The sequence below is a fragment of the Silurus aristotelis genome, assembly GCF_946808225.1.
Source record: "Silurus aristotelis genome assembly, chromosome: 8".
Lineage (NCBI taxonomy): Eukaryota > Metazoa > Chordata > Actinopteri > Siluriformes > Siluridae > Silurus > Silurus aristotelis.
Genome location: NC_139581.1, coordinates 24,514,059 through 24,638,035, shown reverse-complemented (window position 1 = coordinate 24,638,035; position 123,977 = coordinate 24,514,059). Strand labels below are relative to the sequence as shown.

Genomic DNA, 123,977 nt, shown 5'->3' with positions numbered 1-123,977 from the left:
TGTAACAAAAAATACATAAAAAAAGAACAATCATAATCTGAGCAGGTTGTTAACATGAATGGTGGGGTGTGTGTTTGCATGTGGGGTGTAGATGAAGCAGGAGGTGTGCACCACCCACAGAACACAACACATCAGTAGAGTTTCACAAAAGGGTTTCCATTAATAGAGTGAGATGTGCTGTTCACTAAAATTGCCCTAGTTGTGCATGTGTGTGTGTGTGTGTGTGTGTGTGTGTGTGTGTGTGTGTGTGTGTGTGTGTGTGTGTGTGTGTGACTGCACGATGGTCTGCAAAAGATGGCAGTCTCTTCCTGCCCAGGATGAAGGGGTTACTAAAGATAAACAGGAGTGTTAAATAAGTGGCATGCAGGCCATGTTCATTAAAACAGGAGTGTCTTGCATTCCAAGAATTACTTCCAAATTGCTTTTCAGCATTGTTTTCATTCAGTAATCATTAGCACTTTAGTCACTATGGTTTAAATTACTATTATTTTTGCAAATATATACATACTGTATTAGGGATGGTAAGAAATCAAATCTAATGATGTAATGCATCGATTTTAAAAAAGCGTGTTTTGTATAAAAGTTGCCATTTGTATAAGGATGCATTATTTATAACACATTTTCATCAGTAAAAAAAAAAAAATTCATTTATATATAATTATTAGTATTTAATAATTCGTAAACATTGTTTTAGATTAATTTTTCCTCGCGACACTGTTCTACATGCAGCACCACTGCTGCCACGTGAATATGACGTATCACAACACTACGGAGCCGAAGCGTGTCCTGAGTGTCACATAAAATATAGATTAACATGGCAGAGGTAGAGCTGCATCTTTTTGCATCTTTTTTTGCACTACAAAGGCCTGTTTGTGAAAGGGCTATGTGTTCAAAGTCAGAAGGTACTTAAGTAAAGTTATGATTTGCTGTCTGTCTGAAACAAAGAATTAAAAGGAAACTATCATATGCATATGCATGTATCACTGCATTATATTGCATTGCATTGGTAGCTGCTGTACCATATTGTTGACTATACAAATCGCATCATCCTCAGTTTTTGAGATGCACCTTTGAGATGCATATATATATATATATATATATATATATATATATACAGTATATTCTTATGGAGCAGGACATGGATAGATAGTCTTCCTCCTCTTCCTCTAGTCCTGCTCCATAAGAAAATATCTTTTGATTAAATGATTTCATTGTTATGAAAATTGTGAAACATTGTTCATTGTTGATCAAATCCTGCAGTTGCTCCTTTCTACCTGCCTCATTAGACCACCTGCAATTCAGATACAGTGCATCTGGAGGCAAAGCAAAACTATGTGAGAATGTTGTAATTTGACTACAGTTCAGCATTCAAGAACATAATTCCAATCTCATCACAAATCTAAAGTACCAAGAACATGGCTCCTAACAGGTAGGTAGGCCATAAGTTGAATAGGGGTTCTCCAGATCCTCCTCTTTCAGCCTCAGCACAGGTGCTCTCCAGGACTGCGTTTAGCCCTTATTTAACTCTTTGTTTACACATGACTGTGTAGTGAAGCACAACTCAAATATTAAAGTTCAATTTGCCAGTGTGTCCAACATTATAAGCCTTATCTCAGATGTTGATAAAACTGGTTACAAAGAGGAGGTCAGAGAACAACCTTTCCTTGAACATAATTAAAATAAAGAGGATAATTGAGACTGCAGGAAGAGACAAGTTGATGGAATGTGTTGGCAGCTTTAAATTCAACCATAAGACAGCAGCTTGAACTCAACTATAAAGGAGCCTTAGTATCTGTGGAGCAGCATGGGAATAGTTTGCTTTCTACCTGGAAGGTCACATGGAGGGGGTTCACATCTGCCCCACACAGACTCTACACTGGTGTCCCACAAGGCTCATGCTTGGTCCCCTCCTTTTCTCTCTATACCAACTCTCTTGGTGAATCATATCCTCACATGGGTTTTCATACCACTGCTATTCTGATGCAACTCACCTTCTCCTTCCCTCCTTCAGATACCACAGCTTTTGCTCGGATCTCGGCATGCCTGGGGGACATATTTTTATGGATGAGTGCTCATCAACTAAAACTCAACCCCAGCAAAACCGAACTGCTGGTCTTCCTAGGTGATTCATCTCCAGGTCAGGATCTCAGAATAACTCTTTGTAACTTTCTGCTCGTCCCTTCAGCCACTGCGCACAACCTCGGGGTAACTATGGACAATTACTTGTCCTTCTGCTCACATGTTGTTAAAGTTACTCGTTCTTGTCGGTTCCTTCTCTACCACATAGATAGATAGATAGATAGATAGATAGATAGATAGATAGATAGATAGATAGATAGATAGATAGATAGATAGATAGATAGATAGATAGATAGATAGATAGATAGATAGATAGATAGATAGATAGATAGATAGATAGATAGATAGATAGATAGATAGATAGATAGATAGATAGATAGAACTTTATTGTCATTGCATTGTACAGGTATACAGCAACGAAATGCAGTTTGGCATCTACCAGAAGTGCAAAAATGTAGCAGTCGTGCAAATAGTGCAGATAAATATGTAGTATATTTACAGCATGTATGTAAGCATATGTACAGTGAATAAATATAAAGGCTATAGCAGTGCAGAGATGTGTGGACATCATTAAGAAGTACAGATAAATGGTTCTAAGGCTGTGACATTGAAGAAGAAATGTGCAGAAGTGGAAGGTTATAAGATTATGGCATTTAAGAAATGTGCAAGCTGAATAAACGAGTCTACTATATATAAATATATATACACATTATATACACATTATATACCCATATATACATTATTGTGAAATGTTGGGCAGAATGTACAGTAAGGATATAAAGATACATATAGATAAAAATAGTGCAGATGTAATGAGGAGTAAAAAAGATATACTATGTAATATGTACATGTATAGTACAGAGGTTATATACAGTGGGGTTTTTTTTTTTTTTTTTTGTGATCTAGCGGTGTAGTGTAGAGTTCAGTAGTGTGATAGTGGATTGAAAAAAGCTGTCCCTGAACCTGCTGGTTCTGGTGCGTATGTTTCTTTATCTCCTTCTTGATGGAAGGAGGTTAAACAGTTTATGACTGGGATGTGAAGAGTCCTTGATGATGTCCAGTTTCTCACAAACTTTTATTGTTGTACTAGTGAGAGCAATCTGAGTGGCTGCATCACAGGCCGGTATGGCAACTGTTCCGCACAAAACCGCAGGGACCTACAAAGAGCAGTGAGAATAGCTGAGCTCATCATTGGTGGGAAACTTCCCTTCTCTACAGGACATTTATCTGAAACTGTGCCCAAAGGAGAGCCAAAAAGATCATCAAGGACAGCGCTCACCTAGGACGCTCTTTGAACTGCTTCCATCTGCCAGGTAGTACCGGATCATCTCAAATTAATATCAATGGTAATTATAATTCAAACTTTATAGAAATTGAGTTAAATTACAGTGTTATGTTTAGCCAATGTGGATAAATAAGGATGCTTTTCTGACAATGATGAATTGTAATGAATGGCCATTCGATGCCACCCAAATGAGGATGGGAGTTTTTTCCCTGCCACAGTCACTGGTTTGCTCATTGGGAATAGACTTATACATTCTTTTAATAGAGTTTTATCTGTGTTAAGCTGCTCATGGTTCATTGTTAAAAGAGCTATATAAATAAAAATGAATTTGAATGAATTTGCATATTTCATGATACCAAGTGGATAATCTTTAGGCCTCACTAATAAATTATATATCTATCACTGATTTATTAGTATTAGTAGTGAATTGTGTGTGTGTGTGTGTGTGTGTGTGTGTGTGTGTGTGTGTGTGTGTGTGTGTGTGTGTGTGTGTGTGTGTGTGTGTGTGCTTGCTACAATATTGATAGTGGCTAATTACACGAACTGAATAAATGATCCTGAAAATAAATAATTCATACATTACTCTCGGTCCACAAAGAGAGAGTCTTTCCTTCTTGTTCCTTTCTCTCTCTGTGTCTGTATCTCTGTACCGATCTTAATATCCTGCGTTTTCTTTCTCTTCTACACCATCTTTTCTGAAATCAGGTTAAAGTTCATCACCTTTCTCATCATCTGACAAGTCTTAATCCTTCTGAACTACATTAAAAAAGACTCTTTCCTGCATTATTACATGGTGTCATTAAATTTAAATGGTCATGGTGTCCACTGTAATTTCAGAGGTAAATCTAGAGGTAAAAACATAATGTTCTTGTTTGCATAAAATGTGTTCCTTTTTATTCTTTTTATGCCGGCCATTTTGGACGCAGTAAAACAAATTGTTCTTAGGATCTCAGCCTATAACATGACGTAGCACCAGAAATCCCAGGATGGCCTCTGTACAGAACAACAGAAATTAATAGAGCAGATCAGAAAAGTCAAAGGACCTGCATAGAAACAAAATGTCCACTACAGAGAGCATGAGTCAATAGGCAGGGTCTCAGATGAGAAACAATCCAATATGTTTTACAATAGAGTTCATTGAATAATACAGCTATGCAGTGACCTTTAGTTAAGTTAAGCTCCATCAAGCTCCACCTATAATGAGAGACATGAAGCAGGTCATTATTTACCGAAGATTTTTCCAAATGCCCCCCCCCCCCCCCCTTCTTTTTCTTTTTTCACATGATGGGCAAAATGAAAGGTCACCAAAGGCCAACTTTGACCCATAGGCCCTAGAGTGAGCATCTCTGATATTAACACAAACCGCATTAGAAAGAGCACAAAGCTTTTATATTGTGTTGATGTACCACTTGCATATTTCGCAATACCTGAACATTTTGTTACGACTTTTTTTTTTTACTCGTCTGAACCCATATATGCGTGGAAGGTTTTTTTTTTTCTGCAGTTGCAGCAGGCTCATGCTTGCAGCTGGAGGCAGCACACTACAAGCAAAAACTCCTGCTGCCTCCGACCTGCTGCCTTTATTTTAATTACAGTTTAACAAACCTGACCTTTACAAGCACGGCACAGTGCCAACTAGATCAAACTTACTTGGGTAAGTAAGTATTGTAAAAGAAAAATGTATTATAAAAGTAGTAAATAAATTAAAAAAAAAAAAAAGGTAACAAAAACCATTTGTGATCCAGCCTTTCCGATTAAAATTTTTTTTAAGAGATTAAAAAATATATATTTTCACTTGTATCATTTATTGAAATAAAACGAATATATAATGCAGATTCACATGTACAATATTGGGAAATGATCATATGTGATTCCACATACACAGTGTTTAATACATTTTCTTTTGTTGATTATTATTTTTTTATTTCAAATTCATAAAAACATCCCACATTACATTGTCATGTCTTGAATAACGATGTATCAGTACTTGGTGATCAGTGTTAAGTAATCAGTACTTTGTGATCAATATTCAGTACTGAAAGATCACTAGTAAGTAATCAGTAGTGAGTAAGCATTATAAAGTAATCAGTACTAAATAATAATTAGTAAGTAATCAGTACTGAATGATCATTAGTAAGTAATCAGTATTGAATAATCATTAGTAAGTAATCAGTACTAAATGATCATTAGTAAGTAATCGGTGCTGAATAATCATTAGTAAGTAATCAGTACTGAATGATCATCAGTAAGTAGTCAGTATTAAATGATCATTAGTAAGAAGTCGGTACTGAATGATCATTAGTAAGAAGCCGGTATTGAAAGATCATTAGTAAGTAGTCAGTACTGAATGATCATCAGTAAGTAGTCAGTACTGAATGATCATTAGTAAGAAGCCAGTATTGAAAGATCATTAGTAAGTAGTCAGTACTGAATGATCATTAGTAAGAAGCCAGTATTGAAAGATCATTAGTAAGTAGTCAGTACTGAATGATCATCAGTAAGTAGTCAGTATTAAATGATCATCAGTAAGAAGCCAGTATTGAAAGATCATTAGTAAGTAGCCAGTACTGAAAGATCATCAGTAAGTAGTCAGTACTGAATGATCATCAGTAAGTAGTCGGTACTGAATGATCATTAGTAAGTATCCGGTACTGAATGATCATTAGTAAGTATCCGGTACTGAATGATTAGTAAGTTTTCAGTACTGAATGATCATTAGTAAGTAATCAGTGCTGAATGATCATCAGTAAGTAGTCGGTATTAAATGATCATTAGTAAGTAGTCGGTACTGAATGATCATTAGTAAGTAGTCGGTATTTAAGGATCATCAATAAGTAGTTGGTACTGAATGAGCATTAGTAAGTATCCAGTACTGAATAATCATTAGTAAGTAGTCGGTATTGAATGATCATCAGTAAGTAGTCGGTACTGAATGTTCATTAGTAAGTATCCAGTACCGAATGATCATTAGTAAGTAATCAGTGCTGAATGATCATCAGTAAGTAGTCGGTACTGAATGATTATTAGTAAGTAATCAGTGTTGAATGATCATCAGTAAGTAGTCGGTACTGAATGATTATTAGTAAGTAATCAGTGTTGAATGATCATCAGTAAGTAGTCGGTACTGAATGATTATTAGTAAGCAGTCAGTACTGAATGATCATTAGTAAGTAATCGGTGCTGAATGATCATCAGTAAGTAGTCGGTACTGAATGATTATTAGTAAGTAGTCAATACTGAATGATCATTAGTAAGTCATCATCAATACAAAGTTATCATTAGTCGGTATTCAGTAGTGTCTGGATCAGGAGTAAGCAATCAATAGTTTGTTATCATTAGTGAGTAATCAGTGATGAGTGGTCAGTAGTAAATAATCAGTAGTCATGGGGCTGCAGGAGCCGGTGATCACATGCTGTCAGCACAAGATCTCGCGATCTATTACGTCATAGCGGTATCCTGGCGTGAGCGCCTGATCTCGCGAGACCTTCTGTTACATACCGAGAACGCCACATTACAGTGTAGGACGGAGAGAAGGAAGATGGCGGCGCAGGAGACCGAAGCGGCACAGCAGTCCACCGTAAGCAACGGCGAGGTAAGAGCGGCAGAAATAACACTCATAGATACAAAACGCCTGTATACACGTTACAGATCGGGCTGGTCGTTTGACACGTTGCTGATTTCAAGACAATCGAAGCCGGTCAAATTGAACGATTCACCGTGCGCTTAGTAGCGTTGCATCAATCCACCTGTATTCCGAAAAGAAAGTCCCGCCTCCTGTGAGCGGATTGGTCAGGATCTTCGCTGTGTGTGTGACTCGATTGTCTCTTAGCTGACGTTCGGAAGCGGTCAGCCTATCAAAGTAGATGAGTCAGAGAAACTGACCAATCCGTGATTAGAAGGCGAGATTTGCAGAATGCCGGTAGTAAAAAATATATTGAAATTGTTGCTAAACCGGCCTATAGGTTGATTATCGTTTAACTCACATGGATTGTATTGACACGACTCGGGATGTATTTTTTTTAATAATGTCCTCTCCCGTATCTGAGGCGCTGGATTAGATTAGATTAATGATCTGTCATGCAGTCAGGAAGATGGTTTGTAGCCGACCTGCCAGTGTGAGCACGACGTGTTCAATCAGCAGGTTTTTCTTCACTGCTTTGTCCGATTGGCATGGTGGCTCCTTATCATTATAAACCTGCAGCTAGTTTCCAGGCCCATCTTATTACCACTAGTTATATACTTCTATAAGAGCAGCCAGTGTGGCTGTGAGGCATCTTCTCCCTCACTGAGATCTAAACACCATGATGAGTTGACTTTCAGTTTTACACTCTGTAATAATCTTTTACCACGTATGACCCTGTGGACTCTTAAAGCATCAGGTTTAATCCTCAATTGGTTATATGGTCATATTTACACTTCCCACATTACCCAAATGCCCCAGATATTCTGCTTTCCCCCTCAAGGTTCTAGGTTCCATCCCTGAACCAGGAACAAACTCTCTCAATATGATCTTCCTCCACGTCAGTCCGAGGTAGTCCTCTGTACTACGAGTCTCCTCCGATTTTACAGCTTGACGTCATTTAACAAAGCAGTGCTTCGTACCCCTTTCTTTTATCGCGGATACAAAAATTAGATTTGCTTCTCGATCACAATCCGAACATATCCTCTAGTGACGTCCGTATCGCCACCTAGAACACTGAAGAGGATCAGTTTGTGAATAGCTTGGATTTTGTCAAGGTCATAGACTGCGTTGCGTTCCGGGACTTTGACATTTGCTGTCTTCACAATTTGTCCACTTTCCATTTATTTCCATTTATGGCATTTGGCAGACACCCGGTTATACAGAGCGACTTGCAATGATCTCATTCATACACCTGAGCTGAGAAGCTTGGAATCTCAGCAGCTCAGTTGTGCTGATATTTAAACTCTCAAACCTCTAAAGTCCAACCCTCTAACCTCTGAACCTGCTTGGAAAATGGTGAGTGGGGAAACAAGCTTTTGGTTTGTTTTTCTGAGGTAACAGTAAAACCGGACAGTTTGAGATCACAGACATTTACATTGTACCTCATTTGGTTGACGCTTTTGTCCAAAGCGACTTTAAACTGAGACGGGATACAAATGAGCCGGTGAGGGTGAATGCTTTGTTTTGGTAAGTGCTCATTTGTAAGTTCTTGACGTATGGTGTAGACCGGGGGGGGAGGGGCATGGACTCAAAACTGAGTTCTTTTTGCTTTGTCAGCGCATAAGTAGCCTACTGATGCTGTTCTACTACAATGCTCTCTAGTTTACTGATCGTAGTATCAGGGGTTCAATCCTCACCACTGCCAAGCTGTCTTTGTTGGGCCCTTGAGCAAGGCCCTTAGCTGTCTATGTTTCAGGGGTACTGTTTCATTGATGACTGTGCACTCTGACTCCAGGTTCCTCTTAAGCTAGAATATGTGAAGAAAGAATTCTTTAGAATGTTAGTCTGCTACACTGACTCAGGACTACAGTTTGTATTTGATCACCATCACTGCACACCTCAACATCATTTGTCTGTAATAAATGGACATTCGGTGCAACCCAGATGAGGATGGGTTCCCTCTTGAGTCTGGATCCTCTCAAGGTTTCTTCCTTATGCCATCAGAGGGAGTTTTTCTTTGCCACAGTCGCCACCGGCTCACTCATCAGGGACAAACTTATACTTATAAAGAACATCTTATTCATTCTTTATTTGTGGCAGCTTGGTAGTTCAAGGATTTAAACTTATGGCATTCAGAAGTCCAACATCTTAGTCACTGAGGTACCACTTCACAGTATTAGATTGTGGAGTACCGTGTCTCTATGAATCCCAAATTCACAGTGTGAGTAGCCATGTTAATGGGATGTCGCTCATTCAACATGAAAAGAACTACTTTTTTCCCAACGTTGAAATTTTGAAATTTTGGTTGGTTCCTACTTAATTGTCAGCTTTAAATGGGAGTGGAAGCTCGGGGGATCAAGCCCCTGGTATCGCCAAGTTGACACTATTGGGCCCTTGAGCAAGGCCCTTAACCCTCTGTGCTCCAGGGGTGCTGTATCATGGCTGACCCCAGCTTTTTTCAGAATTTCACTGTGCTGTAATGTACATGTCACAAATAAAGGCTATTCTTCTCTTCTATTCTAAATGACAAGTTTTACCTTCTCCCAAAAGGCACCATCAGTCAAGGGTCCTTCAGTGCCAGTTTGGTGATGTTGGGATTTTAACTTCCAACCAAGGAAGTCCTACCACTAATGTTTCTTTATCCTTAACAGTAACTATGCCAGTAATTGTCTTAATCCCCCCTGTTACCTCAGAATCGCAGGCAAACACAGACGTCTGGGAATAACGGAAATATCACACATACCCAACACATATAGTAATAGTTTCAGTATAAGTCTATCAAATGTATTTTAACGCTAAATTAAACTACGTTAAAAATACGATAAATGATGACCTGATAAATCTTTGACTGTGACTCCAGTGTTTTAACCTTCACATTAGGACTGCAAGCAAAAACATAGTGTTCCTCTGCTCTGCTTAGAGGCGAATGAATAATCATTCTGTTACAGCAACCAAAACCCATTTACATTACAGGCATCATTCTGGATTTCAATCATATAGACATGTTGCCTCATCAGTACGTTTTAAGGCACATTAGCTCAAATAGAAACAGAAATGCCTCCTTTTTATTCTCGCTTTGTCTCTGGTCTCGTTATTTTTGTTTCTTCTATCATTACACTAGAACATGACGCGTCCTTGCGCTTTTAATCAGTCCCGCTTTAAAATAGATATCAGATTTCGAGCTAGTTGGAAACATCATTACACGAGTGCAGCAGAAACGGTGCCACAACAAAGTACCCACGATTAACGCAGGTATAGAACTCGACGTGCTCTTGCGTTTAGATGACGCATGGATCGTTTAAAAAAAAAAAAAAAAAAAAAAAAAAAAAAAAAAAAGGCGGACGTTATTTGACGTTACATAATTCGGATTATTTGCAGCTCCAGCTCCCACACTGTGATGCAGATCTTAGATATGAAACACTCTTACCCTCGTTGTTTGGGCCACCCGGGGTAATGATTAAGCATTGTGGTTTATTTTTCAGCTCGCTGCAGTCATGCGGGCACGAGGCCCAAAGCAACTCGTGTTTAATCATTTACACTCTGATTCACTTCCTTCTTTTTATTTTACACACTGGTGCGGAGGGTGTAATATACAGAAAGTCACTACTGAAGTTATACAGTTGCTGGAATTGTACGCTGCCTTTTTGCTTCTGTAAGTCTCATCAATGTGCCGCTTGCATCACCGTTTTTTTTTTTTTTTTTTTTTTTTTTTTTTTTAAATGAGCATTAATAAATGTTTTTAGGTTTGAACTAGGACCTTTAAGCATCGAATGAAAACTCCAAAGGTGAAAGTATTGCATGGCAGTACATTGTTGGGTATTGTGAAATCAGCCTTGCATTATTTTAAACTTTGACAAACTTTTTTTTTTTTTTTTTTTTTTTCCCCCCCAATCATTGGCTCAAGTTCCCAAAACCCCTTGCAGATGATCTCATCTGCAGCAGCCGAGGTTGGTGAGGGTGTCGCAGCACACAATAAAGCGTTTATTGTTTTTGTCAGAGGCTCCATTTACATATTGTGCCTTTCGGAGCTATCCGCATTGTCTGCACAGTGCATCATGTAGTGCTAATCTGGCAAATCCAAGATTTGTTAATATTGTGTGGGCTTTAGATAGAGATTGCTGAACTGGATTATAGACTACATGGAGAAAAGTTTGTGGACACCTGACTAAAAGATTGTGATTTTCGAACATCACTTTCCACATTGAGCACCATTTTTCCTTTTTTAATGACCTTCACTCTTCTGGGAAGATGTTCCACTAGATTTTAGCTTGTAGTTGTGGACATTTGTGCTCATTCAGCCACAAGTATGTTAGTTGAGACCGGTTCTGATGTAGGTGAGGTGTGGAGGCCTGGGGTGCAGTCAGTGTTCCAATTCATGCCAAAGATATTCATTAAGGAGCCAGAGGTAGCAGAGCTGAAGATGTTAAGGTTTTCGTTGGGAGTGACGAGGATGGAAAGGATTAGTAATGAGTTTATTAGAGGAAGTGAGATGGTTAAGAGGAGAGATGGAGAGGTAAAGATCAGGTGAATTTGGACGTTGTTCCAGATGATGGCAATTGAATAAAGGCGTTCACCTGTGAAAAGTTTGGAAACACCTAGTCCTTTCTGGTTTTTGAGAGACGCATACATGTTCCTTGTGTTTATATGCAACAGATTTTAACTTTGACCAAACAAATATATAAATGTACCTCCACCTCCATGTTTGACTGTGGGCGTGAGGCAGTCTGCTAACATCTTCTCTCTGTTCTCCCTCTTACATAAAATCTTCTGTCGGAGCCAAAAATGTCAAATTTGGACTCCTCCTGTCTAGAAACCTTTTTTTGGCATTTGCTGTTCGATTATTGTTTGTCATCTAAACAAAGGAAGCATGCATGTGTCACCAAACCCATAAGACTGGGTGTTTTCTGAATTTTTGACCGGCTCTCTACACTGTATTCATCCGCTTTATAATACAGAGCATGACACAATGGAATAATTTCGATGGTGAGTGGTAATTAATGAACTGGCATTTTGTGTTTCTGTGTAGGTAAGCAGTAATGGCGCGGCTGCTTCTGGCCAGGTTGCACAGACGGGTGCGAATGCGCAGGACCCACAGCAACAGCAGCAGCAGCAGCCTAACGCCTGGCAAGTCATTAAGGGTGTCCTTTTCAGGTGAGTTCAATCGCTAGACAGCTGGATTCTACCAAATGTAAAGCGACCTTCTTTTTAGCAAATTGGACTTCTAATAATTCATTTCAAAAGCGCATGAGCATTTGCGACGGCGAAGGGGAAAAACTCCCTGAGGAGGAAACCTTGAGAGGAACCAGACTCGAAAGAAAACCTCATTTGGGTGCTACCGAATGTCCATTCATTGCAGTCCCATTGTTGAGGTGTGCAGTAATAGGTGCATAAATCCTGAACTATTTATACAACCTGTGGTCCTGAGCCATTGTAATAGACTATTGATATGAATTACAGTCCAAAACAATCGTCAAAATTCTTGAGATTCTCATCGGCTTCATAGATCTTTAGGCTGTAGGTGTGGAACCATCACCAGCTAAGGACTCGATCCAGAGGTAGGACATCGGGATGAACCAGGCAGATCCGCTACAGTCTGTGCAGTGTAACAGTGTTCGGTTATATCACCACCACTTCTGGTTAAGTAATCATAGCCCTTAGCCATAAGCCTTCATTTTACTTTGAAAATAGAGTTCTTTCTGCAGGCTTCCATCCCCCCCTGCTCTCGTCTCGGCGAGACGGGAGGACACTCCGAAAATGAGTGCTGTAATTCATAACAGTTAATTATAGCAGTGCTTGTAATAGTGGACTGCTCTGAGGATTCTTGTTATGCGTCGTCGGCGTAATTTTCGACTTATTGCAACCTTCAGTCTCAAGACCTACTTGAGCATGATCAAAAGGAACAGATTCACATACCTTGAAAATATTATGGTGCTGCAGAATAAAAAGAAAACGAAAAGGTTTTCCAAAGTTTGGGATCATTTCAAACTTTAGTGTTGCTCTTTAATAAAAGTACATTTTATCCAATAACTCAATTAATTGATGGAATAATTATTAGAATACTCCATTCCTAAAATAATCAAAAGCAGCCCTAATCCAAAGTGTCAATATTGTGTGAGAGCACCACTGTTATCCAGCACTGCTTTAATCCTCCTGGGTATGGAATTCACCAGAGCTGCACAGGTTGTTGCTGGGATCCTCTTCCACTCCTCCATAATGACATCACGGAGCTGCCGGATGTTAGATACATGGTGCTTCTCCACCATCTCCTTGAGGATGCCCCTAATCCTTAAATGCCCAAATCCTATATGAGGTGCTCAAGAGGGATCAGGTCTAAAGACATACTTGGCCACTCCATCATTTTCACCTTCAGCTTCCTCAACAAGGCAGCTGTCATCTTGGTGGTGTGTTTGGGGTTGTTGGAAAACTGCCGTTTGGCCCAGTATCTGAAGGGAGGGCCTTGTGTTCTGCTTCAGAATGTCACGGTACATGTTGGAATCCATGTTTCCCTCAATAAACTGTAGCTCCCCAGTACCAGCAGCACTGATGCAGCCCCAGACCATGATGCTACCACCACCATGCTGGTATGTAGGCAAGACACAATTTTCTTGCTGCTCCTCATCAGGGCGTCTCCACACACCGCATCTGAGCAAACAAGTTGATCTTAGTCTCATCAGACCACAGGACATGGTTCCACTAATTCATGATCTTGTATTGGTTATCTTCAGCAAACTGTTTGTGTGCTTTCTTGTGATCCAGCTTCAAAAGAGGCTTCCTTTTAAAATGACGGCCATGCAAACCGACTTGTTGCAGTGTGTGTTGTATGGTCTGAGCCCTGGTAAACAGACCTTCCCCTTCTGCAACCTCTAAAGCAATGCTGCAGCACTCATGCGTCTGTTTTTTGAAGCAGCTTCTGCACCTGATGCACAGCACGAGGACGCAACATCTTTGATGAACCCTTGCGAGGTCCGTTCTGAGTAAAACACGTCTTTGAAAACCTATGTAGGACCTGGTCACTGTACTGTCACTCAGTTTCAGGGTGTTACTGATCTTCTTATAGCCTGGGCATCTTTGTGTAGAGCAACAATTCTAATTTTTAAATCCTCGGAAAGTCTTTGCCATGTTGAAGATCCAGTGGCCAGTGTGAGAGAATTCCAAACTCAAAAGCACCAAATTCGAACTGCTCTAATACAAGATACACAAATTAGTATGGTCTGGTCAAGCAGACAAAAACATAATAAATAGGACATGTGGCTTTGCATGGTTACACGACATACAGCTGTCACCACGTAGGGTGTACTCACTTTGGTTGCCAGCTATTTTGACATTAATGGCTGCACATTGACTAAAATATATCCAAGTTTCATTTCTTCCAAGTTTCCATGCCCATTGAGAAGATACTAAAATCTTCTCACCTTTGTGCAGCAGTGGTGCTGAGAGAACACGCCCGAGAAACGGTTTAATGAGAAGAAATCAATCTACATATAAATTATTGGTCACTTTTGAAATAAAAGTATAACCTACTAATAATTTTTTACCGGTGCAAAAAGTGTTCCAAACGATGCATCGCGATACAAATGGCAACTTTTATCGTTCCGTCCATAGTATGTTTTATAGAAGTTGAAGACTTTTTATAGTCTGTTCATCGATAGAAACAATTCAGCCGTATGCACCATTATGTAATGTTTAATTTTGAATGGGTTTTTTTCCCCCCTTTTGTGCTCCTTCAGCTTTCATTTTCAATGTGTATGTCATATATTTTAGGATTTGGAATCGGTTCCTCAGCATTGTTTTTAGCCCGTATATAATATTATGCTTCAAACATTTACACGCAAGATTGTATTTATTTCACCTTGTGCACTGCTGTGATCTTTTTTCAGGATCTTCATTATATGGGCCATTAGCAGCTGGTTTCGCAGAGGACCATCGACCCCTGACCCCAGCACCCCAGCAGGTGCTCCCCGGGTGCCCAGCCGCAACCTCTTCCCAAAGGACACCCTTATGGTACTGTGCTTTTATAACTTATATAATTGATGTTGGATGAATAGAAATGCAAACGTCTGTACAGGATGGCACTTTGCCTCAGCTGCTGTTGTTTTTTCCATGCAGGCTTGATTACTGTGTTTTATTTGTTATAACACATGGACATGTTTTATGATGACACACATAACACCAGATGTTCTCTTCCATTTCCTAGGATCTTTATGTGTATATATCTGAAAACGAGACATTTTCAGAATTCAACAGCTCAGAAGCACAGTTTTGGTTCCAGCAGGATCTGATTTACGGAGACTGGTCCACAGGAGAAGCCGGGGACGGCTGTTATGAGCATTACCTGGAACTGGACACACCTGAGGTAAAGTTTTAAGCAGAAAGGGCTGTTTTGTGTGTATAGATTATTTCTAATATTAATCTTACACATGGTAACAAACAATACATGTCTCAGAAAAGGGATTTAAGAAGAAAAACATTTTTTTTTTCTTCTTCTTCTCCTTCTTCTTCTCCTGACCATGTCTGTGTAAAGTATAAACATGCCCTGAGTGCTGATTATGTTTAACAATTGTTAATGAACATCCTCTTTTATACTCCTGAGCTGAATCTCACGTTTCAACCACCACTATATGTGGGTAGAGCAGGGAGTGGGTTTTTAAACGAAATACCGACTTCACGTCATGTGATGCTTTTTAAAAAAAAAAATATAATTTACCTCACCTCAGCGCTGTTGGAATTTCTATTATATATTTTATTATATTTTCATATATAGTTTATATTATTGCACTCATCCCACTATGTTATCGTTTTTTTATGGTTAACGTTCTCTTCAAATTGTAAAAGTCAGGTCTCTGACCGAAAGAGGTATAGATGAAGGAACTGAGGTTTATAGCGTTTCTAACGTAAGGGAAGGTGTAGCTTGGACGTTCTGCAACATTAAATATAACTGTGAACGACAAACATGTATTGCGCAACTATTTGATTAATAAAAATCAAATGTGTGCATTGGTGGAATTGTTGCAAGTTTAAACTTGGCTATTATTAAAAATGAAACCGATTTGGTGCTTTAAGAGGAGCGCGGCTTTAAGTGGTACATGGCCTCGTTAATTATTTTTCTTATAGCAGCATCACCCAAATGTTTCCTTTTTATCATAGTATCTGGCCTGCCTATAAACCTATTAACTAATTATCACTAGCTTAAATGGTCACTTAAAGCAGTATTAATGTGCATGGATAATTTAGAGCATGACCGGTGCGGATGCCAATATTGAGTTTTCTCACACAGAGTGTGCAGCAGAACGGCTCGTTATACATCCACGTGTACTTGACCAAGAGCGGCTTCCATCCAGATCCGAAACGCAAAGGCCAGTATCGCAGGCTGGCCACTGTCCATGCTTCACGAAGTGAGTAAGCTCAGCTAAACCAATGTCTACATTCAGTTCTTAAGTTTAGGTAATAACTGCTTGTTCCTTTTTTACCTCCAAACCAGTGTTAAACAAGTTCAAGCGTCGGAAGTTTCTGAAGACGAAAAACCTGCTGACAGGAGAGACAGAAGCTGATCCTGAGATGATTAAGGTCAGTGTGATAATGGACATCTTGGCTAAAAACTGCATGAGTAATTGAATGCAAAATAGTTGGCTCATTGCAACAGTTACTTTACGCCACTTAGTCCTGATGATGAAAGAATATGAATATAAAAAGTGTGTGTGTGTATGTATGTATAGCGGGCAGAAAGTCATGGTCCAGTAGAAATCATATCTCACTGGCATCCAAACATAACTATCAACATGGTGGACGATCACACAGCGTGGGTGAAAGGCTCGGTGCCCCCGCCCCTCGATCAGCGTAAGTGCCCTCATCCTCAGCAGGCTGTATATCTGCGCTAAGCCGACTTCCAACATATTCATTGCCCTCTCTCTATCTCTCTCTCAGATGTAAAATTTGATGCAGTGAGTGGTGACTATTACCCCATCGTTTACTTTAACGATTACTGGAACCTGCAGAAAGACTACTACCCCATAAACGAGACTCTAAAGAAGCTGCCCCTGCGTCTTACTTACTGCCCGCTCTCTCTGTGGCGCTGGCAGCTGTATGCGGCTCAGAACGCCCGCTCGCCGTGGAACTTCCTGAGCGACGACACGTACGAGCAATCCGACGAGGACCAGGACTCTGTTAAGGTCTGATTTCCATCCACAATCCTGTTCGCAATGCCTGGATGATGAAGAAAGTATTGTAATCTAAATTTTGCTCAATAGGTGGCACTGCTGGAGACCAATCCCTACCTACTGGGGCTGACCATCGTCGTCTCGATCGTGCACAGCATCTTTGAGTTCTTGGCATTTAAGAATGGTAAATTTTATGTTTCGATTTCCATACTGTATCCAAATTTACGCAATAGTAATAGACTGGGATCAGTCAGAACACCTTCAGTGTTTTATTAACATTTTAATCCCCATTTACATGTATTAGAATTTATTTTTAGGTGTTACACTTCTATAGATTAGAGGCTCGTGTTGGGATATGAACGAGCAGATAGGGCTGCAGAAAAACCAATAAACTAGAGACACGCACAGGACGGATTTTGTAGTCCCTCTGCCGCAAATACGTTATTTTCTCTCGCTCCCACCCGCAGGTAAAATGTACTGTATGAATAATCTTATTTTCACTTTCTTTCCTTTTGAATATGATTTTTTTTTTAAATAAATAAACGAAAAATAAACGTTTCGTTTTGTGTAAATGATGAACACGGACATGAACAAGGAACTTTTCAGAACAAAGAACATCAACTTAAACGATATGAAAATCGTGCGCGTGCGCACACACACACACACACACACACACACACACACACGAGTATTTTACTGCCCGCACCCACATTCACCCATCAAATCTTGTCCCGTAAGTACAGGTCTCTACCTCAGACCTCGAACTTGCAGTCAATCTTAATATATTAAACAAGTGACAAGAAGACTGACACATTATGCAAAGAAGTTCTCTAAAATTCACCCCTTAAAACTCCAGCACATGTTTAATCTCTTTTAAAGCAAGACAGAGGCCTTTTAAGACTCATTTCTGCTTAAAGGCGCAATCCTACGTGTTTCACAAAACCCTGCTTTCTATAAAAACATTTTAATGAACAGTCCTGCTTTTAATGTATATAGACAACAGTTATGGAGTAAACTCATTAAAGGACTTTATTAAGTTTAACAAGATATTACCAGGAGAAATTTTATAGATCATATGTCAACGTAAAATGATCTGATATAACCTCGAATGCGATTTACTTTCTTCTGTTTGATTTTAATGTGTTTGTTTTCTTATCATTTTAAACCTGCACCTTTTTGTTTGTTTGGTGACCCCTGGTGTAGAGTTTAGGACCGCATGCTGTTCCACTGAAATACTTAAGAAATAAGAGCTGTGAAGTGTCCTACTGTAATTGTTCAGAATTTTGTAGAACTGAATTCTCGAAATGTCTAATTTAAATCAAAAGAAATAAAAGATCACATGTACTTGAGTATTTAGGCACTTTACTCAGTACCTCTTAAGATCAGTCAGGTTGGATGGGGACCATAGGTGGACAGCCATTTTCAGGTCTTCAAGTCCTAAATTTCTTTATTTATAGTAGCAAAAGATTGTAGTAAGTTCTTGCAGAAAGCTTTATACTTTATACTGTTAATCTGTGACTTATGTTTGGACCCTGTTATTCTTCCCTTTTTTTCATTGTTATAGATATCCAGTTCTGGAACAGTCGTCAGTCTTTGGAGGGGCTGTCTGTGCGCTCGATCATTTTTGGCGTCTTCCAGTCCCTGGTGGTGCTCCTCTACATCCTGGACAACGAGACTAACTTTGTTGTGCAGGTCAGCGTCTTCATCGGGCTGCTCATCGATTTCTGGAAGATCACCAAAGTCATGGATGTCAGGGTGAGCAGCAACAGCCTCTTTATTTATTTATTTTTATTATTATATAGTTAGATAAAAACTGTTTCAAGTCTAATCCTCTTTCTGGCCTTTTCAGTTGGACAGAGAGAACAAGATTGCAGGAGTACTTCCACGATTGGTATTCAAAGACAAGTCCACATATGTTGAATCTTCAACTAAAATCTATGATGATGTAAGTGTGCGTTCCAGACGAGCCATTTGGCATGATTAAAAAAAAAAAATTTATAGGTTTTTTTTTTCTACCAATAATTGAAATTTTCTTTTTGATCTAGATGGCTTTTAAGTACCTGTCCTGGCTCCTGTACCCGCTCTTCGGGTGCTATGCTATTTACAGCTTAATCTATGTAGAGCACAAAGGCTGGTACTCGTGGGTGCTCAGCATGCTCTATGGATTCTTGTTAACATTCGGTGAGTGCAGCTTGACACACGGCATCATTCTGTATACCGATCCCTGCACAAATAGTGTTCTCATGTTCAAGACAGATAAGAAATACAGTGTATTCCATTTGGAGCTTCAGGTCTGACTGACAAATGCTTTAAAAGGTACTGTAAAATGGGCTAAACTATATGATATGGACAAACATTTGAAAAATAAAACTCATATATATATATATATATATATATACACGTGTGTGTGTGAGAGAGAAGAATGTTAACAGGTCAGTGTGTGTGAAGAATGTTAACAGGTCATTAGGCCATTAGTGGGTCTTTGTGCATTCTATTTCAGTTTTCTTTCTTGCACTACCACCCCCCCGCCCCGCCACCCATTCAGTTTCCCTTTCCCTTCTCATTTTCAAAAACCAAAAACCACTTCCTTTTCACGATCCAATGCAAATTACCTTGTACACCTTACTACAAGACAGCAAACAAACCAGAGCAGAACACAAGTAAATGTTTTTACTCATGTTAGATTAAAATACAACCTATAACAAATACAGTTTCAAATTGGCGTTTAATTCAAAACAAATGTCCTGGACTAGACACAGGCTTTAGCTTTGTTCATTCATTCCCATTTCTTCCTTAATTATGTTGTTGCCTTTATATTTCCTGGTATTCTGCTCAGCTCATGGTTTTTTACAGTTAAACTAACAGTAGCAGTGTTTTGACTGTACACATGAGCATGTTTTTGGTCTGTAATATGTGCTTATACACACACAAATACACACGATTGTAAATCAAGAAGCTTTGCTACTATTTTTGGGTAAAGCAGTTTTATGGGTGTTTTATTACCACCTTTTGAGTGACTCACATTATGCTAAAAAAAAAAAAATGAGGTCTCCAATCTATAGAGTATTTGCATGAATAGGGGCACTGGCAGGGACCCTGGCCCACTACACGTTGACACACTGATGACTCGATTGTGATGACACGACTATGTGCACACGTTGTGTAACTTAATTTAACTTCGTTAGCTGACACATGCTTCTGTCATGAATTGTAGGACAATCAAGCAGGATAAGAGTGTTTAGTGCCTATAAGCAATTGTAAGTTTGTCCCTAATGAGCAAGCTAATGGTGACTGTGGTAAGGAAAAACTCCCTGAGATGGCATGAGGTTGAGACCTGGAGAGGAACCGGACTCCAAAAGGGAACTCGTCCTCATCTGGGTGACCAAATGTCCATTTATTACAGTTCCATCATTGTTGAGGTGTGCAGTGATCTCAAATCACTCAAATGCAAAGCTGTTTATGTAACCTGTGATCCTGAGCCAGTGTAGTAGACTGTTTATATTAATTACAGTCCAAATCCATCCTCAAAGTTCTTGTTCCTCACTAACTTCAAAGATCTAGAGAGCAGATTGAGACGCATTCCTCGTTCAGCTGAACATGGTTATACCAGACATCTCCTGGCTAAGTTAGAAATGCACGTGATTTAACATTTTACATGCTTTACATCACAAATAGATTGAGGTGATCTATTGTACCAGGTTCTCATGGTTCTTTCTTTCCAAACAAAACTCATTTTATTTCTTTTTTCCTAATGCAGGTTTCATCACAATGACGCCGCAGCTCTTCATCAACTACAAGATGAAGTCCGTAGCACATCTTCCATGGAGGATGCTCACGTATAAGGCACTAAACACCTTCATAGATGACCTGTTTGCCTTCGTGATCAAAATGCCCATGATGTACAGAATAGGTTGTCTTCGAGATGGTATGTCGCTACGATTTCCTTTCGAGCAAGCGATAGTCTTTTATTTTCTTTCTTTCTTTTAAATCCATCATTTTGCTGTTGACGTTTTCTTGCATTAAAACCCGATTTCGTTCTTCGACAGACGTCGTGTTTTTCATCTACCTGTACCAGAGGTGGATCTACAGAGTGGATCCCAACCGCGTCAATGAGTTTGGCACGAGTGGATTGGAGCAAAAGAAAGAAAATTCAGATCAGGCATCCGCGGGGGAGACGGACGCCGCTAACGCAGCAGCCATCACAGATAAACCAGAGGAGGAGAAGAAAAAGGATTAATGTTGATGATTTTTTTTCATTCTCCTGTCTACCGAAGGTGTTTCGGACATCTTCAGAGCTGAGTTTATGTCTAATCGTCAGGAAAGTGAACTGGAATATCGGTATTCTATAAAGGACACTGCGTGAGAATTTCAGTTCATCTTTCCTGTTTTTTGTTTTTTTTTGTATGAGATCTGCAACAGAAAAAAAAAAAATCTCATTTATTGTAGAATTCCTTTCAATTTCTCACATTCTGCAGTTAAGGTGAAGTAAATGTGATGTACTGTATTGTATATTTTTGCGCTGGTTAACACTACCATTATGAAGATTAATAAGCAAGTCCCATTAGTGCAGATGGGCTTTTTGCAGTACATATTGTAACGTATAAGGAGAAGACAAAAAAAGAAGCCAAGTGCAAGCTCTTTTAGTCCCCTCTCCCTGTGGATTCCTTGTCATTTTCTTTGCTCATTCCATGCGTCAGTGCTGTGTACCAGGGTAGGGCTGAATAGTCGGGAAGGAAGCGGCACAAATTTTTTTTTTCCCCGAAGCTGCTAAAGCTGTATCCTACTCGATGGATAGAGACTGTGACTTTTTTTTTTTTTTTTTTTTTAGGGGTTGAAAGCTCGGGAAAACAAAAATTGCAGCCGTGTAGGTATTAAAGTAATTGTTAACATTATTAATACGTTTACGAATAACGCTGATTCATCACTTTTTTTTTTTTTTTTTTTATCTTCAGCTGTCAGTTTTCTTTTGTATTAGTTCTAAGCCTGTACGGTCAGCTTGTGAAATCTAATTGTGCTGATGTCAAACCAATCACAGAGACTTTGGTCTTCTGCCTGAGCAAGTCATATTATTATTATAATTATTATTATTTTTTTTTTACATTCACACTCCAACGCAGGACCACTGCATTCGCAGGCATTGACGCGTGCAAGACGACATGGGTGGCGTAATCTGAAAGTTTTTGGGACGAAATGGATTCATTGTCTTGCTTTTTTTTTTTTTTTTTTTCCCCTCCTTTTTCCAAGATTGCAATTGTTGGCCTTTTATTTTGGTACATTAAAGATTGATCATTCGTGTTTTTAGTAAAGCCTAAGTGCAGTTTAAAGATGATGGCAAAACCTTTTTTTTTGTTTGTTTGTTTCAGGGGTGTGAGATGGATTAATTTTGGTCTAATACCAATTTCAATTTAAATTGGAAAGTCATTAATGTCTGTTACAGAAACACTGACTCCATATTAAAATAAAACATCTGGCCAGAGGATTGAAGTTATGAAAGGCAGTAGATCTCTGCCTTTGTGAAGACCAACAGACCTGCTCCAATTGACTTGATTAGATGGATGAGATGTTTGCATAGCAGTACCCCTATTCCACACCACACAAGCACCGGGAGAAGCTCCACCATCACAAGAGAGCATATACAGAAAAATAGTTTTAATCAAATCCAAATGTAAAACATTTACACAATATTTATACATCTTACTTATTTACAGAAAAAAAAGACATTGCAAATTATATATTTTAAGATCATTAAAATGATATAAATGGTCCACAGTATTAAACTACGTACAACATCGCAAAGCAAGGTAGAAAATAAACCGGATTAAATAAAACCGGATTAAACAGAGTGTGAACGGAACAGTTCTGTTTATTTCAGACCTACTGTTTGTTTTTAGATAATGAAGTAGGTTTTGGAGTTTGAGAAGGATCATGGTGGGAGCTCTGAGAGCTCTGTAAGCAGCTGCTCTCCACTCGGTCTTTGGTTCGGTTCCGCGCTCCAGCACCGACTGATAAGGTCCTTAATTGGGCCGGACGGGTTGAACACCGGCTTGTTGAGATCAGGGCGCAGGTTGAAAGCGACCACGGCGTACAGAACGTGCTGTCGCTCTCCTTCATAGGGCGGCTCACGTGTGAACAGCTGCCACAGAGTGACGCCGAACGAGTAGACGTCCGCGCTGGGGGTCACCTCCTCTCCACGGAGGAGTTCGGGCGCTCGGTGAGTGTACGTGCCGCCGATCTCCATCCGGCGTGGCAAACCGTCGCGATCGCGCGCGATCTCCAGCTTTAAGGAGCACCCGAAATCCGCCAGCTTGCACACACCCGCGTGGGACACGAGCACGTTGGCGGGTTTGAGGTCCAGATGCACGACGCCGTGGGCGTGCAGGTGGCGGAGGGCGCGCGCTACGTCAGTCGCGTGGCGCACGCAGGACTCGCGGCGCAGCGGCTCGGCGGCGCTGTAGATCAGCTGCTGCAGGTTGAGGTCGCCCGCGTACTCCATGATGATGGTGCCGATCACGCCGTCGTCGGCGTTGGACTGCGTGCTGGCGGCGATCACCCGCACCAGGTTCTCGTGGCGCAGGTGCGCCGCGTTCAGCTCTGCCCAGAAGCTCTGCCGCGACGCCAGCTTGTTCTTGGCGCACCTGACGCGCTTCATCGCCACCGTCTCGCCCAAGTACGTAGCTTTGGACACCAAACCAAACCCGCCGGAGCCGATGGGCTCCAGGTCGCGGAGCTCGCGCCAATGGATCACTGAAGACCAGAGTCTGCACGCGAGCTTTCCATGAAACGCGATGACCGGCACACGGAGAGTCGTGTCTCCTGATTGTTTCGTGAGCGGGCTGCTGCAGACGCCCAGCTCGAGACCGAAGTCTCTCGGGAGAAGGCGTGTGACCGGGATCGGGGACGGCATAGCGGAGAGGAGCACGCGCTGCACCTTGAGGTTACAAGCACTTTGGATTTGCCTCGCTTACCGAGTTGCCAAATTGATCGGGATCGTCTTCAACTTGCATTCTTTTAAATCCTCTTCTTTTAATAGTAATTATTTAAAATGCATAATTAGTTGACTTTTCGCTCGACTCCATTTTCTTTTAAGGTTTTAGAATCGTTCATAGTCAAAGAAGCTCGCTTTCAAACAGCGGGATTAATTTTGTATAGATATACACCGATCTGGCAACCTTGTTATGACCAGGTGACCTTGTTTGACCGGATCACATGACTCGCTGCTGCGCGGACATTGGTCACCGGCCGCGTGCACCTCACACAAATTATCCACAATTTATTTGGGATTACGAGCATCACGCGCTACATATTATATGATTTAATTATTGTTTTAATTATTGCATATATATATAAAAAAAAAAAAAATCAAACTTAAAATTAACTCGACTCACCATACCGGATAATCAGTGGGAGGTTCATTTATTAGTGTATGAAAAAAAAAAAACTGCCTCTGAAACAAGTGAGATATATAGATATATATGTATGTGTATGTATGTGTGTGTGTGTGTGTGTGTGTGTGTGTGTGTGTGTGTGTGTGTGTGTGTGTGTGTGTTTATATAAATAAAAAAATAAAACTCCGCAGACCGTAAAAGTTAACAAAATTTAAAAACTGTTTGTGCGTTACCAAATGATCCACGGTCCAGTACCGGAACCACCTGCTAAATATTTTTAGATTCACATTTTTATTATTATTATTAAGTCAGAACTTCAGAAACTGAAGGATGAAATCAGACTTAATGACCCACTTATTACCCTCCATATTAGCTAAACCTATTACTTAGGCCAAGTGACGTCACGACCCTCCTGACAAACAATTCGTACGACTGTAAGATTTTCTATTCGGTCGTGTTTTGCGTGTCAAACCGCAGCAGTGATCTTTTACCTGCTGTCGATGCGTTACCCAGGCGACGGTTTTATGGGGTTTCCCCGGCGGTGACGTAAGGGGATTTCCATAAAGTCGAACGTGATTGTAAAAGTGAAAGATTTGCAGATCCATTTCGAACCGCACGAGGTGTGAGTGAGTGTGTGTGAGGGGGTGTGAAAGAAGCAGAAGCAGAAGATATTTTGAAGCGAACACACACACACACACACACACACACAGACAGATCGGCTTGAACAGCCAGCGTCGGTGAATAAAGCAGTACCAGTCGAGCAGGCGGAAATGAGGGTGTAGAGTCTGGTTCTTCTCTCCAGGACGAAGCAGGAGGTGAACCTTTCAAGAAACCAAACTTTTTTTTTTTCTTCAACTGACTTCACTTTGCCATGAAAATAATGAACGGATCAATTCTCAACGGCGCGCCTGGGACCAAAGGTAAGTTTGTTTTTTTGTAACTTATTGATTTATTCATCTTGATCTATTCCCAGGCCAAACTGCGACATTAGACTATTGTTAAAAAACAAGTTGGGAATTGATCGCGGTCACTGAGTGCTCATTTCCTCTCCGAATCACTGGATATAGAAGACTGTAAACATGTAAACAGTAAACATCATCATTACACACGAGCCGCCATTTTATCACACGGATCTCTGTGTAGCCAAAGTCTGGATAAATGGTGTCATTTTCATGCCGGACACAAAAAAAAATACACACCCTGTCAATCTGTCTGTACAATTCGGTACTGACGTGATCCTGGTCGTGTTTTTTGTTGACATGGACATGAAACGCGTTTCAATATATATAGGAAGGACATGACACTGCATCTATAGCATGTACAAATTTCACTTTCACTTTGTTCCCTGTGCACATCCAGGCTCTAATGCATGCTTGTTTTTGTGTCTTCTTTCTCAGAGATGGATCTGGGTGAGTCCTGTCATAAAGTCTCAGTTGTTTATAATGTTGAAGTATAACCATTTTCAGGTAAAGTGCCTCGTTATGTTGTAGCACTAAAGAAAAACAAGGTCTTTTCTGATTTCAATATGTAAAGCTAAAGAGTTTTTCCTTATCAGTGTGTACAATGCTTGAGCCATCTTTGCATTACAAACCTTATTTGTATCTCTGAATGTCTGTCTGTCTGCCTCTCCGTCTCTCTGTCTGTCCGTCTCTCTGTCTGTTTGTCTGTCTGTCTCTCCATCTGTCCGTCTGTCTGTCTGTCTCTCCATCTGTCCGTCTGTCTGTCTGTCTGCCGGTCGCCATGCAGAAATCCTAGAGGAATTCCTAAGAGGTCAACCTGATAATCTCCCAGGTCCTCCTCCTCCACCCACAGACTCTGATGATCAGACTTACCCCACCCCGACAGCAACAGCTAGACGCAGTTCTTCTACAGTGCTTGTCCCCAGATGCACATCCTCCAAGGTCAGTAGCAACACTGTACTTGATTTTTTTTTTTTTATTCGCTCATGGTTATTGTGCCCTTAGTGAATTCTTTAAATATGTTATGTTATATTATATTATATTAATTGTATTGTTCTTTTTGACCATTCCTATTGATTTGATCCAAACCCCATTCAAAAATGCATAGGTCTATAAATGACTAATAAATAAACAAAATGTTAATGCATTAATGTTAGAAAAAATGCCCCTTTAATAATTCTACCTTCAGGGGTCCATTAAAAGGTTCTCATGTTGCTCAGAGTTTGAAAACCCGTGACCTAATAGGTTTGAGAAACTGATTACCTAATATTTACACATGATATGATGAACTGATACCAACACCTTTTGTTTTGGTACTGTACTGGATGTCTGCACTTTTCTGATGAGGCTCCTTTTTTTTTTTTTTACTTTTGCTTTCTGTATATTGAAAATGATCATCTTTTTACAAGATGAACTATCCAATCTATTCTAAATTAAAGACTTGAAAAGACTGACAGTTTGGCACATGCTTAAAAGGGAGGCAGATTACAATCAAACCACAAAGAGAGTGAGAAAATTTTTTTTTCCATTTGACTATAAATCTTTGTAGTGTGACGATACAGACGCTTTATTTTCGTGCTAGGTTCATGAGAGGTGATGGGTGCTCAGAATGAAGACAAATCTATAACCCAATAATAATGAGGAGCATTTTAGGAGAGCCGTCTGGAGTAGTAATCTGAAGCCTTGTTTCAGTTGATGATCTATGCCTCGTGCGCGCCTCTCCTGGCAAAAAGAGCACGCATGTAGCAACTCCTCCTCTCTTCATTCTCATTGGCTACTTCTCCTTCTGCATGAGTTTCCTGTTTCTTCACTGTGCTCCTCCTGGCTCTTGTTAGCTGCTCTTTGTGTAGGCCATCTGCGTTCTTCCTCAGGCATGTTCAGACCTTTTCTCTTTTTCTCATGCTGAACCGTTGCTCTCTCAGTCGCCCAGCCCTGACTAACTGTTGCTTTCGCTTCTCTCGCTTCTGGTTTTTGAACTTTGCTGCTACACCATTGATTTGCGACTTTGCAATGGCGAGCTAAACAGGCCGTTGGGAGACTTGTTTATTTTTTTCCCCTTTGACTTACATTCCTCCTCTTCGTTCCTCCTCGTCTACCTCTTCAACAGAAAAGAAAAAAAACCTCTCTGTTCACACTGCTTCATATGTTTTATTGCTGTAGACCAAAAAAAGTGACATGTAATTTATACATTATCCATTGTATTGTGTTTATTTAAGAGCATGCAATGTGCCAGGGCAGGATGGGATAAAATCTTTATTTCAGAATGGGTTGCTTTGCCAATCATTGGTTCTTGTTTATTCAAAACTAACAAGACCATTGGATATAAAAGCACAGCCCTTTAATGAACGTGATTCTTTTTTTGCGCTTGTTCACCTATTAAACCTCGATAACACATAAAATATGTGGTGATATTTGACGTTAATGTTGGATATCTATTGTTTTCTAGCCTCCTCCTAACAACTCTGTCTTGTTTCGTCTCCATCGTTAGAACTACAACATGCAGCCTTCAAACAGCATATCGGCTCTGCCATCATCTCGTGGCTCTAGAGGCCAGCGGCGTGGTACGTCTTCAGCAGGGGCTCATTATGTGCGCCCTCATCACACGGGCACTGAACAGCTGGAGCAGCTGCTGGAAAAACCAGAGCTGGTGGTGGTGGAACAGCCCAAGGAGCGAGGCATGAGGTTCCGCTATGAGTGCGAGGGCCGATCGGCTGGTAGCATTCTGGGAGCCTCGAGCACTGAGGTCAACAAGACACTTCCTACCATCGAGGTGGGTGTTGGAACATACCACAAAGAGTTTGAAAAACCCCTGACCAAATATGTTTTGTGAACTCACATTATTTACACATTAGATATGAAGAACTGATACCAGCACTGTTTGTTTTTGCCACTGGACAGGATGTTTGCACTTTTCTGAGGTGCTATATACTTTTTTTTAAACTTTTGCTTTCCTTATATTGATAATAAGTTTTTCATAAGAAAGAAGAGAGCTACCAAAACTTTATAGTGCAGTTTTCCATGTGTGTTCCAGCTGTGCAAACCAATGACAAATGTGACAGGTTGGAACATACCAGTGTGCATGCGTATGTTCGTGGTTTTTTTAGTTTTTTTCTAAACCAACTATACATCTATAGCTACATCTGTAACCCTAAAACTGTTTAAGATGTATGAGATATGTGTACGGTCCATAAAGAAATGAAGATACAATCGGAAGGCTTTCATTGAAAGGTGCATACATTTGGAATATTTTCAGGGATCGTAGCTGAAATTGTAAATTATACATCAAATCTTTTTTTTTTTTTTATTCTTATTTATTTTTTCTATAAATAAATGTCATGAATTTTAATGTCATGAAATATAAACACTACTCGTCAGGCATCTTATTTTCAGAAGTAAAGATACATTTGAGAATGTGAAAGTTTGCTTACCTCACGACAGGTAAATCTATGTTCTGACTTTTGGCCTTTCGCCAGGTGTTTTTTAAAATGTTTTTATTTTTTTTTTAATGAGTAAGCACGGTCTCGAAATGCCGGGAATCAGTCTTTTTCTGTGCTTTCTATTGGTCTGTGTGAGCTTTCCATTCGAATTTGTGCATTTGCACAACGAACGGCACGCAGTTGCACAAATTGCTTGCAATAAACACGCAAATCGTGTTTGAGACCGTTGCTGTAGCTGTTTCTGTTTCTGGAATGTACCAGCTAGCCCAGACCGAAAGGGGATTGTCCCTGTTTTGGTTTGAATGAATGGTTGTTGCTCTCTATGTGCTAACTCTAAAGTGTGAAGAAAAAAAAAGCCCCGTTTTAAGAGGCGTTGGATTGGTGTGGTCTGAAGGTGGGAAGTACCACACAAAAAACAAACAGAACATTTGTTTTCCACTTTGATCATCTAGCATTCCTTTTATGGCATTAAGGATGGGAATATTACATCATCGTTTACTCATAGTAACCTTCTAGGTATACTTTTTTTTTTTTTTTCCCGATAGCTTCAAGGCCCGATTGATAGGATAAAAAATGTGACTGTCACAGTGTCTCTTGTGACAAAGGACATCCCTCATCGCCCACACCCACACTGCTTGGTTGGAAAAGACTGCTCAGATGGTGTTTGTGTGGTCAGCTTTAACCCCCACAACACACGACGCCACAGGTACACCTACAGTCAAAAATGTATGCAATTACTGCTTGGTATTGTGACTTAAAGCTGAATTCAGCAGAATTTTTAAGTTTTACGTAACTTAGATTTTCTTTTTAACTTACTCAACTTTTTAACTTTTTTTGCTTTTTAAAACTAAGCGGGAATCCACTAAGGTTTAATTAAAATTTCATTTAAAATGCATGATTATTTTAAAGTGATTACTATAAAGTTTTTCCTACATGTCTGACTAACTTTTTACTGTCACTTGAATATACAGTTGGATAAACTTTGACAGGGAGGATTATACTTTGAATTATGACAGTGTTCTGCAAAGAAGTACTGATGCAACATATTATTATTATTATTATTATTATTATTACTACTATTACCATTATTATTACTATTATTATTGTTATTATTGTTATTTTTTGGAGGTTTCACATTTTGAATTCTTTTTTCAGTTTTGTGAATTTAGGTATCCAGTGTGTTCGGAGGAAGGAATTAGATGCTTCGCTGTTGAGGAGGAAGAAGAAAAATATTGATCCATTCAGCAGTACGTTTTTTTTTTCCTCTTTTTTTTTTTTTTCTTTTTTTCCTTCTTCAGCAATCTATAGTTTTATTAAATATGTGACCATATGTCTTGTTCTTGCCATAGTGGCAACAGAGTTACTTTTGATTTTGATAAAAAAAAATGTTTAAAGATACATGTTTAATTTCTCTTTCTCTTCCTAACCACCCCCTACCCCTGCCCCCCCTTCTTTTACTGATAGCTGGCCACTCGAAGAGTATTGAGGACATGGACATGAATGTGGTTAGATTATGCTTTCAGTGTGAGTTGGAGAGAAATGATGGGGAGAAAACCCATCTCTACCCTGTGGTGTCTAACCCCATTTATGACAAAAGTAAGTTTAATAAAATGCCTTTATTGTCCTGATCAATTCAGACATTCTTGTTACGTTAAATTTGATAATAAGATAAAAATAGGCTTCAACTTGTCTAGCGATGGTAAGAAAAGTTAGCGATGTGATGCATCAGTTAATAAAAGCGATGCTTCGTTTTTTAACATATTTACATCGGTAAAAAGCGATTTATTTACACTTAATTATTAGAAGATGCACTCTTCTTTTAATATTTCGAAAGTAAACAATTTTCTACCAAAATTTGATATGAAGATTGATTTCTGCTCGCTATACTGTTTCTCCAGTGCGTCCTGAAAATCACATAAAATATAGATCAACATGGCAGAGGTAGAGCTGCATCTTCCTGGGGACAGAACAGAAAAAAAAAAATCGGGGTTTATTTCATCTATTTTTGTTTTTTTGTACTACAAAGACACACTGTTTGTGAAAGAGCAATGCGTTAGAAGTCAGAAGGCACTTATGTAAATTTATGACTTGCTGTCTGTCTGAACCAAAGAAATAAAAGGGAAATATCTGTACCATATCGAACTGCAAAGCATTTTTTTCCCCCCATTGCCTCGTTAAGCATTGAATTGCATCGTGTTGAATCAAATCGAAATCGGCTCGCCCTGCATCGTAATAGGGGTGAATCGCCTCGGTGGCTGCTTCATTGGCTATACATCACATTGCGAATCGCATCAGCCTCTCTTATTGAGATGCACATATACTACCATATACACAGCAGCACTGTGAAATTATTTCTTTGCATATCCCAGCTAGTTATAAACCTGGATTCATAGTGCAGGGTTAGCTATAATTCAGCACCCCTGCAGCAAAGAGGGTTAAAAGGCCTTGCATAAGAGTCCGACATTGTCAGTTTTTTGGTGCCCGGACTCGAACCCTTGATCTTTTCTAGACTCTTAACCCCTGAGCAACCACTTTCCCTACAGTCAATGAACGATGTAATATACACCAATTAATTAATATACAAAATTTGCAATACAGCAATGTTTACACAAACGAAGTAAGTGTATCGTTTAACGATGTGTAAACATGTCACTAATTATAATCAGTTTAGCAATACAGCAACTGAAACATTAATATCACGTTGTGCCTCTAAACAGAAGCTACTACAACCGCAGAGCTGAAAATCAACAGGCTGAACATTGTGCAAGGTCCCTGTACAGGCAAGACAGAGATCTACATGCTCTGCGACAAAGTGCAAAAAGGTGAGCGCAACTCCGATCTTGAACTAGGAACCAAAAGTGATTTCCTTTTTTTCCTTTTTTCTTCTCTCTCCAATTTTCGCTAGTCTCACCCGTCTCAGCATGTGCCCACCGTGGCTTCTGATTCCTGTTCTTTGCGGACAGAAGTGAAACTTGATATGGTCTTTTTTTTTTTGTAGGTTTTGCTCTTCCGTCTTCCTTAAGGTTGTGTATTCTGAGATTCTTTTCTGTTTACCATGAGAATAAATTGTAGTTGAGTCACTGTAAATGTCTTGTAAGCACTTTTCTGACCACTCATCATTAAGGCATTTCCAAAAGTAGAATTACCACTGACTGGATTTTTTTTTTTTACATAATTCCTTATATATAAACTTGGGACTCTTGTGTATTCAAAATCTAAGGAGAATGAAAATTTTCTAAAACTCTGGGCTAACCCCCTATTTGATATTTGATCTAGAAAAAACCTGATTTATTCTACATTATTATTATTATTATTATTATTATTATTATTATTATAATTCTACATGATTATATGCTTTGTGCTGCTGGCACATGATTGGATGTTCACACAAATAAACACGAGTGTGTGCGTTCCCATTACTACTGAATACCCTAGTCATTTAATTGAGTTAAATATGGGATAAACCTGCTTACTTTTACTTGCTTTCCTGCCAGTTTGAGTTCCTTTTAAGCACATCTTGCTTTACCTAAACATGCTACAGTAAAAAAACAATAATAGTAGTAGTTACACTATCAAACAAACCATTGGCACTAGCTAATATCGCACAGTTAAAATTGCTATTGCACAAAAGTTGTAATTAGTTATTGCACAGTTAAACAAAATCCCTTCTGCAATATATTATATTCTGTACTATAGTTTAAATATGTAGTTTGAACATATTATAATATACAGTAATCTTACGCTTTACCGCGGTTGGAATCTGGCGCCCCCTGTTTATCCCGGAATTGCATTTGCCACATAACTCATTAGTTCGGCTGATTTTCCCGGTCTCTCACTGATCTCACGATAGACCAAAAAAAGTATAGGGAATTTTTTTTATGTTAAAATAATGAAATTTATGAATAAAAATATAATTGTTAATTATAAAATGAAGCAAAATTTGAACACAGTACTGTACAGAAAGAATGCGGTGACGTGTACCTTTAATCTTTACCCTCTTTTTTTAAGGTCATGGGACACGTCAACCGATAAACATGCAGAAAACTATGCAAAGGCTACTACAAAACTGTATACTGTACAGTACATGCACTCGCTATACAGTGGGTACGGAAAGTATTCAGACCCCCTTAAATTTTTCACTCTTTTATTTTGCAGCCATTTGCTAAAATCATTTAATTTCATTCTTCTTCCTCATGAATGTACACATAGCACCCCATACTGACAGAAAAACACAGAATTGTTGACACTGTTGCAGATTTATTAAAAAAGAAAAACTAAAATATCACATGGTCCTAAGTATTCAGACCCTTTGCTCAGTATTTAGTAGAAGCCCCCTTTTGATCTAATACAGCCAGGAGTCTTTTTGGGTAAGATGCAACAAGTTTTTCACACCTGGATTCAGGGATCCTCTGCCATTCCTCCTTGCAGATCCTCTCCAGTTCTGTCAGGTTGGATGGTAAACGTTGGTGGACAGCCATTTTTAGGTCTCTCCAGAGATGCTCAATTGGGTTTAAGTCATTGCTCTGGCTGGGCCATTCAAGAACAGTCACAGAGTTGTTGTGAAGGCACTCCATCGTTATTTTAGCTGTGTGCTTAGGGTCATTGTCTTGTTGGAAGGTAAACCTTCAGCCCAGTCTGAGGTCCAAAGCACTCTGGAGAAGGTTTTCGTCCAGGATATCCCTGTGCTTGGCCGCATTCATCTTTCCCTTGATTGCAACCAGTCGTCCTGTCCCTGCAGCTGAAAAACACCCCCACAGCATGATGCTGCCACCACCATGCTTCATTGTTGAGACTGTACTGGACAGGTGATGAGCAGTGCCTGGTTTTCTCCACACATACCGCTTAGAATTAAGGCCAAAAAGTTCTATCTTGGTCTCATCAGACCAGAGAATCTTATTTCTCACCATCTTGGAGAACTCCATGCGGGTTTTCATGTGTCCTGCACTGAGGAGAGGCTTCCGTCGGGCCACTCTGCTATAAAGCCCCACTGGTGAAGGGCTGCAGTGATGGTTGACTTTCTACAACTTTCTCCCATCTCCCGACTGCATCTCTGGAGCTCAGCCACAGTGATCTTTGGGTTCTTCTTTACCTCTCTCACCAAGGCTCTTCTCCCCCGATAGCTCAGTTTGGCCGGACGGCCAGCTCTAGGAATGGATCTGGTCGTCCCAAACGTCTTCCATTTGAGGATTATGGAGGCCACTGTGCTCTTAGGAACCTTAAGTGCAGCAAAAATTTTTTTGGAACCTTGGCCAGATCTGTGCCTTGCCACAATTCTGTCTCTGAGCTCTTCAGGCAGTTCCTTTGACCTTAATGATTCTCATTTGCTCTGACATGCATTGTGATCTGTAAGGTCTTATATAAACAGGTGTGTGGCTTTCCTAATCAAGTCCAATCAGTATAATCAAAAATTTCTGGACTCAAATGAAGGTGTAGAACCATCTCAAGGATGATCAGAAGAAATGGAGAGCACCTGAGTTAAATATATGAGTGTCACAGCAAAGGGTCTGAATACTTAGGACCATGTGATATTTCAGTTTTTCTTTTTTAATAAATCTGCAAAAAGGTCAACAATTCTGTGTTTTTCTGTCAGTATGGGGAGCTGTGTGTACATTCATGAGGAAAAGAAATGAACTTAAATGATTTTAGCAAATGGCTGCAATATAACAAAAAGTGAAAAATTTAAGGGGGTCTGAATACTTTCCGTACCCACTGTATATGTGATTCGGTGTACTGTATTTTTACGAATTTACACAAAATTAACTCGCTATATTCTTGCAAATGTTTTGCTGTACTATAATATATGGTAGTAAATAATTAAATAGAAGACTTTCTGTCGAGTGATTGCTGTTGTCAGTAACTCCTGCATTTCACATGAAACTAAAAGTTATTTGGTTTCCTAGCAACAACGTTGCTTGATTCTGAGGAATCTAGCCCCCCCAAAAACTGGATTTGATAAGACCTTGAAGTGCAGTTTGGGTTTTTCCCCCGTATACAAACCGGAAAGATTTGTCTATTTAATGAAATTCATTTTCAGTTTCACAAAAAATTTGCATGTTAAGAAGGGTTTAAAGATGATCATATAATCTGTATTGTAGTTAAAACAAATGACTGCTAATTTCCAGTTGATATCATCAAGCATGGTGACCCATGGATGGGAAGCTTTAGTCATAGTGCAATGTTGGTTTCTTTTGTATTTTTGATGAACCACAATAGGAATTGGTTTGGACTGTTCTACAATCCTAACTAATTATAAATAATTGCAGTATTGTCTTGTTATAATCAGAATTGTTATGCTTAATAACAAATTCCATGCCTTTGTGTGTGTTCCACAGATGACATCGAGATCATCTTCAGTTTGGGCAGCTGGGAGGCTAAGGCCGAGTTCGCCCAGACCGACGTGCACCGGCAGATCGCCATTGTCTTCAAGTCACCGCCGTATCAGGAACAGGACATTGCAGAAGAGGTCGAGGTGAACGTGTCTCTCCGTCGCATTTCAGACCGCATGTACAGCGAGCCGGTGAAGTTCACTTACCTGTCGCACAATCCAGGTCAGCACGTGACTCATTTGTTCCTGTAGCATGAAACATCACAGGGGACTGTTTTATTCTAAAACTGTGGTGACTGTAACCAGCTAAACATTTTTTATATCCAGATCCTTAAAAGTATTGTTTCATGGCTTTTTCTTGTTGTTGTTGTGCAGATCCATACGAGGTCAAACGGAAGCGGAAACTAAAATCCAATAAGGACTGCAGTGCCAGCCGAGGTAAAGCGTTTCGGCAAATACTTACGCACGCAGTGTTTCCTTGACGATACACTGATTGATCCATCTTTTTTTTTGTGTGTTACAGATACGATGATAAGCACACCAGGTCCAGCGCCCCAGTTTGATCCGTCGTTCCCAGTCGAAGTGCCCGATTGCGCTTTTCCGGCCCAGGAGGAGAGTCAGGCCACGTTCTCTCAGACCTTGGACGAGATTCACTATGAAGACGGTTCAGATCCGTGCGTCAGCCTGGACCAAGATACAATAAACAGCCTGCTGTTCAGCATTAATGAATGCTTGGGCCCTCAGAACTTTCTCCATCTTTTGAACGGCCAAGAGCCCAATCCCAACAACGCAGACCCCAACCTGAATCACCTGGAAGCCGAACAGCCTCCTTTATTCGTCGACCCACATTACAACCAGGAACTTCCACAAGACCTCCGGGACATTTTCTTATGTCAGGTCAAAACCGAAGACGATTCCTGAAGATCTTGTTGGACTCTTTATAAAAGTAGAGCTGTACGAAGAGTTTCTCGTTCTCATTAGTAGAAAATTAGGATTGGGGTCTCCTGTTTAGATTGACACTGCATGTCCAACCCCTGAGGCTACTCAAAGGTATTTGAGATATTTGTATATCCATGCCATAAAGTCATGGCTGCTCAGGCTTTGGTTTGTTTCTCCTCTTTGGAGTGTGTGTGTGTGTGTGTAGTGTGTAGTAAGCTTGAGCTTGATACCCTTCTGTGTGGCGATGTAAGGTCTGGAAAATGAATACGACCTTAAGGGAAGTCTCTCTTTGTTCAGACAAAAAGAGAAGAGATACTGTTTGTGGAGAAACTGTCAAATAGGTCACTAGTTGATGGCACAGGCATTTCTTCAATCAGGACCAGAACTGAATATTCCAGACTACCTTCATTCTTATATACTCATATAATTAATGTTTCTGGATTCACATTCCTGCTGGAGTGTTTTCAACAACAACAACAAAGGATGTCAAGTAATAGCATTAAACCGAATGATGCACAAATGTTAAGATGGTTGACATTTTAGAATTAATTTGACATCCCGTGAACTATTTTGTACATTTTGTAAACGACGTAGCAACAGGTGAAGGATTGTCATATACATCTATATACAGAATTCCACTTGTAAAAGATCCGACCGAAACGCACTCCATGTACGCATCCGTGTGTCACGTATTAAAGGCTTCATTTAGATCCTTTGCTTTTTTTTTTTTTTTTTTTTTTTTTGGGGATAAGTGATGTCACATACTAGCTATTGCTACATATGGATAAAGCCAGACATTATGAAATTTCATTATATCCTCATTCTTTAGAAAAGTAGCTTTGTACAATATATTTCGTAACATGTCGTGTGTCATTGATTCAGTAGAAGTGGATTTCCATCACGTGGTATTTGTTCAATCATTCACATGGAATGGAAACTGTTCAGGTTTTTAAAGGTTCGCTAACCTTCCCCTTCTTGCTGCATGCAAATCGATGGACAGAAGAAATGCTGCAAAGTCAGATTCCATCATGTCATTGTCGAATGCTTGGGTCAGCGCCGGTGGGGAAACTCCGACATTGTGTAATTCTCCCGATTTTTTTATACCATTTATTTCTTTTAATGATGGGTCCATTTTGTGTATGGATTTTTGTCTAGTGAACTTGTAGCTATAGGTGCAGTATATGATCAGCCCATATACACGAGTTGTATTTCGATCTAAATGGGCAGTAAAAACACTGTTATTTAAATAATGTGATACACTGTGGTTGGCCTTGGAACCGCAATGCATGCTGGAACAGTGCTTATTTTGAATTGTATGTTATTTGCTTCACTATTTAAATTTACTGACTTCAAAACAATATAGATACAATCTTGTGTAATTTAATAAAAAAATAAAACAGATTGTTACCTTTGTGATATTTAAGTACTGGTTTTAAGGACAACGTGTGCAAAATACAAACTTGTAAAAGCTGTGGGTTCTGCAAAAAAAAGAACAAGCGTCTTGCTGAATTCATGTAGGGTTTAGGTTCGTGTGTGTTTGTGGTTTGAGAATTGGCCTTGTATCAGTTTTTTTCCTCAGATGAGATCAAAACAGTGCCACCTGCTGGCAGAATAGTATATAAACAGAATAGAAGAGTCTGTGATTAAAGTAAAAATAAAAAAAAAAGCAGCCAACACATACTTTGTCTGACAGACGTGTATTAGATGACGAATTTCTTTATTGTTTGACTAGAAGTTAGATATTTACAGAAAACCGGCATGTGCCATCAGTAGAAAAGGAAAAACACCGCAGCGCAAACAGAACCTCAAATAAATATTTTTTTTTCCCATTTATTGTCATTTCACTGACTGCAATTAGTCTTTCTTTTCCACAACCTGAGGTTCAGAGAGTTTCTGCAGGGCCAGTTCCTTCACCAGGTTCTCCACGCAGCTCTTGTAAAGCGGCTCAGGATCCTGCGCGACAATAAAGATGAGTTTAGCAAACAACTGAATGATCTAATTTTCCTGATTGAACCAACTTTTTTAGCATTCGTTATCTCTGGTATTTGGTTTCCTGTTTTTCTTGTACATTTCCTTTTTTTTCCCCTTTTTTAATCTGTCGTGCTGAAACAATAGCATTAGTCATAGTTTACAGATTCAGAATACAAAAATAGATCATCCATATCGGTGTTCAGTAAAAAAAAAAAAAAAAAGTTCAGTTCAGTTTTCTTTTTTAAAGAATAATATATGTAATGTAAAGTAAATGTTATTAACTACATCTTCCTCTGGAATGGGCACAGCTTACTGTTTCTGCTCTACTGAACTAGCACATGATCCACACAAAGCAAAACTAATATTTTGATTAGATTAGATTCAACTTTGTCACTTTGCAAGGTACATGTACAGAGCCAATGAAATGCAGTTAGCATCTAAACAGAAGTGCATAAGTGGCTTATTTGCAATAAATTAACAGCAGTATGATAATCACACTGGGGTCTGGGGATCATATCTAAAGGGTTGAGGGTGAATAAGGTACAGCAGGTGCAGTAGGTAATATGTATTTACAGTAATCCCTCGCCTCCTTTCGCAGTCTTGCTGCACGGCGGGTTTTTACATGGAACATATTTGATTTTGCGGTATATAGGTAGTATTGTTATCTTATAGAGCTGGAATGTTCTTCTCGGGTATGCAAATGAAGTACAGTAAAACCCCGTTGGACGAGCAGAATTCGTTCGTGAAAACTGCTCATAGGTCCATTTGCTCGTACGTTCGAACTCATTTTCCCCATAAGAAAGAATGTAAAAGCGATCGAATCCGTTCCGAGATCTCATTCGATCGCTTATTTCTGCACTTAAAAACTATTTGTAGCCTATTTTAACAAACAAATACACCGCAAATTACTGTACGGTAAACATAATTTAACACTCGTGTGGTTTAACACTTCTTGGTTTCAATGGTAATTCTATTTACTTTCGTTTTCCCAGCACCATCACTGATTTTCTTGGGAGACATTTTTCAAGATTTCTAGTGAAATAAAAAATCTAACACTAAAAAAAAAAAAAAAAAAAGGTAGGTTTTTGCTGCACTGAACAACCGAGTGGAACGAATTTCGTGCCTTCGAAATTTGCTCGCAAAATACGGTAAGATATTGCGAGCGAGGTCGCCCGCATCTTTGCTCGTACAATAGGGTTTTGCTGTACGTTCATTTCATCGTCATCACCTTCATCGTTAGTACCGCACACTTAATTCATCATCGTCTTCACCATTCGTCTTCACTGGTGAGTAGCCATATAGAATTGAAGTTAAAATGACGTAGGTTTAAGAATACTAAAGGTGTTTAAGGGCAGAGGAAAGGTTTATAAGATGTGTTTACATATGTGTTTACATATCAGGTTGCAGGGGATTACTGTAGGGGATTACTGTATAGTAATATACTGTGCATAGATGTCGGGAGATACCATGCTCAAATGACAGTCATGTACAAGCATGAATGTTGTATGATCCAGATTTAATATGGGTGAAATATATAATAATGCGCTTATATGTTATGGATGGTGTAAAAATGCATAGTGAATAACCAGTGCAAAAGAAATGTATAAAATGACAAGATTAAACGAATAGAATAATTCGTTTAACTTGAACTTTTTGTATTAAAAACATTTCTATTACTTTGGTTAGGAATTCTAAAGTGTCTATTACCATATATAGTATATGGACACCACACCATAATATTTGTATTGGCTTTTTGAACATCCCATTCCACATGCAGCCTCCATTTGCTCTTATAATTACCTCCACTCTTCTGGGAAGATGTTCTACTACATTTTGGAGTGTGCTTGTGGACATTTGTACTCATGAAGCCACAAGGGCGTTATTGAAGTCAGGTACTGATGTAGAGCTCGGAGGCTCGGAGTGAAGTCAGTGTTCAATTCGTCCCAAAAGGTTTGAGAGCTATACCCATGTAAACCATATCTTCATGAAGCGGTTTCTTTTGTCATGTCAGAAGAGTGGAGGCTTTTATAACGGCAAATGTGGATTGGGATGTTCAAAAAGCACATGTGAATCTTATGTCCATGTTAGTTTTCCTACCCATCAATCCCTCTGGTTATTGTCTTTACTGGCTGATTATGCACTGAACAGACGCTCTGAGACATAGATGTGTGTAGTGTGCATGGCTTGGACACAAGCATTAATGTTCTTGCTTCACAATTACAATTACAATCAAGTCACCTTGTGTTCCAGGAGTCTTTGTTTCTCGACTGCTTCCTCGATACTCAGTCCAACCCACTCTGCCTCCTCGGCAGGAACCTCGAACTGCTGTCTCACCACCACGCGCAAGCCAACGCACAGAAAAACATCGATTGAGCATCTGAGATTCAACTAAATCACATTCAAAAGAACTTAATCATAAATGAAGTTTTTTTTTTTTTTTTAACTGCATACCTTGTATTTGTTGTAGATCTTCTCCTTTCGAGATGGATCGTCTGGGTAGAGCTCGGTGTCTCTGCGTGCTAATCGCAAGAGCATGGCACGCTTCAGGTCCATGCCGAATTTGGAGTTTAAGTCCTGCTTTGGTGTCTGATATAAAAAAAATCGATTCAAGTCAGTTAGTCATGAATTCCAGAAGCTTTGGTTCTATTCTTATTAGCTCAATACATAATTATATATATCAATAATCGTTCATCGCTAGGAGATACTTGACTCTTTACATTTTTCAATGATTGCTTGTAACATTTGGGGAGAAAGAAAATCCTGGAAAAACGTTTACTTTCCCCGAAAGTCTATCAATCTTTCAGTCAAATTCAAATACACGTACATTTACAACGTCATCCGTATTCCTAATAAACAAGCCAGTGGTGACAGTGAGGATGGAAAAACTCCCTGAGATGACATGAGGAAGAAACCCAGAGGAACCAGACTTAAAAGGGAACCTATCTTCATCTGAGTGACATGGGATAGTGCAATAATAAACACTTTCCCCATCATGACTGTGTACCATAATGTCAGAAAGTGCAATTGTGCAAACAGGAACTTATACCCTTATGATCAACTTATGAATTATGAGCATCGTGAGCAAGCTCTCACGCTGCAGTCAAACAATGTTTAAATTTGTGAAAGACAGTGAAAGCAGAGATTAGCCACAAAACCTCAGTCTGAAATTCTGAAGCTAAAGGACATTTTTTGCTCTTCATGTTCAACATGTACTCAATGAATGAAATATACAGAATGTGTGCAAATTAAAACCAAAGAGTATTGGTTAAGAAATTAGACATCTAATCGAAGGGTTGTGAATAGAGGTGGACCTATAGTGGATTCTTTTTTTTTTTTTTTTTTTTTTTAAACAAACAAACATACATAACACTCCATGTAAAGTAGTACTGAATTTTATTAAAAACATGAAAAAGGCAACAAAAAAAACAGTACTGAATCATGAATATGTGCTAAATGAAACAAATATGAATATATTAATTAATAAATATAATTATATAAATAATAAACATAATATAGCTATCTCAGTGCTGGGCAGTCTCGCGGGTCAAAACGAGCAAAATTTCGCATCAGCGATTGGCCTCTAGAGGCTGCTCTCGTAACAACAGCGCAACGCCACCCGGAAAAACTATCCGTATGGATTTTTGTCGATAGCCGATAGTTCCAGCAATCAATCAGTTGACCTCTATTCGTGAGTACAACTTGGTGGTTAAATTCATGACACAAAATTTGCCACGGTGGGCCCCTTGAGCAAGACCCTTAACCCTTAAGTGCTTATCTGAATAAATAAAATAGCTAAGTCGCTCTAGATAAAAGGCCAAATGTCATAAATATTGCGTTTTTGGCACAGAGGAAAACTGATCAGCATCAGAATTAAACATTGCAGTACATTTTGCTGTATCACATTACTACTCATGTGATACAACAACAACAACAACAACAAAAAAAAAAAGATTTAAGGCTTACATCCAGTATCACAGACTGCATTTCCCACAAATGACTGCACTTGTTACAAGTTTTTTTTCCTTCACCTGTTTCACATTTCACAGATAATTGGTACTTAAACACACCGTACACAGCACTTTTTTTGTTCACGTTCGAAGTTGTTTTGTGTTTCAATTCATGTGTATAGTATGGTGTCTTTTGTTTTAGTTTCTGTGTTTAAGGTTTGTATGTTAGAAGTAAATGATCCCGACTAGTATTCAGTTACTGTTTCATTTAATGCCACAGAGACTGTAAGGTGTACACGTGTGTTTATGATTGCACAGAAATATTCTTTTGCACTAATGTTCTATTGCTCTTCACTACAAGTCTATATTGTTAATATATACTGTTATATGAAATGTGTTGAAAACACTTTTATACAAAACTTTAGCCACTGTAACTAAGGCACTTTATGACTTCTAGTTTGAAGTGTACTTGTCAAGCTCTTCAAGGAGATTACTGTGCTGCAAAGACATTACAAGTCTCGAAATTACTCACACACATCTATCTATCTATATATTATATTTATGATTATTGACTAGCTGATTGGCATGGCACCATATTCTAATTTGTTGAAATAGTGAATTGGACTGTTTTTGTTAAATGTGAGCCAAAACCTCACAATTAATAGAACCAGGAACTTAAACTACTTCAGTCTGTGTGTAAGGAATTTATTTAATACACAAATTTCACAATTCAAGTTGAATTACTGAAATAAATGAACTTTTCCACAACATTCTAGCTAAATAAGATGCACCTGTGTATGTGTGTGTGTGAGAGATAGATAGATGGCTAGATAGCTAGCTAGCTAGCTAGATCTTTTTCTCAGCACCACTGCTGCAACATAAATATGATCACAACACTACAGAGACTGGGACGTGTCCTACTGCTACTATAATGCTACTCTAATGGAAATCACAAAATGGGCTCAGGAATACTTCCAGAAAACTTTGCCGGTCAACACAATCCTCCATGCCATTCGCCGTCGCAAACTCTATAGGTCAAAAAAGAAGCCATATCTAAACATGATCCAGAAGCACAGGCGTTTTCTCTGGGCCAAGGCTCATTTAAAATGGACTGTGGCAAAGTGGAAAACTGTTCTGTGGTCAGAAGAATCAAATTTAAGTTATTTTGGGAAAACTGGGACGCCATGTCATCCGGACTAAAGAGGACAAGGACAACCCAAGTTGTTATCAGCACTCAGTTCAGAAGCCTGCATCTCTGATGGTATGGGGTTGCATGAGTGCGTGTGGCATGGGCAGCTTACACATCTGGAAAGGCACCATCAATGCTGAAAGTTATATCCAAGTTCTAGAACAACATATGCTCCCATCCAGACGTCGTCTCTTTCAGGGAAAAGCTTGCATTTTCCAATATGACAATGCCAGACCACATGCTGCATCAATTACAACATCATGGCGGCGTAGATGAAGGATCCGGGTACTGAAATGGGTACACAGGATGCAGTGTCCCAACTTTTTTGGAATCGGGTTTGTATAATTAATAAATGTATAAATATGTATATATGTATGAGAGTTGCTTTATTCACAGCGAGGCCCTGCATACAAATGTAGCTTTGACCATAAATCTTATACTCTATTCAGAAAAAGAGTAATCAGGTTTACCTTTAGAATGTAGAAGTCAAAGCCGTAAGCGGCATCGATGAGATCCAGGGTGTGAGCCGTGACCGTGATGTTAAACTTTTGGTCCAGGATTTCGCTGTACAGCTCCTTCTTGAAGAGCTGAGGCTTCCAAGTCTTCTTCACTCTTGGAGAGAGCTGCAGGTGAATTATTATGACATTATTATTAAGATCGAGGAACACATTTTAGACACAGCAACTAAGTAGTTAAGAACGTGGCAATGTTATGACAAAACTCCAGTTTACGCAACACTACCCTCACAAGCCAGACTGCAACATTTGTTACAAAGTCTGCAGAAAAAAACACGGGACTAAGAACCGACTTTACACAAAAAAAAGAAAAGAGGCCAACTCACAGACATGGCAGATGAACAAATTTAGGGGCTCCCCCCCCCCCCCCCACACACACACACACTTGTGTACATTACAGCACAGTGAGATTGTGGGAAGCTGGGGTCAGAGCACAGGGTCAGCCATGATACAGAGAGTTAAGGGCTTTGCCCAAGAGTGGCAGCTTGGTGATACTGGACCTAATACAGACAAACACTACAGATTATCAGCATGTGCACTGAACTGACACAATCACTAACTGCTTCTTACAAAATATACAATAATTTTTTAAGTGTTCAGCACAGATACAATAATGTGTTTCAAAAAGCTCATCATGCTGCAGGTTGGTTTCCTGCTTTAAACCTGTAGATGAAAATATGGAGAAATCTATCTATTCATTTCAGTAAAGTTGCTTTGGGACAATGTCCATTGTTAAAAGTGCTTTAATAAAATAGAACTGAAAACCAAATGTCTACTTTGCAAATTCAATTCATCTCAATTTTTATTTCCAGGTTCAGTCTCAGCTTCAGGTACACTCCTTTTAAAGGCAACCCTGTAATGTATACTCTCTTTACTGGAATCTAACAATCCAAGCACATAATCATAAACACAGTCATATCCAGAACCTCACTTTATCGTTATTGGTGTATCTGTAGCCACAAATCCAGCCCTCTCCACCCCACAGACCGTCCTGTGACTCGGGAGGGTAATAAACAGGAATGGGTACATCCTGAACCCTTTCTCTGTGGCCTGTTTTTGGGTTTGCCCTGTATTTCACACCCAGGGGTCTCCAATGCACCGGAGTAGGGAGTGACGTGTCCTGAAGGGATTTCAGGTAATGCTGTGGCAGACAAGCATAAATCCCTTTCGTTAACTTCATGGCTTCCCACAGGCGTGGCGGGTATTTGTGTAACGGCATCCTGCTTTGTGAAGACAGAAAAAAAAAAAAAAACAAGGTTAAAAAGGTGACTTTTTTTTTAAATAATGAACATACCTGTATGTGTTTAATATCTTTTAATATGATTTATATAAGAATAGATGTCACAAAGCAGATTTATTGGAATCTTTATACAGATTTAGATCTCCAATCAAATGCACAACAGGGAAAACAGATAAGTGGCACAACCCTGTAACATCTAATTCTACTTTCTTTCTGTTAGCTTTTCTTCCTTATCATCATCATTATCATCATCAACATCATTATTATCGCTATCATTATCACTATATAAAGTGCTACTCCTTCTTCGTCTAGTTTAATATTAAAAACTAGGTCTAGATTTGCACCTAAATCTTCGCTTTGCCACATTGTGATCCTCCAGTTTTAAACGTTCTCTGCTCATGTCTGAGCAGCTAGGAAGCGTAGCAAACTAATAGGCAAAGCAAAATAAATTGTGTGATTTTATCTGCAATAATTACACGTTATACCAACATACCTGATGGGGGGGGGGGAAGGTGAGGATCAGATAGCTGGAGTTAAATTTTTAGACCCGCTCTCTGTACATCCCCCCACATGTCTGTCAAGGGCAACAAGCGTCCACTCTTGATGACGTAGGACGGACACGCCGTTGTGATTGGTTGTTAAAATATCCTCATCCGGGTGAAGTTCATTCATTGGAAATTATTGTGGAAAAAATATTTTTAGACGTATAAATGATTTACTGTAAAACTGAATACTATACAATTAAATGAATGCGATTTTCCCTAATATTTCTTCGAGTATCTCGTTCTAAAAGTTTTATAAAACAACGAAGATCTCACCTCCCTAAAAGTGAGATTTAATCCTAGGTTTCTTGACAGTTTAGAAACGTGAAGTAAAAATTGTTAATCTCTTAAATTCGCCCGAAAGGTGGAATTGAACCACTCTGCCGCTAAGCAGCTACAGGTTTGAAGCCTGCACCCCGGACCACCGAGGTTCATCCGGGCAATCGAGAGAGTCAGCAACACGGAAATATATACCACAACAATCTAACAAATGTTGCACTGACGGTAAGTAACTAGACATTCGGTACATTTTCTTGCCTAAGACATGAATATAAATCATGTATACAATTCTGTAAAAAAGGACAACATAATACGTTTTATATAAAAGCAGAAAATTGTGTTTAAGAATTACCGCATTGCATGATGGTTTGTAGATGCAAATTAGTAAACTTTCATTGGCCCACATTTAGGTGGCGTATATAAGGGTGTTTTACTCATTAAAGGATATTATTTCCTACTAAAAGTCATTGTTAACGCATACTTTTCTGTTCAATTCATCAGCTTTCATGTACAAAATGCACTATAACTTTAAAGCATAATAAAACTTCTAAGCTATTTATCCATACCTGTCCTAGGTGTCTTCTAACAAGAAGACTCACAGCTTAACTAACCTTGAACACAATGTATATACAGTATCTCACAAAAGTGAGTACACCCCTCCCATTTCAACAGTTTTAGCATATCTTCTCAAGGGACAATGCTATAGAAATGAAACTTGGATATATTTTAGAGTAGTCAATGTGCAGCTTGTAAAGCACTACAGATTTACTGTCCTCTGTAAAAAAAAAAAAAAAAAAAACCACAAACAAAAAAACCCCCCTCAACATACAGTCATTATTGTCTAAATAACTGGCAACATAAGGGAGTCCACCCTAAGTGAACATGTCAAAACTGTGTCCAAAGTGTCAATATTGTGTGTGTGAACCACTGTTTATCCAGCACTACCTTAAGGAAAGACACAATTTATTTTGTACTCCTGACCAGGGCGTCGCCACGCATGCTGGACATTATCTGAGCCAGGTTTATCATCGTCTCATCAGACCACAGGACATGGTTCCAGTAATTTATACTCTTAGACAGGTTGTCTTCAGCAAACCGTTTGTGGGCTTTCTTTTGAGCCATCTTCAGAAGAGGCTTCCTTCTGGGAAGACGGCCCTGCAAACTGTCTGCAAACAAATGTGCTCATGCTGATCCTTATCCACCTCTGAAATTGTCTACATTGGGCATGTGAGCATAGTTTCTCCCTCTATATCCACTCTATTGGTGAATTCATATCCTCACATGGGTTTTTGTACCACTGCTATGCTGAGGACACTCAACTCCACAGCTTCCGCTCAGATCTTGGCATGCTTGGCGGACATATTTTCATGGATTAGTGCTCATCAACTAAAACTCAACCAAAGCAAAACAGAACTGCTGTTCATCCCAGGTCCTTCTCCTCACATCTTGCTAATGTGACTCGTTCTTGTCGATTTCTTCTCTACAACATTGGAAGGATTCGACCATTTCTGTCCACACAGGCTGCCCAGGTCATTTCAAGACTGGACTACTGCAACTCTCTGCTGGCAGGTCTGCATCTGAACACTATTCGTCCACTGCAAATGATCCAAAACGCAGCTGGGCCACTTGTGTTGAACATGCCCAAGTTCTCCCACACCACCCCACTGCACTCCCTCCACTGGCTTTCAGCAGCTGCACGTATCAGATTTAAAACACCAATGCTTGCTCACAAGGCAAAAAATAGACCAGCACCTTCTTACCTCAGAGACCTCATCTACACCACACTGTCTGAGATCCTCCAGTAGTGCTCAAATGTACCACCTTTTACCAGGATAATTCAATTCAATTCAATTAATTTTTATTTGTATAGCGCTTTTAACAATGAACATTGTCTCAAAGCAGCTTTACACAGATAATGTGGTGATTAAACGTAAATATGTTCTTTGTAAGTATGTTTGTCCCTGATGAGCAACTGTGGCAAGGAAAAACTCCCCGAGATGGCATAAGGAAGAAACCTTGAGAGGAACCAGACTCAAGAGGGAACCCATCCTAATCTGGGTTGCACCAAATGTCCATTTGAAGCAGATATACAATGCTGCGGGGTACAGTGATGACGATCAGAAGCAAACTGCACTCCCGAGTCAGTGCAGCAGACCGCCGACACCAACTACAGTCCAATCCATCCTCAAAGCACCCGTTCTACTCCGGAATTACATGGAACCACCCAAGGTGTTGATGAGAGACCGTCCCAAGCTGCACAGAAGTGTGAAGATCCACGGAGGGAAGAGGGGCAGGAACAGTGGTCACTGAAGCCTCAGGAGCATGTTTAACTCGACCGAGAAAGAGAGAGAGAGAGAGAGAGAGAGAGAGAGAGAGAGAGAGAGAGAGAAGAGGGTGACGGGAAGAGAAGGATATGGATTATTAAGTGTCCCTATTGGTGTATGAAAGTTAATGTCACTGTGCAGTTTGGACTCCGGCAAGACTCGCTATGGCAGCATAACTGAAAGGGAGAACCAGAAGGTAACACAGACATGAGGGATCTCTGGGAAAAGAGACGAACCACCACACCAACGTCAACAAACCCGAGTGAACGTGTGAATGTGAGGGGACGACAGCATACAAATATACCAGTTCACCAAACACTCTATATCCATGCTCCCTCCAGATCTGCTCCTTTACCTAAGAAAAATCTACTGATAAAAGGCTTGACTAAATAAATAAGTTTTCAACCTCGATTTGAACACTGAGACTGTGTCTGAGTCCCGAACACTGGTTGGAAGGCTGTTCCATAACTGTGGGGCTTTATAAAAGAAAGATCTGCCCCCTGCTGTAGTCTTCATTATTTGAGAAACCAACAGATAGCCAGCACCTTTTGATCTAAGTAGGCGTGGAGGATCATATTGGTACAGAAGTTCACTCAGATACTGCGGTGCGAGACCGTTAAGTGCTTTATACGTCAGTAGTAATATTTTATAATCAATGCGAGATTTGATTGGGAGCCAGTGTAGACTGATTAAAACAGGAGTGATGTGGTCATATTTCCTAGATCTAGTGAGGACTCTTGCTGCTGCATTCTGAACTAACTGAAGCTTATTTATGCACCTACTCGCACACCCAGACAGTAAAAAAAAAAAAAAGCGTTACAGTAGTCTAATCTAGATGTTACAAAAGCATGAACTAGTTTTTCTGCATCCTGTAACGACATATTTCTAATTTTAGCAATATTTCTAAGGTGAAAGAAGGCGATCCTGGTAATATTATTCACGTGAGACTCAAAGGAAAGACTTGAGTCAATAATCACACCAAGGTCTTTGACAGCCGTACACGCTGAAACAGAAACACCATCCAGAGATGTTAGGTAATCGGAAAGTTTACTTCTAGCTGCATGTGGTCCTAGTAAAAGTACTTCCGTCTTATCTGAGTTGAGCAGAAGAAAGTTATTAAGCATCCACTGTCTAATGTCCTTTACACACTTCTCAACATTGTTAAGCTGATCTCGCTCATCTGGCTTTGCTGAAATATACAGCTGTATGTCATCAGCATAGCAATGGAAGCGAATCCCATGTTTATGAATGATTTCACCAAGAGGCAGCATATATAAAGACAAAAGCAGTGGGCCTTAGACAGATCCTTGAGGAACACCAAACTTTACCTCATAGAGTGTGGAGAACTCACCATTTACATCAACAAACTGATAGCGATCAGTCAAATAAGACCTGAGCCAAGAGAGAGCTGTTCCCTTTATTCCAACAACGTTCTCAAGTTTAGCAAGCAGTATTGTGTTTAATGGTGTCAAAAGCTGCACTAAGGTCGAGCAAAACAAGTAAGGAGACAAAACCCTGATCAGAGGCCAATAACAGGTCATTTACCACCTTAACTAGCGCCGTCTCTGTGCTATGATGAGGCCGAAATCCTGACTGATACATTTAAAAAATGTTATGCATAAGTAGGTGTGAGCAGAGCTGCTGTGCTACAACCTTTTCTAAAATTTTGGATATAAAGGGGAGATTTGATATTGGTCTGTAGTTGGACAACTGACATGGGTCAAGGTCAGGTTTCTTAATAAGGGCGTGGATAACTGCCAGTTTGAAGGATTTTGGTACATAACCAGTGCTAATGGAAGAGTTAATTATTTTTAAAACAGGTTCAATTACCTCTGGAGCTATCTGTTTAAAGAAACTTGTAGGCAAGGGATCGAGAATGCAGGTTGATGATTTTGATGAGGAGATTAATGAAATTAAGTAATTCTCATAAATAGGAGTGAAGCTTTGTAGTTGATTGTCTGCTATAATTACACTGCTGTCTACAGGGTTACTTGTAAAATAATTTGGATTTATATTAACCGTCTGGATTTCTTGCCTGATGTTTTCAATTTTATTATTAAAAAAGTTCATGAAATCATTACTACCTAATGATGGTGTGCATGATAGTGCAGTTCTTTTATTTCCTGTTAATTTTGCTACTGTGCTGAATAAAAATCTAGGATTATGCTTGTTATTTTCTATGAGGGTGGAGAAAAATGCTGATCTAGCAGCACTAAGAGATTTTCTATAATTTAAGAGGCTCTCCTTCCATGCTATTTGATATATTATATTTGAAATTTGTCGAGCTCTGCGGGGTCTGACGGAGATCTATCTAATATCGTAATTTCGGGAAGATTATTAATAAAACGCGCTGCTGTAGCTGACGTGAAAGTACGCTTAACACAGTAACGTGGTGAGGTAGAAATGCAATGACTGAGGCAAATTTTAAACGAGATTAGATAATGGTCTGAAATAGCTTCAGACTGTGGAATTATAACTAAGTTTTTTATTTTTAATCCAAATGTTAACAACAAATCGAGAGTGTGTCCACCACTATGAGTGGGTCCTATAACATTCTGATTAATTCCAACTGACTCTAGAATGGACACAACTGCTGCTCTTAAGGAGTCTTCCTGATTATCAAAATGAATATTAAAGTCACCAACAAGTAATGCTTTGTCTAAAGAAGTAGCTAAATTTGTAATGAAATCTGCAAATTCTATCAGAAAATCAGAGTAGGGCCCTGGGGGTCTATAAATAATAATTAGTGGAATTAACTGGCTTGACCTGCTTTCGGACACTGAATATTTTATGTTGGTGTAAAGAACTTCAAATGTTTTACATTTTTGTTTAGTCTTTTGTGTGACGTTTAGATTATTATTATAAATAGCTGCGACTCCGCCTCCTCTGCCATTTAGACGGGGTTGGTGTATGTAACTATACCCAGGAGAACTCGCCTCATTTAATGCTACATATTAATTCGATTTAATCCATGTTTCTGTCAAACACATTATATTAAACTCCTGGTCGGTAATAATTGCGTTTATAGTCAGCGCTTTTGGCGTAAGAGATCTAATATTCCACAATCCAATTTTTAGATCAGAGGTGCTGGCTGTGCGTTCAGTCCTATTTAATTTAATGTTAATCAGGTTACTTAAACAGACTTTCTGATAATTCCTATATCTTGGTTTTGCTCGGGGGACAGACACAGTCTCAATATGGTGGATCCTGAGTGAGGACCCTGTGCAGCCAGCAGACTGTCGGTTTAGCCAGTCTGTCTGCTCCCTGGCCTTGGCTCTAGATAGTCACTTGTTAACTAGTGCTGTTCTGAGACTATTACCTATACTACAAGAAATGAGAGCAGCACCTTCCCGGGTGGGATGGATACCGTCCCGCCCTAACAGGCCAGCCTTGCCCTCAAAAATGCTCCAATTATTAATGAAGCCCACATTATTTTTGGAGCACCACTCGGACATCCAGCAGTTCAGCGACCATAACCTACTGTAGGTTACATCGCCACGTCGCATTGGGATGGGGCCAGAGCATATTACAGCATCGGACATTGCCTTCGCTAATTTCCACACCTCTATAATCTTACTCTTAGTAACCTCTGACTGTCGAAGGCGTATATCATTAGCTCCTGTGTGAAAAACTATCTTAGAGAACCTGATCGGTGTATATTACAATTATTTTCGATATCTAATAGGCATTTTTTGTATTCAGCTGATTATTTTAAAACCCATTTTAATGTTAATACACCAGTGCTTCATGTGAAACAAACTATAAATATATTATTTATTTTTATTCCTCTAAACACAATTTGCAGTTAAAACGATGCACCGTATAGCTAAACTATATCTTTTTCAAATGCTTTCAAAGATTGTTTGGATAATTACATTTAAATCAACAGGTGATAACCTCAGCAGTGATGGAACTATAATGAATAGACATTTGGTTTCACCCAGATGTGGACGGGTTTCTCTATTGAGTCTGGATCCACTCTAGGTTTTACCACTGACTCACTCATTAAGGATACATTTATGGGCTAATTTATGAATTAAAATGTAAAAATGTAGATGACTACTGTATATATATATATATACACAGTACAGACCAAAAGTTTGGCCACACCTTCTCATTCAAAGATTTTTTTTTATTTTCATGACTATGAAAATTGTAGCGTCACACTGAAGGCATCAAGGGCTATTTGACCAAGAAGGAGAGTGATGGGGTGCTGCGCCAGATGACCTGGCCTCCACAGTCACCGGACCTGAACCCAATCGAGATGGTTTAGGGGTGAGCTGGACCGCAGAGTGAAGGCAAAAGGGCCAACAAGTGCCAAGCATCTCTCGGGGAACTCCTTCAAGACTGTTGGAAGACCATTTTAGGTGACTACCTCTTGAAGCTCATCAAGAGAATGCCAAGAGTGGGCAAAGCAGTAATCAAAGCAAAAGGTGGCTACTTTGAAGAACCTAGAATATGACATTTTTCAGTTGTTTCACACTTTTTTGTTATGTATTTAATTCCATATATAATTCCACATGTGTTAATTCATAGTTTTGATGCCTTCAGTGTGAATCTACAATTTTCAGTCATGAAAATAAAGAAAACTCTTTGAATGAGAAGGTGTGTCCAAACTTTTGGTCTGTACTGTGTGTATATATATATAGAATGGTTTAGTTTTATGTAAAGGTGGGATGAAGTCCTGGTATACTGTAATAATCTAAAATATAAAATCCCACACACACACAATATATATATATATATATATAGTCCCTTACGAGGGAAATATCAAGGTCCGTAACGTGGGAGTGACATGGGGCCGCCTTCCCGTGGGCTCACCACCTGCAGGAGGGACCGTAAGGGACAGTGCTGTGAGGATTGGGCAGCAGTCGAAGGCAGGGGCCTGCTTAGACTGCTGCCCCCGCGACCCGAATTACGGATAAGCGGGAGAAAATGAATGAATGAATGAATGAATGAATGTATATATATATATATATATATATATATATATATATATATATATATATATATATATAGTCATGAGCATCGCTCTTAGCTGTTTTAGAACAAAATACTGGATCAGCAAGTGCTGTTTTTGAAATCATTTATTGTGTATTACAAACAAATGAAGATCCAAATAAGAATAATTACAATATAACGTCGTGTTTATATCAATCTTGTGATGCATCATGTCACAGCACACTGATCTGAGGTATTCTCTCAGGTATCAGGACGTCTTTAACAGGTTTGATATTTATACGGTATTTCTAGACAATAAAGTGTCTTCAAACCCAACAAAAACCTCTTCATAATCGTATATGATATACAGTGTATCGTTGAAATATCTTCAAGTATCTATATGATAGACTTGAAAGCGGGCTAGATGTATTTCTGCTGATTTACACAGCAGAAAAGATGCATTGTGTCAGGTTTCTGATGTGGTACTCATACTTCTGATCAGTGTGAACTTGTGCTAAAAAAAGATGTAGATGTAGTGTATTAAACCATCATCTGAAGTCAAAGCCGAATCAGCCTCCTTTAAAAGACGTCTTTATTTTGCAAGGAAATAAATTATACAACATAAAAAAAAAACGTAAGTGAAGAGAAATAAACCTATGGTGTACACCAAACTGGTTCACCCTGACTGCACGATGAACATCCACTCGAGCGCCCCACAGCTCCACTCACTCACACTCACGTGAATTCAGCAGGGGATTAAAAAAAAACCCAAGTCTTTATAGATACAGCTGTCAGGTCTTCGTAACTTAGAGATGTAGATGATCCTAGGCAGTAATGCATGTTTAATAAGTAAATGAATACGTTTCTATTCTTTTGTCACATTGGTGCTGTTTCACACCAAGTATACATCAATTTCTTGCCATCATTTTCCTAAAGACAAAACTGTCAAGTGCAGAAAATTACTCACTCACTCACTCGGCACGTAACACTGAAAATTGTTCATTCAACTCGACTCGTAGGACATGAAAGAAAGTGAATACTGATTATATGTTTCACTGCAGCCTTTTTCACATGCGGATGAAGTGGGAGGAGTGTGAAAAGAGAACAAGACACATACAAACACAATCAGCCTCTGAAAGCTCTCATGATGATTAAAAAAAAAAAAGGTGCTGGAAAACGACGCCAGGATTTCACGGACAAAGATGTTTCTGTGGTCTCAAGTGTTCAACCAAAGCCACTTCAAGGTCTATTGTTGTAGGGTTTAACACACACTGGATAACGACAACTTTCAACGGGCTTCCGCTTTAATCCCAGCGTTCTCCGAATAGCCTCTGTCCGCTATGGATTTCACTTAAACACCCAGGAAGTTATTAAAACAAGTTGGAGAATATTCACAATGTGAATGTTATTTCTATATTTTAATGCATTTCCATTTAATCTTAATGGCAGAAATTTACTTGTAAAAATAGTGGATTTGAGAAAAAATTCACCCATTAGGTAGTTCAGAGAAATTGAAATATCATCATAGTGTCGCTCTAGCATACCATATATGCCAAATTTAACAATTATATAAATGTTAAAAAAAAATTTAATTCCTACACACCAATCACAAGTGGCGTATGGGTTTCTTTGAGGCTCCTCCCACCTCCCAAAAACACACCACAATCACTATGCTAGCTCTGTAAAAGCGAGTGTATGTGCATGTGAGAGTAAAGGCTGTTTGTCCATCTTGCACCCAATGTTCTCAAGAAATAGTTTCCAAACGCAGCGTGACCCCGACCTGAATAAAGTGCATACTAAAGGTGAACGAAAGAATGACGTGTCCATCTGTTGCGTTTACAGACAAAGCAATAGTCTCTGTGTGTCTGTGTTTGTCCTGTCTGCTCTGGGAGACTGGCCATTAAGTTTTCACATTGAAATGATACCATGTTGTATAATCGATAGTGAACAAAGCATGTACAAATTGAACCCTGTACCCAAATTGAAAGTATTCTCAAAAAAAAAAAGATACCGGAACATGTCGATTTGAAATGTACCATACGTGCTTTGTATTGCTTTATGTAATATTTAATTCGATTTTCTTTCTATTATCACAGGCCCAGTGAGCTCGGTTGTCAAAAAGATTCTTTAAAGCTCTTTCTAGTGAAGGTCAGTGTATATAACCCAACTAATAACTGGTGTGAAAAGTAACAAAATAAGGTTTTAAATGATTTAGGTTTTCAATCGAGTTTAGCAATTTGTCTCTGATCACTTATCATCATATAAATCTGGTAAAGAAAAAAAAAAAAAAAAAACGGTTTGGCTGTTACATTGCTCTTATTCGTTTAAGTGTAAGGATATAGAAGAAAAAAAAAAGATCATTTAGAAAACAGAGTAATGATATCTGTCAAACGGACCTCATCCTATATAATCAGTCAAATACACTAAAAACGTTCCTTATATAATTTCTCCAATGTTGATCGGACGCTTCGGGAAAATGAAACCGTGCCAATAACACTTATTTATTATTCTTTTTTTAATAACACAGCTGCCACGAATTAACTCGCTAAGAAGCTGACGTGTCCTTAAAAGGCTTAAAGGTCAACGGAAGAAGAGTAACTGTATCTTCAGGGCGAGTCAAAACAAAACATATCTGATAACGGAACAGACGCCTACCAAAACCCCACGTGGTACAGAGGAACTGCAGTGTGTATGTAGTATCACACCGTAACTGTATCTGGCGTTGTGCATGATGGAGAGCAGACAATAATAATTAATAAAGGGAAAGGTAAAGTGATCGTTTCTGTCATATCAAGATGGATGCCTTTCAGCATAATTCACCATCAACTACTGAAGTTTACCATGTTCTCAAAAAACAAAACAAAAAAACAAACTGAGCAACACGGAACGGATGACAGGAACGCGGCCATGCTGAATGTGTGGCAGAATGCGTAAAGTGCTAACGATCCAGTTCACCGTCCTGGTGACGGAGCTCCCATGTGGCTGCAGTGTGAGCTTTTAGACCAGGCTAAAAGCTGAGCTGGAGAGGAGAAGAGTGGACACAGCCTGGACCAGACAAGGCCGGACACACACACACACACACACACACACACACACACACACACACACACACACACACACACACACACACACACACACAGCAAGTCCTCTGATGATTCCCACCGACAGCATGCTGTTGATTTCGACACTCACAAAAAAGGCAAACCACCCACCATGCATACTGACTACCTGTTGGCAAAAATATAGTTTGTGTTTTTTTTTTGTTGTTTTTCCATTGAAATCTCCCATCCTCATCTCAGGTTTCTTTACTGTAAGGTAAGGCAGGGATTTTTCTTGAAAACAAGCTATTCTGGTGTGTGACTGTCGTTTAAAACAAGCCCATCACTCCACGAGAAGATCAGCAGCCAGCGTGGTTGCTCTGTTGTGTCAGCACTCCTCTCCCACCGCTGAGCCACTGCATGTTCACTGTCTTCATCTTGATTGGAACGATAAGCATTTCCAGCATTAAACCTCAGTGCTATGCCATGTAGATGAAGGTGTTAATGTCCGTCTCGTCACGCTTGATGTACTTGTGCTCGATCAGCCACTCGATCTGCTCCTTGATCATCTTCTTCTGGGGAAGGAACATGTTTTTCAGGATCTCCACCAGCTCGGTTTGCAGCTGGGCATTAGTGATCTTCTTTCGCATCTTCATTATTTGAATAATGGCCTCCTGCAACAACGAAAGTGAGAATTGAGAAAGAAATTGTAACAAAACAAATCTCCCTTTGTGAAAAACCCAGCGGCCCATTGCAGGCAAAATTATCTTATATTACTAAGGCAATGTTTTTTGTATGTAACCCTCTAGAAGTTTGTGTAGCGACAAGAGCTGTCGGCTCTGAACCATGCTCTGCCAGCTGAAGACCCCTGCCCCTGAATATGAATTAACATCATTATATGTATATGAAACAACTTGCAGCCATTCTGTAAGTTATTCCTCTCAAAATGATTACATACCTGTGTTCTTAATATTCTAAGTTGGACTATTCCTTCATTCTCCTCCTCTCTCATTCTCTCTGTAGTCAACTGTAGGCGGCCAATCAGGTTAATCTTCCCTCTCTTCTGCACCTTGGAGTTTTTTCTGATGAGCCAAACAATGAATACTGTATCACCAGGACTAACCCATTTAACCTGATTAATCAATCAATGTAGACAATAAAAATAACAAAAATTGAATAATCAACAAGAGATACATACATCAAGGAGAATTCCTGATTAACGAAGAACAATGTACTGTCTGTGAAGTCTTTGGGAGAGCTCACTTGAGGTTCGTATGAAAGCACCTGCCGTTTAAGTTTTGGGAAGGCAACAAGAGACTAAAGGGAGAGAGAAACAAACAGCTAAAATAAAAGTCAAAAGTCAACATGGCACTTAAGTTCACCAGCTACATAAATAAGAAGTCGTAAACCAAAAGTTTAAATGCTGGACTTTTTGTTGACCGCACAACCTTAATTTTTATAGCTGTATAAATGAGATAACAGTAAATCACTCTCGATAAGGGCATCTGGCAAACGCCAACCATGGAAATGTACTTAAGAACAACATGACAGTTGGTGTGGATCCCAACAGGAGGTTGACCGATTGATCAGTTTTGCTGATCAACCGGCACCAATAGTTGATTGCTGGAACTATCTGCAATAAAAACCATACCAATAGTTTTTCCTGTGTAGCCTTTGTTGCTGGAGCGGCTGAGAAGGTCCGCTGTCATTACAAGAGCGGCCTCTAGAGGCGAATCGCTGAAACCACGTGTGGTTTGTTTTCACACGCGAGAATTTGAAAGCTGCATTGAGGAAGCTATATGTACTAACTATAATGTATCATTTATTTAATTATATCTATTGACATAAATAATATATTCGTATTGATTTAATTTTAGCACATTTTCATGATTCAGGAGATTTATAATTGTTTTCAATAATAAAGTTTTGTACTATTTTACATGGAGTGAGAAGTGGGTGGAGAAGAGTGGCAGGAGTGATTTGTGATAGAAGGGTATCTGCAAAAGTGAAAGGGAAAGTTTATAGGACTGTGGTGAGACCTGCGATGTTGTATGTATTAGAGACAGTGGCATTGAGTAAAAGACAGGAGGTGGATCTGGAGGTAGCAGAGCTGAAGATGTTGAGGTTTTCGTTGGGAGTGACGAGAATGGACAGGATTAGAAATGAGTTTATTAGAAGGACAGCGCATGTAGGACGTTTTGGAGACAAGGTGAAGGAGGCGAGATTGAGATGGTTTGGACATGTGCAGAGGAGGGACATGGGGTATATCAGTAGGAGAATGCTGATGATGGAGCCACCAGGAAGGAGGAAAAGAGGAAGACCAAGGAGGAGGTTTATGAATGTGGTGAGTGAAGACATGCAGGTAGTTGGTTTGAAAGAGGCAGATGTAGAGAACAGGGGTTATGGAGACGGATGATCCGCTGTGGCGACCCCTAATGGGAGAAGCCGAAAGAAGAAGAAGACTATTTTACATTAAGTGTTTTTTGTTTTTGTTATTCTATCCAGTATCCATTTTAAACATTTTAACGTTTATCGTTGAGTACGATCCAATCCAACTATCGGTATTAAAATCAAATCAGACGACGTCTAACCGCAACAAGAGATTTCTCCTCGTTTTGATACATGACTATAAAATTTAATATTTTAACATGCAATGATACTCTTTAAAGAGAGAGGGAGAGAGAAAAAAAAAAAAAAAAAAAACCCATTAAGAAACTGAGGTATGATATTTGCATAAGATTTTGTTAACACCTTAGCAGCGATTCTCGGAAGAACCTTGCAGGCTCTGTCAGGTTGCGTGGGAACAGTTGCAGTACCACTATTTTTGAGTTCCTTCAGAAATTAGATTTTCAATCAGGTTCAAGTTTGCTCTCTTGTATCCTCAAGAGCATTCATGGTAGCCAATCCTTCAGCTGTGTTGCATGTCACGGTCATCTCAAGGAAGTCAGAAGTTTCCTCATTTCCCCCTATATTACTGACCAGCCCCTGCCTCCTTACATCAGGACAATGTGCTGCAGAATATGGATGGAATTAGTCATGATAAATCTGCTTCCCTTCAAAAATCTAGGAGTGTTTAATCTTGATTTAATGCTTGCTTTTTTTTAATGACCCAAGAATCCTTTAGAAGCCTTTTGACAAACTCCAAATATGCAGTCACATGCCTTTTACTAATAAGCCATTTCTGTCTGGCCAGTCAACTATAAATAAAGGGTGAACACTTGTGTCGGGTTCTTAAGTTTCTTTTGCAAAACAGAACCTCTGGAGCTCTATCAGAGTGACCTCAGGTTCTTGGTCCCTTGCCTGACTATAATTTTTTTTCCCCTTTTCACAATTTGCTCGGTTTTGCTGGGTTCAGTTCAACTTTATTGCCATACATTATAGGAATTGCCTTCTTCTATTTAAGAATGATAGAAGCACCCAGTGTTCTTCAGGACGCTCAAAGCTGCAGGGTTTGTGTGTCTGTAGACAATTCCTTTGGGTTGTAACTCTACTCTGCTAGGCAGACATTTGCCTATCCAAATGATGTTCCAGCAAACTGAATGTACATATTATAAGGAATTTATAGCACCGAATTCATAACACTGAAAGAAAATTATTAATTTATGGAGTATTTTATGCAGATTGACAATCAATGTTCAAGTTATGGTGTAATGTAACAAAATGAAAAGAGGGTATCTAATGCTTTTTTCAATGCATTGTATAAATGTAACACTTTTAGCCCTCACCCAGAGTGTGCGTCTCAGCTCTGCATCAGGTAGCTCAGTGGCAAGCTTCAGGTTCTCAAAGCTGATCTTCTCTCTGGGTCTTTGGTTCCAGGCAAAAAGAACAGCCAGCTGGAAAGTTGTGACCTCCAAGTCATATTGACCCACTTCATTTTTAAATGTGATCTGTGGCAAACAAACAAACAAACAAACAGGAAGATGATCTACTTCTCTGCAGGCACAGCTTCAAGTAAACTTATAAACAGAAACAAAAATACAACCCAACTCACAATGCCATTGGACATAAGGTGGTGCCAGTGCAGCTTCCTGCCACTGTGATTTTTCTTGTAAAAGTCTTCGACTTCGGGAATAAGGTCCTCCAGCTCAGTGGGTAGTGAAACAAAGACCTTCTCTGAGCTACGTGACCATGCTCCAGCATTCAGGATCTTGATATTTACGGAGTCAGCTGCACCACAGAAGGAAGGACAGCATGAGAACGACACTTGTTTTCTGTTTAGACATGAGTGAAATGCCTGTGTTTTGAAGTCACCTGGTAAAGCAAGCTTGTTGTGTTTATGCATCTCCTTGAACACCTGGTTTAAATCCTCTGAGACTTTGATGTCTTGGAACATTCTAGCTAGCTTGTTGACATAATCGGCCGGCATACCAACTTCCTACGGAATGAGAGAAAGGATATTGGTAATTAAAACCCAATTAGGAATTTGCATAGGATTAGAGAATTACAATTCTGTCTCTTTATAATTAAGTAAAATAATTATAGCATCATCAATGTCCTTTACCCTGAGCCATTCAACCATGTTCTCTTCAATCTCGCTGTCAGCCGAGATGTCCAGAATCAGCCTCCTAGTCAGGTGGGCTTTATGGTACCTCATAAACACGTCTTTATTCTGGACATATTTTAGCACCAGCAACTACAAAGAGAAAGACAGGTTTAAATCTGGCATCCTCAGAAAAACCTCAGGACCTCAGCCTGTTTTTAGAGATCCTTACCACTTCTTTGAGCTTCAGCTCTATCTCCTCAGAGGTCAGCTTCTTGCTGAGTGGCGTCTTCCTCAGCAGCATGTCACAGTAGTTGGCTAGCAGCTCTGGACACTTAGACTCAGGTTGTGTTTTGAGGCCCACTCTGTGTACAAGTACACAACTGAATTACTAAAACATTTTAACTTGTGGACAAAGCAAGCTATACAAATAGTTCAAAATGGTCAAGAAGGAGCCAGAACTTTGCTTCGCTCACTCACCCCTTCTGTTTCATAGGTAGCTCCAACTTAAATATTGTGGCATCATTCACAACTGCTTTGTATGCCTACAGAAAATGTACAGGATGTTATATAATCACCTTTTCATACTTTGGCATTTAATGGCCACCATTATAAGGGGAACAGAAAGCAGTCTTTATTAGTAGAGATGTGCATCTCCATAACTGAGGCCGATGTGATTCGCATCTCAAAGCATAGCCATTCATAACATACATTAAAGGTACATATAAAGTAGCTAACCCATGTGATTCGATTCACCCCATTACGATGCAGTGCGAATCAATTTCGATTTGATTCCTCACAATGTGATTCAATAAAAAAATAAATAAATGATTCTATGCAATTCATTACGGTACAGATAGTTTGCTTTTCTTTCTTTGGTTCAGAAAGACAGCAAATCCTAAATTTACTCAGAAGTGCCGTCTGACGTGCGAAAAATACAATCAATTGATTAAATAAAACCAGACATTCTGTTCCTGTTACCTCTACTACTGCAATGTTAATCTATATTCTACGTGAATCTCAGGACACGCCTCGGGTTTCTGTAGTGCTGCGATATGTCATATTCACGTAGCAGCATTGGTGCCGAGAGAACGCGGGTTGAGGGACTGTTTAGCGAGGAGAAATCAATGTACATAATTGTCAATATTGGTCACAAATGATTGTTCACTTTCTAACTAATAAAAGTACAGCGCATCTACTAATATATATATATATATATATATATATATATATATATATATATATATATATATATATATATATATAAATATTTTTTTTACCGATGGTAAATATGTTAAAAACGATGCAGTGCTATACAAATGCCAACTTGTATCCGATGCACACGTCTTTAAATCGATGCATCGCATCGATACATTTTAAGCCAATAGACTGGTGTGAATCGGTGAATCTTACCATCCCTATTCACTAGGTATGAGATATATATAAATAAAATAAAATCATATTATTACACTCTTTTTGTGGAGACAAGATGGGATATCCAAATAGAGAAACTTTTAGGTGACACAAATCACTAGTTATACAATTCAAAATACTATAAATTCTCGAAGGCGGGGGCCTTGACAGCCCGATCCCTCGACACGGAGAAGTGTCTGGGGAATCTGCTTAGACTGCTGCCCCCGCGACCCGAATTACGGATAAGCGGGAGAAGATGAGATGAGATAAATTCTGTACTGTATGTCGCTTTACAAGCTGTTAAATATGAGCAATATCGCCATCTATCAAGGATTAGCGTTCATTGTGTGTTAGAATTAGACTGTGTGTTAGACTACTGTTAGCACACTATCACTCGGCCCTAGTGTGCAGTAATCAATCATTTTGTATTAAAATGAAAAATTCTGTATTCAAATTTGTAATAAATGTAGTGACTTCAAATGGACTCACTTTATCTCTGGCTGTGAGGAACCGAGGATCGTCCTGGAACGCCTCCTTTACAAGTTTACTAAAGCGGTTGAACAGAGTGAGAAGCTGCTCCACGTACTTCTCGGAGTCCTAAACACACATTTTTGACCAGAGAGAAAAGATATTTAATATACCATTCATAATTCGGACCATATCAAAAGTAATAATAAGCACAGAGTTTTTTTCCCTCCACTCACTGTCGTGATAGTCTCAGCAGCAGCAACCATGTCGGCCAGACCAGCACTGATGATGTGTTCCTCCAGATCCTTAAGCATGGGTTCAATTCCACTGGGTACTTTATCCATCAGTGAGAACATCAAGTGAAGCTCTGTAATTGTAATTTGAATCGTTATAGCAACAAGAAGACTAATGCTCAAAAGGAAATCTAGTTAATCAGTGGTTCTGATACTCACTGTCAGTCTCATTGCGTTTAATCATGCCTGGACATTCTGCCAAGATCGTTTCTTTGAATAACGTCACCAGTGCATTTACACAACATTCCATAAGCTGAAAAGAAAGGTGATTTCTCAATTGGTCATTTCAATGCTTACGGTTTCAAATATAATCTCAGTGAAAAGATACCACAGAGGAACCAGTCTAAATACTCACTGCTTGAACAGAGTTACATTCGCGTCGTGTCTCTAAATAGCGTAGTGCACGTTTTTCTTCCTCCCTTAATTTAGCGTCTGCCTGCGAGTGACACGGATGACAAATGGGGAAGAAGAAAAAAAATCACAAGTGATTATACAAATCACAAGAATGGAAAAAGGGCAGTTATGTAATTACTATTACAGTTTATATGGCCTGCATCATTAATAAACAAGCTTCAGTTAGTTCAGAATGCCGCAGCAAGAGTTCTTACTAGGTCAAGAAAATACGATCATATAACCCCAATCTTATCGTCCCTACATTGGCTTCCTATTAAGTTTCGAATAGACTACAAACTACTGCTACTCACTTATAAAGCACTAAATGGTTTGGCTCCCATGTATCTATCCAGTCTTTTAACACGCTACAATCCGTCACGCTCCCTGAGATCTCAAAACTCTGGGCTTCTAGTAGTTCCTAGAATAGCAAAGTCCACTAAAGGCGGTAGAGCATTTTCACATTTAGCTCCTAAACTCTGGAATAGTCTTCCTGACAGTGTTCGGGGTTCAGATACACTCTCCCAGTTTAAGTGTAGATTAAAAACATATCTTTTTAGCAAAGCCTACACATAACACACATCACACACATCACATCATAACCTTGTGCTCCAGAACATCTGATCACATGCACATTATCAACTTGTGCTGTTAATATCATGAACAGCAGCTACGCTAATTCCTCTCCACTGCTTCTCTTTCTCTCCCCATCCCGAGGCATCCTGAGGTTTGGCCAGCTCCAGTCACGTCCCACCTCGTGAAGATTATGGACCTATGGATGATCATGGAGAAGTAGATGCAGAGTGTTTAAAGGCCCTGGCATGGAGAAGCTGATGCTGGATCTATGATGATCACAAATTGTTCTGTATTGTTGAAAGATTTATGACCAAACTTTTGATGTCACCCATATGAGGATGGGTTCCCCTTTGAGTCTGGTTCCTCTCAAGGTTTCTTCCTCATATCATCTAAGGGAGTTTTTCCTTGCCACTGTCGCCACGGCTGCTCATCAGGGACAAACGCACACCATTCACCTTCACTGTTGTTTTCTGTAAAGCTGCTTTGAGACAATGTCTGTTGTGAAAAGCGCTATACAAATAAACTTGACTTGACTTGACTTGACACTTGACATCACAAGTCATTTTTGAACATGCTGGTCCGTATTAATCTCCCTTTGTTCTTCCAAGAACCTTCACTCTTCTGGTAAGGCTTTCTGCTTCATTTTGAAGCATGCCTACGAGGCTTCGATTGGAGCTAAACATGCTGGAACGGCTTTTAGTGAAGGGAAAGCATAACGCTGCAGCAAATAATGCTCAGCTTTACAGACATAAAGAGGTTATAAAGTTGAAATTCTTGAGTTTTTACATATTTTAATGTAATTTAAAAGGTGTATTACCTTCTTTAAACACAAGTGTCGACCATATTACCAGTTGAACCTGCTGACAATCATGTACAACAGGCTACCGTACAATTAAACTGCAGGTAACAGAATATTAATGGAAATGCATCCCCAATAATTTATTTGTGACTAATTCACTTTCTACCAGTCGGCTGTCATATCATACAACAGCTACTAAACGGGGAAATCAAAGACTAATATGTGCATCTCTGCAGGGACTTGAAAAAATGTGCATTAGCTATTCTGATAGACAGGTTATAGAGCTTATAGTCTTCCCATTTACACAGCATGGTCATTTTGCTCTCTTGGCTTTCTATCGTGAATAATCGACACTGTCTATATTCAGACTCACTGTGCAGTCTGTGAAGGATCTGTGAAGATGTTTCATATACCTATCATACCTGGCGACTTGTATTAAAGAGGCAGGTATATCGTTTGCTATTTACGAAAAAATGTCCACACAGAATTATAACTCACTGCTTGAATGTAAACGTGAACCTCTTACATATTTCATGTAGTTTTGTACTCCGTTTTGCTGCAGGTAGGAAGGAGCCTGTGTCCTGTAAAACCTCTCAGTGGAGTCCAGGTAGGCCTTCTCAAAGTTATCCCTGTAGATCTGCAGCTTATCATCAGGGTTGGAACACAGGTTTACTGCAAAAACAGTTTCATTAGGGATCTTTATGAGAGTATAGTGTTTATGCACACACTCACCTAAATACACTATGAATGTGGATATCATGAACAATAGATTAAAAGGAATGCGCTCCCCTTGATGCATTATTTTGGTTTAACAGCATAATCTGTTGTGTGTTATTCATCACATAATACATAAAACATTGGCATTAGATCCTAGACCCTAATACCCTAGATATATATAAAATTTTTAGCAACAAAAATAAAACAACCATAATTCCTCAAAACATATACATCACCTCCACTATTTATTACTTTTCAGAAAAATGATGAGAATTTTTTAAATGCTTTGTCCTTACCATAAGACTCGCGCACCCCAATGACCAGCTGAGAGTCAAAGGCCTCCCCAAGTCTTTCAGCATGGACCAGCTTCATTGCACTGTCCTGCAGCCTGTTCTTGATATTGGAAAAAATTGATTCGTTCCAAGTGTCCAACATCAGCTAGGAATTGACAAAGGAGGAAAAAACATAGGTCAAACATAATGCAAAGCACTAAGCATTAAACACTGAGCCGACGGCTCCCGGACTTTAGCTGACTCCTTCCTCACCTTGCGCACTATACTGTCCTCAACGTTGGACTTCTTGTTGCTGCCTTGTTTCCCCATCAGAGTGATCTCGAGCTGGCAAAATGGTTTAGGTAGTATATCACACTGAGTGAAGAACTTCCTCCACTCCACGATGTAAGCTTTGAGGAGGGCTGTATCATCTTGGTGACTGAGCACCCTCTGAAAAGCACAAGGTTGGACAATGCTTCAGGATTAATGCAGATCGTGCAAAATGATTTTGAAGAAAACAATGAAGCTCTAGCCCTAATCCAGATACTGCTTCAGTGTGATATATCAATGCTAATGTTTGCTTTCCTCCTCCATGATAAACACTCGAGCGCTGACAGTAATTAAATTAACACAAGATAAGCAAATTTCTTCCTCTTACAGTGTAACACCTGAAAATGTCAGGTCCTAATGTTAATCTAATCTATTCTACATAGATCCTGTTATTACTAGATGGCTCGACTGTCAATAAATAATTGTTCCCATCAGTTGCGTTAAATCGATTTGCACTCAAAGACATTGCAGGTTCTTCACTAGGTTGGGTTCATGCTTGTTTCTGATACACCAAGTTATAAGCAGTGGATTACATAGTAAAATTATTGATGTACAGTAATCCCACGCTTTGCCGCGGTTCGAATCTCACGCCCCGGTATATCGCGGAATTGCATTTGCCACATAACTAATTTATTTGCCCGATTTTCCCAGACTAGACCAAAAAATCGTGTTGGGAATTGTTTTTATATTTGAGTTTTATGTTGGAATAATAAAACATATGAATAAAAATATAATTATGAATTACAAAATGAAGTAAAATGTTAACAGTACACTACTGTATACATAAAATAGCATTTTTGCGGTGGCGTCCGTTTATTGTGGATAAACGGGGGATTACTGTATTTATTTGTAGCAGAGCAGCAATCTGTTTTGGAGCCACCCATCTTCTTTGATGTCAGGAAACATATTTGCAATGAGTGGGATGGGTACGGCAGTCTGTTTGACTTAGCGGAGACCATTAATTTCCAATAAGAGCCGACGACTTTGGCTGATGTGTCCGCATGCACTATCGGCATGTCCGGCGACATGAAAAGTTGAACTTTAGTGCGAATATGGATCGCCATAGTGCAGAAGTTACAAATAAACTTTCTTTCGGCTTCTCCCATTAGGGGTCGCCACAGCGGACCATCCGCATGTTTGATTTGACATGTTTTTACGCTGAATTCCCTTCCGAACGCAACCCTTCCCATTTATCCGGGCTTGGGACTGGCACTAAGGCTTGTGCAACCCTAATGGCTGGGAATCGAACCCGGGCCGCAGTGGTGAGAGCGCCGAATCCTAACCACTAGACCACCAGGGAACCTAGTGCAGAAGTTTCAAATGGGAGTGAAAATATAAAGCTACTTGCACTATTCACTGATGACGGTTACTGCAATGATGGTAAGTTATAGTTTTACCTGTAACGCAAGTTACAAGCACCATCTTTTCTGTTTGCTCATTGGCTGCACATGATCTGGTCATGCACATGAAGGTGAAGAAAAAGGCCAGATGGATAGCTTTTGCACCTACTGCTGCCACTGCTACACTTAGTGATGAGTCGTAACAGGACAGTAGCCAGGAGCAACATGACCACTGTGTGGAGGGATTCACACAAATATAAGAGACGACTACTTTATCACTGATTGTTTTTGGACACACTTTCCCCATTTCTGCTTTAAACACAAGGCAGTTTTCTAAACATCACGTAAATCACCAACTTTTCATCCTTTCACTGAATATAGTTGCCACGGTTGTTTTTCTCCATTTGATCATGCATGACAAGCTGCCCATTCTCACTCATGTCATATGGCACCTTTTTTGGATCAGGATCCAAAAATTGACGACATACAAAAGTGGTTTAGGTCTGATTTGAATCATTTGAACATTACTTGATGCAGCTCATATAACTGTGGCTTGAACAGAGGTTTTTTTTTTTTACTAAAATAAAGAAATATACAAAAACAAAAGCAGGAAGATCTTCCTTACCGCCTGGGCTTGCTTTATAAAATCTAATATGTCCTCCTTGAGAGCCTGATGAATCTTTGCTGGGCCTTTGTCATCCCATAGACAGACTGCATGAACATCTCTGAGAAGAAAAAACAACAAAAAAAAAAAAAAAAAAAAAAACAACAGATAAGACAAAGCATTAAGAGTGAGGATTCAGAAAAATGAAAGAGTCATTTTAAAGTCTGATAATAAGCATCAAGTTCTTACGAGAAAAGATCGAACCACTGCTGCTTAGTTACTGACTCCTGGCGAAGTAACTTGAGGACAATCGGGCGCATCAGATCCCACTTGTCCTCAAACTGGAGGGACCCTTTGTTCTAAATACAAATCAAAATGGCTTTGTTAACACCACAGCATTTTGCTTTATTTCAATTAGTGTTGAGTTTAACTTGACAACATTAATCTTTCTGGAGCGCAGACTCGGTCAGTGACATTCTCACGCGGACATTCTCACAGAAAACAAGTCAACACTTCAAACTTCTGTCGAAAAATAAATAAAATCAGAGGAGCAATAAGAGACAAATTGGGTGCATGTGCATCAAATTAACTGGGATATAAGCAGTGGGATTAGATTCGGATCAGATTTTGCCAAACCCAAACCAGGCGAAGTAAAACAATTCAAGACAAATTGGTCTTAGAATTAATAAGACATCATCCATGGACGTTTTTTTTAGGGGACATTTCTATCATTAAACGTTTGACCAAAGGTAGGGTCCAACTCTTGTCCTTTACTCTGCCTCCTCATCTGTACGCCTGGAACTGACCGGCTTTCGTTTCGGTGCAGCTCATAAATCACCTAACGAGAAAACGGAGTCTCTGCTGTAGCTCAGCGTAAAAACGGATGTGATCCAGTGTCTACCATCTCACTGCCTGATGTTCTTTCTGCACTAAATGTCACTACATTGCACTTTGTCAAGTCCTGGTTAGTTTTGTGCAGCTGTTATTTTGCGTTATGTTGTTTAACGGAGCACCGTGGGTGACCGTTGTTTGTTTCACTGTGTACTTCACTATATATGGTTGAAATGACAATAAAAGCCCACTTGATTTTACTTCTTACAAGAACGACAAAATACAATTCAATTCCGTTTGATTTCTGTAGCACTTTTAAACATTGTCCCAAAGCAGCTTCACAGTGATTAAGCGGTTATAAAATATGAATTTACATGCGAGCGCCTATAATTCATTTCAGCTTTTTTTGTTGTGTGTGTTAAAATGGATATTGTCCCAAAGCAGCTTTACAGAGTTAAAAGGGTTGTGAAGTTTGAATTTATCCTTAATGAGTGAGCCAGTGGCAACTGTGGAAATAAAAACCTCCCAGAGATGGTATGAGGAAAAAAACGTTGATATAGAAAACACATTCTCATCTGGGGGGCACCGAATGTCCATTCATTACAGTTTTATCATTGCTGATGTGTACATTTCAGCTATTGACACTTAAATGTAGAACTCTTCCTCTAAACCATTGTAGCACACGGTTTATATTAATTGCAGTCCAAATCCGTCCTTGTAGTTCTTGGGTGGCTCAGGGTCTTCATGGATCTTTAGGCTGTTCATGTAGAGCAATCCTCAGCTGCTCAGAGTGGTCTCCGATATAAGTCTATCCCTAATAAGCAAGTCAGTGGTGATAGTGATAAAGGAAAAACTCCCTGGGATGGAATGAGAAAGAGACCTTGAAAAGAACCAGACAGAAGGGAACCCATCCTCATCTGTGTGACATTAGTCATAATTACACGTACACTTTTGTCATTCTGACTGAAAGATTTGGTGGTCCTGTCAACATCAAGTTCCATTATTTCTTATGCGTGCTATTTTTGTGCAACGTGTCGCTCTTATTCAGCAACAGCATGAATTGAGTAGAGAGGCATACTACTGCTGGAAGGTATGAGGAAAAGAGGGGTGCAGGAAGCTGAGCTTTTTGTGTCGTGTGGATGAAGGTCCGTATTAAGCACTGGTGGAAGCGGGTTGTATTGCTGGAATTGAGTGACCTGGAATGGACACTAAACTTTCAGATGAGTCGCCTGATATTCATACATTGGTCTGGACTGGTAGATGGATTTATTGCCTCAAAAGAGGAGACCGTCAGAAATCCAATTCCCCCAATGACGCCTGTCGTGGTTGTTTTATACAAAGTCGTGTGCTGCGGAATACCGTGTTGTGGCAAATCAAGTGTTCACAAGAGCACAGGAAAAGAGTTTGTGCATATCTTCTGCAAGGGAATGATGAACGGCCCGATACGGATGCCAGGTGAAGAGGAGGCTTTTGGAGATTTGAGGAAGCGCATTTTGTCCCTCAAGTAATGAGTCTTATGTTACAACGGCAGTAATTGGTTTAACTCGTTTACATGGCAGAATCTTCGTTTTGTTCGGTTTATAGAAAGGTTCATCCCACCACTCGGAAACTGATTACAATTTCATTCGGATTGCGATTGAGGTGTTTATGTGGAGCGTTTTCATTCGGATTGGACTTTTCAACTGATGCTTCGTGTAAACTCATTATAGTTTTATCACTGTTGGTCCACACCAACCAACAAGTCTGCCCCAGCACCACTAAACACATCACTAATTATTTAATTTAAATATATTAATTATTACCGGTGTTGTTTTTTCCTTTAAATCAAGCTCCATCTCCAGCTTCTTAACCCCAGACTGTAATTCTCCATCTCAAGCCTTTAGTAGGTATAATAATATTCATGCCATACAGCTGTCAGGGAAACTCAGTGTATTTAAATGCAGGTCCAATACACATTGACAAACACTTTACCGAAACAGTTTCTATCCTTTTTTTTTTTTTATTTATCCAAAAGAAGCATTTAGAAATGAGCTGCACGTCACTGTTTAGAAAAAACAACTTATTTCTTCACCTAAAGCAGTGAAGAGCAGCGGAGGCGTTAGCTCGCTAACCTGCAAATACAATCTTTCATGTTATAAAGCAAGCGGGACACCAATACAAAAAAATCGAATAAAGACCAAATCATACGTGGCCCTTTTTGCTTTCAGAACGAATATATCATTCATATACATCTTATAATGTATTCATAATGAGCAGCTAGTGCTACTAACCGGCATCGAATGATTGGCCAGGCTAATATTGGCAGCTAGTTCGCTAACTATAGTGCTAGCTGTCCATCCAAAAAGATATGTGCAATTATAGGAAGATGATCCACATATTTTCAGCACAGACTGTCAAAGACACTATTAGATCACTGTTGACTAGCTGGTAAGCTAAAACCGGACAATACTAAGGTTGCACGCTAGCTAGCTAGCTAGCTGTGCGGCATTATTTTTCCCACCCATATTCCAAAAAGGCACCTTCCAGGGAACAGCCGGCGATGCGCGCTCACAGGCATGGGAGCAGAACCTATGAACCAATCACCGAGAAAGACGCGGATCTAACTGGCCAATCACAGCAAAGAACGGGATATTTGTCGGAAAACGGGTGCAAGAAAAACGTTGTTGATACTCAGTCCCATGGCTAGCAAAACAGCTCCGCTAGTCAGTCTTTAGACAAGTGTACATCGCAAAGTGGGTTTGCAGGAAGCTTTCCGTGCAAAAGTCTAACACTTTAAGCCGAAGAGGAAATAATCTGTCACGTCGAAAGCAAACAGGCAGAACGAAATGTCAGTTCATGAGGCACAAGCAGGAAACAATCGAGGTGTAAAGGCTTACCTTTAAAAGATTCGACATCGCAATGTTTCCTGAACTTACTCTCCCTCTTGATCTCGCGAGTGTTGGACTGCATGAGAATGGAGAGGGTTTAGGAAGCCCCATGAAGTTTCTTCTTTTTGTTCCAAGAGAACCAAAATACTAGTATCCTACAATCTATACATTTTTTCCCCCTATATGATCTTGAATAATTATGCCATTTCAATCAACACGTGTGCATGTCCTGCTAGTAATCATCTTATAGTTCTGCACCACTCATTGTATGTATATTCTACATTCTACATTCATCCGCATAATTCTAAATATATAATTGTAAATTCTTAACACATCCTAATTTATCTTCATATCTGTATATTATCTGTATATACACTTTTTTAAAACATATTTCTTATTGTAAATATATATATATATATATATATATATATATATATATATATATATATATATATATATATATATATATATATATACACTCTACACATATTGTGTCTTATACACATCTTTCACTAAAATAATTTCATATAGATAGATAGATAGATAGATAGATAGATAGATAGATAGATAGATAGATAGATAGATTGTGCACTTGATCATAAACTTCTGCATATTTATTCGCTGTACATATATTTACATATTTATCTGCACTTGTCTCTTTGCACAATTTCTATCTATCTATCTATCTATCTATCTATCTATCTATCTATCTATCTATCTATCTATCTATCTATCTATCTATCTATCTATCTATCTATCTATCTATCTATCTATCTGTCTGTCTGTCTGTCTGTCTGTCTGTCTACAGTGTGTCATGGGGCGTCCATGCAAGTACCATTTCCATATATATACTGTTTACTTGAATTTTTCACATGCAATTCGTGTGTCATTTATAAATCATACACCTGCCACCAGATGTCACCGTATCTGACCTTTAACCAAGCTTCGTTTTAACTTGCTAGTGGAGACATGATTCAGCACAACATAACCCACTACTGGCACCGACGATGATATTACTGCATAACTCCAGGTGGGAAGGTCATAACTCCAGACTGGATGGTCTAACTCCAAATGGGAGGATCCTAACTTTAGATAGTGGGGTGTATGTGTGAATGGGAGGGCCATCATTTCAAATAGGAGGGTTAGAACTTCAGATGTCTGGGTTATTTGTCAAATAGAATAATAAATCCCAGCCCATAAAAAGCCCAGAATTCTAAAAATTTGAGGTCATAATTGAAAAAAAGAAATTATATCTACAAATAGGAGAGACAAAAATCCAGGACAGTCATTACTCCAGATGGCAGGGCCAAACCTACACATGGGTGGGTCATAACTCTCCAAACTCCAGATAAAAAAATAAAAAAAACTTTCTTTTCGGCTTCTCCCGTTAGGGGTCGCCACAGCGGATCCTCCGCACGTTTGATTTGGCACATGTTTTACGCTGGATGCCCTTCCTAACGCAACCCTCCCCAATTTATCCGGGCTTGGGACCGGCACTAAGAGTGGCTGGGGATGGTTCCAAACTCCAGATAGTATAGTCATAATTAAAATAAGGGGGCTAAAACTATAATTAGGAAGGTCATAACTTTAAAAGGAAGGGTTATAACTCCAGATCAGTGGGTCATAAAATGAACACCAAACTATTACTTTTTAACTCCAGACTAGAGGTCATAATTGCGAATGGGAGGTTATAACACCAAATGGGAAGGTGTAACAACGAAAGGGGGGTCAAAACTGCAAATAGGAGCGAATACCTCCAAATATGGGGTCATAATTTTAGGTTAGACTTTGTTACGTAATTTTAGATCCTTCAAGTTTAATCCAATTGGTTTGATTTCTAGTTAAGCTTTCGGAAATATTTCCCATAGAATATGTTATGAAAAATGAGTTATATGCTAATAAGTTATGTACTGATATCAATAATAAATTCAATATTTATTGGGTCCATGATTTGAGATATCTCATGTTCATGGTGATAGGACGAATGGGACAACCTTAATTCCAGATGAGAAGGTCATACATCCAGAAGGGTGGGTTACAGTTAATACAAGTAGGGCAGGGGGAAAACTACAGATTGAACAGTCAAAACAAAAACGAACAACATTTTAAATTTAGGCTCAATTTTTCTTGATCACATTTGCAGCCATATTCTATGTTTTGCTGTATATGGCTGCAAATGTAATAATAAAGAAAAATTGATTTTCAAAAATTCGTTTTTAACTGTTGACAATTTTAATACAAGCACCGCAAGAGATAAGTAAAGGTTGACTGTCAGCATCAGACTGGTATTGTGTACCTTCTCTATAACCCCTGAAAGATTCAGCTGAGTATGCAACCCTTTATTTACAATATGCTTTGCTTGTTGCAGTAATGTCTTTAAGCTCATTCAGGTTTTCAGGCTGCTAATGCTTCCACCAGGTCATCTATCTGGAAATTTGCCATTAAGTAATTGAGAATTCTGGCTTGCACCACTGCCACAACATTTAAATCCTATTTATTTTCACAGGAAATTGATATACGTGTTCGTTTTCTTTGTTATATTTAGAAACAATTTAAAAACTATAAAATGTATTTTAATTTAATTTGCATTTACATTCATGGCATTTAACAGAAACCCTTATCCAGAGCGATTATAAAAAGTGCTTTGAGTCTCTATCATTGGATAAATCAACACTGGTTCACATTAGTGCAAATGAAAGATACCATCAGACTAAATTTCACATAAATTCATAGACAGACTTCAAGAATAGATAGCAGTAAAACCTTAAGGACAACGCAGAGAGCAGGGAGGTTGGTCAGAGAGTGAAATCGTTTTTTAAATTTTATTTGTTTGCTAGACCTGTATCAAAATTGTCCGTTTCTTGAAATGTAAGTGAAGACAGAATTTCAACTTCCATTTTCTTACATGACACATGAGACATAACAACAAACCTTTGGTGTGTAAAATTGATAATAAAGGACTTTGAGTTAATGAACGAAGGCACATCATATATAAAAGTTGTGAGCGCATTAAATCTGTACAGGTCATTTACAAAACGCTTCAAGATTTCAAGAAGATTTAAGAAAACTATTCAGCAATTAAAAATATATTCCTAATTAAAACAACTTAAAATGTACAATTATAAAATTAAGGTAAAATAATAAATCTACACAGACAATGTGCTATTATCTAAAAAGAACACTGATATGCAATAATTTGTTCAACATTGAAATTGCCTTCAGTTTGTACTCATTGAGCGTTCCATCTTATGGCGTCGGCGGAAAAATCCACACTGTGTATAAGAAGGAATGTATTAATTTTTTAAAATGCATATAAGTTCATGGATTAAAAAGGAACCATTCAAGAACAAAAGCTGAAGTTTACCTTGATAAGAATTATGATGATGATTATTAAAAGGATAAACCCTCCAATAGAACTGCCTACAATGAGTGCAATTGATGTCACAACTGTCAGCTTAACAAGTAAAACTTGCACCTGCCATTACAGAAAAAAAATAACCATGAACCACATAAACACTTATTGTTACATATAATTCAGGCATTTATGGATGCATTTAAGGTTAACTTTCACCCACCTGTACTGTCTTTATAATGTTTTGTCCAGCATAGATGTTCTCATCAAATGTAATTACTCCCTTGGCAGTGATCTTCTCTGTAATATCCTGTTTAATTAAAAGGATAGGGAACACGTTCACATGTGGTCACAACCAGTTCTCGTATTGAGTCAAGTTTTATCCCCAGATGTTCTGTAATTAATATATATTTTTTTACTTAAATAAATCCCCCTAGCCCCCCTTAGTTCAAGCACTGGTCACAACTTCTGCATGTACAAAATGCACAAAATAAATTAAATGTCTAAAATCCAAAATTAAAATATTTTCAGTATTTCACTGCTTGTGAAGTTGGATCTCTTTATACGTAATGAAGTTACTTGTATTGCCTCATGCATACTGGTTATGAAATCGTTGAAACTGTTATCAGGATGTTGCTTATCAAGAGAAGGCCATATTTCTCACAACCTATAAGGCTCATATAGACTTTGTTTTAGACCATTTTAAAACAGTATATTTCAGATTTCTCGCTAACACTTAACATTAGCCACTTATGCATATATTTTATGGATATACTAGTAGTTCCATTGTACCTTAATGTCGTGGATATGCGTTTCAGCCTTTATGTTAATCTCTTTTTGCAACTCTTTCAGATTGCATTGAATCTGTAAGGTTTTCTGCAGAGACACAATGATGATTATACATGATTAAATTAAATATTCTTTCAACATATACAATATTTATCTAAGAATATGACTTTTTTAAATTAATTGATAAGAATTCATTTACCATAACTTTTTTATCTGAGGGCAATAAGCAGGTCTACCGAAAGAAAACAGCAATGTTAGAATGTACATACTGCTTCATTCAAAATCATATTCTCACACTAGTAAAAATTGCATCAAATGAAATCTTTTATATGTACATTTGGTTCGACGCTCACGATGACGACGTCGGTTTTATGTGTCTGCTTTTCGATTGTGATTTCCACATTTATTTTGGCCTCATATTCATTTGTACCCTCCAGCTGCAAATGTAAGGAAGACAAGAACAAATGATTTGTAAAAAAGAAAAGTAATTAGAATATGAGCTCTCATTTCACAGCACAACCGAATGCTCAGAACTGCGAATTAGGGCATTTACCTTAAAATTGAACTGCAGCATTTGTGACTTGCTTTTTTCCCCCTCTGTAATGTTTAGTCTGTTTGGCATGGCTGAACTGTGGAAATAAAAAAACTGCCTGTAACCAATACGCTTTAGCAGATGATTGCAAAAACATTTGTAATAGTTTGATCATTCCTTACCCAGCAAGATGAACTTCAAGGGCTTTCTTCACTGTGAAACTGTACACCTTTGAGTCAAGTACCTCACTGCCATTATTGCCACTGAAATAAATAGATTAATAAAATATTTCAGTGCGATGTACCTCACCACAATTTCTCAATTGAAATACTTGTGTAAGTGCTAACCCTGTTAACTGAGCAGTAATTGATTCTGTGTTGCTTGTGTTCTTGTTAATAGGCTGCCAAGTGATTGTCACTCTGGTCTATAGTGGAGAAACAAAGAGTATATTAAGAGTTATATTGAAAGGTCAAATCTAAAATAATTCGAAGCTCTAGATTGCTTCGCCACAACATGTTTGAGTAATACCTCTGCATTCCTTTGGAATATGGGATACAAAATTTTACACACTAGTTGATGGTTGTCATTTTTATTCTCACATGTTCCACCCTCAGACTTCTGTAAAAAAAAACATAACAAGTAAAACTCAACTGATATTAAACATTATCAGTGTTTTTTTTCCTTTTTTTGTTTTAAGGTTAACGTTTATTTTGATGTACCTTAATCTTGATCTTACCTTGAAAGACAGTAAATCAGGATACACCAAGGTCAGAGTGGTCATATAAGAATTGTCCCCAGAGTTCTTAAGGTCAAACGATATATCCAACGTTTGGGTCTTGCCAATTATGACATTGGAATTGCTATAATGATGGAAACAGATTGTCAGTATTAAAATATAATAATAAAAATTAAGTATGCAAAATCTGAGTCTACAAGACTAGGATTGCAAACAATTACATAATGGTAGCCTTACCTGAGTTTCGAATCAGCCAGTGAAATATGAGCCTTACAATGCTCACTTAAACACTCCTTTTCGAAATAAATCTGGATTATAAAAAATAGGACATTTTAAAATGATAAATTGGGCTGAACTGTAAATTGTGCATAGAGTGACGCTTGTCACTCAAAGAAAAGAGACCAACATTTGCAGCTTGGTAGTGCTGTAGCCCATTATCCCTATGCCTAAATAATAAATGCCTTAAACATTGAGCAACCACATCACTACCAATGCTACTATTTATATGTCTGTCAAAATACAATATATACCAAATACCTATATATACCAATTACTTTTGCCCCCCACCAAAAGGTTAAAAACCTACGAGCAGCACTCATTTACTGACTGGCTAATAAATATTTTCACCAGTCCTGTTCAGTTCACCCAGAAATGTTGCATTCTACAAACCTTAACAACCTATTTTCATAATTCGTAGTTTTTTTAAATTACCTCCTTTATGGCCTCTTTTGGACTATATGCATCAAGAGCCCGCAGAGGAAATCCAGTGGCTGGGGTTAATGTAAAATTCACCCTAATCTTTATAGATGAGAAACAGTCAGAGCAGCCCTGCAAACAGATTTTAAAACCGTCATGAACAAACTGAAAATTGAAAACGACAATGAAAATAATTACTTTGCTAAATCAAAAAGTGTTTAGATTTTCTGCAAGGGAATCAAGGCTTAAGTGATTCACAATAACTTACCACATATTTCACTTCTATCGAGTCAGTGCAGGTTTTGGACTCAGTCAGAGTAAAGTCCACTCTCCCTTCATTAGGCTTGAGAAAAACCAGTCGCTTTTGTTCTTTACCCCAGTCCAAATCAATATCATACTCAATTAATAGTTCACCAGCTAAAGGGAGGAAACGTGGGAGATAAAATGCTTAAAAATAGAAATCAATAAAATAAAGAAATACAGACATACTACTGGTTTGGGTATTCAAATTCAAATTGTATTCATCACATACATATGACTACTTACACTTAATATCTCCTTTTGGCGTTTTGAAGCAAATTTGGAACTTTGTGTCAAATTTGCTTGATTCATCATTGCTCTGCTTATCACTGGCAATGAAGTTGTTAGCAGCCTCTATTTCTGGTTGAATAACGATAACCGGAATCGTCCTAAAAATGAAAAAACAAGTCCATAGACTTTTATGAGTATCTCTTTTCTCACTGTACATGCAGTGAAAACATGTAGTTTGGTGCTTTCCATACCATATTTATCTATTTAGTAATTTAAAATATTCTGGTAAATCAAAAGTCAAAAGCAAATTATTGATAAAAGTAAATAAAAATAAAATAAAAGCATATTTATTAATAATGGATGCCAGTTGTCAATTGTAAGTTATTTAAGAGAAGATTGTGAGTGGTTCTTTTTTATTAGAGGGGTGCACACAAATTTTTCCTCTTCTGTACTATGAATGGCATAAGAATTGTTAGAGAAAAACAGTTGTGTTGCTGTACCAACAAATCTCTAAATTAGGGTACAGAATTAAGATGCATTACAATGTTGCGCTGTCACTTTGTAGCATGATATTGTTGTTCAAATCATGGCTCTAGGTCACAAAGACATTGAATGGTCACCTGTTGCTTTTTCTCTGGATAAGATCACATGCTTGAGATGTTTTAATCTCAGAGTTAACAGTTAGGAGTTAGTAGTGACCTAATGGAAAACCCCCCTTGATTGATCCAAGTGGCTAAGAATGACACCATCAGGATGAAATTCCTGAATCTTACATTCTTTAGTTTTGCCAAACTGTAGATTTTTCCTTAATTGTAGTTTATAAGCTTTCCTTCAAATATGAACCAAAGTAGCCTATAATTTATTTTTTAAGAACAACACCCATAGCATCCTTAATGAAAATATGAATATGGATAGTGTGATAGTGGCTTGTCATACCATACAGTGTAGTACCATACCTACATTTTACAATGCTATATTTATACTCACTTAAAGAAATGTATGGTTCCTTCACTCCCAACACTGATTAGTGGTTGCTTGTTTTTATCTGACATGGCACTCACTGCCTGGCCAAAGTGCACAAGTTTAATTCCGAAGTCTGATGGTGTTATTCTCTGTGAACAAAGAGAAAAACAATCAATGATTAATGCTAAAAAGCCGTCTGTTTGATCAGATGCGATTATGTAGTCCAAAAATCAACTAATAGTATTTTTTATTTACAGAGGATTGCAATAAAAATGTATTCTCAGAGATCCAGGCCTTCAGAATGTAGCACAGTGCCTTGTACACTGTAAAAGACTATCCGATGTGACAACATTACTTAATGCACGAGTGTGCACTTAATATCTAATATCTAATAATATCTGTTTTTGGAAAGCTGCAGATTTTTGTATCTGAACCCACAGCATCATAAAGCAGTATTTATCATAAAACAAGTATTAATCAAAATTTTGAACACCACTATTAAATTTACTATTTATTTTAGAGACTGACCAATTTTTTTGTTTTTTATATACTGTAAAACTGATGGAGCGCCAACATTAACACATCACCCTTAGAACACCGGGCATGGTGGTAATGTGGTCATCTTATTTTTGATGATTTTATAAGGATGACCTTCCAGCTGCAAAACATCCCTAAGTATACGGCCAAAATTGTACTTTAGTCGTTCAAACCCAATAAACTGAAATGGTGGAAATGATTTAGTCAAAGCCTTTAGTTTAGCCTCATCCAACCAGGCAGAGCTAGAGCAATTTGACAGAGAACTGGGCAAACATTTCAGGCTTTAGATCTAAATATAAAAAACTTATACACAGATCCCAGATTACTTTAATTGCAGCCAAACATACAAAGGCAACTGTAAGTGGAGGCAAATGTGGTTTGACAAAGTATTAATCTAGCAGTGTATATATTTGTGTAAATCAGAAAAATGGACAACATTTCTTGTTAAATAACATATATTACAATAAGAAATATTGTGCACCTTCAAATGCTGTGTAAATCAAATTGCCTGTTTGTTAATTTTAGGTTGCAAAATAAAAAAATGTGGAAAATATCAAGGGGGATAATACATAGGCACTGTATAGCATACCTGTGAAAAATGTTTTTTTAGACCATCCTTGAAACCATTATATATGTAGACACTTCCTGAGTGATCTGCTTCGAGGGGAGCTCCCACTGCTATATCACGGAATTCGTTCCCGTCAATGTCTCCAATATCAGCTATGGCAGAGCCAAACCTTGCAAACATGTATTTTTGTAGTCCACGCAATTCAAAGGTTACTTTCTCAAATGTTCCCTACAGAAACAGTTGGATTATAGGTTAATTTCAAGAAGACATAGTAAAAAAAAATATTCGGAAGGAAAGATTAGTAAAAAGTAGATGTACTTTATTCAGTCTGTACAACAGCACTTTGCCCTCTTCCCCTTTTACGTGGAAGTGTGGTGCTCCAACCAGAAGATAATCTGTTTCCTCATCATTATTAATGTCCAAGGTACAGAGAACTGATCCAAAATAAGACCCAACCTGTAGGACCAATATTAATTTAGGTGAAATGACCTGTGACTATTACAGATTAAAGAAGAAACAAACATACAACATTATAAATATTTCTTCAGACCTGATCCCCTTGTAGCAAATCTTGTTTGGTCCCATCAAAAATGAATACTGCGCCAGTCAAGTTGTACCTGGGTGCCCCAGATATATACAGTGTTTTCTCATTCGAGTACACCGATGCCACACTGTAACCTGTAAGGACCAAAAATCTTTAGGATGTGATCCACTGAACTTTGTCCTTCAAACTTCATGTTTTTTGTTGATCATACCCAAATAGGAAAATCTGGGTTCTTCCTTGCTTGCATTTAAAAAAGTCACAAGTTCTTCGTTCCTTTTTTTCAGAATGATCCCTCCACTCCAGTCATATGCTCCCACAGCACCAAAAAGGATCGAACCCTACAGGTTATTTGAGATGGTATGTAATGGTACATAATGAGTTTTAAACAAAAGCAGTTACTTCATGCACTTAAAAAAAAAGCTAAATATCCTGCACTTACATCATGTGTAAAGTGAGAGCTAAATCCAGCCTCAGCAAGCTGAAACTGAAATCCTGCTCCCTTCTGTATGCCTGATAAAAATTGAAAATCATTGTAGCATTTTAATCAAAGCTAAAACCATTTTGGATAAAACAAAACACAGAATATAGCAGTAATAAGTTTATTTCATAGTGAAAGTGCGTTTTGACTAAATGTCTGCTGCAAAAAAGTATACCTTGGCATTTCTCACATGCTTCATTCATCAAAATCCTTTGTTCTATGAGAGTCTGATGTATTTATTTTAAGCCATTTGCTATTAAATTTAATTAAAGGCAAGTGTATTGGTAGAAAACAATATATTTATATGTTCCTGATGAAACAGTATTTAAATTATTATGGAATCCGTTTCCATGGGGTTGTGATGAAATAGCAATAGAATTTTTTTATTAACTAAACAAGCATCATACACATTTAAGATTCTAATTTTTAATGTGGTGAAAAGCCCACAAGTTCTTTCTTCTCTTTTGAAGTAAAAAATGCATCAGTTAAAATCAGCAGCCTTTGCACAATGCGTAAATTCAACATTCAAAATGATTTGTTCAAAGTGATTTGCACTTATTTTCAAATAACTTACCTTCAATCCCAATGATGCTTTTTTCCAAAGAAGAAAGAATTTTTTCCAACGCTCCATAATTCGAAACATTGAAAAATCGATCTTCGCTGCCAGCAATTTGTATCATCTCATTTATTGCTTTTTTTTTACCAAGAACCTCTGGCCCTACCTGAGAACAGATCACATATCAATGCATATTAATATACTGCATATATATATATATATATATATATATATATATATATATATATATATATATATATATATATATATATAGTGCATTCATAAAGTATTCAGCCCCCCTTCACTTTTTTTTCAAAGACTGCAACATAAAAAAATTGCAAAAAGTTAAGGGTGTCAAAATACTTTACAAAATCATATATATATATATATATATATATATATATATATATATATATATATATATATATATATATATATATATATATATATATACACAGTATACAGTAATCCCCCGCTTTACCACGGTTTAAAACTGATGCCCCCAGTTTATCATAGAATTGCATTTGCATTATATATATATATATATATATATATATAAAATAGTGCATTAATAAAGTATTCAGCCCCCCTTCACTTTTTTTCAAAGACTGCAACATAAAAAAATTGCAAAAAGTTAAGGGTGTCAAAATACTTTACAAAATCATATATATATATATATATATATATATATATATATATATACACAGTATACAGTAATCCCCCGCTTTACCACGGTTTAAAACTGATGCCCCCAGTTTATCATAGAATTGCATTTGCCACATAACTAGTTTGTCTCAGCCTCTTTTTTGATGTCATAGGACACTTCAACCAACAAACAAGCAGAAAACTACGCATAGGCTGCGCTACTACAGAACTGTATACTGTACAGTACATATACTCACTATAAATGTGATACAGTATATTGTATTTCTACAAATTTCTACAAAATTCATCTCGCTATATTCTTGCAAATGTTTTTCTGTGTTTAAAGTGTGTGGGAGGATAATTTACGGCTATATACACTGTCGATCAAAATTAGAGAACAATTTATAAACAATTGAACAATTCTGAAATAATGTTATCTTCACTGCTCAACAGTTGAAGGAGTTTTTGTCGTGTCTATACCATGCTACCAGAACACCTTTTCCACAAAATAACTAAGGCATTTCCAAAAAAAACATTATTTTGCAGAAAACACACTGATCAAAATTAGAGAACAACAATGACTGTAGCATGGAAAAAGATTACAACAAAATGTTCTGAAGGTTACAACAGTCAGCAATTAGTAGGAAGTGTACAGGCCTCTGCTCTGAATGACTTCAGCACATCTGCGGCCACAGGACAGCACTAGTCTCTCACACTGCTCTGGTGTGATTTTGGTCCACTCTTCTTCCAGTCTCCTCCACAGTTCGGTGACTGTAGTGGGTTTCTAGGCCATTACTTTGTCGCCAAGGATTTTCCAGAGGTTCTCTATTGGGTTGAGATCAGGACTCTGGGCAGGCCATGTCATTATTTCAATGTTTTCAGTTTCAAGGAACTGCTTTACCCGTTTTGCTGTGTGACATGGAGCGTTGTCCTGCATGAACACTGCGGGCTGATTGGGTGGTGCACGCATGGAAGGAACCATATGTTGTTGAAGAAAATTCTGATAAACATTTGCATTCACTCTGCCATGTAGCTGTATAAGAGGCCCAACTCCTGCTGCAGAAAACATGCCCCAAACCATGACACTTCCTCCTCCACTTTTTACTGACTTCTTTACACACTCAGTGATGTCATTATAGAGAAGTAAAAGAGGATCCCAGCAACAACCTGTGCAGCTCTGGTAAATTCCCTGTCCAGGAGGATTATGGCAGTGCAATATAACAATGATGTTTACTAAATATTTTTGACATGTTCACTTAGGGTGTACTCACATTTGTCGCCAGCTATTTTGACAATAAGGGCAGTATGTTGCATTATTTTTAGAGGACAGTAAATCTGTACTGCTATACAAGCTGCATGTTGACTACTTAAAAATATAACCAATTTTCATTTCTATAGTATTGTCCATTGAGAATATATAATAAAATGGTTGCTGAAATTTAAGGGAGATTTTGTGAAATACACACATACATATACATATATATGTATGTATGTACAGTGGGTATGGAAAGTATTCAGACCCCCTTAAATTTTCACTCTTTGTTATATTACAGCCATTTGCTAAAATCATTTAGGTTCATTCTTCTTCCTCATGAATGTACACATAGCACCCCATACTGACAGAAAAACACAGAATTGTTGACATTGTTGCAGATTTATTAAAAAAGAAAAACTGAAATATCACATGGTCCTAAGTATTCAGACCCTTTGCTCAGTATTTAGTAGAAGCCCCCTTTTGATCTAATACAGCCAGGAGTCTTTTTTGGGAAAGATGCAACAAGTCTTTCACACCTGGATTTGGGGATCCTCTGCCATTCCTCCTTGCAGATCCTCTCCAGTTCTGTCAGGTTGGATGGTAAACGTTGGTGGACAGCCATTTTTAGGTCTCTCCAGAGATGCTCAATTGGGTTTAAGTCAGGGCTCTGGCTGGGCCATTCAAGAACAGTCACGGAGTTGTTGTGAAGCCACTCCTTCGTTATTTTAGCTGTGTGCTTAGGGTCATTGTCTTGTTGGAAGGTAAACCTTCGGCCCAGTCTGAGGTCCAGAGCACTCTGGAGAAGGTTTTTGTCCAGGATATCCCTGTACTTGGCCGCATTCATCTTTCCCTCGATTGCAACCAGTCGTCCTGTCCCTGCAGCTGAAAAACACCCCCACAGCATGATGCTGCCACCACCATGCTTCACTGTTGGGACTGTATTGGACAGGTAATGAGCAGTGCCTGGTTTTCTCCACACATACCGCTTAGAATTAAGGCCAAAAAGTTCTATTTTGGTCTCATCAGTCCAGAGAATCTTATTTCTCACCATCTTGGAGTCCTTCAGGTGTTTTTTAGCAAACTCCATGCAGGCTTTCATGTGTCTTACACTGAGGAGAGGCTTCCGTCGGGCACTCTGCCATAAAGCCCCGACTGGTGGAGGGCTGCAGTGATGGTTGACTTTCTACAACTTTCTCCCATCTCCTGACTGCATCTCTGGAGCTCAGCCACAGTGATCTTTGGGTTCTTCTTTACCTCTCTCACCAAGGCTCTTCTCCCCCGATAGCTCAGTTTGGCCGGACGGCCAGCTCTAGGAAGGGTTCTGGTCGTCCCAAACGTCTTCTATTTGAGGATTATGGAGGCCACTGTGCTCTTAGGAACCTTAAGTGCAGCAGAAATCTTTTTTTTTCCTTGGCCAGATCTGTGCCTTGCCACAATTCTGTCTCTGAGCTCTTCAGGCAGTTCCTTTGACCTCATGATTCTCATTTGCTCTGACATGCATTGTGATCTGGAAGGTCTTATATAGACAGGTGTGTGGCTTTCCTAATCAAGTCCAATCAGTATAATCAAACACAGCTGGACTCAAATGAAGGTGTAGAACCATCTCAAGGATGATCAGAAGAAATGGAAAGCACCTAAATTAAATATATGAGTGTCACAGCAAAGGGTCTGAATACTTAGGACCATGTGATATTTCAGTTTTTCTTTTTTAATAAATCTGCAACAATGTCAACAATTCTGTGTTTTTCTGTCAATATGGGGAGCTGTGTGTACATTCATGAGGAAGAAGAATGAACCTAAATGATTTTAGCAAATGGCTGCAATATAACAAAGAGTGAAAAATGTAAGGGGGTCTGAATACTTTCCGTACCCACTGTATGTATGTATGTATGTATGTATGTATGTATGTATGTATGTATGTATGTATATATGTATGTATTTATGTATGTACAGTGGGTTTGGAATATATTCAGACCCCCTTTCCTTTTTTTTTGTGATGTTACAGCCTACAGTCTGAATACTTATGTACATGTGATATTTCTAGAATTATGTTTTTCCTTTGTCATTATGGGGTAACCGGTATAAATTAATGAAGAAAATTGTAGTATTAGGCTGCAACATCACAAAATTGGAAAAAGTGAAGGGGGTCTGAATATTTTCTGAACTCTTGATATTAATCACACATCGTAAAGAACAAGTATGTAAAATATTGTAAATATTTATATGAATTATTTTTGAGGTCTAGACAATAACTGGAAAACTAGTCACAGACAACTGAAGTTCTAAATATCCTAACCAGCAATCTTACTCAAGGCCTATAATATAAATGTAAAAAGATTAAACTTCTCTGTTCACTTCTTGCGAATCCCTTTGCATTAACCAAGTAAGAATCTATTATAGCGTGCTGCATATTAACAGCTCCTGTCTTGTCCTATTTTTGTCACTACAGAAATTGTTTTAAAGTGTACACTTACCCCTATTGCATAGCGAACAATCCCATCCATCTGTGTCATGTTCAAAACATCATCGAGGGTTCTATTATCTCCTGCCATTTGTCCATCAGAAAGTAGAATAATCATTTTTTTGGCTTTCTCTTTTGATCCCGTTTGAGGAACAAAAACCTCTGTGCTGCAGGTAGAACAGGACATAGAAACTAATGAAGACTTTGTAATATGTGATGTAAAAATCGATAGACTGTCAGCCACTGACTTTCTTAATAAGAAATGTTGGGATTTAAGTACTCACAGAACATGATAGAGGGCTGAAGCAGTCTTGGTGATTGCAGTAATCTGTTTTATGTTCAACACCTTATCCAAGGCTCTAAGAGTGTCATTATTTTCTGTCAGAGAGAGTTCAGTCCTTATGTCTCTCCCAAACTGTGCTATTGCAAAGTTGCACTGAGGAGAGTGAGTGAGACAGAGACAGAAAGAGAGAGAAAGAATTATGGTTGAAATTTAAATAATTTCATTTGGACTTTTTGGACTATTGATAATGATAACTCTATCACAGTAAGTATAACTCCAGTTCCAAAAAAAGTTGGGATGCTGCGTAAAATTCAATGAACTGCAAATCTTATTAACCAATATTTTATTCACAATAGAACATATTAAATATTTAAACTGATTTAATGTACCATTTTAAGGAAAATATAAGGAAATTTTAAATTTGATGCAACAAATAAAAAATAAATTCAGGACAAAGCCATTTACCACTGTGTAGCATCCTCTCTTCTGTTAACAACAGCCCATATACATCTGGGAACTAAAGATGCTAGACTTTTGGTAGAGGAATGTTGTCATGTTTGTGTCTCACATTATTCTAGCTTCTAAACAGCCATGGAGCTTCTTTGTCATATTTTTGTTTCATGATGAGGCAAATGTTTTCAATTGGTGAAAGGTCTGGACTGCAGGCAGGCCAGTTTAGCACCTGGACTCTTTTATTTCAAAGTCATGCAATGTGGTTTAGCATTGCCTGCTGAAATACACAAGGCCTTCACTGAAAAAGATATTGTCTGGATGAAAGCGTATGTTGCTCTGAAACCTGAATAAACTTTTCAGATATGATGGTGCTTATCCAGCTATCCAATCAATTCTATAGGACGCAGCCTATTCCACCTTGCCTCAGTTCATTTTAAATGAGCTTTGGCCCAGAGAAGATGATGGCATTTCTGAATTATATTCACATATGGCTTCTTCTTTGCATGGTAGATCTTTAAACTGCATTTATGGATGACACAGCAGACTGTGTTGACAAACATCGTTTTCTGGAGGTGTTTCTGATTTCCATTACAAAAATTATACCTGTTTTTGCCACCTAAGGGCCTGAAGATCATGGGCATTAAATATTGATTTGTTCCTTTGTGCACAGATATTTCTCCAGAATTTCCGAATCTTTATGTAGTGTTATGTACTGCAGATAATGAGATATTCAAAGACTGCAATTTTATGTTGAGGAACATAATTTTGAAATTGTTTCACAATCTGTAGGTGCAGTCATATTACTGACCGGTTGCTTATTAAACTAAACATTAGCAAAATGTTACTCCAGCTGTTTTTTTTTTTTTTAATTAGTAACACTTTTACTTTTACACATTTACAGCTTTTTGTTGAGCAGGCCGTAAATTACCGTGTTTTTCTTAAAAATTAAATGTTTTCTTTGCTCTATTGTGAATACCTTATGGGTTTATTAGATTTGCAAATCATTGTGCTCTGTTTTTAATTACATTTTATATAGCATCCCAACTAAAAAAAAAAAAAAAAAAGGATACCAGATACACAAGAACAATTTCATAAAATTGAATGATAAAACAGCACCTCCTATGACCAGTATTTAAAAAATATTATTTAAAAAGTTTTCTGACATACTATAAATATAGTGTGTTTAAAATCGTAATGTTGGTTCATACAGTTATCATATCTGTGTCATTTCATACTTACACTGAAACATGTTGTCCAAACATTTTTCATTACATTAATAATAAAGTCTTTGGCCATTTCAAAATCTTCTTTCTCTATGCTACTAGAGCCGTCCAACACAAATGCGATCTCCGTCCCTGCATCTTCAAATAAACACACAGCAACAGAGAGTTTTCACAAATATTACAGATATAAGAATCTAAACTGTAGTTTCAAAAGTAACTGTCACCTGATTGATATCTAATTTGTTCAGAGATTGAGAAAAATTAAAATACCTTCATCTTCTTCATCTGTATCCTGCGGTGCTCTTCTCTTCCTCCAGTGGTCTAATTACAAATATTTACACTATTTAATACATTACTAATAAAATGTGCATAATACATAGTTATTATAATTAATTGTTTCTATTTATTCTCAGATACTTTAACCTCTATAAGGAGATTTCTGATTACCTGGATATTTGTTGTTGTTGTTGTTGTTGTTGCTGTTGTTGTTGTTGGTGCTGGTATTTTCTTCCAGTTGCTGTAAAACTACAATAGTGTAATAGTATTGAGTGAGGATTGCTGAAAACTCTTCTGAAAACAGAATTTCTTGCATGTGATTTAGTGCAGACACATACCCAACTTATCAGGATAGATTTGACTTATCTCCTGTTCATCATACTTGTGAGCACATTTTCCATTTAAATACTCTGTTGATGAGTTCCTTGTCCGAACTTGGTTACAAACCTAGGTTTTCAGATGGCAGATGTTTCATTTGAGTTATGTATATATTAAGTTTCATATTCATTTGTTTTCCAAATGAATAATTGATTTTTTTTTTTTTTAATGAAACAATTAAACTGACAATGGCACCACTGAAAGGATAAGTAAGTAGCATAGACTAGGTTGATGGTGAATAAATTAATGTAACTGTTTGCCAGTTTATTTATTTAGCAGATCAGTTACTTGTTACTTATGCAAATAATCTGTTTTGGCAGTATTAAATGTACTTCTTTTACAATCCTGGTGTTATTTGTCTCTGATCCAACTGTGACAGCTTTATTATCAATGTCAAATATGCATTAATATTTTTTCTAATTTTTTGATAATTTAATAATGCAGTATAATGTTCTATCTGTCTAATCACATTTTCGATTAATAAAGTGGCTCATACCAGAACATCGGACTAACAACAGGAAGATAGTTGCTGGGGGCAGTTTTTCTTATTTGGTTAAATCAAAAGCCATTTGTATTATCTACTGAAAATCAGGTGGTTTGTCACAAATGTGGTCTAAATTATGACAAAGGAAGGTCATGCAGATGGCAAGAATGTCCACAAAATAATTTTAAATGATCTGCTAATTAACCCTGGTTGCCTGCATCTGTGTAGGCGTCAGGTTAACTGCATAGGCTAAACAACATTTCTTTATTTGGCTCCAGATTAGCAACACGTTCTCTGTTTTTCACAATTCAATATCTGAAGCAACTCGGTCTGAGAGACAAGAAATTTCCGACAGAACATGACTTAATAGCCAGAGATGGCAAAAGTACACACATCCTTTACTCAAGTAGAAGTACAGATACTCATGTTTTAAAAGACTCTGGTAAAAGTTAAAGTACTGACGACACTTTTTTACCAAAGTTAAAGTAAAGAAGTTTGGGCTCTGACATGTACTTAAGTAAAAAGTAGCCATTACTACTACCTGTTTTAGTGTTATACTGGTAATTGAACCTCACATCATATTAATATATTAATACAAAATAATTTCAATTTTTTTTATCAGTTGATGATCAGATGATCAGGGAAGTCTCTGTTCTCAGTCATGTTTACATTGCTGTCTCTCTCTGTCTCATCCACATCAGCCCCGTACTTCTTGTTGCCTTCTGCCTTGTTCATTGTTCGTAGGCTTTGTAGCTATTTAGGCTAGGCTATGTCTGTGGTGTGTGAGAGCCAGGAAATGATACACCAGTGGTAGGTTGAAAGCGGCACGTAATGAGAAGAAAAAATGTTGATCATGTCACCAAATAGATAGAAAATGTAAAAAGTAAAGTACAAATATTTGTGTAAAAATGTAATAAGTGAAAGTTAATAGTGAAGTAAAGTACTGATACCAGAAAAATCTACTTAAGTACAGTAACAAAGTATTTGTTCTTTATTACCTCCCAACTATGTCAATGGCTAAAAGAGAAGTCAGTATGTCTGACGCTTTTAGCAGGGGAAGCTGTGGTTTTACACAGAACTAGACTGTCATGAGAGGTAGACATGATCTCATCTGCATTACATACAGTATCTAACTTATAGTTTAAGCACAATTCACTTCTAATGACCAAAAAATATCAAAACATCTTTATGGAAACTGTTTAATGAAAGTATTTTAAGAGAAAAATATACCAAAAGCTGCTCCTTATCTTCAGTCAGTCTGGATGCTACAGATGCAACTGGAGTCAGGCCTTTCTTGAATTTATCTGAAAATGATTCTTTTTTTTTAAGCATATTCTTATACAATTTTGAAGTATTGCATTGTAAGAAAGTAAAGATTTTCTTAATGATTGGCATTTAAATCTACAAATAATCTAACACAGTATACTATACTTTATATATAAGCATATATTTAGCCTATTTGTTTAAATACATTTGAGATAGACAACACATTACTAAAGTTATGGAAAAAAAAACCCAAAAAACTTTACCAGTAACATGCATTTCAACACAACCGCTTTCTGTACATCTGAAAACATTTCCATCGGTAGGAGAAGGAACAAAAACTCTAAAAAATAAAATAAAAAGAATAATAAATAAATACCCAAATTAATAAAAAGATCAAATTTACATTAAATAACATTTGGTAAAAAAACATTATAAAAAAATAAACTACTAACCCATCTTTAGACTGAATAATAGTTTGACCGAACAGTCGGGCTTTATTTGTATAATTTTTCACCGGGATTGTGTATATGTTGAATCCCACTGCTGTGTATATCCCTGTGAAATTATATTCACAAAATATACAAGGATTGAAGCCAAGTACAGAACACGAACAAAAGTAAGAAACTAATTACACTTGGTTCTATTTTGTATTCATTATAATTTATTACATAGAAATCTTACACTTCATTCTCAAATATGTTAGCTGCCCATAGAATTGACATAATAAAATGACGTACCTGTTATAAACAGCACAGCTGCAAACATCTTGAGGAGACAGTTGAGTAACTTATATGCCGCAACTGTCTGCTACATTTTATGCACATGTAAAGTTTCCGGTGTTGTCTTCCTGCCTTTCTGTGTGAACACATTTTCATATCACCACTCCTCCTACTAGCTGCTACCTCATAAAAGCTGAAAAAAGGAACAAATTTGATTTGTATAATGACTGGGCTCACATTTGCAGCACCCTGCAAAAAATCTCCCTTCATGCTTTTTTTAAACAACGAAAACTGTATAATTGTATTAAAATATCATTTTTTATATCTATTTTTATTTATTATTACCTTTTAATTCAGGAAGATTCTCATATCAGCTGTAAAAATTGTAGAGTTCATACGCATGTGGAAAGGCATCCAGACCATTACAGACTACAAACTGACACCACGAGCTCAACCAAGCAGCAGTGCCTTCCTAACGAGAGAACTCAATGACTTTTTTGCTCATTTCGAACAAAAAATAGGACATTTCACCTCAACCGCTGACTCTACTACTGCTCACAGTCCACTTTCAGTCTCAACAACGAACGTCTATTCAGCACTTAGCATGATTTAATGCGTACAAGGCAGCTGGTCCGGATGCCATACCGGGATGTGTTCTCAGAGCATGTGCTGTACAACTGGCACAGGTCTTCACTGACATTTTTAACCTGTAACTAACCCAAGAGACGTTTCATACATACCTGAAGACTACAACCATCATACCAGTGGCTAAGCATTCAGCTGCAGAATGCCTGAATAATTTTTGCCCTGTTGCACCCTGGTTCTGAATCAGTTCACTGCAGGCCTACCACCTACACTGGACCCACACCAGTTTGAACAGGTCGACAGAGGATGCAGTTTCCATTACTCTTCATTCAGCCCTCACACACCTGGATAAAAACAACACCTACTTCAAAATGCTTTTCATTGACTTTAGTTCTGAGTTCAGTACAGTCCTCCCCACTGTAATGATCACTAGGCTTTGTGACCTGGGCATCTGCACCTCCACTTGCAGATGGACTCTGGACATTCTCACCAATAGACCTGTCTTTTAGGTTGGGCAAACAGGTATCCTCAACCCTCATTCTGAATACCTGCATCAAACAGGGCTGTGTTCTGAGCCCACTACTCTATTCCCGGTTCAACCATGATTGTGCTCTGACCCTCAACACCATGAAGACTAAAGAGCTGAGGAACTGAGGTAGAGAGGGTCTCCAGCTTCAAGTTCTTAGGAGTTCACTGAGGATCTGTTCTGAAACCAGAACACTTCAGCTCTGGTTAGGAAGACACAAGAACGCCTGTACTTCTTGAGAAGTTTTAAGAAAGCTCATCTGTCCCCAGGGATTCTAACGAGTTTTTACTGCTGCATCATCGAGAACATCCTGACCAACTCCATCACTGTATGGTGCAGAGGCTCCACTGTGTGTGAACGAAAAGCCCTGGAAAGGGTGGTCAAAACTGCCCAACGCATCACTGGCACCCAACTACCTGCCATTGAGCACCTTCACCAAAGAAGAAGTCTGCACAGAGCTCACAACATCATCATATCTATCTATCTATCTATCTATCTATCTATCTATCTATCTATCTATCTATCTATCTATCTATCTATCTATCTATCTATCTATCTATCTATCTATCTATCTATCTATCTATCAAAAATGACCTCTAAATCCCAAGTGTCATTTCCAGTTCCTCTTCCAAAATCACTCAGTCGTTAAATACTGAATTTAGAAATTAGAAGCAAAGACAAACCACTTGCAACACTTTCCCAGAACAGGGTCTGTTTGGAGATCACTGACAACAAAATGTGTGTCTTTGAATCCATATAAGGAATTGTGGGTGTGTCTCCCTTTGAGTACCTATATAGATAGATGAGAGTTTGGTCTGTCCATATATGGAAGACCTTTGACACCATGTTCTGAGATTTTTAAGGAAGTTATTGGCAAACATGTACTTATGTTTATATGTTGCATATTTCAGGTGCGGCATGATTTCTGAAAGTCACATTTATAAATGTATGTATTCATAAGTCTATGTTGCTAAACAGTTTGAATTAATTCAGCTGTTTTATTAATGGTGTAAAGTAAATCAGATAAAAAAACAAACAAACAAACAAACATAAAAGACACACACAACTAGAACCAATGGCCTACAATTTATATAATAAATAGTAAATAGGAGCATGTTCATTCTCTAGTCAACTTGCCCATGACAGGTACATCCCTGCCACCTGACACATCTGACACAGAATTCCTTTACATTTTTTGCATTCACCTCAGTAGCATCCTGCTTTAGATGTCAAACACTGATACATGCCTGCAAAGCTGTAAATGGTCCAGTGCCCATCTGCCTGAAAGAAATGATCAAACCTCATTCTGCATCATGTTCCCTACCAGATTCTTTCATACCTTGACTGTTCCCACCATCCCTCAAGAACATTGAGGACATGCATTAATCTGTCGGCTCGTAGTAGAACAAAGTCCTGTGGCTGTCTTCAATCCAAAACAGTCTTTCTCTTAACAAAGTAGTATTTAAAAATCCCAATCCCTTGTGTGCTCTTTTCATGCTATTACAATCTCACAAACAGGGTTTTAGTTTGAAAGTATTCTTATACCCTGACCTATTGTATTAGAACGAGGAAATGTTTTTAATGGACACTACATAACATTTCAAACAGTTGTCACCAATAAAGTCATCTAATAAATGCATTAAATGTTAATATGTAATCTTCTTGTGTACACAAGGCTTCACTATATGAACAAACACACTACTGATTTGCCTTGTACACCCTAAAAACGTTCACATTAACACACAGTCCTGTGTGGGTACTGTCGCATGTCACCACATTGCTCTTTCTGTTGTCTGAAAATGGAGCTTTAATCAAACCATCTAATTACAAAGACATTTTTTCCTAAGCCCTTATATTATTTTTGGTCTTTCTTTTAGGAATCTTGGAGCTGCCTGTTTGTCTTTTAGATTATCATAGAAATCAATTTATACTAAACACATTATTTACATAAGAAATTGAAAATAAAAAATATTTTAACATGTTTTAACATATTTCAAACACAAGTTCATTTTAATGTCCTAAATATTTAATATTTACAATTCTGCATTATTTCATGGTGCCTAGTTTAATATAAGCAAAAAAATGATGCCTTAAGTATGTTAACTGCTTTTGAACAAAAGGTCAGCTTTTCCACATGATTAATCTCTTCTGTTAAAGTACATGTTAAGATGACTGATGGATTTGGTATAAAAATTAATCATAAATCTTTACACTATTGTTATCAATAACATACTTTGTAAAATGATCAAACAAAAAAACGTTCTGAAGTTTGGACTTCTAAACATTAGACCACTAGCACCCAAAGCACTCATTGTAAACAAGATCATCAAACCTGGATTAAACCAAATGATTACATTGGTCTAAATACGTCTTCACCGCCAGAAAATAGCTATAAGCATAAACTCCTTCAGACTGGTCACACTGGGAGTGGTGTAGCAACCAATTATAGCACCTCTTAATGTTAGTCAGAGATTAGGTTTCAGATTTAAATCATTTGAAGTGATTGACCTAAATGTTGTACTTTAAGACATCCATAGAAAACCCCTACTATCTCTCACTCTGGCCACAGTGTATAGACCCCCAGGGTCCTATGTTGATTTCCTTCAAGAGTTTGCTCATTTTCTTTCAGACCTCTTGGTTACTTACTTTGGTTTTGATGCTTACTTACTTAACTCCTTTGTGGTTAAACAAAACATCATTCGACCTACTCCTCGTTTTAATCACATACTAGACTTAATAATATCCCATGAAGCAGACGTCACTGAGATAGATATTTGACCTCAGAGTGATTCTGTACACACCGTTAGAGCAGATTAGTCATGTCTCACCACATTATCAACTTGGTAGGACTATTGGTCTGACAACTAAGGACAGATTAATAAGCAACCTGCTTGATCTGTCTTAACATCTTACTAAACCCCTAAATGCCAATGATTTGGACAAATTGGCTAACAACATAGACTCTATCCTCACTTGCACATTAGACACCATTGCCCCCATCTGATTAAAAAAGGTTAGAGATAAACACCTGCACTATGGTATAATAGTCATAGTTGTGCCCTCAAACAACAAATCAGATATCTAAAAAGAGTTTTCCATCACAGTTTTATTAGTTAGGACTAGGACCAACTTCTGACAGCATCTCAAGATTCAGTCTCACCTAAAGCTCCACAATTACAATTCTTTACAAGTATAGGACAGGAGGAGCTTTATGATCGGATTACCACAGCTAAATCAACATGTCTGTTAGACCCCATTCCAACTTAATTACTGAAAGAAGTGTTACATACAGCTGGTGAGCCTCTTCTCAATATTATTAACCTTACAGAATTACATAGGCATTCAGGGACACGCATTAAGTTGGTCTGTTAAAATCTGTAATGGTTTTGTATTATCTATCTGAGAAACCGATAGGAATCCATGTCTGTCATGCTAAGCAGCCTTTAATTCATTTAACACCCACATTCATGCATGCACACCATGTACAACCAAAGACCCTTTTACTACATCTCCCCACTTTTAGCTAAAGAATTACCCAATAACATAAAATGACATTTAACTTTTTTTTTTTAACAACATAAAAATGCTAATTCCTATACCCCCCTTTGAGGTGGAAAGTAAGAAAGTACAAATATTTTTGTCACTGTACAACTTTTTACTTTCACTCATTACATTTTTTAAAAATATCTGTACTTTCTACTTATTACATTTTCAAAACAGGCTTGTTATTTTAGTTTCAATTTATTTGGTGAAATGTCAATCTTTTTTCCTCTCATTGCGTGGCGTTTTCAGCCCATCAACCGATTTCCTGTCTTTGTGCAACTTTTCAATCTACCACTGGTGTATCATTTCCTGGCTCTCACACACCACAGACGTAGGCTAGTTTACAAAGCTAACAATGAGCAAGGCAGATGAAACAGAGAGAGTCAGTGATGAAAACATGACAGAGAAGAGAGTCATTCCTGATTACCTGATCATTAAGTCAAGTCAAGTTTATTTCTATTGCGCTTTTCACAACAGACATTGTCTCAAAGTAGCGTTACAGAATTTAAGAGTAAAGGTGAGCAATGTGTATTTATCCCTGATGAGCAGCCGTGGTGACTGTGGCAAGGAAAAACTCCTTTAGATTTAAGAGGAAGAAACCTTGAGAGAACCCAGACTCGAAAGAGAACCCATCCTCATTTGGGTGACATTAAGAGTGTGATTATAGTTTTAAACAATACAGAACACTGAAAAGTGAGAACTAACATGAGCACTGGAGTGTGTGATTATGAGTAATGTCATTTCTACAGTCTTATACAGTCAGTTGATGTTGTGGAACCAGGAGCTGCTGAGCAACTCATAAAATAGCTCAACATTTGCAATCATCACAGATCCAACACCAGCTTCTCCATGCCGGATCCTTTAAACACTCAAAGAGGTTCATTGTTCAAACTGTACATGAAGTGGAATCCAAATGGCACTGGTACGTCTCTAGATGGTCCGGGGTGTTTGCGGGGTCGGCATCTACTTCTTTAAAGGTTCATAATCTTTATGAGGTGGGACATGACTGGAGCTGGTGCAACCTCAGGATGCCTCGGGATGGGTAGAAAAAGAGAAGCAGTGGAGAGGATATTGCGTATATGCTGTTCATAATATTAACAAGCACAAGTTAATAATGTGCATTTGATCAGATGTACTGGAGCACAAGGTTATGATATGTGATCATCATTATCTTTTCGCTGCTTGTGTTCTATATGGTTTTAATTGTTTGTATTAATAAATGAATTAAGGCTGTCAAAATGCAAATTCATTTTAATGGCACTGGCTTTTATTAACGCACGATCAATGCAGCACGGATTTCTGTTAAAAAAATTAAATAAATGCCACCCAAAAATTCTTTTTAATTAGTAAACATTTGTTTTACTGATGCGGCAAGTCTCAAATCAGCACCAAAATCCGCCATGATGCGCAAATCCGACAATTTTGGCATTTTTTCCTCATAACGCTGAAACAAACTTAAATTACTCTTCTTTTTTTTTATCATACAGATAAGAGCAATACATTATTTAAATCTGTAAAGGGTCTACTTTTATTTGTACACACTCTTAATTACATCAAAACGCTGTGCTTTTGTAAAATAAAGCAAACAGATAGGGTGCGCTGTCTGCCATCCCTGTCTTCTCTCTTCACAGACACACAAATAAAACAACCTGTATTTTAGTGAATGTTTGCCCCACACAGTCATAATAAATATAGGTACTGTATAGAAAGCTCGAAAAGTCTACTTTTACATAAACCAATTCACATTGAATACAAATATTCTCTAATTATGTAATCCGTATGAAAGTTATAAGAGGTTCAGTTTCTCATTAACCGTCCGTGTGGAAACATAGCAACGGTTCCGTTTGTTGTCCTGATAATTTACATAATTTAAAACACCATCATTACTTTAAAACATTTACAAGAATACGTTTGTCTTCATGCTCTATGTTTATTATTTGTGAAACAAAATTCAACATACAACAACATACATAAAGCATCAATATTTGTCCATGCCCATGTTGATTAGAGTATAAAAAAATTGGAAAGTGTTAAATTAAGGTACATTTAGAACAGATAAAAATGTGCAATGTCACATATCATAACCTTGTGCTCCAGTACATCTGATCAAACACACATTATCAACTTGTGCTTGTTAAAATTATTACCAGCAGCTACGCTATATCCTCTCCACTGCTTTTCTTTCTCTACCCATCCTGAGGCATCCCGAGGTTGCGCCAGCTCCAGTTGTGTCCCACCAGATGAAGATTATGTACCTTCAAAGAGTGGATGCCGACCCCAAACATCCTGAACCGCCGCGAGACGTACCAGCGCCATTTGGATCCCACTTCATGTAGCGTTTTGACATTAAACCTCTTTAAACATTTAAAGGCTCTGGCATGGAGGAGTTCTATAAAGATCTTAGATGTTGAACTATTTTTGAGTTACTCAGTAACTCCTGGTTCCACAACGTCAACTGACTGTATGAGACTGCAAAAAAAACATTACTGATAATCACACACTCTGGTACTCATGGTGGTTCTCAGTCTCCGATGTTTTGTATTGTTGTTAAGATTTATTATCACACTCTTGATATCACTCAAATGAGGATGGGTTTCCCTTTTGAGTCTGGTTTCTCTCAGGGTTTCTTCCTCATACCATCTAAGAGAGTTTTTCCTTGCCACAGTCACCCCCAGTCTGCTCATCAGAGATGAACACACATAATTCACTTATATCAAAATGTTTTGTTCTAGAATTCTTACGTTCTGTACAGCTGCTTTGAGACAATGTCCATTGTGAAAAACATTTGAAATTGAAACTCTAACTTTGCAATGAAAAATTTTGTATTAAATCTTTTGCCCAAAGCAGTAAATAGCATTCAAAGGAAACACTGTGGTTTGCAGTTTTCAAAATAGACCATGTGATGATGTGGTTTTTGTTCACCTCTGTGCTGAAAAAGGTGAAGTGAAAGTGAGTGAGTGAGCATTTAACAGAGAGCGTTGTCATTTTATGATTACATGCCTGAGTTTAATTGGTAATTTGTATGCCGTTTTAGATATTAACCAACGATCGTCTTGCTATTTTTCTTAGAGTGTGAGAGGATGTGGTTAAAATACTGCTTTAGTAAATGGGAACTCAGCCACTCACAACTCTTTTTTATAATACAATAAATAAAAATGATGTTCAATAATTAGCTGTTAGTGCTTTAGATTTTTTTAGTGAAACATCACTACATGCTTGAACTGGATAATCTTTTTTCTTAACAGATTATCCTAGCATACTGTAATATACCCCCCAAAATTAAGTTGACTGTAAAATGATATATATAAATGCGTTTAGAAAAATGTACCACATACAACTACCAGGTTACAACGTGATCTAGTCTGCAAACTTTGCAAACATTTCTCAGAATTTGCCTCTGCAGAACGTTTTTTCTTATCAGCACCACAAACCAGGTCACCTTACTCATTTCCCTGTTCTATAACTGATCTCACATTGTCGTTTATCACAAAAGCAGTATAATTAACTCAGACTTGCATTCACACATTCACTTGTTAAATTGGAATCATTATTATGTCACGTTATGTAAAACGGAAAGCTTTTCCTGTTAACTGATGCTGTTAACCCAGTAGATAAATAATTTTTATTAACGGCATTCGCTTTTATCCAGAGTGACTTAAAATTATGCCATTTATACAACTAAGCAGTTGAGGGTGAAGAGCATTCAAGGGCTCAGCAGTGACAGTTTGGAGGTGAGGGGTGTCGTGAGTTCATGAACATGTGCGAGTTTCTACACTACATTTAACTGAATTAAAATATCAACACACAATATCATTATCCAGTCAGACAAAATATAAGAAAAGCAACCTGTGCAGAAGCAATACCTTGTTTATTTCAATCAAAAGATATCAAGTCAAGTAATAGAGATGTCAAGCAAAATAAAATAAAAACACCATGAAGCTTTTGCATTAAAATTAAAATATAGCTGGATTTATATTTGATGGAAACATTATTTATATTTATTAGAAACATCAAATTCATAGAATATATACTCAAGAAGCAACAAAATAAACAAACCCTGAATAATACAAAGTAATTTATTCATAAAATAATTACTATTATTCTACATTTCCACATACTGTATAGGCTGGATGTTTTTCAGCAATAGATAGAGGGACATCCACATACAAGATCATTCATTTCTGTCCTTTGGTTATATATTATTTTATTCTATATTTATATATTGTATATTATATTTATATATTATTGTTTTTGTGGGGAAACTTGTAGGATGAATTTTATTTCAGCTCCCAAAATTATCAGTGCCTTGGGGTTTTATCCTTTTGACCTGTATTCTAAAGTACACCAACAGAGTTCATGAAATTGCTTCAAATAACAGAGTTATTCTCAGCATCCAGCTGGGCTTAAATTTATTGCTCTCATGCTTTGCTCCTGAAAAACAAAAACAAAAAATGTCAATAAATTTTAACTGAACTTTTAACAATGGACATCAGCATCTTTACAGAAATCCAGATAATACTATAATATTTGATAAATCTAATAAGTAACTAATAGTGATGGACGCCAGGTGGCGCCAAAACTCTCCTAAAAAAAAAAGGTTTTATGAACATTACCTTTGAGGATCCTAGGGAAGGCAGAATTGCAGCATTTCCTTTCCTGTTCATTAGAAATGATCAGAACTCAATTGGACTTATTAATAGTGTGTGGCATGATATACTGTTTTTAATTATTGATAAATAGATGACATTCAAATTTTCTAAAATATTGCTATATATTTAATTAGCTATTAAAAAGTGAATAAAAAAATAGTTATTGAAAAGAAAACTACTTAAGTGTACTTGAATGAAAAAAAAAAAAAGTACTCTTATTGAGCAAAAAAATTAGTTTTTGCAGGTTAAATCAATGAGTTTGGTTAAAAAGAAGCAGCCAGAGAGATGAAAAGAGTGTAATAGAGTGTAAATATAAACTTAGCTGTTTTGAAATAATAAGGTTGTATCTGCTTTAGCCAGTGATAAAATATGTACCTAATAAAAGTGTTGGCTTTTTAAAATTATTTAAATCTGACAAAAGAATTTACCTTCAGTAAAGTGAATGACTATTCTTGATTCTTCTTCTTCTGCAAATACAAATTTGGGGGTTTTAGAGTTCTCATTTCAAACTATAAACTAAACAAACAATTTTAATATTTCTACAACACTTTTGGGACTGAGACTTAAAATATTTCCTGACAAACAAAATCCAAACATATTTTTATATACAGTGCCTGTCAATTTTTTTTGCAACCACCTAGTCTTTTATCATTTTCTTTTTTATATACATGAAAACTAATCTTACAATATAAAAAGTTTTACTTTGACCAAACAAATATTTAAATGTACAGATGTTACACTTTATTTTCATTGAAAAATCCTCCCGTAGTATATGAATAACAGCTTTACACATTCTTGGCATCTGGACAGTTTTACCAAACATCCAGCTGAAATACTTTTCCTGTGTCTCTTAAAAAACTTGCCAAAAGATGTTCATTACTTGTTGGAGATTTCCTTCTGAACTTGCTATTGAGTTCATCCCACAGAAGTTCAATACGGTTTAATCTCTAAATAATGTTTACAGAGCTTGGACATATGCTTCAGGTCATTGTCTTGTTGTACGGTGAAGTTGGTTCCAATTAGCTCCAGTCAAGACTGAATTGTATGGCATTGCAGTATAGAATTGTATAAACTATATATAGCCATGTTGGTTCTGTTTTTCTTTCACCATTTAAATTTATAATAATAATATAATAATATAAATAATTTATACTGTATAATCGGTTAGCATATACTCCAAATAATAAACAAAAAATAAACAGAATGTGACATGAAATGTTTTTAACCCAAAAACTACTATTACTGCCTAAGTTGAAAGTTGGATGAAAATTATTAATGTGACATTGCTTTGTTTTTTGCATATACACAAAAGAAACATGCATGTGTTTCAAAAAAGACTTTGTGTTTTCACATTTTTTACTGCTTCTATATTAACTAACCCAATGGTTATGTTACAAAAGACAAGCAACCGATTTGCATATATTTACAAATTGAGGTTTACCTTCAACTTTACTTCTCTTTTTTACTAAAGAAGAAAGAATGTTTTCTAAATCTGAATAATTGGAAATTTTAATAAATTGGTCTCCACTTTCAGATTTCTCTTGTATTGCCTGTGTGTTACCCAGGATGTCCGGCCCCACCTGAAGAAATAAAAACATAGTTGTATTTGCAAAGACAATAATTCCTTCAGAACACGATAAGTGAAAGATTATTCAGTTCATTCATTGCCATCAATAAAAAAACTATTTGTAGAAAACAACATATTTTATGCATAGTGTTGTACATTGAGTCAATAATTGAGTATTTTAAAATAAAAATAAAAAAACACAAAAGAAACAAATTTTATTAATTTAAAAGGCATACACAAGCTAGTATAAGATAGCGAGAAAAAAATAGCTAAGTTCAAATGTATTTTTCGCCGGAGATTTCAATTATGCAAATCTCAAATCAGTGCTCCCGCAATTCCATCAACATGCTGGTGCTTGTTTACACAAACATCCCCAGCGCATTCCGTGCAGAACTCTGCCCCCAGATGCTGCTTTTAACTCTGACAACGCAGAGGACTACAACAGTACTGATCACTAAGCTCAGTGTCCTGGGTATCTGCACCTCCACTTGCAGATAGATTCTGGACTTTCTGACCAACAGACCTCAGAAATCATCAACCCTCATTCTGACCAACGGCATCCCACAGGGCTGTGTACTATGCCCACTACTCTACTCCCTGTTCACCTATGACTGTGCTTCTCAGCATAACTCCAATATCTTCATCAAGTATGAAAATGACACCACCATCTACAGACAGATCAGCAACAACGATGAATTGGCCAGGGAATAGATCAGAAGCTTGACAGCATGGTGTGCAACTAAAAACCTGACCTTCAACGCCATGAAGACTAAAGAGCTTATTGTGGACTTGCAGAAATCTAACAGCAGGAAACACTTCCCAGTCTACATCTATGGAACTGAGGTAAAGAGGGTCTCCAGCTTTAAGTTCTTGGGAGTTCACATCTCTGAGGATCTGTCCTGGCACCAGAACACTTCAGCTCTGGTTAAGAAGGAACTACAGAGGAATAAGTTGATCAGTCACACCATTAAGTTATGGGAAAGAGTAGTGGAAGCCAGGCTGAGAGAAGAGGTGACCATCTGTGAGCAACAGTATGGTTTCATGCTGAGGAAGAGCACCACAGATGCATCTTTTGCTGTAAGAATGTTGATAGAGACGTATAGAGATGGTAAAAAGAAGTTGCATTGTGTGGAGTTGCAAATCTTTTTCTTCTTCTTCTTCTTTTTTTGGCTGCTCACATTAGGAGTCGCCACAGAGGATCATCATCCCATACTACCCTGTCCTCTACTATTACACCAACTACCTGTAGGCCTTCCCTCACCACATCCATAAACTTCCTCATTGGCTCTCCTCTTTTTCTCTTTCCTGGTGGCTCCATCCTCAGCATTCTCTATCAGATGTACCCCATGTCCCTCCTCTGCACATGCCCAAACCGTCTCAATCGGGCCTCTTTGAATTAGAAACATGTCTCTAAACCACACAACATAGCAGGTCTCCCCACAGTCCTATAAAATTTGCCTTTCACTCTTGCAGCTGCTGGCGTTCCCTGGTGGTCTTGTGGTTAGGTTGCGGCGCTCTCACCGCTGTGGCCCGGGTTGGATCCCTGGTCAGGGAACCAACCCCAGCCACTTTCAGTGCCGGTCCCAAGCCCGGATAAATGGAGAGGGTTGCATTAGGAAGGGCATTCAGCGTAAAAACATGTGCCAAATCAAACGTGCGGAGGATCCGCTGTGGCGACCCCTAATGGGAGAAGCTGAAAGAAAGTTACTTTTGCAGAAGCTTGTGTGGTTTAGAGACAGTGGCATTGACTGAAAGACAAGAGGTGGAGCTGGAGGTAGCAGAGCTGAAGACGTTTCCTGCAGGTAGTTGGTTTAATAGAGACAAATGTAGAGAACAGGGTAGTATGGGATGGACGATCCTCTGTGGTGACTCCTAATGTGAGCTGCCAAAAAAAGAAGAAGAAAAAGAAAATTTGTCACAAGAGTTATAAATGTAGATGTTAAGTGTATACTTACCCCTATGACATAGCAAAGAATCTCCTTCATCTGTGGCATTTTCAAAACCTCTGTGAGTGTTCTAGTATCTACTGCCATTTGTCCAGCAGACAGTAGAAAAATAATTTTTTTGGCATTCTTCTTTGATCCACTTTGAGAAACAAAAATTTCTTTTCTGCAGGTAGTACAGGAAACAGGAAATAATAAAGATTTTTGTAGTAAGATGTGATCATAACAATAAAGTGTGAGTCATAGAAATATTTAGGTTTAAGTACTCACAGAACATTAAAGAGCGATGAAGCAGTCCTGGAATTATTTAAAAGTGTAATGTTTTTCACCTTATCCAGTGCTATACGATAGTCGTTATTTTCATTCAGAAAGAGTTCTGTTCTTATTTCTCTTCCATACTGCACTACTGCAAATCTGCACTGAGGAGAGAATTTAAATATTGTACATATACAGTACACTACACTTGTTTAAGGCTAATAGTGTGTATTTAAACACCATTACTTCAAATTAAACTTTAATTCTAAATACTCATTCTTTAACTTAATGACTTACATTTAAACATATTGCCCAACATTGTGTCATTACATTCATAATGAAGTCTTTGGCCCTTTCAAAATCTTCCTGCATAATGCTACCAGAGCCGTCCAGCAAAAACACAATCTCCGTTTTTGTAGCTTTAAATGAACACAAACAACAAAGGGATTTCATACACCATCTATATTAGGTAGATAAAATCTAAGGTGCAGAATCATACAACATGTTAAAAAGTGATTATGATCATATGGCTTGCTAAGTACAAAATCTTTCAGGGTTATTCTCTGCAGAGTTATAGCATTTATTATTTATTTAAAACAATAGACTTTAATCCAAAAGTGTTTGACTGCTACTGTAACATGCTGACATTGCAAACTATATTTTTTAAATATATATTATTATTAGCCTTACATTGTGGAATGACAACCATAATGATACATTTTTGGTGCACTGATATAAATCAGAAAAAATCAGCAGCCTTTGCACAATGCATAAATTCAACATTCAAAATGATTTGTTTAAAGTGATTTGCACTTATTTTTAATTTACTTACCTTCAATCCCAATGATTCTTTTTTCCAAAGGAGAAATTATTTTTTCCAACTTGCCATAATTTGAAACTTTGAAAAATCGGTCTTTGCTGCCAGCAATTTGTATCATCTCATTTTTTGAATTTATTTCACGCAGAACATTTGGCCCTACCTGAGAATAGATCACATATTAATGAATATATTAATATACTGCATCATCCCATACGTTAAGGGGGTCAAAATACTTCCCAAAATCTCATTCATATATATACACACATACATACATACATACATACATATATATACATACACACATACAGTGAGGAAAATAAGTATTTGAACACCCTGCTATTTTGCAAGTTCTCCCACTTAGAAATCATGGAGGGGTCTGAAATTGTCATCGTAGGTACATGTCCACTGTGAGAGACATAATCTAAAAAAGAAAAAACAGAAATCACAATATATGATTTTTAAACTATTTATTTGTATGATACAGCTGCAAATAAGTATTTGAACACCTGTCTATCAGCTAGAATTCTGACCCTCAAAGACCTGTTAGTCTGCCTTTAAAATTTTCACCTCCACTACATTTATTATCCTAAATTAAATGCACCTGTTTGAGGTCGTTAGCTGCATAAAGACACCTGTCCACCCCATACAATCAGTAAGAATCCAACTACTAACATGGCCAAGACCAAAGAGCTGTCAAAAGACACTAAAGACAAAATTGTACACCTCCACAAGCCTGGAAAGGGCTACGGGGAAATTGCCAAGCAGCTTGGTGAAAAAAGGTCCACTGTTGGAGCAATCATTAGAAAATAAAAGAAGCTAAACATGACTGTCAATCTCCCTCGGACTGGGGCTCCGTGCAAGATCTCACCTCGTGGGGTCTCAATGATCCTAAGGTAGGTGAGAAATTAGCCCAGAACTACACAGGAGGAACTGGTCAATGACCTGAAAAGAGCTGGGACCACCGTTTCCAAGGTTACTGTTGGTAATTGTCAGAGAGCACGGGTGCAGGGCTAGGTGAGTAAGGACCCAAATGCAGGATGCCACAGGAGTAAGGTGAAAACAGGTTTTAATATAAAAGGTAGAGCAAAGTGGCAAAGGCAAAAACACAATACAAAAACAGGAATATATATAAAGTATAGCAGAGGGCAAAGGCAAAAACAAAGTCCATAAACAGTCCAGGGTCGAAAACACAGGCAAACAGGGTGATGCAGTGAAGACAAAACCAAAACAGTCGAAAAATCCAAAAACCAGCAAACAAAGCAATACAGGGCAGAACAAAACAGTCCAAAGTCCAAACCAGGTAACTAGGGAGGCAGAGAAGAACAGGGATCAGGATACAGGATACAGAGCAGGCAGGATGGCAAGAATAATCTTAGGGGCTAGAAAACCGGTAAGATAATATGGCCAGGAGCTGAAGTCTTGATTGCCCTTATATACCGGGAGGCGTGGGAAAAACAGCAAGATGGCCGCCGAACCGGAAGTGCATGCCGCGAAACCGGAAGTGCGCACAGTGTGCCCTGGAGATCCTGACAGTAATACACTAAGACGTCATGGTTTGAAATCATGCATGGCACGGAAGGTTCCCTTGCTTAAACCAGCACATGTCCAGGCACGTCTTAAGTTTGCTAATGACCATTTGGATGATTCAGTGGAGTCATGGGAGAAAGTCATGTGGTCAGATGAGACCAAAATAGAACTTTTGGGTCATAATTCCACTAAACGTGTTTGGAGGAAAAAGAATGATGTTCCCAAGAACACCATCCCTACTGTGAAGCATGGGGGTGGTAGCATCATGGTGTTTTTCTGCACATGGGACAGGGCAAATGCACTGTATTAAGGAGAGGATGACCGGGGCCATGTGTTGCGAGATTTTGGGGAACAACCTCCTTCCCTCAGTTAGAGCATTGAAGATGGGTCGAGGCTGGGTCTTCCAACATGACAATGACCCGAAGCACACAGCCAGGATAACCAAGGAGTGGCTCTGTAAGAAGCATATTAAGGTTCTGGAAGGCCTAGGGAGGGAGCTCAAACCTGACAGAAAACAGAAACCTGACTGATCTAGAGAAGATCTGTGTTGAGAAGTGGGCCAAAATCCCTCCTGCAGTGTGTGCAAACCTGGTGAAAAACTACAGAAAACGTTTGACCTCTGTAATTGCAAACAAAGGCTACTGTACCAAATATTAACATTGACTTTCTCAGGTGTTCAGATACTTATTTGCAGCTGTATCATACAAATAAATAGTTAAAAAATCATATATTGTGATTTTTTTTTTTAGATTACGTCTTTCACAGTGGACATGCACCTACGATGACAATTTCAGACCCCTCCATGATTTCTAAGTGGGAGAACTTGCAAAATAGCAGGGTGTTCAAATACTTATTTTCCTCACTGTATCTATCTATCTATCTATCTATCTATCTATCTATCTATCTATCTATCTATCTATCTATCTATCTATCTATCTATCTATATATATATATATATATATACATCTATCTATCTATCTATCTATCTATCTATCTATCTATCTATCTATCTATCTATCTATCTATCTATATATATATATATATATATATATATATATATATATACAGTGGAACCCACTTATCTCGATATATATAGGTGGAGAAGTACCATGTATCTAACATCCACTAGCTCTGTGATATCATTATAGAGGAGTGAAAAGGATCCGAGGATTAACCTGTGCAGCTCTGGTGAATTTTATGTCCAGGAGGATTAAGGCAGTGCAAGATAACAATGATGCTCACAAAAAAATATTGACACTTTAGACACAATTTTGACATGTTCACTTAGGGTGTACTAACTTTTGTTGGCAGCTATTTTGACACTAATGGCAGTATGTATGTTCTTTTTAGAGGACAGTAAATCTGTACTGCTATACAAGCTGCATGTTGAATACTTAAAAATATAACCAATTTTTATTTCTACAATATTGTTCATTGAGAATATATAATAAAATGGTTGTATATGTATAAATAAATATATAACATATATATAACATTAATCTACACTTAGTGCCCCATAATGACAAGGTAAAAACACAATTCACGAAATGTCTGTAATTCTTTTTAATAAAAAAAAAAAAAAAAAACTGAAATATCACATGTGAATAAGTATTCAGACTCTTCAGCTCTTAGAATAGTCCTTGTTGTGCCACACTTCTTCCATTTAAGAATTATGGAGGTCACTGTGCTTATGAGAATCTTTAGTGCAGTATCAATATTTAGATTTTCTAGATATTTTCATAATTTCTAGCATTATGTTTTTCCTTTGTCATTATGGGGTAACAAGTATAAATTAATAAGAATATTGTTGGATCAGGCTGCAACTTCACAAAATTGGAAAAAGTGAAGAGGGTCTAAATATTTTCTGAACCCAGTGTATGTTTGTATATGCCAGTCTGATTTTCAAAAAGCAATTTTCAAAAAACTTTAAACTACAACTTTTGATATTTATCACACATCTTAAAGAACAAGTACGTAAAATATTGTCAATATTTATATGAATTATTTTTGAGGTCTACACAATAACTGGAAAACTAGTCACAGCCAACTGAAGTTCTAAATATCCTTACCAGCAGTCTTACTCAAGGCCTATAATATAAATATAAAAAGATTAAACTTCTCTGTTATCACTTCTCATTAACCAAGTAAGAATCTATTATAGCGTGCTGCATATTAACAGCTCCTGTCTTGTCCTATTTTTGTCACTACAGAAATTGTTTTAAAGTGTACACTTACCCCTATTGCATAGCGAACAATCCCATCCATCTGTGTCATGTTCAAAACATCACTGAGGGTTCTACTATTTTCTGTCATTATTCCATCAGATAGTAGAATAATAATTTTTTTGGCTTTCTCTTTTGATCCCATTTGAGGAACAAAAACCTCTGTGCTGCAGGTAGAACAGGACATAGAAACTAATGAAGACTTTTTAAGTAGATGTGATGTAAAAATCGATAGACTGTCAGCCATTGACCTGCTTCATAAAAAATGTTGGGGTTTGAGTACTCACAGAACATGATAGAGGGCTAAAGCAGTCTTGGTGATGCCAAGAACCTGTTTTATGTTCAACACCTTATCCAAGGCTCTGAGAGTGTCATTATTTTCTGTCAGAGAGAGTTCAGTCCTTATGTCGTTCCCAAACTGTACTATTGCAAATTTGCACTGAGGAGAGTGAGTGAGACAGAGACAGAAAGAGAGAGAAAGACTCATGGTTAAAATGTAAATAATTTAATTTGGACTTTTTGGACTATTGTTAATGATAACTTTGTTGAGGTAAGTATAACCCCAGTTCCAAAAAAGTTGGGATGCTGTGTAAAATGTAATGAACTGCAAAAATTATTCACAATAGAACATATTAAATATTTAAACTGATTTAATGTACTATTTTAAGAAATAAATATAAGGCAATTTAAAATTTGATGCAACAAATCCAAATGAATTCAGGACAGGGTCATTTACCACTCTTCTTGTAGTATCCCCTCTTCTGTTAACAACAGCCCATATACAGTGAGGAAAATAAGTATTTGAACACCCTGCTATTTTACAAGTTCTCCCACTTAGAAATCATGGAGGGGTCTGAAATTGTCATCGTAGGTGCATGTCCACTGTGAGAGACATAATCTAAAAAAAAAAATCCAGAAATCACAATATATGATTTTTTAACTATTTATTTGTATGATACAGCTGCAAATAAGTATTTGAACACCTGAGAAAGTCAATGTTAATATTTGGTACAGTAGCCTTTGTTTGCAATTACAGAGGTCAAACGTTTCCTGTAGTTTTTCACCAGGTTTGCACACACTGCAGGAGGGATTTTGGCCCACTCCTTCACACAGATCTTCTCTAGGTCAGTCAGGTTTCTGGCCTGTCGCTGAGAAACACGGAGTTTGAGCTCCCTCCAAAGATTCTCTATTGGGTTTAGGTTTGGAGACTGGCTAGGCCATGCCAGAACCATGATATGCTTCTTACAAAGCCACTCCTTGGTTATCCTGGCTGTGTGCTTTGGGTCATTGTCATGTTGGAAGACCCAGCCTCGACCCATCTTCAATGCTCTAACTGAGGAAAGGAGGTTGTTCCCCGAAATCTCGCAATACATGGCCCCGGTCATCCTTTCCTTAATACAGTGCAGTCGCCCTGTTCCATGTGCAGAAAAACACCCCCAAAGCATAATGCTACCACCCCCATGCTTCACAGTAGGGATGGTGTTCTTGGGATGGTACTCATCATTCTTCTTCCTTCAAACATGTTTAGTGGAATTATGACCCAAAAGTTCTATTTTGGTCTCATCTGACCACATGACTTTCTCCCATGACTCCTCTGGATCATCCAAATGGTCATTGGCAAACTTAAGACGTGCCTGTACATGTGCTGGTTTAAGCAGGGGAACCTTCCGTGCCATGTATGATTTCAAACCATGACGTCTTAGTGTATTACCAACAGTAACCTTGGAAACGGTGGTCCCAGCTCTTTTCAGGTCATTGACCAGCTCCTCCTGTGTAGTTTTGGGCTGATTTCTCACCTTCCTTAGGATCATTGAGACCCCACGAGGTGAGATCTTGCATTGAGCCCCAGTCCGAGGGAGATTGACAGTCATGTTTAGCTTCTTCCATTTTCTAATGATTGCTTCAACAGTGGAAATTTTTTCACTAAACTGCTTGGCAATTTCCCCGTAGCCCTTTCCAGCCTTGTGGAGGTGTACAATTTTGTCTCTAGTGTCTTTGGACAGCTCTTTGGTCTTGGCCATGTTAGTAGTTGGATTCTTACTGATTGTATGGGGTGGACAGGTGTCTTTATGCAGCTAACGACCTCAAACAGGTGCATCTAATTTAGGATAATAAATGTAGTGGAGGTGGACATTTTAAAGGCAGACTAACAGGTCTTTGAGGGTCAGAATTCTAGCTGATAGACAGGTGTTCAAATACTTATTTGCAGCTGTATCATACAAATAAATAGTTTAAAAATCATATATTGTGAGTTCTGGATTTTTTTTTTAGATTATGTCTCTCACAGTGGACATGCACCTACGATGACAATTTCAGACCCCTCCATGGTTTCTAAGTGGGAGAACTTGCAAAATAGCAGGGTGTTCAAATACTTATTTTCCTCACTGTACATCTGGGAAGTAAAGATGCCAGACCTTTGGTAGAGGAATGTTGTCATGTTTGTGTCTCATACAGTATTCTAGCTTCTAAACAGTCCTAGAGCTTTTTTGTCCTATTTTTTGTTTAATGATGAGGCAAATGTTTTCAATTAAAAGGTCTGGAATGCAGGCAGGCCAGTTTAGCACCTGGACTCTTTTATTTCAAAGCCATGCAATGTGGTTTAGCATTGCCATGTTGAAATACACAAGGCCTTCACTGAAAAATATATGGAAGTCTGAATGGAAGCATATGTTGCTCTGAGGGCGCAGTTTATTTCCCTTTGCCTCAGTCTATTTTAAATGAGCTTTGGCCCAGAGAAGATGATGGCATTTCAGAATTATATTTACATATGGATTCTTCTTTGCATGGTAGATCTTCAAACTGCATTTATGGATGACACAGCAGACTGTGTTGACAAACATTGTTATCTGGAGGTGTTTCTGATTTCTATTACAAAAATCATACCTGTTTTTGCCACCTAAGGGCCTGAAGATCATGGGCAATAAATATTCATTTTTGCCCTTGTTCTTTTGTGCACAGAAATTTCTCCAGATTTTCCGAATCTTTACATAGTATTATGTACTGCAGATAATGAGATATTGAAAGACTGCAATTTTATAAAGAGGAACATTATTTTGAAATTGTTTCACAATCTGTAGATGCATTCATATTACTGACCGGTTGCTAAATAACCTTAATATTAGCAAAATGTTACTCCAGCTGTTTTTTTTTGTTGTTAGTAACACTTACATTTCCAGCTTTTTGTTGACCAGGCCTAACCTTTTGAGACATGTTGTGGCATCAAATTTCAAATTACCATATGTTTTTCTTAAAAATTATGTTTTCTTTGTTCTATTGTGAATAATTCATAGGTTTATAAGATTTCCAAATCATTGTACATTTTATACCAGATACACAAGTACAATTTCATGAAACTGAATGAGTAGTAAGTAATAAAACAGCACTTCTCATGACCAATATTTAAAACAAATTTTAGTAATTTTTTTAATATACTGTAAATATAGTGTGTTTAAAATCGTAATGTTGGTTCATACAGTTATCATATCTGTGTCATTTCATACTTACACTGAAACATGTTGTCCAAACATTTTTCATTACATTAATAATAAAGTATTTGGCCATTTCAAAATCTATTGGATTAATGCTACTAGAGCCGTCCAACACAAATGCGATCTCCGTCCCTGCATCTTCAAATAAACACACAGCAACAAAAAGTTTTCACAAATATTACAGATATAAGAATTTACACTGTTGTTTTAAAAGTAACTGTCACCTGATAAATGTTCCAATTTGTTCAGAGATTGAGAAAAATTAAAACACCTTCATCTTCTTCATCTGTATTCTGCACTGCTCTTCTCTTCCTCCAGTGGTCTAATTACAAACATTTACAATCTCTATAAGGAGATTTTGGATTACCTGGATATTTGTTGTTGTTGTTGTTGTTGCTGTTGTTTTTGCTGTTAATAATGCTGGTATTTTCTTCCAGTAGCTGTAAAACTACAATAGTGTAATAGTATTGAGTGAGGATTGCTGAAAACTCTTCTGAAAATAGAATTTCTTGCATGTGATTTAGTGCAGACACATACCCAACTTATCAGGATAGATTTGACTTATCTCCTGTTCATCATACTTGTGAGCACATTTTCCATTTAAATACTCTGTTAATGAGTTCCTTGTTCGAACTTGGTTACAAACCTAGGTTTTCAGATAACAGATGTTTCATTTGAGTTATGTATATATTGAGTTTCATATTCATTTGTTTTTCAAATGAAAAAATAAATCATTTTTTTTTAAATAAAACAGTTAAACTGACAATGGCACCACTGAAAGGATAAGTAAGTAGCATAGACTAGGTTGATGGTGAATAAATTAATGTCATTGTTTGCCAGTTTATTTATTTAGCAGATCAGTTACTTGTCACTTATTTAAATCATCTGTGGTTTAATCTAATACTACATTTGGCAGTATTAAATGTACTTCTTTTACAATCCTAGTGTCATTTGGCTCTGATTCAACTGTGACAGCTTCGTTATCAATGTCAAATATGCATTAATATTTTTTCCCATTTTTTGATAAGTTAACTATGCATTATAATAATGTTCTCTCCGTCTAATCATATTTTTGCTGAATAAAGTGGCTCATACCAGAAAATCTGAATACAACAAGAAGATTTAAACTTGGGGAAGTTTCTCTTATTTGGTTAAATTAAAAGCCATTTTATTATCGACAGTTTACCTGCATAGGCTAAACAACATTTCTGTATTAGGCTCCAGTTTAGCAACAAGTTCCCTATTTTACACAATTGAATTTTTGTAAGGGAACATGATCCAATAGCCAGAGATGGCAGATACTCAGGTACACATACTCATGTTTTAAAAGAAACTGGTAAAAGACATTTTTTCACTCCACTAAAAGTACTGTATGGGCTCTGACATGTACTTACTGTAAGTAAAAACTAGCCATTACAACTACCTGTTTTAGTGTCATACTAATAATTGAACCTCATGTTAATATATTGATACAAAATAATTAAAAATTTTGCTATCTAATGAATGTATCCAGGCTGAACAACCACTGTATAGAAGACAAACAGAGTAAAGAAGATGATTTTGCATTGTTAATTGTTTATAGGCTTTGTAGCTTCTTAGGTTAGGCTACGTCTGTAATGAGTGATAATAAGGAAATGATACACCACTGGTAGGTTAAAATAGTCACTTAATGACAAGAAAAAGTTGATGGACTGAGAAGAAAAATTTTTTTAACATGTCACAAAATAGATAAAAAAAAAATTTAAGAAGTAGAAAGTACAGATATTTTGAAATGCAATGAGTAAAAGTAAAACGTTGCTTGAAAAATTAAGTGAAGTAAATTACTAATACCAGAAAAATTTACTTAAGTACAGTAACAAAGTATTTGTTTTTCATTACTTAACATCTTTGTCAATGGCTAAAAGAGAAGTCAGAAGGTCTGACCTTTTTAGCAAGGGAAACTAGACTAGAATTAGACTGTCAGTAGTTCTACTAGAAGTGTCAGTTCAAGTAGACATGACCTCAACTGCATTATATACAGTATCTAACTTAGAGTTTAATTTACTTCTAATGACCAAATATATCAAAGCATCTTCATAAAACTATTTAATAAATGTATTTTGAAAGAAAAATATACCAGAAGCTGCTCCTTATCTTCAGTCAGTCTGGATGCTACAGATGCAACTGGACTCAGGCCTTTCTCGAATTTATCTGAAAATTATTATTATTATTTTTTAAGCATATTCTTATACAATATTAAAGTATTGCATTGTAAGAAAGTAAAAATTATATTAATAATTTGCATTTTAAATTTACAAATAATGTAAAACATATATAAGCATGTTTAGCCTATTTGTTTAAATTCATTTGAGATAGACAACACATTACAAAAGTTATGAAAAAAAAAAACTTTACCAGTAGCGTGCATTTGAGAACAACTGTTTTCTGTGCATCTGAAAACATTTCCATCAGTAGGAGAGGGAACAAAAACTCAAAAAAAAAAAAAAATAAATAAATACCCAAATTAATAAAAAGATAAAATTGTATTATTTTAATAAAAATTATAAAAATTAAACTACTAACCCATCTTTAGACTGAATAATGGTTTGCCCAAATAGTCGGTCTTCATTTGTATAATTGTACATCGGGAATGTGTAAAGGTTGAATCCCACTTCTGCATATATCCCTGTGAAATTATGTTCACAAAATATACAAGAACTGAAGCCAAGTACAGAACACTAACAAAAGTAAGAAACTAATTACACTTGGCTCTGTTTTTGTATTCATTATATTTTATTACATATAAATGTTATACTTGATATTAAAATATGTTACCTGCCCATAGAATTTGCAGAATAAAGTGACGTACCTGTTATAAACAGCACAGCTGCAAACATCTTGAGGAGACAGTTAAGTAACTTATATGGTGCAACTGTCCTCTAAATTGTAAGCACATGTAAAATTACTCTTCAGTACCTCGAGCTGCATCAACAACGCTTTGGGGACGCCTCTGCGTGACCACGCTCTGAACCACATGTGTAATCAGTCCATTGTAAAAGCAGGAAGCTATAAAGGCACATGCAGTGGAGCTGGAACTAACTTCTGTTTGTTCAGGAAGCGCTCTGTGTGTCTGTTTGTTTGTTGCAGGTAAGGGTTTTCACACTGTCGCACTCTTTGTGGAGCGCGCTCTTGCTAGCGTTCCTCGAGGTTCTGGCCCTGCTTCCGCAAAGGCGATGCGATGCGCCGTTTGAGGTCATGGGGTTTGCAAATCGACCTGGCAGAGGGAATGGAGATGGGCTTGTCCCATGAAGCATGATTTGATGGGAAGCAATTAAGATACCATAAAAAAAAATAAAAAAAAAATAAAAAAAAACCCTAATCAAAAGCAAACCTTCTTCATCTTCTTCTTTCGGCATCTCCAATTAGGGGTCACCACAGCAGATCATCTGTCTCTATACCCCCCTGTCCTCTACATCAGCCTCTTTCACCCCAACTACCTGCATGTCTTTCCTCACCACATCCATAAACTGCCTCCTTGGCCTTTATCTTTTCCGCCTTCCTGGTGGCTTCATCCTCAGCATTCTCCGATATACCCCATATCCCTCCTCTGCACATGTCCAAACTATCTCAATCTCGCCTCCCTCACCTTGTCTCCAAAACGTCCTACATGTGCTGTCCCTCTAATAAACTAACTTCTAATCCTGTTCATCCTCATCACTCCCAACGAAAACCTTAACATCTTCAGCTCTGCTACCTCCAGCTCCACCTCCTGTCTTTTACTCAGTGCCACTGTCTCTAAACCGTACAACATCGCAGGTCTCACCACAGTCCTATAAACTTTCCCTTTCACTCTCGCAGATACCCAGCTATCACAAATCACTCCAGGTACCTGAACTTCTCCACCTTCTCCACCTTTTTTCCCTGCAGTCGCACCACTCAACTGCCCTCCCTCTCCTTCACACACTTGTACTCTGTCTTACTCCTACTGACTTTCATTCCCCTTTTCTCCAGCGTGTACCTTCACCTCTCCAGGCTCTTCTCAACCTGCTCCCTACTCTCACCACATATAAAAATATCATCCACAAACATCATAGTCCACTGAGATAGTCCACTATCTGACCTCGTCCGTCCACCCTGACTTTCTCATACAATACAATTCCTCTCTCGGCACCCTGTCGTATGCTTTTTCTAAATCCACAAACACACAATGCAACTCCTTCTGACCTTCTCAATTCCATCAACATTCTCAAAACAAATAATGCGTCTTTGTTGCTCTTCCTCGGCATGAAACCATCTAATACCAAGTTGCCCAAACATCCAGCACCTCTTCAACACCACCGAGCCCCCTGTCTGACCTCTTCCCTGAACCTCACATTACACTCTTCCTCCTTCATTTTCCACCATCTTATTCTTCTTTCAGTCTTCACTCTTCTCCTCTTCTTCTTCACCTCCAAAATCATCCTACAGACCACCATCCAGTGCTGTCTAGCTACACTGTTCCCTGCCAACAACTTACAGTCTTCAATCTCCTTCTGGTTGCATCTCCTACATAGAACAAAGTCCACCTGTGTGCACCTTCCTCCACTCTTATATGTCACCCTATGCTCATTCCTATGCTTCTTCTTAAGATAAGTGTTCACCACTGCCATTTTCATCCTTTTAGCAAAATTTTACCACCATCTGCCCTTCCACATTCCTCTCCTTAAAGCCATACCTACCCATTACCTCCTCATCACCTTCTTATTCCTTCTGTTCCCTTCACCTACATGCCCTTTGAAATCTGCCTCAATCATCAATCCTTCATTCCTAGGTACGCCTTCTACCGCTTCATCTAACTTACTCCAGAATTTTTCCTTCTCCTTCATCTCACAACCCACTTGTGGAGCATAAGCACCGATGACATTTATCTTCGCCTCTTCAAATTCCAGCTTCATGTTCATAACCCTATCAGAAACTCTCTTCACCTCCACTAAACTCTTACTGTACTGGTCCTGAAGGAAGAGTACAGTAAGAGTGTAGTGGAGGTAAAGAGAGTTTCAGTCTCAGATGAGAGCGGTGTCTTCACAGCCATATATATGGCTACTTACTGACAAAGCCCTAAATGGTTTGGCTCCCATTTATCTATCCATGCTAGTTACCCTCTACAATCCATCAAACTCTTTGAGATTTTAAAACTCTGGACTTCTAGTAGTACCTATAATTGCAAAGTCCACTAAAGTTGGTAGAGCATTCTCACCTTTAGCTACTAATCTTTGGAATATCTTCCTGACAGTTTTTTGAGGCTCAGACACACACTCCCATTTTATTTGTGCTCCAGTACGTCTGATCAAGTGCACATCATCAACTTATGCTTATTAATATAATGGACAGCAGATTCCCTGGTGGTCTAGTGCTTAGGATGCGGCGCTCTCACTGCTGTGGCCCGGGTTCGATCCCCGGTCAGGGAACCAACCGCAGCCATTAGGGTTGCACAAGCCTTAGTGCCGGTCCCAAGCCTGGATAAATGGGGAGGGTTGCATTAGGAAGGGCATCCAGCATAAAAACATGTGCCAAATCAAACATGCGGATGATCCGCTGTGGCGACCCCTAATGGAAAAAGCCGAAAGAAAGTAATATAATGGACAGCAGATACGCTAATTCCTCTCAACTGCTTCTTTTTCTTTAACCCTCCTGAGGCATCCTGAGGTTGCGCCAGTTCCAGCTGTGTCCCACCAGATGAAGATTATTGACCTTCAAAGAGTGGATGCCGACCCCAAACATCCCAAACCACCGAGAGACGTACTGTACCAGCGCCATTTGGATCCCACTTAATGTAGAGTTTTGGCATTAAACATGAAGGAGTTCTATTAACTCAGATGTTGAGCTATTTTATAAGTCGCTCAGGAGCTCTTGGTTCCACAATGTCAACTGACTGTATAAGACATTAGAAAGGACATTACTGATATTCACACACTCCAGTGTTTTTGTTCACCTCTGTGCTGAAAAGCTGAAGTGAAAAAGAGTGAGTGATGATTTAAAAGAGAGCTTTTTCATTTTATATTTACATGCCTGGGTTTAATTGGCCATGTTAAAAAACAGGCACAGTTGATGAAGAAAAGTTTCGAAAAAGGATACTAAGCAAAGATCGTATCGCTATTTTTGTTAGTGTGAGATGATGTGGTTAAAAAACTGCTTTAGTAAATGAGAACTCAGCCACTCACAACTCTATATTATAATAAAATAAATAAAAATTATGTTGAATGGTAATTCTTTACATTTTTAAGTGAAACATCACTGCATGCATTTAAACTTTATAAAATAAATGTTTAACACATAATCCTAGCATAAAATATCTCCAAAGTAAAGTTGACTGTAAAATGGTATTTTATATGCTTTTAGAAAAATTACCAAATACAACTACAAGGTCCCAGTCTGCAACTCTGCAAATATTTTTTAGAATTTACCTCTGCAGAACTGATCACACATTGTTGTTCATCATAAAAGCAGTATAATTAACCGAGACTTGCATTCACACATTCACCTGTTACATTGGAATCATTATAATGTCACATTATATAAATCTGAAAGCTTGTTCCTGTAAATTGATGCTGTTAATCGCAATAGATAAATAATTTATATTAATGGCATTTCCACTACACTCTTACTGTACTCTTCCTTCAGAATCACCCCTACACCATTTCTCTTTCCATCCACACCATGAAAGAACAGTTCAAACCCACCTCCAATGTTCCTGGCCTTGCTCCCTTTCCACTTGGTCTCCTAAACACACAACATATCTACCTTTCTCCACTCCATCATATCAGCTACCTCTCTCCCTTTACCAGTCATAGTACCAACATTTAAAGTACCAACCCTAACCTCCACTCTCCTACACTTCTCCCTTTTCTGCTGTCTCTGTAGACATCTTCCTCCCCTCCTTTTCCTCCTTCTGCCAACAGTAGCCCAATTTCCACCGGTACCCTTTAGGCTAACAATACCTGTGGCGGTTGTTGGTAACCCGGGCCTCGACTGATCCGGTATGAATTTCTCTTTTATGATCAGCACATTTGATTTGGCACATGTTTTATGCTGGATGCCCTTCCTAAAGCAACCCTCTCCATTTATCCGGGCTTGGGACCAGCACTAAGAGTGCACTGGCTTGTGCAACTCTAATGGCTGGGTTTCTAATTAAAAGCAAACCAATACACATTAATACCTGAAAGAATACATTTTATATCCCATTCTTCAGTCCAGTGACCTTTATTCACTTTACCAGTGAATTCTTTATTAATTATATTATTTCTTCCTTCTAGTATCACCGTAAGTGAATAGTTTTTAATATCACATCCTTTTAATAATTTAAATAGCTCATGCCGTTCTGTATTAGTTGCTGTGCATTCTAATAATATATGTGATACTGTTTTGAGGAGCCCACATTTTTCACAATTCCCATTTTCGTGTTTTCTTATCTTGTATACATTTCCGTTTAGTGTAGTGTGGCCGATTCTTAATCTTGTTATGAATACATCCTTTTCCCTGATCACATTTCCTTCCCACCCCTACATTCCTTTGTATTGCATATACAGTGGTCCTCCGAAAATCCGTGAATTTTGGACGCACCCCCACAGCCAGTATGGTACTTTATTAAATTCATCTAGACATTATGTCACTTTATCAACGTAATAGTGTACAGCATTTGACCAACATTCATAGTTCCTGAAAATTCAGTTCCTAATGTTCCTGAACATTTGGTCCCGCTGCGGATTCCAACAAATCTTTAGTTAATCCTAACCCATTCTGTGCTATTTTTATGCTATTAAAATCTCACAAACAGGGTTTTAGTTTTAAAGTATTCTTATACCCTGACCTATTGTAGTATGTTGTTAATGGACACTACATAACATTTCAATAAGTTGTCCCCGATAATGGCATCTAATAAATGCATTAAATGTAAATATGTAATCTTCTTGTGTACAAAAGGCTTCACTATATGAACAAACACACAAATGATTTGCCTTGTACACCCTAAAAAGTTCACATAACACAGTTCTGTGTGGGTACTGTCGCATGTCACCTGAATGCTCTAGCTGTTGTCTGAAAATGGAGCTTGAATCAAACCTTCTAATCACAAATAAATTTTTTCTTAAGCCCTCATATTATTTTTGGTCTTTCTTTAAGGATTCATGGAGCTGCCTGACTGTCTTTTAGATTATCATAGAAATCAATTTATACTAAACACACTATTTACATGATAAATTTAAAATAAACTATATTTTAAAGTTTTAACATATTTCAAACACAAGTACATTGTAAGAGATTTTAATATTCATGTAGATGATAAAAACGATGCCCTAGAACTATAATTTATGGACTTACTAAATTCCTTTGGGGTAAAACAAAACATCACTAGACCGACTCATTATTTTATTCACATACTAGACTTAATAATATCCCACGGAGCAAACGTCACTGAGATAGATATTTGATCTCAGAGTGATACTGTACACACCGTTAGAGCAAATTGGTCTTGTCTCACCACATTATTGATTTGGTAAGATTAATAAGTAACCTTCTTAATCTGTCTCAACATCTTACTAAACCCCTAAATGCTAATGATTTAGACAAAATGGCTAACAGCATAGACTCTATCCTCACTAGCATTTTTGACACCGTTGCCCCATCCAAAAAAAAAGGTTAGGAAAATACACCTGCACCATGGTATAATAGACATACTTGTGCTCTCAAGAGAGCAACCTGTAATCCACAGAGAAAATGGAAAAAACTAAATTAGAGGTTTTTAAAATCACGTTTTAATGCAGTATGCTCAGCTACAGACAGTCACTTAATGCTGCTAGGGTCGAGCACCTGAGCAAATACATTGAAAACAACAATCCCAGGTTCCTTTTTAGTACAGTGGCCAAATTATCAACAAATTAGATATCTCAAAAGAGTTTCCATCCCAGTAGCTCGTGATCCAGTCTCACCTAAAGCTCCACATTTACAGTTACAATGCTTTACAAGTTGATATTATCACCAAAGCCAAATCAACAACATCTTTTTTAGATTCTATTCCAACGTAATTACTGAAAGAAGTGTTACATACAGCTGATGAGCCTCTTCTCAATATTATTAACTTCTTGCTATATTTAAAGCATGTCCTTAAACCCCTGAAGTTGGCAGTTATTAAGCCCTTCATTAAGAAACTGAATTTGGATCTAAATGAACTATCAAATTACAGACCCATTTCAAACCTGCCCTATTATAGCACAGAAACTGTGCTGGTTAAAATCATAGTTGACTCAGTTTTACTAGATCTTAGTGCTGAATTCAACACTATAGGTCATGACTTTCTCCTGGTTTGCTTACAGAATTACATACAGACATTTACAGACATTTAATTATGTTGTGGTGTTGTATTATCTATCTGAAAATTAATGTCTGTCATGCTAAGCAGCTTTTTATTCATAGAACCACCCACATTTATGCATGCACACCATGTACAACCAAACACCCTTTTACTACATCTCCCACTTTTAGAAATAATTCCCCCAATCACATAAAATTACATTACATTTTCTTTTCTTTTTCTACAACCCTATAATCTTCCTAGTCTTCCTGACAGTTTATGAGGCTCAGACACACACTCCCATTTTATTTGCAGACTAAAGAAATATCTTTACAGCAAGTCCTACACATAACACATCACATATCATAAACTTGTGCTCCAGTACATCTGATCAAATGCACATTATCAACTTATGCTTGTTAATATAATGGACAGCAGATACGCTAATTCCTCTCAACTGCTTCTTTTTCTTTACCCCTCCTAAGGCATCCTGAGGTTGCGCCAGTTCCAGTTGTGTCCCACCAGATGAAGATTATGGACCTTCAAAGAGTGGATGCCGACCCCAAACATCCCGAACCACCGAGAGACGTACTGTACCAGCGCCATTTGGATCCCACTTAATGTAGAGTTTTGGCATTAAACATGAAGAAGTTCTATTAACTCAGATGTTGAGCTGTTTTATGAGTCGCTCAGGAGCTCTTGGTTCCACAATGTCAACTGAGTGTATAAGACTTTAGAAAGAACATTACTGATATTCACACACTCCAGTGTTTTTGTTCACCTCTGTGCTGAAAAGCTCAAGTGAAAAAGAGAGTTTAAAAGAGAGTTTCGTCATTTTATATTTACATGTCTGGGTTTATTTGGCCATGTTAAAAACCAGGCACAGTTGTGATGAAGAAAAGGTTCGAAAAAGGATACTAAGCAAAGATCGTATCGCTATTTTTGTTAATGTGAGAGGATGTGGTTAAAAAACTGCTTTAGTAAATGAGAACTCAGCCACTCACAACTCTTTATTATAATAAAATAACTAAAAATGATGTTGAATAATGAGCTGTTAATTCTTTAAATTTAAATCACTGCATGCATTTAAACTTTATAAAAAAATGTTTTAACACATAATCCTAGCATAATATATCCCCAAATTAAAGTTGACTGTAAAATGGTATTTTATATGCTTTTAGAAAAATTACCACATACAACTACAAGGTCCCAGTCTGCAAACACTGCAAATATTTCTCAGAATTTACCTCTGCAGAACTGATCACACATTGTTGTTCATCATAAAAGCAGTATAATTGATGTTAAAGAAATAGATAAATAATTTATAATAATGGCATTCGCTTTTATCCAGAGTGAATTCAAATTATGCCATTTATACAACTAAGCAGTTGAGGGTGAAGGGCATTCAAGGGCTCAGCAGTGACAGTTTGGAGGTGAGGGGTATTGTGAGTTCATTAACATGTGTAAGTTTCTACACTACATTTAACTGAATTAAAATATCAACAGACAATATCATATTATCCAGTCAGACAAAGTATCAGAAAAGCAACCTTTGTAAAAGAAAAACCTTTTTTAGAATAAAAGGATATCAAGTCAAGTAATAGAGATGTCAAGCAAAATAAAATTAATTAAAAAAACATCATGAAGCTTTTGCATTAGATTCAAATATAGCTGGATTTCATATGATGGAAACATTATTTATATTTAATGAAAACATTAAATTAATTAGATATATAATCAAGAAGCAACAAAATAACCAACCCTAAATAATACAAAGTAATTTAGTAATAATATATAATAATAATAATAATAATAATAATAATAATAATATATATATATATATATATATATATATATATATATATATATATATATATATATATATATATATATATATATATATATATAAAATTATTACATTCTATATTTACACATTGTATATTATATGTATATATTATTGTTTTCCTTAATGTGGGAAACTAATAGGATTAAATATTTTTCAGCTTTTAAAAAGTTTCAGTTCCTTGGTGCCAAATTGTAAGTGGAAAAATCCCTTTATGGGACTGATAACTTTTATCATTTTGACCTGTATTCTAAACTACACCAACAGAGTTCATGATGAAACTGTTTCAAATAACAGAGTAATTCTTAGCCACCAGCTGAGCTTGAATTTATTGCTCTCATGCTTTGCTTCTGAAAAACAACAAGAAAGAATTCAATAAAAAAACTTTAAACAATGGACATCAGCACCTTTTACAGAAATCCAAATAAT

The 123,977-nt window shown here is 37.8% G+C and overlaps 7 protein-coding genes across 14 annotated transcripts; 2 read left to right on the top strand and 5 right to left on the bottom strand.

The window, feature by feature from the left end:
• The first annotated feature begins 6,812 nt into the window (after positions 1 to 6,812).
• clptm1 (CLPTM1 regulator of GABA type A receptor forward trafficking) lies at positions 6,813 to 22,467 on the top strand. The gene is made up of 14 exons (XM_083548875.1): positions 6,813 to 6,956; positions 12,013 to 12,137; positions 14,864 to 14,987; positions 15,181 to 15,339; positions 16,261 to 16,378; positions 16,465 to 16,550; positions 16,700 to 16,820; positions 16,908 to 17,152; positions 17,231 to 17,324; positions 18,705 to 18,895; positions 18,990 to 19,085; positions 19,186 to 19,321; positions 20,898 to 21,065; positions 21,187 to 22,467. Exons 1-14 carry the CDS (start codon positions 6,903 to 6,905, stop codon positions 21,375 to 21,377), a joined length of 1,908 nt encoding a protein of 635 aa, XP_083405001.1. The 5' UTR covers positions 6,813 to 6,902; the 3' UTR covers positions 21,378 to 22,467.
• A 307-nt stretch (positions 22,468 to 22,774) lies between these two features.
• mos (v-mos Moloney murine sarcoma viral oncogene homolog) lies at positions 22,775 to 24,484 on the bottom strand. Its single transcript, XM_083548938.1, has one exon. It carries the CDS (start codon positions 24,042 to 24,044, stop codon positions 23,064 to 23,066), a length of 981 nt encoding a protein of 326 aa, XP_083405064.1. The 5' UTR covers positions 24,045 to 24,484; the 3' UTR covers positions 22,775 to 23,063.
• A 384-nt stretch (positions 24,485 to 24,868) lies between these two features.
• On the top strand, positions 24,869 to 37,592 carry relb (v-rel avian reticuloendotheliosis viral oncogene homolog B). 5 transcript variants are annotated; one of them, XM_083548892.1, is made up of 11 exons: positions 24,869 to 25,445; positions 25,923 to 25,934; positions 26,272 to 26,426; positions 27,973 to 28,254; positions 29,467 to 29,627; positions 30,077 to 30,168; positions 30,386 to 30,517; positions 31,639 to 31,743; positions 35,254 to 35,469; positions 35,622 to 35,684; positions 35,770 to 37,592. In XM_083548892.1, exons 1-11 carry the CDS (start codon positions 25,397 to 25,399, stop codon positions 36,165 to 36,167), a joined length of 1,665 nt encoding a protein of 554 aa, XP_083405018.1. In that variant the 5' UTR covers positions 24,869 to 25,396; the 3' UTR covers positions 36,168 to 37,592. The 5 variants fall into 5 exon arrangements, with proteins under 5 accessions (XP_083405018.1, XP_083405019.1, XP_083405021.1 ...); XM_083548895.1 differs by having other exon boundaries at positions 24,871 to 25,445; positions 25,923 to 25,991; XM_083548893.1 differs by lacking the exon at positions 25,923 to 25,934.
• Positions 37,593 to 37,885: 293 nt separating this feature from the next.
• On the bottom strand, positions 37,886 to 46,476 carry mrpl28 (mitochondrial ribosomal protein L28). 2 transcript variants are annotated; one of them, XM_083548951.1, is made up of 6 exons: positions 45,541 to 46,476; positions 44,739 to 45,027; positions 43,763 to 43,915; positions 40,608 to 40,742; positions 40,395 to 40,481; positions 37,886 to 38,138 (listed from the first exon to the last, which is right to left on the bottom strand). In XM_083548951.1, exons 2-6 carry the CDS (start codon positions 45,024 to 45,026, stop codon positions 38,040 to 38,042), a joined length of 762 nt encoding a protein of 253 aa, XP_083405077.1. In that variant the 5' UTR covers position 45,027; positions 45,541 to 46,476; the 3' UTR covers positions 37,886 to 38,039. The 2 variants fall into 2 exon arrangements, with proteins under 2 accessions (XP_083405077.1, XP_083405078.1); XM_083548952.1 differs by having other exon boundaries at positions 44,739 to 45,030; positions 45,541 to 45,669.
• A 9,902-nt stretch (positions 46,477 to 56,378) lies between these two features.
• On the bottom strand, positions 56,379 to 71,793 carry cul5a (cullin 5a). 2 transcript variants are annotated; one of them, XM_083548859.1, is made up of 19 exons: positions 71,561 to 71,793; positions 68,103 to 68,212; positions 67,875 to 67,974; positions 65,853 to 66,029; positions 65,604 to 65,745; positions 65,117 to 65,262; positions 63,181 to 63,261; positions 62,985 to 63,078; positions 62,769 to 62,899; positions 62,554 to 62,661; positions 61,132 to 61,196; positions 60,884 to 61,016; positions 60,673 to 60,804; positions 60,423 to 60,546; positions 60,163 to 60,338; positions 59,897 to 60,058; positions 57,370 to 57,488; positions 57,130 to 57,253; positions 56,379 to 56,845 (listed from the first exon to the last, which is right to left on the bottom strand). In XM_083548859.1, the coding sequence occupies exons 1-19, from the start codon at positions 71,660 to 71,662 to the stop codon at positions 56,651 to 56,653; spliced, it is 2,421 nt and encodes an 806-aa protein (XP_083404985.1). In that variant the 5' UTR covers positions 71,663 to 71,793; the 3' UTR covers positions 56,379 to 56,650. The 2 variants fall into 2 exon arrangements, with proteins under 2 accessions (XP_083404985.1, XP_083404986.1); XM_083548860.1 differs by lacking the exon at positions 71,561 to 71,793 and adding an exon at positions 71,454 to 71,532.
• Positions 71,794 to 74,342: 2,549 nt separating this feature from the next.
• Positions 74,343 to 91,758, bottom strand: itgae.2 (integrin, alpha E, tandem duplicate 2). Of its 2 annotated transcripts, XM_083548847.1 has the most exons (33): positions 91,622 to 91,758; positions 91,295 to 91,469; positions 91,010 to 91,112; positions 90,821 to 90,897; positions 90,522 to 90,595; positions 88,768 to 88,876; positions 88,601 to 88,678; positions 88,424 to 88,474; positions 88,170 to 88,291; positions 86,479 to 86,630; positions 86,208 to 86,361; positions 81,852 to 81,999; positions 81,239 to 81,309; positions 81,011 to 81,137; positions 80,806 to 80,933; positions 80,574 to 80,711; positions 80,277 to 80,483; positions 79,175 to 79,299; positions 78,203 to 78,345; positions 77,925 to 78,073; positions 77,672 to 77,788; positions 77,198 to 77,268; positions 76,961 to 77,084; positions 76,753 to 76,842; positions 76,572 to 76,648; positions 76,407 to 76,487; positions 76,246 to 76,321; positions 76,028 to 76,129; positions 75,892 to 75,924; positions 75,696 to 75,779; positions 75,127 to 75,213; positions 74,916 to 75,026; positions 74,343 to 74,823 (listed from the first exon to the last, which is right to left on the bottom strand). In XM_083548847.1, the coding sequence occupies exons 2-33, from the start codon at positions 91,320 to 91,322 to the stop codon at positions 74,770 to 74,772; spliced, it is 3,291 nt and encodes a 1,096-aa protein (XP_083404973.1). In that variant the 5' UTR covers positions 91,323 to 91,469; positions 91,622 to 91,758; the 3' UTR covers positions 74,343 to 74,769. The 2 variants fall into 2 exon arrangements, with proteins under 2 accessions (XP_083404973.1, XP_083404972.1); XM_083548846.1 differs by lacking the exon at positions 91,622 to 91,758 and having other exon boundaries at positions 90,522 to 90,607; positions 91,295 to 91,440.
• Positions 91,759 to 100,122: 8,364 nt separating this feature from the next.
• On the bottom strand, positions 100,123 to 114,867 carry itgae.1 (integrin, alpha E, tandem duplicate 1). The gene is made up of 16 exons (XM_083548913.1): positions 114,796 to 114,867; positions 114,518 to 114,591; positions 112,939 to 113,047; positions 112,769 to 112,849; positions 112,673 to 112,723; positions 112,418 to 112,539; positions 109,201 to 109,352; positions 108,927 to 109,080; positions 105,177 to 105,324; positions 104,642 to 104,763; positions 104,360 to 104,508; positions 104,102 to 104,255; positions 102,021 to 102,159; positions 101,008 to 101,046; positions 100,544 to 100,586; positions 100,123 to 100,361 (listed from the first exon to the last, which is right to left on the bottom strand). The coding sequence occupies exons 1-15, from the start codon at positions 114,806 to 114,808 to the stop codon at positions 100,555 to 100,557; spliced, it is 1,539 nt and encodes a 512-aa protein (XP_083405039.1). The 5' UTR covers positions 114,809 to 114,867; the 3' UTR covers positions 100,123 to 100,361; positions 100,544 to 100,554.
• Positions 114,868 to 123,977: the final 9,110 nt, after the last annotated feature.

Excerpts from the sequence above, each read along its gene's own strand:
- clptm1 (XM_083548875.1), top strand. The coding sequence starts at position 6,903 with ATGGCGGCGCAGGAGACCGAAGCGGCACAGCAGTCCACCGTAAGCAAC. Across the intron at positions 16,551-16,699 it reads CTGATCCTGAGATGATTAAG|CGGGCAGAAAGTCATGGTCC; the intron begins GTCAGTGTGATA and ends ATGTATGTATAG. Across the intron at positions 17,325-18,704 it reads GTTCTTGGCATTTAAGAATG|ATATCCAGTTCTGGAACAGT; the intron begins GTAAATTTTATG and ends TCATTGTTATAG.
- mos (XM_083548938.1), bottom strand. The coding sequence starts at position 24,044 with ATGCCGTCCCCGATCCCGGTCACACGCCTTCTCCCGAGAGACTTCGGT.
- cul5a (XM_083548859.1), bottom strand. The coding sequence starts at position 71,662 with ATGGGGCTTCCTAAACCCTCTCCATTCTCATGCAGTCCAACACTCGCG. Across the intron at positions 67,975-68,102 it reads CAGTGGTTCGATCTTTTCTC|AGATGTTCATGCAGTCTGTC; the intron begins GTAAGAACTTGA and ends TTTTCTTCTCAG. Across the intron at positions 62,900-62,984 it reads TAAACGCAATGAGACTGACA|AGCTTCACTTGATGTTCTCA; the intron begins GTGAGTATCAGA and ends TTACAATTACAG.
- relb (XM_083548892.1), top strand. The coding sequence starts at position 25,397 with ATGAAAATAATGAACGGATCAATTCTCAACGGCGCGCCTGGGACCAAA. Across the intron at positions 29,628-30,076 it reads CACAACACACGACGCCACAG|TTTTGTGAATTTAGGTATCC; the intron begins GTACACCTACAG and ends TTCTTTTTTCAG. Across the intron at positions 31,744-35,253 it reads CTGCGACAAAGTGCAAAAAG|ATGACATCGAGATCATCTTC; the intron begins GTGAGCGCAACT and ends TGTGTTCCACAG.
- mrpl28 (XM_083548951.1), bottom strand. The coding sequence starts at position 45,026 with ATGCCGTTACACAAATACCCGCCACGCCTGTGGGAAGCCATGAAGTTA. Across the intron at positions 40,743-43,762 it reads TTGACTTCTACATTCTAAAG|ACACCAAAGCAGGACTTAAA; the intron begins GTAAACCTGATT and ends TTTTTATATCAG. Across the intron at positions 40,482-40,607 it reads AGATCTACAACAAATACAAG|CAGTTCGAGGTTCCTGCCGA; the intron begins GTATGCAGTTAA and ends GTGGTGAGACAG.
- itgae.1 (XM_083548913.1), bottom strand. Across the intron at positions 109,353-112,417 it reads TTTGGACAACATGTTTCAGT|TGCAAATTTGCAATAGTACA; the intron begins GTAAGTATGAAA and ends CACTCTCCTCAG. Across the intron at positions 105,325-108,926 it reads TTGTTCGCTATGCAATAGGG|GTAGGGCCAAATGTTCTGCG; the intron begins GTAAGTGTACAC and ends ATCTATTCTCAG.
- itgae.2 (XM_083548846.1), bottom strand. The coding sequence starts at position 91,322 with ATGTTTGCAGCTGTGCTGTTTATAACAG. Across the intron at positions 88,292-88,423 it reads TACAGATGAAGAAGATGAAG|ATGCAGGGACGGAGATCGCA; the intron begins GTATTTTAATTT and ends GTTTATTTGAAG. Across the intron at positions 74,824-74,915 it reads TCATCATAATTCTTATCAAG|TGTGGATTTTTCCGCCGACG; the intron begins GTAAACTTCAGC and ends TCTTATACACAG.